Here is a 144,179-nt window from a genome sequence, read left to right on the forward strand (position 1 = left end):
GGTTCTCAAAGTGTAGTCCTAGAACCCTTGCAGGAGGTCCCGAAGGCCCTTTCAGGGTCTTTCTTTGACTAACTACACTTGCAATGAAGGCGAGATTTTTCTTATTTGCTTCCACCAAGGCAACAGACTGCAACATATTGGATACAGAAGCAGATGTGAGAATCTAATTGGTTTTTACCAAGTCAAACATTAGAGAGAAGTGCAAAAATGAAAAACCGGGCCACTCTTTCCATTAAATTTTTGTTTTGAAAAGGTTATTTTTCTTAAAAATATATGTTAAGAAATAATGGATGCCCTAGACTGTTTAGGTCAGTGGATAGAGCATCAGCCTGTGGATCAAAGGGTCCAGGTTTGTTTCTGGCCACAGGCACATACGTCAGTTGCAGGCTCCTCCCCGGCCCAGGCTCTGGTCAGGGCACTACAGGACGCAACCAACCAATGTGTTTCTCTCACATCAATGTTTCTCTCTGTCTTTCCCTCTCTCCCACTCTCTCTAAAAATCAATGGGAAAATATCCTCGGGTGAGGATTAACAAAAAACAAAAAGAAATAATGGGTTCACTACTATTATTTTAAATGAATACTTCTATATTTTCTATGTTAATATGCAATACGGTAAATATTAAATGACATAAACAGAAGCTCTTTGGGGCCCTCACTAACTTTTTAAGAGTAGAAAGGGACCCTGAGAGCAAAAGATTTAAGAACTGCTATTATAAATAATTTTCTGAGTCCTGTTACTCACTCAGGAAACTGGTCTTTGTCTCCTTGCCTTTGCTACCAACAGGGAGTCACACATTCCTTGTTCCCATTTCCTCAGCCCCAGCTATCTCCTCACACCCCTGGAATCCACCTTCTGTTTCCCATCACTCCACTAAACCTGTTCTGACCACGGTCACTGGTGATTTCCTTTTGTAAGAATTTTTATCAAATTCTCTTATGATTCCAAAAGTAAGACATGCTCATTGTAGGACATTTGGAAAATGTAGAGAAGCCAAAACAAACCAAAAAAGCAATAAAAAATCACCTCTGATCGCCCTGACTGGTTTGGCTCAGTGGATAGAGCGTCAGCCTGGGGACTAAGGGATCCCGGCTTGGATTCTGGTTGGGGGCACATGCCCAGGTTGCAGGCTCCATCCCCGGTAGGGGGCGTGCAGGAGGCGGCCAATCAATGAGTTCCTCCCATCATTGATGTTTCTATCTCCCTCTCCCTTTCTCTCTGAAATAATTTTTTTTTTAAATCACCCCTGATCAGAGTGGGAAGAAGAGCACCAGAAGCCAAGAAACTCAGGCAGCCTCCAAGCTGCAAAGGATCAGGGCACTAGGAAGCCACATGGCCAGAAAGTCACACATGAAAATACAGCCGGGGGCGTTTGGAGCCAAAGTACATGTTCATTCTTCTGTGTTCTGTTGCCGCTGTATGGGAAGAACTGTCTAGTTTGGGTTGATCTGTTAAGCATATATGCATAGCCTGTGGGCACAGACAATAGTGTAGCAAAGGCCTGGGGGCATCTGGGGCTGAATGGGGGACATCTGTAATAGTATAAATCAGTGGTTCTCAACCTTGGCTGCACATTAGAATCACCTGGGAATCTTTTTAAAATCCTGATTTCTGGGCCTCATCCTGGAATGAGAACCACTGGTATAAATAGTAAACAATGAGCAATGCCCTCAACGTCCCGGATCTGTCTCTGCTTCTACAGTGTTTGGAAGGAACAGACCCAGGGACACCCCTTCTTCCAGCCTCCGGCCACTCTCCAGCGTCTCATCCAGTCACCACCTTCAGAACCACCTCCAAGACCAGCCAACACACCGGGGGGGGGGGGGGGGGGCGGTTTCTCTACCTTAACTCCTTATTTCCGAACAGCCATCAGCTCCCAAATCCGTCAGAATTATTCCACGGCCAACCTGCATCTGCGGGCCCCCCACACCCACCTCTCTCTGGGCTCCTGTTTCCACCCGACAATGTTGCTCTGGAGGGCGGGGCCGCTTCTTCCAGGAGTTGGCACAGAAGAAGTGCGAGGGCGCTGAGCATCCCTTAAAGATGCAAAACCAGCGAGGTGGCCGCATTCTCTCCAGGTCGTGCTGAAGCCGCCCCACAGCGAGTGGGTGAAACTCAGGCCGCCGCCGCATTCTCTCCAGGTCGTGCTGAAGCCGCCCCACAGCGAGTGGGTGAAACTCAGGCCGCCCTGGAAGCCGCCCTGGCCTGGGAGAGGAACCTGAGCCAGGCCCTCTTGGAGCTGCAGACCCTCAGCTGCGGGACTCCCGGGAGAACCGCTTCCGGGGTGAGCAGGTGAAACTCACCAAGAAGCTGGGCCACACCTGACTCACCTCCGCAGGCCGCCGCCCCCAGGCTGGGCTGGGCAGGATCTCTTCTTCCAAAGGCTCACCCTCCAGCACAACTAGGAGCCTGTGGAGCCCAGAGGCCCCTGAGGGGCCCCTCTGCATTCCCCTGGGGTCTGGCTCTTGCCTGAGCCTCTCCCCGAAACTACTAGCCATTCCCTTAACCACCCTGAAGCCCTCTCCCATGCATTGGACCAAATGGAAACAATAAGGCTTTGCAGCAGCCAAAAAAAAAAATGACAGTAACATTTAAAGTAAATATGAAAGTAAAAGCTTAATGACATCATGATAAATGTGAAAAAAGCTAAGAACATAAAAAAATTAATAAAATATTTTCCTTTTAAAAAATAAAAGAACTACCTAGTTTTTCTACCTTGTTCAGCTACTATTTCTTCAGAGAGATTTGAACAATGAGAAGACCTCAATCCCGCATCACTGGTTTAAAGGTGGAGAAAGAAGAGCAACAGGAAGGAATGCAGGCAGTGGCCTAGAAGCTGAAATTGACCCTGGCTGACAGCCAACCAAGAAATGGGACCTGAATGCAAAAAAAAAAAAAAGAAAACAACCTAAATGAAGTTAAAAGAAGACTCTTGCCACCCTAGCTGGTTTGGCTCAGTGGATAGAGCATTGACCTGCAGACAGAAGGGTCCCAGGTTCGATTCCAGTCAAGAGCACATGTCTAGGTTGCAGGCTCGATCCCCAGGTGGGGGCGTGCAGGAGGCAGCCGATCAGTAATTCTCTCTCATCATTAATGTCTCTATCTCTTTCTCCCTTCCTCTCTCTGAAATCAATAAAAACATATTAGAAAACAAAAGAAACTCGTGCCTAAAAACAATTACCCACAATGCCACTGCTCAGAAGTAGCCACTGTTACTTCTGAGCCTCTGTCCCTTCAGAGTTTTCAATGCACAGTGTTATAAAGATGGTATTAGAGAACACATGTATTTTACATACTGTTTTCTTTTTTTTAATATATTTTATTGATTTTTTACAGAAAGGAAGGGAGAGAGAGAGTTAGAAACATCGATGAGAGAGAAACATCGATCAGCTGCCTCCTGCACATCTCCTACTGGGGATATGCCCGCAACCCAGGTACATGCCCTTGACCGGAATCGAACCTGGGGCCCTTCAGTCCGCAGGCCGACGCTCTATCCACTGAGCCAAACCGGTTTCGGCCATACTGTTTTCTGAAATGTATTTTCCATCTTAAACTTTGGAGCCAGACTCTTCCATCCATGGAATACAACAAAAATTGCATAATGTGGACAGAAAAACAGGTAGCACCATGCAATGGGGGGGTGGGGGGGGAGAGAAACTCTGTTTTGTGACAGGCAAGTTATTGAATCTCTCTGAACCACCCTTTCCTCATCTGTGAGATGAAGACAGATCAAACTTTTATAAGATTTTTTAAAATTTGGAGATAATAGTCCTCATCAGTAGTGAAATTCCTCAGTAATTTAAGAAAATTGATCATTCAAAAGTACCTATATTGGGTCGTACTTGGAATTGGTCTGCCTTAATAAAGGCCATTTATTTCAAACTCCTCCATCAAAGAATAAATTCAATATGGAATTGAATTTAAGGGGGAAAATCATATTCGTGACCCAAATGCTATCTTAAGGCCAGGATTTGACCATCAGCTAGGCATAATGCTTTGCTAGTTAATAAATTTCATCCTTTCCACACACACACACAAAACAAAATACATGGTAGTATACCCCACTATTAAAACAACACACTACCCAAGAATCAAAAAATCCAGATATTATTTTAATCTTTTAGGAAGATCACACAAACCTGTCTGACTGCTGCTTGCAGCTGTACCCTGAGAAATGATCCCCCATACTTCGGGTTATTTCTGAATTTCTGGAATCCTCTGAAGTCTATTTCAGGTTTACTCCCAGACCAGAAAATTACAGGCAGCCCATCCATGGATTTCAACTGGCTGTGCAGCAGCCTTCTAAGTTAGCTCATGCCCATCACCACCCCTGGCTGTCAATGGGCAAGTAAGAGGTTAACATAACAAAAGTGGAGAGTGTAAACTTGTCATGGGAGCCTGTACAAAGGGTGACCTTTGAGCCTTCCACCTGTCGCTGCCCGTTCTGGTCACACACCAGTTTTCTTTGTGAATCAAGAAAAAGTGTGTCGGGGCATGGGCAAAGGGGGCCAGCTGTCCTGAAACACTAAAATTTCCCCAAAAGCAAGGGTATAGGAAACTGCAGTGTGAGTTGCTAATAAATATGCACTAACACAGATGATGTTAGCATAAGAGTTGTAGACTCTTCCGAAACAATTCAGAAAATGGGATTTCAGGAGAGGGACTATATTAATTAAATTTGTCTATTCCAATTCCTCTGTTGTTATTTTTTTTTTACAATAGCAATAGGATTTTTACACACACACACCATCACTCTTTTAGAATGAGCAATTACATATGACCAAAAGATGGCAGTGATAAAAAGTCTGGGGTCAGTACATGCATTACTAACGTTAGACAAAATTCCCGTTGACTAGGGGTGGGGTGAGGAGGACAAAAACAAAAGTGTTTTCCTGAAACAGCCTCTTTGAAGATCACCTAGAGAGGAAAGTACATGCTTCTGTTTTTGCCTTTCTGGATCCAAGCTCTAATGTGAACATATTTGTATAATTTATGCACATAATAGTAGTTAATAGCAGCAAATTCACACACCTGCTGCTTTTCCTCCGTGTGAAAGGAAAAATGTAAAGGTCAACCAAATGATTTCCTTGCAGGTAGTGGAAATAGACAGACTGCAGTTCAAATCCCAGCGCTGCCATTTACTAGCTGTGTGACTCCAGGAAGTGACTTAACCTCTTTGTACCTCAGTTTTCTCTGATGAAAATGGGGCTGATAAAACAACTGACCTCGTGGCTTTGTTATAAAAAATAATATGAATAAATACAGAAAATGCACTTAGAACTGAGGGAGGCATCTGGGAAGTAATTGTCATTATTATTACCATCCCATTATTTAAGTTTTAAAGGAGTGTGGTAGATTGTGAAGTAATTAGCATGTGACCTTATCGACACAAGAGTTAGAGTTTACTACTAGTTCACCAAGCTCTCATTTGACAGAAGTAAAAAAAAAAAAAAAAATGAAGTTTTAAAAAATTCGCCAAAAAATATTGCCAGTCCCTAGTCCTCTTTTAAAAGATTATTCTTCAAAGTCATATATAATAACAAAAGGGTAATATGCTAATTAGACTGGACATCCTTCCGGATGTCATTCCGGATGAAGCTGGGAACGGAGAAAAGCCAGCCAGGGTCCCAGGTGCCTGCCGGCGGCTGGAGGGAAGCCAGGGACCTGCGAGGAGGAGGGATTGGGGAGTCCATGTTTCATAGGGACCAGGTTGCAGTTTGGGATGGTGACAAGTTCTGGAGATGAATAGTGGTGATGGTTGCACCACAATGTGAATGTGCTTAAGGCCACTGAACTGTACACTTAAAAACGGTGAAATGGGCCCAACTGGCGGGGCTCAGTGGTTGAGTGTTGACCTATAAAACAGGAGGTCACGGTTCAATTCCCAGTCAGAGCACATGCTTGGGTTGTGGACTTGATCCCTAGTGTGGAGCTTGCAGGAGGCAGCTGATCAATGATTCTCTCTCATCACTGATGTTTCTATCACTCCCTCTCCCTTCTTCTCTAAAAATCTATATATATAAAAGCCTAAGCAACCATTATGACCGAATGACCAGACGACTGGTCGACCAGTCGCTATGATGCACACTGACCACCAGGGGGCAGATGCTCAATGCAGGAGCTACCCCCTGGTGGTCAGTGCACTCCCACAGCCAACCTCCCGTGGCCCCCCATTGGCCCCAATCAGGGGTCCAGCCAGCCAACCTCCTACAGTCCCTCCCCCCTAGCTGGCCAACCTTATGGGGTCCCTCCCCCCGGCAGGCCAGCCCCTTTATAAGCCTCAATTGCCGTCCAGGCCAAGGGACCCCACCTGTGCATGAATTCGTGCACCGGGCCTCTAGTCAATAAAAAATAAAAATATATTTAGTGTCAGTTTTAGAGGGAGATAGAGAGATAGAAACATCATCTGTTGGCTGCCTCCGGCACGCCCCCTACTGGGGATCAAGCCCACAACCTGGACATGTGCCCTGACCAGGAATTGAACCAGGACCTTTTGGTTCCCAGGTCAACACTCAACCACTGAGGCACGCCGGTGGCTGGTGCCATATTTTTTAAAAAGATCATTCTGAGTACCAAGTCAAACATGAACTGTTGGGAGAAAGAAGCCACTAAACAGGCAGACCACCCCTCTTGCTGAATTCTGTGCAGTTATAGTCTCTTCCCTTTCTTTTCTCCTTCTTCAGTATAATATTCTGATATAACTTTGCAAAGTCCTCTCTGCCCACCCATATCCAGATGTTCCAGGGAAAATTTTAAGATGTCGAAATCTCAATGGGTTAGGAAGCAGTTGCCTCACTTCTGCCTACAGCTGATCCACATGAAAACGGTTTCAAATTCCTACAGCTCCCAAGAAAGTCCACAGCTGCCTTCAGGAACCTGCTCCAATGTCTATCAGCCTTTGCTGCGAGGAAACATGCGCAGTGTATCTTAACTAAATACCTCTGATTGCACTCTAAGTCCGTATCCTCTTATTCTAGTCTCCGTTAGTTGAAAGACAGCTGGTTTCCATCCACTGCAAAATAAAGTTCTCTCTGCTTAGAGATTTCTGCAGAGGCTCGTTCTTCAGGCTTAACAGTCCCAATTGAAGTCTTTCTTCTATAAAACCTCCCTCTAAATGCTCCATGTTCCCATTTAAATTGTTCATAACATAGACACAGTCCTCTCTGAAGAACAGGAAGAACACAAATATATAAGATTGGGGTAAAGGAAACATAATTATAACGAATTATGGAGAGCCAGCACAAATGTCAAATTTTTACAGTTTCATCAACTCCATTAACAATTATTTTTCTGAAGCTACCCACCTTTTTAGCTTAATTAACCAACACCCGGTAGTTATGAATTTCAGATGATCATAGATAATTGCGCTACACAATTCACCAAACACTGTTTATCTTCTGGAACCAATAAAGTATGGGAGAAACAGAGCAAATGGTGAATGCCACTAACTTCACCTGTGTAACAATGGTTAAATATTCCATTTCAGCGGCAAATGGAGAAACACTCACCTATATAACAATGATCAAATTACAAAGAGCAATGACAATTAGCCCTGGGTTGCTAAATTCGAGCAGATTCATGTGACAGAGATTGCATAATGTCTCACCAATGAGTCTTTGTAAGGCACACAATTGTAATAGCATTGACATTTTTTATCTGTGTATTGCATTGTGTGCCCACCACCCAAAGTCAAATCATCTTCCATCACCAGATATTTGGCTCCCTTTACCCTTTACAACCCCTACCCCCTTCCCTCTGGTAACCACCATACTGTTGTCTGTGTCTGCGAGTTTCTGTTTGCCACACGAGTGAAATCATATGGTTCTTAGCTTTGTCTGACTGACATTTCACTTAGCAGATGTATTATTGCTACCTTACGAAAGAAGTCCTCAGTCTCCATAGCAATTAATTTTCTGAACTTTTTACAGCAAGCCTGTCAAACTCGTGGCCCGCATGCAGCCCACAATGAATATTTTGCGGCCCAGCCAATATAACGGTATGTAAGAAATGTTTTAATAAAAATTTCATAACTTAATTTTTACAATATCCTGTTATACATAATTATTAATAACGAACTACAATGTTCGCTAATGACTGATGACTAGAATCGTGTTGCTTTCATTTCCCTTATGCGCCTTACACGCAGGTGAACCATTTCTCTCACTAATACCAGCAGCGAATATTTTAGCAGCCGATTGCCACGCCATTACTCTTGGACTGACCTGTTTGGTGTGTGCAACAGGAAACATTTTGCTTCCAGAGAACAAGAAAAATAGGTTTATTTGCATTATGCTTATTAATTTGTGCACTTACTCAGTGTCTGGTAAGTTAATGTTCAAGAAAAAATATTAATTTTTATTAAAATGTTCTATTACTTTATGTTAATGACTCATTTATTTCAGCCCTTTGTATTCAGCATGTCTCTATTGTAATAAACCTACGTTTCTATGAAAATTGAAGCTTTTGTTTTTTTGCGGCCCACGTAAACTTAAACTTGTTTATTTGGCCCGTGTTAGCCTTTGAGTTTGACATGCTTGTTTTACAGTGTTTTCCTTACAGGCTTTTCTGCACTGGACCATGTGTAATATTAATAGAGCAGCAGTTCTCAAACTTTTTTATTTCAAGACCTCTTACACTCTTAAAAATTACTGAGACCCTCAAAGAGCCTTTGTTTTACATGGGTTATATCTATTGATATCCTATATAATAAACAGTTAATAATATGCTAATTAGACCGGACAGCAGAACAACCATCTGGACGACCTTCCAGAGGAAGCCAGGGCTGCGAGGGCCGAGCCCCTTGCACAAATTTCGTGCATTGGGCCTCTAGTTTACCGTATTAGAAATGAAAAGAGAACTTTTGCAATGTTTATTTATTTATTTTAAAATAACAATAGACCCATTACATGTTCATATAAATGTTTTGTGAAAAAACAGTTCTATTTTCCACAACAAAGAACAGTGAGATGAGTGGCCTTGTTTTATATTTCTATGTCTCTTTCATGTCTGATTTAATAGGAGACAACTGTTTTCATAGATCTGCTTCTGCATTCAGTCTGTTGTGACATCACATGTTGTCAAGCCTCTAGGAACCTCCACTCTATACTCAATAAAAGTGCGAATTTAAAAAGAAAATAGCCCTATCCAGTTTGGCTCAGTGGATAGAGCATCAGCCTGTGGACCAAAGGGTCCCAGGTTTGATTCTGGTCAAGGGCACGTACCTCAGTTGCAGGCTCCTCCCTAGCCCGGAACCTGGTCGGGGCTTGTGCAGGAGGCAACCAATCGATGTGTTTCTCTCACATTAATATTTCTTCAGTCGGCAGGCCGACAATCTATCCACTGAGCCAAACCAGTTAGGGCTCATTAATATTTCTATCTTTTCCTCTCTCTTCCACTGTCCTTAAAAATTAATGGAAAAATATCCTCGGGTGAGGATTTAAAAAATAATAATAAAAGCAAATAATTTCTTAATATTATTATGGAGATTTTTTTATTTTGTATATACACACTTTAAGAACCACTGTTAGTAGAGGTTGTAGGGACTGAAATTATTTCTAGGAAACTGAAATTAATAAGGACAAATCCTATAGATGCTGGGAATCATAAAGATCAAATGGCCGAAACCGGTTTGGCTCAGTGGATAGAGCGTCGGCCTGCGGACTGAAAGGTCCCAGGTTCGATTCAGGTCAAGGGCATGTACCTGGGTTGCGGGCATATCCCCAGTAGATGTGCAGGAGGCAGCTGATCGATGTTTCTCTCTCATCGATGTTTCTAACTCTCTATCTCTCTCCTTTCCTCTCTGTAAAAAATCAATAAAATATATTTTTTAAAAAAAGATCAAATGGAACATAAACTATACCTCTTTATGAAATACCTTGTGCTTTAAACCATGCTAATCATATCAAATGTGTAGGCATAATGCTTAACAAGATGGCTCCCATTACCAAGTGTTCCTCAAGCATTATCTTCATTCCCTCTTGAGAGTTAGTTTTCATTGGACTGAAGAGAAAGCATCCTTGTCCTTGAGGGCATACAACCAGCCTCCCAGACTCAATTCAGCCTATATTCTTGCTTTTCTCTCCTTCCTTGTTTCTAGAAACCCAAACACAAGAGGCTGTAAGGTGTCATACATGGCAAGGAAGGCTCCATACAGGACAGACTATTTAAGCATATTTCATTCAGTCCCAGGGAAATTTAAATAACTTGATCTCTTCTGGACCTGAAACCAAAATCTTGCCTTCTCAGAGAAGGCTGCAAATGTTAAGCGAAATGTCTAACTGTATCATAGTGTAGAATAAAGCATGCCACTCCTCTAGAGGCCTAAGATATAAAAAAAAAAAATTATGTCAAGATTCAATGTTTAGTTGAGTATTTGTTTGAGAAAATGGGAAAATATATGAAAGCTCTTATTGTACCCTTTTCTACTTTTCACCCCTTCCTACTGATCTAGAGGAATGTGTGTGTTGGAGGTGGGTAGTATATTAATTTCCAGAAAGATAAGAAAAGAAAAATGCCATTAATTCCACTTCTACTCATAAAAAAGTAGTTTGGCTCTTGGGAAATATTTTTATTTATCCATTGCTGACTGTATACAAAAAAAGTCAAACAAAAATAGCTTAATTGGCCCAATCCAGGGCTTAAATCTCTGTGAACAAAGCCATATTCTTGTTGGGGGAATAGCAGAACAATTTCCACAAAATTAAATTGGAATATATGTGCATATGTGTATCTTTTACCCTTTGTAACTGGAAGGAGAAAACTGGGTGGCTCTGTCTTATAGTAGAACATGTATTATAACCAAACGTGGTTTAAAAATACAAAAGCAACAAATGGCTTTTTTTTTTTTAATAAAAGGAACCCCAGGGCTTCGCCTTTGGATAAGATATTACTGGGGACATTTTTTAAAAATTCAGTAAAATACTCAAATAGCAAGTGTCAAGGTATTGTATATCCACCCAGTTGGTAAAATAAATCAGTTAATTTGGCAGGTAAGTATTAAGTAATCATGCTGTCAGAATTGGGTGAATATCAAAGGGAGAAAAACAAAGACTGAACAAAGGAGGAAAAATAAAATAAGTAGCAGATTATCAAATAAGTAAATAAAAATGAGAACTTCTCAATACTCTATTGTGTCCCCCATAAACCAGTTCAACCCTGCAGACTTTTTCCCTCCTGCTTGGGAGTCAGGAAAGCAATGTGGGTATGAGGAGCCTGACTGCTTGCGAACTGTGCTGTTTGGGGGAAGAAAGGCCTGGCCCCTTTAAGGATGAAAAGCTGGTCTGTGGCAAGCAAGGCATAGCAGACTGGCAAAGAAGCCTGCTTCATATGCTAGCGTTTCTCCTGCATGAGGGGGCTGAATTAGGAGCATAGCTGCCAGGAAAGGCCTGACTAGAGACCATTTAAGGAGATTATATTCAGGCCCAGGAAATTCACATAAGTGTTTGTTTGTTTTTTCTGCTCTCAGTCTAAAACACAAAGTATATGTGTCAGTGCATTGAAACCTCCCCCACTCTGGGAAGCAAAGATGCCTTATTTATCTACGGAACTTACCAGTGTTTTGCACAGGGCTGGGCACATAGCAAACCCTAAATACATGTTTGTGGAATCAAAAGAAAGGATAACATCCCTAGACACTATCCACTATTAGTTGTTACGGTATTTTTATGTTCTGCAAGGAAACAGTAATTTCAGGTCTTTCTGATGTTAATGCCAAGTTCATTTTCATAAAAAAGACTGGAGAGCCTGAATAGAATTATATGGTATAACTGAAAGAGATAGTTGGGATTAATGTATGATAAACCTCTTATTTTATAGATAAGGAAACTGAGGCGCAAGGAAGTTAATAGATTTGCCTAAAATGACCTTAACTAGTTAATGGCAGAACTAAGAATAATCCATCAGGTAGAGCTGAGGTAATGAACCTGGATCCAAAACTTTGCCCAATAACATATGTGTAAAATTTCATGTGCATTGCATCTGTGGGGGAGACAGTCCAAAGCTGTCATTTGATTTTCAAAAAAGTATGTGACCCTCAAAACTGTGAAGAACTCCAATCTCAGAGGTAGAGCCATTAGGGAGTGAGAGGGAACCCTTTCTGCCATTGCTCCTATGTTGTGAGGGGCAGAGAGCAGAATTTTGATAAGTTTCAATGAGACCTGCAGTTGGCAGAAGCAACAAGCAACAGGCAACAAAAAGACTTGCGAAAGCTCAGGCCTTCAGTGTGTGAGATGCTAAAGGTGCTCCTCGATGCAAAAGAAAAACATTCAGCTCTAGGTGGTTTGGCTCAGTGGATAGAGTGCCTGTGGACTGAAGGGTCCCGGGTTTTATTCCAGTCAAGGGCACATGGCCGGGTTGTGTGCGGGCTTGATCCCCATAGCGGGGGCATGCAGGAGGCAGCCAATCAATTATTCTCATCGTTGATGTTCCTAGCTCTCTTTCCCTCTTCCTTTCACTCTGAAATCAATAAAAATATATTTTAAAAAAAAGAAAAGAAAAACATTCAAAAGCAGATTAATGGCACCACATTGTACCTGGGTATTTAGATTCCTTTAAACGTTAGTAAAAATTATTTGAGCTTGTGTACATGTTTAATAATTAGAGACTATTTCCCCTGGTATTTTTTATCTTTTAAAAATAATATCTTTTTATTGATTTCAGGGAGGAAGGGAGAGGTAGAAAGACACAGAAACATCAATGATGAGAGAGAATCATTGATCAGCTGCCTCCTGCACGCCCCACACTGGGGATCGAACCCACAACCCAGGCTTGTGCCCTGCCTGGGAATCGAACCATGACCTCCTGGTTCATAGGTCAACGCTCAACCACTGAGCCACGCCAGTCAGCCTATTTCCCCTGGCACTGATGCAGCTAGCATATGGTAAGAGAAGAAAATGGGAGGCCTCCATGCAGGGATTCTCAGGAGAAAAATGTGCCCAATGCAATAGGGATATACGGTTGGCTGGTTAACCAAATGAATCAGGTAAAGCTTTGAGGTATAAAATGGTACAATCATACATTAACCATTAGGTTTAACTGAAAACAGATGTATATTTATTTGTTAATATTTTGATGAAAGGTTAAGGCCTTTGAGGATGGGTCAGCTCATTGGAGTTGTATATAGTCTTTTTTACATACATCACACCTATAACAGATCATCTATGATTTTCAGATTTCGCTTCTTCTTTTTTTATATATATTTTTATTGATTAAGATATTACATATGTGTCCTTGTCCCCACGTTACCCTCTACCCCCCTCTCCCCCCGTTGTCCGTGTCCATTGGTTAGGCCTATATGCCTGTATGTAAGTCCTTTGGTTGATCTTTCCCCCTTGCCCCCACCCTCCCCTACCCTCCCTCCAAAGCCGACAGTCCAATCAATGCCTCTCGGTCTCTGGATCAGTCCTTGTTCATCAGTTTATGTTGTTCATTATATTCCACAAATGAGTGAGATCCTGTGGTATTTATCCGCTCTCCAGTTCCATCCATGCTGTGGCAAATGGTAAGAGTTCCTTTTTCTTCTTCCTCTTCTTAAAGAATACCTTTCAGCATTTCATATAATGCTGGTTTGGTGGTGATGAACTCCTTTAGCTTTTTCTTATCCGTGAATCTCTTTATCTGACCTTCTATTCTGAATGATAGCTTTGCTGGATAAAGTAATCTTGGTTGCAGGTTCTTGCTATTCATCACTTTGAATATTTCTTGCCACTCTCTTCTGGCCTGCATGGTTTCTGTTGAGAAATCAGCTGACAGTCGTATGGGTACTCCCTTGTAGGTAACTGACTGTCTTTCTCTTGCTGCTTTTAAGATTCTCTCTTTGTCTTTTGCTCTTGGCATTTTAATTATGATGTGTCTTGGGGTGGTCCTCTTTGGATTCCTTTTGTTTAGGGTTCTCTGTGCTTCCTGGACTTGTAAGTCTATTTCTTTCACCAGGTAGGGGAAGTTTTCTGTCATTATTTCTTCAAATAGGTTTTCAATATCTTGCCCTCTCTCTTCTTCTGGTACCCCTATAATTCTGATGTTGGTACGCTTCAAGTTGTCCCAGAGGCTCCTTACACTATCTTCATATTTTTGGAATCTCTTTTCTTTTTTCTTTTTCAGTTGGGTATTTTTTGTTTCTTTGTATTTCAAATCTTTGACTTGATTCTTGGGATCCTCTTGTCTGCTGTTGGATCTCTGTAAATTATTCTTTATTTCAGTCAGTGTATGCTTAATTTCTAGTTGGTCCTTTTTCATGTCCTCCATGGTCTCACTATACTTATTGAGGGACTCATTAAATTTATCGGCGGTTTCCATAAAATTCTTGAAAAACCTTATAAACGTGGCCTTGAACTCTATATCCAGTCATTTGCTTTCCTCCGTTTCTGCCATTTGTGACCTGTTTCTTTGTCTCCGCATTTTGGCTGCTTCCCTGTGTTGATAGAGTGGCTTTGTGTGCTAGGTGTCCTGTAGGGCCCAGTGGCTCAGCCTCCCCAGTTACCTGAGGTGGACACTCTTGGTGCACCCCCTTGTGGGCTTTGTGCACAGTCTTGTTGTAGCTATGCCTTGGTTATTGTAGGATCACTGGGAGGAATTGACCTCCAGGCCAATTGGCAGTGAGAATCAGCTGGGTCTGCAGCGGGAGAACTTCTGTGCTAGAGACACCCTTCTGGGGCAAGACTTGCTTCAGTGCGGCTTTGGTGCTCACTGAGACTGCACCCTGAGTGTGTCCCTTATGGATCTGAGGAGTTGTGATCTGGATGGTCCCCCTCTGACCACTGGGTACAGTGGCTCTTGGATCTAAGGAGGTGCTAATTTAGCCTCTGCCTGAGGTTACACAGCAGGAACTACGAAGAGAACTGCAGATTCCCCTTCCTTTTTTTGGAGTTTGGAAGTGCCCTGATGATGCTCAGCTGTGTAGCAATGCAAGCTGCTGTGGGGCCTTGGGCCTTCTCTTGGAAGCTCTCAGATTTCGCTTCTTCAGGGTGGACTGAGATCTCCAAGACACTTATGAGGCAATCTGAGTGGAGAATCCTTCAAGAAATTTAATGATTGGTCTGACTGGCATGACTCAATTGTTGATCATCAACCTAGGAGCCAGGAGGCTCCTGATCAGGCCATATGCCAGGTTGCAGGCTCAATCCCCAGTGTGGGGCATGCAGGAGGCAGCCAATCAGTGATTCTCTCATCCTTGATGTTTCTATCCCTCTCTCTCCCTCTCCCTTCCTCTCTGAAGTAAATAAAATATTTTTAAAACAAAGAAATTTAATGATTTTCCCCATTTTTTACAGTTGTAGCCCCACATCTAATTTGTCGACAGCTGTTTTTAGCAATTCATATTTATTTAGTCTTATGAATGTATTCAACCTAATGTTCAGAGAAATAAGATTACACTTACATTTCATCCATTCATTTAATATTTGATTAAACTATAGAATTTACACTACTAACTCCAAGTGCCATAAATAGATCAGGAACAAACACAACTGTCTCTATTAAGCGCAGAGTTCATTTGGTAGGGGCAGAAGTGTTCAGTGGAGAGTACCCTACTAACTACAAGTGGGATATTCAGTATGCTGTGGGCATCAGTATATAGGGTTTATAGATGAAATGGAGAACATTGGTTCCTCCAGCAACATAATTAATCTACGTTAATGAAGAAAGCTTCTATTATTCATTGTCAGTCATGGGGTCTTGGCCTCAGTTTTTGTATCTCAAAATACATGATTTTACCACTTGAGAGACTGATTCACTCTCATCAAAATTAAAGTAACCGAGCTATCAACCAGAATGCAAATGTGTTCTCTTATGGTGTATTGAACACTGATGCCCAAGGCTGCAATGATATATCCCATAGCTTCTCTCTGTCCCACCACACCTCCAACATTAGCCTGATGTTCTAAAACCTACAGCACAGCACAGCCAGCGTGGCTCAATGGTTAAGCGTTGACCTATGAACCAGGAGGTCATGGTTCGATTCCCAGTCAGGGTACATGCCGGGGTTGTGGGTTCATGATGCTCTCTGATCATTGATGTTTCAGTCTCTCTGTCCCTATCCTTTCCTCTCTGAAATCAATAAAAGTATATTTAAAAAAAAATAAAACCTACAGCACACAGAGAGTGGGGGCAAATATCAAGAATCTCAAAAAGTCTTTCTAAGAAAAGGATTATATTGCAGCATTATAGCATTGTGATTAAGAGTACAGGCTTTGGCAGGGGGTGGGGGTAAAGGAGGGAAAATATGAGACATCTGTAATCCTATCAACAATAAATTACATATTAAAAAAGAGAGAGAGAACAGGCTTTGGAGTTAGACCTGAGTCCCATCAGGAACTTACCTGCTCAAGCAAGTCACTAACACTCTCTAAGCCTAGATTTTACATCCTTGAAATAGAAGTGATAATACCAACATCTACTTCACAGTGTTATTGTAAACATTAACTAAGACAAAGAAAGACAAGGAATATCAAGCACCTGTCATAGTCCCTGGAACATATTAAGTGCTGAATTTATGATTGTTATTTTGATTGTTAATAAGAATGCAGACTGAATCCTTCAAGAAAAATTAATGTGGCCCTAGCCGGTTTCCTCAGTGGAGAGAGCCTTGGCCTGTGGACTGAAGGGTTCCAGGTTCAATTCCAGTCCAGGGCACATGCCTGGGTTGCAGGCTCTATCCCCAATAGGGGGCGTGCAGGAGGCAGTTGATCAATGGTTCTCTCTCATCACTGATGTTTTTTGTTTGTTTGTTTGTTTATTGCTTAAAGTATTACAAAGAGTATTACATATGTTTCCTTCCCCCCCCCCCCCCTTGGCATTCCCACGGCCTCCCCTACCCCTAGTGTCTTGTGTCCATTGGTTATGCTTATATGCATGCACACAAGTCCTTTGGTTGATCTCTTACCCCCCCTCCCGCCCCCCAACCCTCCCCGGCCTTCCCACTGTAGTTTGACAGTCTGTTTGATGCTGCTCTGCCTCTGTATCTATTTTTGTTTATCAGTTTATAATGGTCTTTATTATCCATAAATGAGTGAGATCATGTGGTATTTTTCTTTCACTGACTGGCTTATTTCACTTAGCATAATGCTCTCCAGTTCCATCCATGCCGTTGCAAATGGTAAGAGTTCTTTCTTTTTTACAGCAGCATAGTATTCCATCATGTAGATGTACCACAGTTTTCTAATCCATTCATCTACAGATGGGCACTTAGGCTGTTTCCAGATCTTCACTATGGTAAATTGTGCTGCTATGAATATAGGGGTGCATATATCCTTTCTGATTGGTGTTTCTGGTTTCTTGGGATATATTCCTAGCAGTGGGATCACTGGGTCAAATGGGAGTTCTATTTTTAACTTTTTTTTTTAATTTAGTTTTATTGCTTAAGGTATTACAAAGAGTATTACATATGTCTCCTTTTCCTTTTGCCCCTTGACCTTTCCCCGGCCTCCCCTAACCCCCCGTGTCTTATGTCCATTGGTTATGCTTATATGCATGCATACAAGTCCTTCGGTTGATCTCTTAACCCCACCCCCCACCCCCAATCCTCCCCGCTGTAGTCTGACAGTCTGTTCGATGCTGCTCTACCTCTGTATCCATTCTTTTTTTTTTCCACAACAAACAACTTTATGCCTCACTTGTACAATCTAAAAGTTAATGGGCACAGGAGTGCCATCCTGAACTTGGAATGTATAACCTTCAGAGGTAGTTTCTGGCACAACATTTTGATCTTCCTCTTCCTCTACAGAAAAATAGTTCTCAATCAAGTTTAGTGACGCTTTGTACACAGACTCATTTTCATGGTATTGTAGAGCTTCAATTTTGTCCAAACCTCCACATTCTTCAATCATTATATTTAGTTTCTCAGTTTCACCTAGTTTCTCAGCAGCCTGAAATATATTTGAAATGGCATCCAAAATAAACAGAATAATTTTGGCATCTTTCGCAGTTAAGAGGTTCATCAGTGGTTCTATTATGCCACAATGAACGAGGTATACAATTTGTTCAACTGATCCACCACTTGTATAGTTGGCCACAGCCCATACAGCTTCCTTTTGTGTCTGAAAGTCCGCCTTAGCAAGAACAACAATGAGGAATGGGACTAATCCATGATTCACAACTTGCTGTATCTGGTCCTGGCGGCCAGCTGTGATGTTTGACATTGTCCATGTAGCTTCCTTCTGAATATTAGTTTCAGAGTTCATTAGTAGGCTGGGAAAGATGGCAAGTGCTCCTGCATCTATTACAACCTGCGTCTGTTCATGTGTCCCAGCGACAATATTTCCTATGGCTCTTAGCACAGGAGTCACAATTGGCAATTCAGTAGCTCCTAGGAGCTTCACAAGTTGGGGTACAACTCCTGTTTTCACAATCATTTCAATCCATTCATTTGGACCATGAGTAAGGTAGAAAATGGCCCAGCAGCTATCTGCTAATACTTCTGGATCATCATGATGCAGGAGACGAACTAAAGTAGGAAGAATCTGCTCAACAGCATCTAATGGGGGTACAAGATTCTTGTTGCGACAAAGGTTTAAAAGTGTCCAGGTCAGGTTACGTAAGTAATCACATGCTAAAGACGACATATCAGGAACTGCAAGAAGAGCCAACAGTGGGTCAACTGCACCATACCTGATAACCAAGTCTCGGAAAACTGGACCATCGCCTGCAATATTTCCTAGGGCCCATACAGCTTGTTCACGGATGTGAGCGTGGGGAGATGCCAACAGAGAAATGAATGCTGGGATAGCACCTCCATCTACTACAGCCTTGGTCTGTTCCGAAGTCCCGGAAGCAATGATAGCGAGGGCCCAAGCAGATTCAAACTGGATGGGACTACAATCAGTTCTGCCCATGAAGTACACAAATTTTGGGATCAAACCAGCCCAGATTATGTTGTCTATGGGTGGCTGTTTTTCCCTAGAAAGCAGCTTCCTTGAAGCCTGAGTAGCTTGGAGCTGGCTTCCCAAATTGTTGCTATTTATGCCTTTGACAATGTCCTCAACAGACCAATTTACAGTGCCCTGGTTGTTGCGGTTTTCCTGCAGTGGAGACATAGCATCATCGGGAAAGGAGCTCAGATTTCTTCTTTTCAGCATCTGGTCATCCTTCTTAGCTTTCCTCAGCTCCACATTAACTTCTATTCGGCGCCTCCTCATTTCTATACTGTCTTTCCCCTTGTTCTTGAATCTGTTAAGGCGGGAAGCTGGCGAATTAGCATTCTCGTTGGTGGACATGGTTAAAAGACAAAGGGAGAAGCTCCACACAGGCACTCAGGCCGCTCACAGGAGACCCGTGAGTGGAGGACAGGCTGCAGTTCAGTTTCTCCAAGAACGTCTACAGCTGCTCAACTCGCAGACGGTGTGTTGGGGTCCAACCCAAGCAGATCCAGGGGTTCCCAAAGGTGTGGATGGAGTCAGCGAAGAATGAAGGACACAGAGACAGCGTTCAGTTGATCAGCAGCCTAGCCAGGATCTCCAGCCAAGTTCTGTCCAGGATCTCCAGCCAGGTTCTGTGTTTTACTGTCTTGTTACATCTGTATTTATACCAGTTGATTTTAATCCTATCAATTTCTATTCCAAAGGTTAGGACGTTTCTCATCTCCATTCCAGGAAGTAAAGATTATGTAGCTTAAGTGTGATTGTTCATAGTTAAAGTGATTAACTACCCGCCTGGCACTTAGTTAAGGGGTTTTATTCCCTCCCTAACTTCAGGGAAAAATCCCTGCCTGGGGAAACAACCTTTCTCAGAGAGGTGACCTTGGTTAAAACACATAGCGCCAAGAAGGAGAGCAAACATATTAAGAACAGTATGCCATATATGCCAGGTCCCTTGAAACATATGCTGTGCAGATGTTTCTTCCCTGCAGCGACTGTGTCAAGCAGCAGGGATGGACCGGCTTCCGGCAAATTCTCCCTTTCTTATTTTTTAAATGATAGCACATGTAAATCAGTGGCCACCTCTTGGAACGTACTATTCAGCTTCCAAGTGTTTGAGAATTTTGAGTTGTTTTTGTTGTAGTTTATTTCTAATATTAAGGCCTTGTGGTCTGAGAAGATGCTTGGTATGATTTCAATCTTCTTGAATTTGGGGAGACTTTGTTTGTGACCCAATATGTGGATTATTTTTGAAGATGTCCCATGAGCACTTGAGAAGAACGTATATTTTGTGGCTTTGGGGTGAAGTGTTCTGAAGATGTCAATTAAGTCCATCTGATCTAGTGAGTCATTTAGGATTGCTGTTTCTTTGCTGAGTGTTTGTCTAGCAAATTTATCCAGTGATGTCAGTGGTGTATTAAAGTCCCCTACTATGATTGTATTGTTGTCGATCTCTCCCCTGATATCTTCCAGGAGTTTTCTTATGTATGTGGGGGCTCCTGCATTGGGTGCATATATGTTTATCAGGGTTATATCCTCTTGTTGTATTGATCCCTTTAGTATTATGAAGTGGCCTTTCTTATCTCTTGTTATGGCCTTCACTTTGAGGTCTATTTTGTCTGATATAAGTATTGCTACCCCAGCTTTTTTTTCATTTCCATTTGCCTGAAAGATATTTTTCCATCCCTTCACTTTCAGTCTGTGTGTCCCTTCTAATGAGGTGGGTCTCTTGTAGACAGCAAATATATGGGTCATGTTTTTTTATCCATTCAGCCACTCGATGTCTTTTGATTGGACCATTTAGTCCATTTACATTTAAAGTTATTATTGAAAGGTACTTGTTTGTAGCCATTTCTATTTTTTTGTAGCTGTTTTCTTTCTGGGCTTTTTAGTTCTTCTTTTTACACCAGTCCCTTTAGCATTTCTTGCTTTGCTGGCTTGGTGGTGATAAACTCCCTTAGCCTTTTTTTGTCTGTGAAGCTTCTTATTTCCCCTTCAATTTTGAATGATAGCCTTGCTGGATAGAGTATTCTTGGATTCAGTCCTTTGCTTTGCATCACTTTGTAAATTTCTGTCCATTCTTTTCTGGCCTGATGTGTTTCTGTTGAGAAATCATTTGATAATCTGATGGGGGATCCTTTGTAGGTAACTCTCTGTTTCTCTCTTGCAGCCTTTAAGATTCTGTCTTTGTCTTGTACATTTGCCATCGTTATTATGACGTGTCTTGGTGTGGGTCTTTTGGGGTTCATCTTGTCTGGGACTCTCTGTACTTGTGTAACTTTTTTTCTTCCCCATATCTGGGAAGTTTTCTGACATTATTTCTTCAAATAGATTTTCTAATCCTTGCTGCTCTTCTTGTCCTTCTTGCAGCCCTATTATGCGTATGTTACTTCGCTTCATGTTGTCCCAAAGCTCCCTTAGGCTCTCCTCCTGCTTTTTAATTTTTTTCTCCAGTTGCTGTTCAGATTGAGCTTGTTTCTCTGCCTTATCTTCTAATTCACTAATTCGGTCCTCTGCTTCTTCTAGTCTGCTGTTGAAACTTTCCATGGTGTTTTTGATTGTAGCTATATCACTTTTCATTTCTTCCTGATTCTTGCATAGGTTGTTGATTTTCTCATCCATCCGGTGAATGAATTATACAACCATTATTCTGAATTCTTTTTCTGTCATGTTGCATGCTTCAACCTCATTAATGTCCTTTCTTGGCGACTCCTCATTGCCTTTTCTCTGGGTGTTGTTTCGTCTCTTCATTCTGATTATCTCCCGATGGTTCAAACGTTGAGTTGCGTGGGCCTGGGCCGTGTGCAGTGGGAGCCTCCCACCACCCTAGTGTCACTGAAGAGCTCTGACACTAAGATGTGTGGTTGTTGTTGGTTGGTGGGAACCAGGCTCTCTCAGAGTCAGTGTTGTCAGCGCTCAATGTGGCCTCGTACGCACCCTTAGAATCAGGGACCCTGCCTGCACCATGCTGAAACAGAGACCCCCCTGAAGCGTGTTGAAAACCAGAGCCCCCTAGCGTGCGCCAGGAGTCAGAGTTCCCCAGAATCCAGTATCAGAGTCTCTGTTGCTTCGCGCGACCTTGCCTTGAGAATCAGGGTCCCTGTGTGCCCTTGCACCAGGAATTGGAGTCACTGGCTCTTAGTATGAATGCACAGGAAATCAGGATCTCAGGCACAGGTGAAAAGAAACACAGTCAAGTCACTGGTGCCTGGTGCTGCCACCTGCCCAGAGAATCGGGGTCCCTGGGCCTGTGATACGTGGGACAAATTCCCAATGTTTGCGCGATTGCTTCCAGCCCAGGGCTCAGAAGCTGGCAGTGCGCATAGGATCAGTTCCAAGGTGCTCTCGCACTTCCAGGCTAAAGTTCCTGGAGCGCTGAGGCCAGGCAAGGGGTGGGTCTATCAGTTAGTTACTCTGGTGCTGCCTGTGAGCCTGTGGTGAGGGGGGATGGGCTCTGTTACTCACGGATCTGCCCTGGGGATTTCTGAACTTTTGGTGTCCGCAGGTCTGTAGCTGTGGTCACAGGTCTCTGTCCCCAGTGGCTGCAGGGTCCTGGTATGCGTCTGAGATCAGACTGGGTGGTGCTGAGGCCAGGATCCTAGTCTCAAGCAGCTCTGTTTCCCAAGATGGCATGGTCGCCGTGCCTGTGCTGGCTGCCCAGGAGTGTCCGCGCAAGGAGCGGGACTCCGCCACCTAAGACTGCCCGGTTTAGCAGCCCCTTAGAAGACCTGCAGAATCTAACTGTCCCTAGCTCATACACACACACCACACGCGTCCACACACTCCTCTATCACTTCCTTGCGCTCTCACACTCTCTCCCTCCCTACCTTCCTGCTGGTCGCCATTTTGGAAGTCCCCAAAGTCCTATTTTTAACTTTTTGAGGAAACTCCATACTGTCTTCCATAGTGGCTGCACCAGTCTGCATTTCCACCAGCAGTGCACAAGTGTTCCTTTTTTCCGCATCCTCTCAAGCACTTGTCGCTTGTTGCTTTGTTGATGATAGCCATTCTGACAGGTGTGAGATGATACCTCATTGTTGTTTTGATTTGTGACTTTGAGCATGTTTTCATATGTATCCTGGATTTCTGAATGTCCTCTTTTGAAAAGTGTCTATTTAGGTCCTCTGCCCATTTTTTGATTGGATTGTTTATCTTCCTTTTTTTAAGTTGTATGAGTTCCCTATAAATGTTGGAGATTAAACCCTTATCGGTGATAACATTGGCAAATATGTTCTCCCATGCAGTGGGTTTTCTTGTTGTTTTGTTGATGGTTTCTTTTGCTGTGCAGAAACTTTTTATTTTGATGTAGTCCCATTTGTTTATTTTCTCTTTAGTTTCCAATGCCCTAGGAGCAGTATCAGTGAAGAAATTGCTTCGGCATATGCTGGAGATTTTGTTGCCTTTGGATTCCTCTAGTATTTTTATCGTTTCCTGTCTTAAAGTCCTTTATCCATTTGAGTTTATTTTTGTGTATGGTGTAAGTTTGTGGTCTAGTTTCATTTTTTTGCATGTATCTGTCCAATTTTCCCAACACCATTTATTGAAGAGACTGTCTTGGCTCCATTGTATGTTCTTGCCTCAAATTGAGCATAGTGGTTTGGGTTGATTTCTGGGTTCTCTATTCTATTCCATTGATCTATATGTCTGTTCTTGTGCCAGTACCAGGCAGTTTTGAGAACAGTGGCTTTGTAATACAGCTTTATATCAGGTATTGAGATCCACCTACTTTGTTCTTTCTCAGGATTGCTGTAGCTATTCGGGGTCTTTTTTTATTCCAGATGAATTTTTGGAGAGTCCGTTCTAGGTCTGTGAAATATGCCGTTGGTATTTTAATGGGAAGTGTGTTGAATTTATAGATTGCTTTGGGTAGTATGGACATTTTAATGATGTTGATTCTACCAATCCATGAACATGGTATGTTCTTCCATCTGTTTATGTCTTCCTCTATCTCTTTTTTCAATGTCCTGTAGTTTTCATCACTGATGTTTCTATCTCTCTATCCCTCTCCCTTCTTCTCTAAAAATCAATAAAATATACATATATTTTTAAAAAAAAGTCGAAACCGGTTTGGCTCAGTGGATGGAGAGTCGGGCTGCAGACTGAGGGGTCCTGGGTTCGATTCCAGTCAAGGGCATGTGCCTGGGTTTCGGGCACATCCCCGGTGGGAGGTGTGCAGGAGGCGGCTGATCGATGTTTCTCTCTCATCGATGTTTCTAACTCTCTATCTCTCTCCCTTCCTCTCTGTAGAAAATCAATAAAATATATTTTTAAAAAAAGAAAAGAAAAATTCGCCCTGACTGGTTTGGCTCAGCGGATAGAGCGTCGGCCTGCGGACTCAAGGGTCCCAGTTTCGATTCCGGTCAAAGGCATGTACCTTGGTTGTGGGCACATCCCCAGTGGGGAGTGTGCAGGAGGCAGCTGATCGATGTTTCTCTCTCATCGATGTTTCAAACTCTCTATCCCTCTCCCTTCCTCTCTGTAAAAAATCAATAAAATATATTTTAAAAAAAACAAACAAACAAAAAGAAAAATTCATGTGATTCCACCTTTTCTGTCACCCAAGCAATGGTCCCCAATCTGGATTCATGGATTTTCAAGGACAATGGCTGACACTCAGTGTATTACCCTCAGGCTCTGAGAATGTGCACACACACAAGCACATTGATGTAACCATTATGGAGAGCAGACTGGCAGAATTTAATCAAAGTATCCATGTACCATATGATCCAGTAATCCCATTCCTGGAAATATATCCCAGAAAAATTCACACATGGCCCAAAAGGGGACATTTATGAGGATTGTTAGTTGTGGTAAAGGAAGTTAGGGCAACCTAAGTGTCCATCACTGGGGAATGATGGACAAGTGGAATGTGAAGGGTGAGCACTGTAGCGTATCAGGCAGCAGTCAGAAGGAACAAAGTAGATGGACACACAATAACATGGATGGATACTGAGGACATGGTCCTAAATTTTAAAAAAATACTAAAAAACAATGAGTTCTTTGTCCTAACCAGTTTGGCTCAGTGGATAGAGTGTCAGCCTGCAGACTGAGGGGTCCCGGGTTCAATTCCGGTCAAGGGCATGTACCTTGGTTGTGGGCATATCTCCAGTAGAGGGTGTACAGGAGGCAGCTGATCAATGTTACTCTCTCATCGATGTTTCTAACTCTCTATCCCTCTCCCTTCCTCTCTGCAAAAAATCAATAAAAATATATTAAAAAACGAGTTATTTGGAAAATCAATTAATGTAAATTTTAAAAAACAATGTAAATTTTAAAATAATATAAATTTTAAAATACCCACAATGTAACTTTATATATTCTATAAGGTCATTCTTATATAACCTACATATTCTGATACACATTTGAATTCAGACGTTAGACACATTGGAATCATGTCAATGGGGGTGGGGAAGAGAGTGAGAAGTGGTGGCAAAAGGGAAGAAAGGAATGAAAGAATCCAGGAAGGGATAGAAGAAAACAGGGAGGAATGGAAGGAGGGAAAAGTCTTGTGTGTTTTAATGATGATAGTGTATTTTCTATTGGGGAATATAACCCACCCTCCAATGTAATAAATAAGCAGCACAAACAGATGTTGCCAATAACACTTAGTGGCACAATAAACTTGGGGTCATTTCAAAACTAAATGCTTGAGAACTACAGGAGCATGTCCTATTTTCAAATAACTGAATCACTCTGCTATTCTCTTTTCGCATTTGATGAAATTCCCTTTCCTCTTTTGTTGTAAACATCCCAACTTGGAGAAATGAAAAGGCAGTGTAGAAAGTGAAAAGGAATAGAGGAGATTATTAATTTTAATACTAACCTATTGATATTCACTAAACTAAAGTCATACAGTGAGAGAGCCCAGCTGTCATGACTCGGTGGTTGAGCATCGACCTATGAACCAGGAGGTCACGGTTCGATTCCCAGTCAGGGTACATGCCCGGTGTGGGGGCATGCAGGAGGCAGCCGACCTCTCTCATCATTGATGTTTCTTTCTCTCTCTCTCTCTCTTTCTGAAATCAATACAAATATATATGTTTAAAGACAGTGAGAGAGACAATATATACTGTGATGCATACTTTCACCAAAACAGGCCAATTGTCAATATTTGAATGCTTGCACCATTATTTATTCATCATAGACATACAAAAAAATCAGTAAAATACTGATAGCAAGTGTCAAAGTATTGTATATCCATCCAGTTGGTAAAATAAGTCAGTTAATTTGGCAGGTAAGTATTAAGTCATCATACTGTCAAACTCGGGTGAGTATCTAAAGGAGAAAGATACAGACTGAGTAAAGGAGGGGGGTTACAGAAAAGAAATAAGAAGGGGGCCAAAAATAGGCATAAGGAGAAAATAAATGCAGTGTGACAGGTTCAACAGTGGGATGGATGTCTCCATTCCATCAGAGACATTATCCTAGACATAAAGACAGACACTTCAAAGTGACACTGGCAAAGCTGAGGGCGTTGGTCCATCAGATAGAGGCTATTAATAAAAGTGAATTATGGATTAAAGTGGTCTTTCAATGTCAGCCTTCTCCATCTTCTATCATAATGCTTTGGATGCCACACAAATTGTTGGGCAGCATACATAACACTCACATACAGACACTATGTTCTTATCTCCTCACTGCCTGGGCCAGGGCTTGGCAAAGTTTTTCTGGGAAGGGCCAAATAGTAAATATTTTGGCTTTGCAGGCCAATAGTAATACCATGGTTCATCAGACGTTCCCTCTCTGCTCAGCTAGCCATTATTTTCTCAACTCATGTTTTCCTTGTATGACTTTGCTGTGCCCTTGTCTTTATAAGAGAGAGAAGATCAATGTCAGTCAGATTTAAAAAAAATAAATTTAGATGATAGAAAAGATGCTCTCTTCCGGGCATCTCTTCCCACTAATTCCAGTTCTTCCTCTGTCCTTAGCCTGCTTGTTTTTCATTCCCCAGACCTTTACTCTGATCACTTCACTTACAAGTGCCCTGTTCCTAGAATCAGTATTTGATTTTCTTAAGAGGCCCAGACCTCTGGAGATTATCTACTGCTTTTATTAGTCTTACAGGAGGCCCTGATTCCAAATAAGACTAAAACCCTAATTAAAAGGAGGTCCACAGTAGAAGATTTGATACCCAACTTCAAACTGGGTGTTAACAGATCAAAGCAGGCAGTGAGACTGAGAAACCAAGATGGTAGCATAGGTAAACACTAGAAATTGCTGCCTCCCACAACAAATTCAAAAATACAACTAAAATACAAAACGGACGTCATCCAGAACCACAGGAAGGCTGGCTGAGTGGAAATTCTACAACTAGAAGGAAAGAGAAAAGCACACTGAGACTCAGAGGACGTGCAGAAGTAAAGTGCAGAGGTATGGAGGCGCATGCAGCAAGGGCTGGAAATGGGGACACGGCTGTCTTTTTGAATAGGGAGGGAGTCACAAGCCCCCGACTGCTCTGAACTCCAGTTCTGGGAAGTCTCTGGGGACCCAGGACTCATACGGGGAGAAAGTGGACTGTCTGGCAGCGGGCAGAACTCAGAACTCGAGAGCGGCTTTCTCTCAGAGGTGCTTGCAGCGATTACCGGGACACTGAGACGTGGGGCCCCTTAGGGCAGGGCTGAGGATCAGCCATAGCTGCTTGCTCTGCCCTGTTCATTCCCTGACACCCTGCCCCACCCAAGCTGTGGCAGAGGCTTTTGCATATGAAGGGCCTGGCCCTTTGCAATCTGAAAATTACCTCACAAACTGCAGCTGGGCCAGACAGACCCAGAACTTCCAAGAGAAGGCCCAAGGCCCCACAACAGCTTGCATTGCTTCACAGCTGGGCCTCATTTGGGCACCTCCAAACCCCAAACAAGGAAATGGAATCTGCAGATCTCCTCATAGCTCCTGCTGGGTAGCCTCAGGCAGAGGCTAAACTAGCACCTCCTTAGATCCAAGAGCCAGTGTACCCAGTGGTCAGAGTGGGACCATCCAGATTACAACTCCTCAGATCCATAAGGGACACACTCAGGGGGCAGACTCAGTGAGCACCAAAGCCCCACTGAAGCAAGTCTTGCCCCAGAAGGGTGTCTCCAGCACAGAAGTTCTCCCACCATAGACACAGCTGATTCTCACAGCCAATTGGCCTGGAGATCAATTCCTCCCAGTGATACCTACAACAATCAAGGCTTAACTACAGCAAGACTGTGCACAAAGCCCACAAAGGGGGTGCACCAAGAGTGTCCACCTCAGGTAATTGGGGAGGCTGATCCACTGGGCCCTATAGGACACCTAGCACAGAAAGCCACTCTATCAACACAGGGAAACATAAAAAATGTGGAGACAAAGAAACAGGTCACAAATGACAGAAATGGAGGAAAGCAAACACCTGGATTTAGAGTTCAAAACCACACTTTTAAGGTTTTTCAAGAACTTTCTAGAAACCACCGATAAATTTAGTAAGACCCTCAAAAAGACTGGTGAGACCACCAATAAATGTAGTGAGACCCTCAAGAAATCTAGTGAGACCCTCGAGGATATGTAAAAGGACCAACTAGAAATTAAGCATACACTGACTGAAATAAAGAATATTATACAGAGTTCCAACAGCAGACTAGAGGATCGCAAGAATCAAGTCAAAGATTTGAAATACGAAGAAGCAAAAAACGCCCAACCGGAAAAACAAAAAGAAAAAAGAATCCAAAAATATGAAGACAGTGTAAGGAGCCTCTGGGACAACTTCAAGTGTACCAACAGCCGAATTATGGGGGTGCCAGAAGAAGAGAGAGAGCAAGATATTGAAAACCTATTTGAAGAAATAATGACAGAAAACTTCCCCTACCTGGTGAAAGAAATAGACTTACAAGTCCAGGAAGTGCAGAGAACCCCAAACAAAAGGAATCCAAAGAGGACCACACCAAGACACATCATAATTAAAATGCCAAGACCAAAAGACAAAGAGAGAATCCTAAAAGCAGCAAGAGAAAGACAGTCAGTTACCTACAAGGGAGTACCCATACGACTGTTAGCTGATTTCTCAACAGAAACTTTGCAGGCCAGAAGGGAGTGGCAAGAAATATTCAAAGTGATGAATACCAAGAACCTACAACTAAGATTACTTTATCCAGCAAAGCTATCATTCAGAATGGAAGGTCAGATAAAGAGCTTCACAGATAAGGAAAAGCTAAAGGAGTTCATCACCACCAAACCAGTATTATATGAAATGCTGAAAGGTATCCTTTAAGAAGAGGAAGAAGAAGAAAAAGGTAAAGATACAAACTATGAACAACAAATACACATCTATCAACAAGTGAATCTAAAAATCAAGTGAATAAATAATCTGATGAACAGAATATACTGGTGATTATAATAGAATCAGGGGCATAGAAAGGGAGTGGACTGACTATTCTTGTGGGGGAAAGGGGTGTGGGGGATGTGGGAAGAGACTGGACAAAAATCATGCACCTATGGATGAGGACAGTGGAGGTGGGGGGGCGTGAGGGCGGAGGATGGGGTTGGAACCGGGTGGAGGGGAGTTATTGGGGGGGGAAGAGGAACAACTGTAATAATCTGAACAATAAAGATTTAACTTAAAATAAAAAGCGGGCAGTGATGCAATATGTGTGATGAGGGTTGTTCATCTGTACCTCCCTCTATAGCTCACTGCCTCTTCAAAGGACCAATTTTAAAGGACTATTTATTCTTCCATATAATATCATTACACAAAGCACTGCTGGGTTTCTTCCTTTTTTAAAAATATGTTTTAAGTGATTTCAGAGAGGGAGGGAGAGAGGGAGAGTGGGAGAGAGGGAGAGAGGGAGGGAGGGAGGGAGAGAGAGAGAGAGAGAGAGAGAGAGAGAGAGAGAGAGAGAGAGATCAATGATGAGAGATAATCATTGATCAGCTGCCTCCTGCATGCCTGACACTGGGGATTGAGCTCACAACCTGGGCATGTGCCCTGACTGGAATTGAACCATGACCTTCTGGTTCAGAGGTTGATGCTCAACCACTGTGCCACGCTGACCAGGCACACTGCTGAGCTTTCTGAGAGTGCAGTTAAACCTGCTTTGCAGGGCAAGCTGTGCAGCACCTCGGCCAGTAGAACAACTGGATGACCCCAGAGTCTTGGTGCACAGTGCCTTGGACACTGCCCTGTTTAGAAATAGAAGTATGGGGGAGGGGGGGTAGAGGGTAAAGGAGGTCAAATATATGGTGATGGAAAGAGACTAGTTTTGGGAGGTGGGCACACAATGTAATATACAGATGCTGTATCATAAAATTACACACTTGACATCTAGATAACTTTATTAACCAATGTCACCCCAATACATTTAATTTTAAAAAGAAAGAATTATGAATGGAGAGCTGCTGTAGGTCTCTTCTAAGCTTATTTTTCTACACACAGGGATTGGATTCTGATTCTGGTCCAAATAGAAATTAGGCCAGTTATTCTATTTTTGAAAACCCGGCAGGAATACCTTTCTTTAAATGCACTAATTAGGCAAACTGAATATTTTCCAAATAGGAATCAGAGGGAGATTTCCGCGTCTCATTCAAGTCCACAGCTTGATCTTGCTTTTCAATCTCATTGCAGAAGGAGATTGCTGGTCACTCACAGTCACTGGTGTCTCCTGCCCACATTCAAAATGTACAGTTTGCTCAGAATAGAAGACGTTTGCTCACAATATTGAAAGAGCTCAAGTTCATGTTGGAAAATTCAACTCAGTGGAAAAGAGAAATGATAGACCTTTCCCTGCCAAAACAAAAAAGGAGGGGAGCATGTATCTTTCTTTAGGAAGGCACAGAGGAGAGAGCCAAATCTCAACCAATCCCAGCTGAGCTCTTCTGGTCAAGTGCTAGTGTGCGCTGTGAGATACAGGTAGGCACGTGTATTACCCACAGAAGGATGACTGAGGAAGCCCCTCAGACTCATCATGTCATCCTCTTCAATGGTAGACACGTTCCCTCTAATGCAGGGCTCTTGATGACGGTGCGCTGATAGTGTGGGAAGATGGATGCTCACACTCCTCCTCAGGACAGAAATCCCAAATCTCAGCTAAGACGAAACTGCTGTGCCCTCACCTTCTACATTTTTTTAAAAAAAAAATTCTCACCCGAGGATATTTTTCCATTGCTTTTTAGAGAGAGTGGAAGGGAGAGGGAGAAACAGAAACACCAATGAGAGAGAGACATTGATTGGTTACCTCCCACATGCCCCTGACCAGGGCGGGGAGCCTACAACCAAGGTACCTGCCCTTGACCAGAATCGAACCCGGGATCCTTCAGTCTGAGAGCCAACACTCTATCCACTGAGCCAAACCAGCTAGGGATACTTGTACATCTTTTTAAATTTATCTTTATTGTTGAAAGTATTACAGATGTGACCTTTTTTTCTTTCCCATTGACCCCCTCCACCCTACACCCGCCCCTCCCAGTTCTTTGCCACACCATTGTCTGTGTCCATGGGCTATGCATATATGCATCTAAGTTCCCCCAGTTAATCTCTTTTCCATACCAATCCCTTCCCTCTGAGATTCCACAGTATGTTCCATGCTTCTATGTCTCTGGATCTATTTTGCTCATCGGTTTATTTTGTTCATCAGCTTCCACATACGTCTGAGATCATGTGATATTTGGCCCCACTGATTTTAAGACACATAAAGGCCTGCCTGCCCTCTTTATTCTGGTCAGTGCCCCAGCTGACCCTGATACAGGCTAGTCCCTGCTGCTGTGCCAGTCGTCAGCTTCTTCTAGTCCAGTGGTTCTCAACCTTCTGGCCCTTTAAATACAGTTCCTCATGTTGTGACCCAACCATAAAATTATTTTCGTTGCTACTTCATCACTGTAATGTTGCTACTGCTATGAATCGTAATGTAAATATCTGATATGCAGGATGGTTTTAGGTAACCCCTGTGAAAGGGTCATTCGACCGCCAAAGGGTTCTCAACCCACAGGTTGAGAACCGCTGTAGTCTATTGTTGAATCCTTCCATGGTGTTCCTTATTTCAACTATGTCATTTTTCATTTGCCATGGATTCTTATTTATTGTTTCTTTGTCTCCCCATTTTTGCTGTCCCTTTGTATTTGTTTCTATGTATTAGATCAAATTGCTATGCCTCCCAGATTTTGTGGGGCGGTCTTTATGTAGTAGGTGTTTTGTGGGACCCAGTGGTGCAGTCTCTTAAATCTTTTGAGCTGGGTGCTCCAGGAATGCCCCTTGTTTGAGTTATTTGGGTTCTCCTATTGTAATTGGGTCTCGAATGTTGTTGTCCCATTGTGGATGGAGTCTCCTCTCAGGTCGGCTGGCTATGTGGCTCACCCTCAACCATGTTGTGCAAGCTGTTGTGGAGGTACTGACAGAACGGAACAAAATACAACATGACAAAACATGAAACAAAAGAAACAAAACAAAAACATACACAAGACCCCAGTCTCCAGATGTTTTCTGTCCTTCCTTGGTATGTCTCCTCCTCAGCTGGACCCCAGTTGGTAATTCAGGTGTATGTTCCCCCCTTGAGTTTTATTTCCAGTCTGGCTCCTCAAGCTGGAAACTCTGACATGACTTCATGTTGAAGTCCCAAATCTGCCCTTCTACATTTTTTCCAATGGCCTGTTTAATATCTTCACGCAGACCTAGCATGATGGTGAGCAATAGTACTAAACTAGTAAGTCCATGTACCTGGACTAGCTCATGTGGTCCACTATCTGAATTACTTTGAGCTATTCATCATAAGTTCAAGCTGTTCTAAATCTCGGTGTTCCTAAATATGCCTTTAAAATTAAAACTCCTATGAAGTCCTTTAACTCATACTTCAGATTAAGCTACGGGGAAAAAGGTACAAATCCCATTTCACTAGCCCCAACTCTTCAGTCCCTCTCTGTAATCCTATATAATAAAGAGCTAATATGCTAATTAGACCAAACAGCAGAATGACCGTCCGGACGACCTTCCAGATGACCTTCCAGATGAAGCCGGGGCTTTGAGGGCTGGCCAAGGCAGCTGGGGCCGCGAGGGCTGAGCCCCTTGCATGAATTCCGTGAATCAGGCCTCTAGTAGGATTATAAACCCACAGCCTCTGCCATTTGGCTTGCAGCAGAAGTAGAGTTTGCAAAGTAAACATCTCCACCCAATTGATTTTATGCCTACTCTTGTGACTTGTTTTGACCAAGAGAATGTAGGTAGAAGTGATAGTGTGTCTGTTATAAGCAGAAGTTTTAACATGTATGGCAAGCTTTCACCAGCAACTTTTGTGCTTCCAGCATTTACCATGCAAAAAGCATGTCTTATATCATTGCTGTTCCTTAACCTGGATTCCATGGACATGGAGCAAATGTGAATCAGGCCCAAAACCTGGGTCCAAGCCTAGCTGAGCCCAGCCAAGCCAACCAGCTGACCCATGGACAACAGATAAATGAATATTTTTGTTAGCTACTAAAATATCTGGATTGTTCGTTACATAGCAAAAGCTGATTAATATGTCTTCCAAATCCAGTGCAACAACAGGTTATTCTGTAAGTTACAAACCACAATAATTCCTAAAGGTATGGGACACTTGTCCAAATCTATTCCTAACAAGTCAACAACCAAAAAGAGGTGCCCGCATCATGCCCTAGTGGGTTTGGCTCCATGGATAGAGTCTACAGATCAAAGGTCCCGGGTTTGATTCCGGTCAAGGGCATGTGCCTTGGTTGCAGGCTCTTCCACGGCCCAGGCTCTGGTCAGGGAGTGTGTAGGAGGCAACCAATCAACGTGTTTCTCTCACATCAATGTTTCTTTCTGTCTTTTCCTCTCTCTTCCACTCTCCCTAAAAATCAATGGAAAAATATCCTTGGGTGAGGAAAAGGAGGAGGAGGAGGAGGAGGAGGAGGAGGAGGAGGAGGAGGAGGAGGAGGAGAAGGAGGAGGAGGAGGAGGAGGAGGAGGGGAGGGAGGGAGGGAGGGAGGGAGGGAGGAAGGAAGGAAGGAAGGAAGGAAGGAAGGAAGGAAGGAAGGAAGGAAGGAAGGAAGGAAGGAAGGAAAAAGAAATAAATGACTGAAGCCTCTAATAATACAGGTGGTTTGATGACACTAGTAATGGAGCAGAATATGGTTGGTCTTGCCATCAAATTTTCAGAGTTTTCTTATGTCCATTTGTTCTTCATAATATTAACCTGTAGTCATATTTCTCAGTCTCCACATTTCCTCTCTTTTTATTTCCCTATTTCTTTTATACAAGACTGAAAGTTGAGCTGCTGTGAATTGCTGAGTTCTGTTTAGTTCCTGGTATAATTGGAAACAATTGAATTTGAATAGCAATTTGGTTTTCACATCTTTTTTTATTAACGTTCCTCAAAATATAGAAAGTAAAAGGGTAAAAACAGTTTTACATAATATACAGAATGTCAAGAACAGGAAAAAATGAGGACAAAGAAAACATGCAAACTGAATAAAAATTAGTCTAATTCTATCTAGAGAGTTCCAGTTTTTACATCTGTTTGTACTAATGCATACTTCTCATCTGAAGCAGTGGTGGTCCATAAATATTATAGCTATAGGGTTTATCCATTAAATAAACAGACTCAGTGGTTATGTAACTAATGTTCAGAAAGAGATAAAGCATTTGCTTTGGTCTCCACTTAAAATGTAAGGATAGCAGCCCAGCCGGCGTGGCTCAGTGGTTGAGCGTCGATCTATGAACCAGGAGGTCACAGTTCCATTCCAGGTCAGGGCACATGTCCGGGTTGGAGACTCAATCCCCAGCGTGGGGTGTGCAGGAGGCAGCTGATCAATGATTCTCTCTCATCATTGATGTTTCTATCTCTCTCTCTCCCTCTCCCTTCCTCTCTGAAATCAATAAAAAATATATTTTTAAAAAAGAAAGAAAATGTAAGGATAGCAAAGGAGTAGATGTGACCTGCTGAAGTCCATATATAAATGGTTGCACATCACCATTTGCAAAACTATTATTTGCTCTGCTCCTAGCACACACAGGTGTGTTCAGTTTTTTATAAGTTCACTATTCTGCGTGCACATCATACTTCAATTGAAAGGGCTTTTTAAAATTAAACTACAAAACAGATAAAAAAAAAAAAAAGAACTAACACCAGGTCATTTTCTTTCCTGGGATTTGGTGGTAACGTACTTATGAATCAGCTATGCAGTGGTCAAATACAGGGGTGGCTCAGCAAAACAAACCCAGAAAGTTTAACAATCCACTATTAGAAAGCGCTTCCTGCCCTAGCCGGTTTGGCTCAGTGTATAGAGCGTCGGCCTGCGGACTGAAGGGTCACAGGTTTGATTCTGGTCAAGGGCACATGCCTGGGTTGTGGGCTCGATCCCCAGTGTGGGGTGTGCAGGAGGCAGCCGATCAATGATTCTCTCTTATCATTGATGTTTCTCTCTCCTTCCCTCTCCCTTCCTCTCTGAAATCAATAAAAATATATTTTAAAAGAGAGATGCTCTTGTAGTTCCCTCTTGTATACAAGTGGATGAAAAGAGTAGTGTGTATTGTCCAAGGCATGTATGGTCCTTGCCATCTCTTAACAGCTTTGGAAACCTTTAATTGGCACTTTCCTTCTGGGCACTAGAACTGCAATCCTGGTTACTCCACTCTAGGACTCAGGGACCAGGCTCTCAGGTCTACAACCTTGGGCAGGTATTTAACACCCTATCTCAGCTTCATCATCTGTAAAATGGAGACAATAATATTAGCTGCTTACTGGGATTGTTGCAAAGAATTATATACCTGGTATCCAGGAAGTGTTCAATAAATGTTCATTATTATCACAACTTCCATGGTAGTGGTTCAGTATATAAGACATGAATAACTGAGAGAAGAAGAAATAGAAGCTGATTCTGCCCAAATTGCTTTTTCCATAAAAAATTCTTTCAATGTTTGAAGTGCTCATGGGGCAACTGATGGATGGATATGTGATAAAACAAATATACTGAAACATTCATTGTAGGATCTAGATGATGGGTGTGTTCAAAGCACAATTTTTCAAATTTTTTTTTGTATATAGATATTGGAAAAACAAAAGAAATCTGAAAAAAGTACATGCCAAATATTTAAACCTTGTATCATTACTAAGTATAGGCAGAGACCCTGTACTGTATAACTTTGAGTTAAATATAAACACCTAATTATGGATTTTTCTTTTAAAAATATATTTTATTGATTTTTTACAGAGAGGAATAGAGTTAGAAACATCGATCAGAGAGAAACATCGATCAGCTGCCTCCTGCACCCCCCCTACTGGGGATGTGCCCGCAACCAAGGTACATGCCCTTGACCGGAATCAAACCTGGGACCCTTCAGTCCACAGGCCAACGCTCTATCCACTGAGCCAAACCAGTTAGGATGGATTTTTCTTTTTATTCTAAACTTAAGTGGTGGACTTCAGTTTTCTTTTCTAATTTCAGAAAAACCTTTCCTTTCACTCTAAATCCTTCTATCTTGTCAGATGTTCCAACTAACGCTTCTTTCTCTTTCTGTTTATGAGCATATTTGGTGTTCAAAGCCTTTTTCCTGCATGAAATGATAAGAACCACAAAGCCGCCCGGCCAGTGTGGCTCAGTGATTGAGCGTTGACCTATGAACCAGGAGGTCACAATTCGATTCCAGGTCAGGGCACATGCCCTGGTTGCAGGCTCAATCTCCAGTAAGGCATGTGCAGGAGGCAGCCGATCCATGATTCTCTCTCATCATTGATGTTTCTATCTCTCTCTTCCTCTTTGAAATCAATAAAAAAAAAGAACCGCAAAGCCCACTCTGACTTGTCTTACCCCAAGAAAATAAAAGGAGGGGGATGGGTCCCTTTCTCTGTTTAAACAGCCCAATGGGCATGATCCAACTACCCCAGAGATCTAAGTTATTTATATTTTATCTATCCCTTAAATTAGGCAAATTCGAAGACAATTTAATTTCAAGAGCACATTAATTCTCCAGAGAAATGTGGTTTTCTTTGTTCAAAATTCTATCATCGTTCTCTCTTTTTACAAAGAGCTTCATATTTGGTCCATTATTGTTCAGACCAACAAAAGGGGAGAAATCTCTGGCAGACACAGTTGTGTTGCCTCCTCCACAGCCCTTCCCCACCTTCTTCTTAGCTTACTGGCTTCTAAGACTATATGCAGGCCCAAAACGAAAATGGAGGCATGGTGGAATCCAAGTGAGTTGTGCTGGACTTCTCATTTCTCTTAAAGTGATTGGAAGCTGAAAATGCATAATAATTTATATCAGCTGTGGATGCTGTGGTGATTGTAAAACATGTCCCCAAACTCATTGTCCTCCCATCAAAAGATAGGATCTATGTGCAAGACTAGAGAAACAGGCTGGGAAAATGAGTGCCTGGGTTTTCCAACATCTATAAGGAATACAAGGTTGGGAATAGCTTTGTTATTATTATCACTATTTTGTTGTTGTTGTTGTTGTTGTTGTTGTCAATCCTCACCAGAGGATATTTTTCCACTGATTTTTAGAGAGAGTGGAAGTTAGGGTAAGAGACAGAGAGAAACATCGATGTGAGAGAGACACATGGATTGATTGCCTCCTTGCACACGCCCCAACCAGGACCGGGGATTGAGCCTGCAACTGAGGTACTTGCCCTTGACTAGAATCAAACCCTGACCCTTTAGTCCATGGGCCAACTCTCTATCCACTGAGCCAAACCGGCTAGGGTGGGACTGGCTTTTAGGTAGTCAGTCAGAACAGTCTGCCACAGCTTTTCTTGGAGTTGGTTATAGAGTGTCTGCTCTGGGGGTGAGCTGCCCGTTCCGTTCCCCCACCCTCTTAAATGGCAAATGCGCATGAGTCTGAGTCACCCTTTTCCAGAGTCCTAAAATGGAGACTGAAGGAGACCCAGAGACACAAAGAAATAGAGACATCCAGACTGATCAAATAATGTCACCACCAAATGAGATGATGGCTATGGAGCTAGAAGACACCCTAATAGCTCCCCAGGCCCAGGTTCCATGAGAGCCCGTGGGCACCCAGCAGAGAGCCTTGAAGAAGCCTGTGTCGAAGATGCTGAGACCTGAGATCGGGCCAGGAAGGAATCCTCTCAGCCCTGCGGCCTTAGGCAGATGTTCAGAAAGTTCTCCTATGAGGCTGCAGCTGGGGCCACGGATGTCCTCAGAAATCTCCTGGAGCTTGCCAGGCAGTGACCGAGACCTGATATTTAGAGGAGCAAACTGTGAAAATGCTGGTATGGGAGCAATTCCAGGCCATCCTGCCGAAGGAGCTCAGAGGTCAGGTGAAGAAATGTCAGCCCAGGGTCAGACTCACTAAGTCTCACTGCTCACTTGTTGCTCAGCGTACACGAGATGTAATCAAAGGTTCCCTCCCTTTGTTGCAAGTTCCTACTACAGCCATGGGAAACTTGAACCTTGGTTGTCTTTGAGTTTGCCTTTGACTAGTTGCAATTAAGAATCTGTCAAGAACCCTCATGCACTGCTGGTGGGAATGCAGACTATGTTCATAGCAGCACAATTTACAATAGCTAAGATTTGGAAACAGCCTAAGTGCCCATCAGCAGATGAGTGGATTAAAAACTATGGTACATCTACACAATGGAATACTATGCTGCTGTAAAAAGAAAAAACTCTTACCATTTGAAACAGCATGGATGGACCTGGAGAGCATTATGCTAAGCGAAATAAGCCAGTCAGAGAAAGATAAATATCACATGATCTCACTCATTTGTGGAATATAATAAACAACATAAACTGATGAACAAAAAATAGAACCGGAGACAGAGAAGCATTGAACAGACCTTCAAACTTCAGGGGGAAGGCAGGGGATGGGGAGTGGGGTTAGAGATCAACCACAGGACTTGTATGCACACATATAAGCATAACCAATGGACACAGACACCAGGAGGGTGAGGGCACGTGCTGGGGGGTGGGGGTAGCCGGGGAGGGGTCAATGGGGGGGAAAGGAGACATATGTAATACTATATGTAATACTTTAAGCAATAAAGAATTTTTTTATTATTATTAGTTAAGGTATTACAAATGTGTCCTCATTTCCCCCCCCCCCCATTAATCCCCAACCTAAACAATAAAGAATTTTTAAAAATCTATCAAAACTCATATCTGGACTTGTTTTTGTCTGAGGCAGCGCTGTTTCCTGGGACCGTGAACTCCAGGAGTTTCTCTGCCTTCTTGTTAGGCCCATCAGCCAGCTGCTTGTTTTTTTGCTCTGCTGAATGTTCCTTTTTTTGTACTTTGTGACATCCTTAAATATATTGTTTTTATGTATCCACAGAGGTAATTGCTTTAACATTCAGAATTCTTGATTCTTGCTGTGGTGGCATGAGTGGGAGTTTCTACAACCCAACCAGTAACTCATTTGGGATGTCCTTGAAATATTAAAGTTTGTTTCCTAATAAAAACGCACTACGGTTTTAAAATAAGAATAGTCTGCCACAAATATTTTTTAATATTTTTATTGATATCAGAGAGGAAAGAAGGAGAGATAGAAACATCAATGATGAGAGAGAATCATTGATCAGCTGCCTCCTGCACACCCCACACTGGGGATCAAGCCTGAACCTGGACATGTGCCCAGACTGGGCATCGAACCGTGACCTCCTGGTTCATAGGTCAATGCTCAACCACTTAGCCATGCCTGCTGGGCACAAATATTTTTGCAGTAAGTACAAAATCAAGTGAGCAACTTACCTGGTAGAGAGATAAGAAAGAACATGGATTTATTTTGCTACCAGATGATCATTTTGAAGGCTAGTGATTTATCAACACCTGAAAACAATTTCTAGTCGTGTTATATAACTTTTTTTAATTAAATCTTTATTGTTCAGATTATTAGTTGTTCCTTTCCCCTCCCCCCCATAGCTCTCCTCCACCCAGTTCCCACCCCACCCTCTGCCCTTACCCCTCCCACTGTCCACATCCATAGGTGTACGATTTTTGTCCAGTCTATTCCTTCACCCCCACACCCCTTTCCCCCCAAGAATTGTCAGTCCACTCCCTTTCCATGCCCCTGGTTCTATTATATTCACAAGTTTACTCTGTTCATCAGATTTTTTATTCACTTGATTTTTAGATTCACTTGTTGACAGATATGTATTTGCTGTTCATAATTTTTATCTTTACCTTTTTCTTCTTCCTCTTCTTAAAGAATACCTTTCAGCATTTCATATAATGCTGGTTTGGTGGTGATGAACTCCTTTAGCTTTTTCTTATCTGTGAAGCTCTTTATCTGACCTTCAATTCTGAATGATAGCTTTGCTGGATAAAGTAATCTTGGTTGTAGGTTCTTGGCATTCATCACTTTGAATATTTCTTGCCACTCCCTTCTGGCCTGCATAGTTTCTGTTGAGAAATCAGCTGACAGTCGTATGGGTACTCCCTTGTAGGTAACTGACTGTTTTTCTCTTGCTGTTTTTAAGATTCTCTCTTTGTCTTTTGCCCTTGGCATTTGACTTATTTATTTTTTTAATATATCTTTATTGATTTCAGAGAGGAAGGGAGAGGGAAAGAGAGATAGAAACATCAATGATGAGAGAGAATCATTGATTGGCTGCCTCCTGCACGTCCCCTACTGGGGATCAAGCCTGCAACCTAGGCATGTGCCCTTGACCAGAATCAAACCTGGGACCCTTCAGTCCGCAGGCTGACACTCTATCCACTGAGCCAAACCAGCTAGGGCTGCCCTTGGCATTTTAATTATGATGTGTCTTGGTGTGGTCCTCTTTGGATTCCTTTTGTTTGGGGTTCTCTGTGCATCTTGGACTTGTAAGTCTATTTCTTTCACCAGGTAGGGGAAGTTTTTTGTCATTATTTCTTCAAATAGGTTTTCAATATCTTGCTCTCTCTCTTCTTCTGGCACCCCTATAATTCGGATGTTGGTGTGCTTGAAGCTGTCCCAGAGGCTCCTTACACTATCTTCATATTTTTGGATTCTTTTTTCTTTTTGTTTTTCTGGTTGGGTATTTTTTGCTTCTTTGTATTGCAAATCTTTGACTTGATTCTTGGGAACCTCTTGTCTGCTGTTGGATCTCTGGATATTATTCTTTATTTCAGTCAGTGTATGCTTAATTTCTAGTTGGTCTTTTTTCATATCCTCCAGGGTCTCACTAAATTTATTGGTGGTTTCTAGAAAATTCTTGAAAACCCTTATAACCATAGTTTTGAACGCTATATCCAGTAGTTTGCTTTCCTCCATTTCTGTCATTTGTGACCTGTTTCTTTGTCTCCGCATTTTTTATGCTTTCCTGTGTTGGTAGAGTGGCTTTGTGTGCTAGGTGTCCTATAGGGCCCAGTGGATCAGCCTCCCCAATTACCTGAGGTGGACACTCTTGGTGCACCCCCTTTGTGGGCTTTGTGCACAGTCTTGCTGTAGTTAAGCCTTGATTGTTGTAGGTATCACTGGGAGGAATTGACCTCCAGGCCAATTGGCTGTGAGAATCAGCTGTCTACGGTGGGAGAACTTCTGTGCTGGAGACACCCTTCTGGGGCAAGACTTGCTTCAGTGGGGCTTTGGTGCTCACTGCGTCTGCCCCCTGAGTGTGTCCCTTATGGATCTGAGGAGTTGTAATCTGGATGGTCCCACTCTGACCACTGGGTACACTGGCTCTTGGATCTAAGGAGGTGCTAGTTTAGCCTCTGCCTGAGGCTACCCAGCAGGAGCTACGAGGAGATCTGCAGATTCCCTTTCCTTGTTTGGGGTTTGGAGGTGCCCAAATGAGGCCCAGCTGTGAAGCAATGCAAGCTGCTGTGGGGCCTTGGGCCTTCTCTTGGAAGTTCTGGGTCTGTCTGGCCCAGCTGCAGTTTGTGAGGTAATTTTCAGATTGCAAAGGGCCAGGCCCTTCATATGCAAAAGCCTCTGCCACAGCTTGGGTGGGGCAGGGTGTCAGGGAATGAACAGGGCAGAGCAAGCAGCTATGGCTGATCCTCAGCCCTGCCCTAAGGGGCCCCACGTCTCAGTGTCCCGGTAATCGCTGCAAGCACCTCTGAGAGAAAGCTGCCCTCGAGTTCCAAGTTCTGCCTGCTGCCAGACAGTCCAGTTTCTCCCTGTATGAGTCTAGGTCCCCAGAGACTTCCCGGAACTGGAGTTCAGAGTAGTCAGGGGCTTGTGACTCCCTCCCGATTCAAAAAGACAACTGTGTCCTCAGTTGCCAGTCCCTTTCTACGCGCACGCCTCCGTACGTCTGCACTTTACTTCTGCACCTCCTGAGTCTCAGTGTGCTTTTCTCTTTTCTTCTAGTTGTAGAATTTCCACTCATCCAGCCTTCCTGTAGTTCTGGATGATATCCGTTTTGTCTTATAGTTGTATTTTTGAAGTTGTTGTGGGAGGCAGCAATTTCCAGTGTTTACCTATGCCACCATCTTGGTTTCTCCATGTTATAGAACTCATGACATTTTTTATGCTGCTGTTTTGCCATCAATGCCTCTCCCTATCTGAAATTTCTTTTTGTGGTTTTGTCTGTCTGGTTTGCTTTATTTGAGGTGTAACATACATACAGTGTAGAATGTACTCTAATTTGAAGTGTGCAGCTCAATACATTTTGACATATGTACACACCCAAGTCACCACCACCACCCCAAGATTTAGAATATTTAGAAGGCTCTCTCATGCCTCCTCTCAGTTAAAACCCACCTTCAAGGATAACCACTTATTCTGGTTTCTATCATCATCAATTACTTTTTCCTGTCTTTGAACTTTACATTAACAATTTAAACAGTATGTATACTTTTTTTTACCTTGAATTTCTTTATTGGTGAAGGTATTACATATGTGTCCTCATTCCCCCATTAACCCCCAAAGTATATATACTTTTGTGACGGGCCTCTTCTGTAATATCTGTGACAATCAGTAGGGTTTTTTTTTTTTTGTACACTTGTTTGTTTTCTTGTTTGGAGTATTTCATTGTATGTACATATTGTAAATTATTTACCCATTCTCCTATCGATGGGCATTGAGGTTGTTTCCAATTGGGGCTATTAGGAGAAGGTCGCTATAAACATTCTTATAATGCATGTCTTTTGATGGACATGTGCACTCATTTCTCTTGGGTATGTATCTAGAAGTGGAATTTCTGGATCATGGGGTAGGGATTTGTTCAGCTTTAGTGATGCTGCTGAACCATTTTGCGAAGTTGCTATATCCCCCTATTTGGTTGCAGTTTCTAAGGTGCTAATATGCTCTCCGATGCTACCTCTTCTTACCAAAAGAGTACCTTATTTTGTTTATCCTCACCCGAGGATATTTTTACACTGATTTTAAAGAGAATGGAAGAGAGAGGGAAAGACAGAGAGAAACATCGATTTGAGAGAAACACATTGATTGGTTGCCTCCTGCACGAGCACCAACCAGGCCTGGGCTGGGGAGGAGCCTGCAACCAAGGTACATGCCCTTGACCAGAATCAAACCCGGGACCCTTTGATCTGCAGGATGACGCTCTATCCACTGAGCCAAACCGACCAGGGCCCAAAAGAGTACATTTTTTAAAAATTTAAATTATTTATTGTTCAAAGTATTACACATCTCCTCCTTCCCCCATTGACCCCTCCTAGCCGCTCCTACCCCCCGGCACATGCCCCCACCTCCTGTTGTCTGTGTTCATCAGTCATGCCCATATGTATGCATACAAGTCCTTTGGTTGACAAAAGAGTACCTTTTTAAAAATATATTTTATTGATTTTTTAAAGAGAGGAAGGGAGAGGGGTACAGAGAAAACATCAATCAGCTGCCTCCTGCACACCCCCTACTGGGGATGTGCCCGCAACCGAGGTACAAGCCCTTGACCAGAATTGAACCTGGGACCCTTCAGTCCGCAGGCCAACACTCTATCCACTGAGCCAAACCAGTTAGGGCAACAAAAGAGTACCTTTAAAGAGAAGTTTTACGACACATAATCTCTCCTCTATGATTGGCCCCACATCATTCGTTCGGCCTTTCTCTTGCTCTAACTAATAAAGGCCAGCTTAAAGGAACCCACACTAGTGAATATCTTAGGCCCGTGGTTGGCAAACTGCGGCTCACGAGCCACATGCGGCTCTTTGGCCCCTTGAGTGTGGCTCTTCCTAAGCCTTAGGAGTACCCTAATTAAGTTAGTAACAATGTACCTACCTATATAGTTTAAGTTTAAAAAATGTGGCTCTCAAAAGAAATTTCAATCGTCGTACTGTTGATATTTGGCTCTGTTGACTAATGAGTTTGCTGACCACTGTTTTAGGCTGTCTTGTGACCTAATAAAATAGAAGCAGGTAAAGGCAAATGATTTTTAGGTCCGTTTTCATTTCATAAACTTGAGTTGCTCTTTTACTCCCCTTTGGTTCATGCCTTTGTGGTTTAAAGAAATGACTGCAACTAAACTATGGGCACGTTGTGAAAATAAATGAGTAAAGTTCTTTAGGCTTCCCGGGGACAGGAAGGAGGATGGGAGGAAACTGTTACAGAAATGTAATCATTATTGTAATGGGCCTGCAGTGCTCTGAATAAGTCATAATTATCTCACAATCTGAGTTAATGCTGTGATGCTTTCTCTTGTCGTGTCAACACGTGCATGTACATATCAAGACGACCTGCAGAGCTGCTCCAATGCTGAACACTCCAAGCCCCTGCTGCACATGCATGTCGAGTTCACAATCCGGGAAAACAGTTAATACCCTTCAGGACCATGGGGGCATTTTTACTCACCGTGTCCTCGCCTTCCCTATTCAAATCACTGCTCATTTTTTTTGCATGGAAACCCCCATAGTATTCAACTGTAAAAAATGACTAATTTACATTGGATGGAGACCTATTTCTGACATTTGTGCAAGTGCATTCTTTTTTTTTTTTAAATCGTTAAAAAAAATTTTCATTGATTTCAGAGAGGAGGTGAGAGGGAGGGAGAGAAACATCATTGATGAGTGAGAATCATTGATTGGCTGCCTCCTGCACGCCCCACACTGGGGATCGAGCCTGCAACCCGGGCATGTGCCCTGACCAGGAACTGAACTATGACCTCCTGGTTCATAGGTCAATGCTCAACCACTGAGTCACATAGGCTGGGTTGTGAAGGTGCATTCTTAAACTTATACAAATTCAAGGGGCGGGGATGCCATATTCCCGTGCATATGGATGTCCCCAAACTCATCTTCATTCAATTCTTGTGAGCTGTTAGAGAATATTCCCCTACGCAGGGAAAAAAAAGAAAACTAAATCAATAAAATAATGAGAATGAAGTTTACAAAACTTTCGGGTTCATGAAATGGCCTATGTTAAGTGTGCTAAATTGAATGCCAGCAACTTCATTCGAGCCCTGCTATTTTGTTGTTCCCAGATTCTTTTTTTCTCCTAAAACACATCAAGAGGCAATGCTAAACCAAGGGCATGTGTGGTAATTTCTGACAGATTAAGTGGTGCCTGGGGTCAAAGCTCAAGGCTCCCTCCGATGCTCTGTCTTCAGCACCAAGACTTGTTGACACCAGTCCTTATTGGACCCCTGATCAATTCAATGAGAAGCTCTGGAGGAGGGAGGGCCCAGACACTGGTAGTTCTTTTTTTTTTTTTTTTTTTTTCAAACTCTCCAGATTCTAACGTACAGCCAGCCAGATCGGAGAATTACTGCAGTCCATCCTGCCCTGCACCATGGGCCATAAGAGGAAGGCAGCATTACCTAAGTTGTGATAGCCACAAATTGTGAATATTATCAATGGGATCTGCTTAATTCTTAAATGCACTGATCAAAGGACAGGGTGGAATGCTCACTTTCACTGAAGTAAAGCATAAAACAGGTTGAACACTAACACATTTCACTGAAGTCATGCTTCTTCCAAAGAAAGAGGAAGAGGAAACAAAAGATAATGTGGAATAGAATGACAGTGGCAGGCAAGGCAACCAACCAGGCTGCTCATTGGGGTCACACTGGAAGTTCTCAGGGCTCATCCCAAGGTACAAACATTTTGACATGGGGATCTGGAAAGGCTCTGATGTAGGCTGCTTACCCAGAGCATGGACCCTGATCTATCTGAGATCATGTGTCTTAAGAGACCAACCAGCACAGCCCCCTAAAAAGGAGTTTATTTATGTGCATGTTGATGTACTTTTTGAATAGAGGAGGGAAAGTTTCGTGCCCCAGGGCCAGAGGAAGGAATAAGAGGTGGGAGCGGAAATGGAGAACGTCCTGGTATTAGTTCTCCAACTGGCCCTAGGAGACAGACCTGATCGTCAATCAAGAGAAGAAGTGCAAGGAAAACTGGAAGAAGCATTTTAATTCAAGATTCTGTGAGGCATGACTTGGGGGTCTCTGTACTCCATAAAGCACACTCACGCCTCCCAAGGATGAGTGCCTCTGTGAGCATCAAAACAGTCCCCATGGCGTTCCCACAAGAGGTAACACATAACCACCTGAAGTACTACCAAGCAGTCAGGAGCAAAAGCCATCAACAAGGGCGACTTGGAGTGTGAGAGAAACAATGTGACATATACTCCATGGTGATCTGCAAGCACCTGCGTTCTCCCAATAACTAACAGAAATGCTTTTGGGGAGGATGGGGCTTTATGGAGTCTGGAAGTCCTGTGTGAGCTAGGAAATCTGGACTCCCATTGTTAATACAATTCCATCTGTATTCACTAGTGAGGCCGAGAGGCATTTATGTCACAGTATTTATTGTCTGATATCAAAAAGAAAATACACCTGCCAAACATATAAGTATCCTCTTAAATTTTCACCTTTTTGGTAAATTAATAGACTTGTGAATAAAAGAAAGCTGTATAGCAAGGGAGGTCATATTGTAAAATTACTTGGGAATCAAATAATTTTGACTGTGTATCTTAAGGAAATAATTCTTCTCTTTCACCATAATGCCTATTGGAAACTTCTGAATCGATTGCTCAACAAATCACAAAATCTTCTCCCCACTAAAGCCCATTAGCAAAAAAGATCATAGAATCAGACAAGATGATAAAAAAAGGTATCTTTGGTGGGGGAGGTAAATACCACTATTCTACTGTCACATTCTTGAGCTCATTCTCACCATTCAAGAAAACTAAACTCTGTAAAACTAGGACTCACTGGATAAGGGATGAAAAACACCCAAGAGCCCACCCAGCCTGCGTGGTTCAGTGGTTGAGTGTTGACCTATGAACCAGGAGGTCACGGTTTGATTCTCAGTCAGGACACATGCCAAAGTTACAGATTCAATCCCCAGTAGGGGACGTGCAGGAGGCAGCCAATTAATGACTCTCATCATTGATATTTCTCTCTCCCTCCCCCTTTCCCTTTCTCTCTGAAATCAATAAAAATGTTTTTTAAAAATGTGGCCTCACCGAGTGAATCTTAAGGAACTAATCAGCTCATAAAAATGCTGCTTAGGGAGCAAATTCCAGGTGAGTCTACAGGTTAGGGAGCAAATTCCAGGTGAGCCTGACTCTCAAGGTCTCCGTTTAATAACTTCCACTAAAGACAACTTTGACAAACTCATACTTGTGGTGTTCTGAACAGGGCCATCTGTGCCACACTGGAAAAAAAAAAAAGTCAAAATGTTCCACAACTTACTGAAGTTAAAAGGAGCAAAACAGCGTTTTTGTTTTTTTTTTCCTACTGAGTTTTCCTTTTACTTTCTCATTTTGAGGACATAGATTTTTCCCCAAATTTTTAGCACTTGATCATAGCAGGAAGAAGTGTCCATTCTTTCAAAAAAAAATTGCAGTTGTGAAAATATACAAATAAGCAAAGCTTTACTCTAACATGTGTGGGGGTCCAGACCATAGCACCACGTGGCAGGCAAAACTACTTTATACCTACCTGGTCATTAGCATGCCTTGATACTTAGAATCCTTTGGATGAGGTCCAAGACAGAATTCCATACCCAATTCTATTTTAATATGCAGGGCATTAGCGAAGTGACGATTTGTTTCCGAAAACAAAAATAAGAGCCACCCAGGGGCTCTACTTTCTGAACAAAATCATATTTAATAACCCCCCGTATATCATTTGTATAGGCCAAACATTGTTGCTATCCCATTGAGATAGTTAGAGAGGGAATAGAAAGTTGTAGTGCAGTTTGTTATTAGCTGGGTTTATGCTCAAAATACTGATACGGGGCTCTTATACCCAGGATGGAGGGAGCTGTTATGGTTCAAGGTCCAAAAAGGGCCTCTCTCTGCCTCAAATCCAAATGAGACAAGAAAAAAAGGATGGCCTGGCCTGAAATGCTCTGTACAAGAGGGCCAGGCTCTGACCCAGGTAAGGAGAAAGCTGCCCCCGCTTTGTGTCTGACTTTTAAATAAAAGGGCTCCAAAGATGGGATGCATGAAAAATCCTGGTCAATCTGCCTATAAAAACAATGGGTGTGTTGCCCTGTGGTCCCACGTTCCCACTGGAGGGTCTAGACAAGTCAAGCATGTGCTCGTCGTAGGGTTTCCATTACTAACAGTGCTATCACTAAAGGGAAATGGGAATGCTGGTGTGGGAAATCTGCCACATCGAGCTGACAGACAGCCAAAGGTGCTGAAGAAACTGAGATCTAGGCATCAGGGTTCAAATCCTGAGTTCCCCACTTCCCAACTTGGTGACTTTGCCAAGTTTAACTCTCTTGAGCCTCAATTTCATCATCTGTACAATGAAGCTGATAAAAAGGACCTGCATCTTTTGGGTTAAATGAGTTAAAGCACTTAACGAATAGACCAATGCCTGGTACATAAACAAGAGTCTCAACCTAAACTGTATTATTTACAACTTTTTCCAGGGGTTTGAATTATTGCCTTTAAAGCCAGAAGTGGATTACAGATTAAAAACAGGGCATTAAAAAAAAAAATCAGCAATGGTGCTGATGAAATTGATTAGGCTGGAGATGAAACAAACAGAATAGCATATTGGAATCAAATGAATCTTTCTCTAGCAATTGCAGTACTGAAAATAATGTACCCCAAATGCTCTCACGATGTCATTTAAAGACAATAAAATAGTGGCTGACTTTGTTATATGCAGTAAGCTTTTATCATGTCAAAACAGTGCACAAGTCATCAGCAGAGTTGAAACAGTGAAATTTTTAAAAAGTAGTTCTGCGGTCGTTGGCAAGTTATAGCATCATTTTGAAACAACACATGCACACCGTGAGCATAAAAATAAGACTCTTGGTTCTTTCAGCATAAATTAAAATATTTAATGTTATTTTTAAAATTATGCAAACAAAATTTAAATCTGCTTATATAAATACACATAGGATATTTCAAAGCAAGATGCCACAATGCACACAGAGAAAAGCTTACTAAAAGAAGTAGACAATTTGATACAAAAATGGCCAAAGAGTTTACCAGACACTTCACAAAAGAGGATATCCAAATGGGTGTAATAAATATAGGGGATGGAGCCCCACCTAGTCATCAGGGGAATGTAAATTAAAACTGTAATTCCATATTGCTACACATCCACAAAATAGCTAAAATGAAAAAGACAATACCAAGTGTTGACAAAAGTCTCCTACATTTCTGGAGCGGGGGGAGTAAACTGATTCAAACATTTTGGAAAACTCTTTGTCAATATCTACTGCAGTCGAACATAACAACTGTCTATGAGGCAGCAATTCCATGTCTGTTTATATACCCAACTGAAAAGCATACAAATGCCCACTGAAAAGCATGTACAATTATGTTTATACAGCACTATTCATAGCTGCCAAAAATAGGAGAGCAGGGATAAGAGTACGGTGGTATGCTCACACAATGGGGCATGATTCAGTCAGGAGAAATGAACTGTAATTACATAAACCACCTGATGGATCTCATGAACATAATGTTGAGTAAAAGGATCCAGCCACAGAAGATCATGTACTGTATGATTCCATTTACATAACGTTTAAAAGTAGACACATCTCATAGATGTTGTTAGAAGTCCCAGAATAGTGGTTACTCCCTGGAAACAGAGAGTGAGGCAGCACAAACAGTATCATGGGTTCTGGTTACACTGGTTTGTTCACTTTACGAAAACCCATTAAGCTTTCTAGTTATGATTTCTGCACTTTTCTGTACATATGGCATATTTCAATTTTTAAAGTTCACATTTTTATAAAAAGTGCTTAGTAAAACCTGATCTACTGATATTACAACATAGATGGAAGTTCCATGATGGGAAGTGGCATTTGTCTCTTTTATTCATTGATGTGCTATAAGCACCTAGAATAGCACCTGATACATAGTAGGCACTCAACAGATATTTACTGAATGAACGGTATATAAGTCCACTGCTCCTAACATATAATTTGTACCATTATCTGAAATAACCGGAATATAATCCAAGAAATTACATATCTGATGAACCTGTTCAAAGGCTGTTATGTGAAATCTACAATTCACCTGCCTAAGAATATAGATTTGTGTCTTTCTCCTCTTTGCCTATTTTTATATATGTTCTTCCAGGTAACTAGTAAGAAGACTTTTAGTATATAAACCACTTATCACTAATTCAACAGGAATATAAGTCTCTTTAAGTAGGTTGATGTCTTAGTTTATTACCAAAATGTTAGTAATAAAGTAGTGAGCTCTTTACTGAATAAACTGGGCAAATGTGGGCTTTGATCAATGCTGGTGCCATAACGTTTTCAATGACAATAGTTCTTATTCTATTTAGGTAAGTTCTAACCATTAACAAGATGTCAGCATCTTTCAAAATAGAGTTGAATAATGCCATACAAACTGTCAATTTTATTACAGAGCAGACTTTAAATTACAGACTTTACAGAGGTGTTTTATAATTACATGGGCAGCAAGTATAATTTCCTTCTTTATATTGAAGGCCCATAACTGTCTCACGACAAGGAGCAAGTACCAATTTTTTCCAAGTAAAACAAGAAATCAGCATTTTTATGAAGGAATCTGATTCAGAGACAGATTTCCATTTCCCCCTCCTTCCTTTAATAATGGAACACCTGATTTTTGGCTGGATACATTACCTCCTAGCTGAAGACTACATTTCCCGGCCTCCCTTGCAACCTGGTATAATGAAGTTCTGGCAAATGGGGTGTCAGTGAAAATGTTATGTGCCTCTTCTGGGTCATGCCTATAAAAAGAATGGGTGTGTTGCCCTATGGTACTACATTCCCACTGGCTGATGGTTGTGGACTCATAACCACCTCAAACCATGGCTAAAAAGCCAAGTGTTGAGGCTGGCAGAGCAACAAGACAGAACGTGCCTGGAGCTATGAATGACCTTGTGGCACAGAGCTACCCTTTCAGACCTTGACTGCCTTTCCACTGGAACATTACGTGAAAGAGAAATAAACTTCTATATTGTTTAAGTCAGTGTTGTGGGGTCTTTTTGTTACAAAAGCATACAATAAACATTAATGGATAAAAACTCCACTAAAATATCCCTGAAAAAGCATATAATACATTCACTTATATAGCTTTCTCATTTCTCCACTCTCTGAATGTGGCAGGCAGAATAATGGTCCCTCAAATCTTTTGGGAATCTCTTCTGCATGGCAGAAGAGACATTGCAGATGTGATTAAGTTAAGGATCTTGAGATGAGATGAACCTGGATTACTCAGGTGGACCCAATGTAATCACAAGGGTCCCTCTAAGAGGGAGGCAGGAAGATCGAGTCAGTGATGATGTGACGACAGAATCAGAGGTTTGAGAAACGTGCTTCAAAGATGGAGGAAGCAGCCACGAGAAAAGTAAAGGGAGCCTCTAGTCTAGAAGCTAGGAAAGGCAAGGAGACTGATTCTCCTTTAGAACCTGCGGAAGGAATTCAGCCCTGCTGACACCTTAATTTTATGCCGCTAAGACTCATGTCAGACTTCTGATGTCCAGAACTGTAATAAATCTGTGGTATTTTGTTGCTGCAGCAATAGAAAACAAATATACTGAACATGGTTCAGCCACATGGGTCTTTCAGTTTATCAAACACACCAAGCTCTTCCGTGCCTTAGAACCACTATCCATGCTATTCCCACTGTCTGCAATTGTCTAGAATAATTTCAAATGGCGAATTCCTTCTTGCCATCTGGGTTCATCCTAAAAGTCACCTTCCCTGCCCACTAATCTAAAGCAGTCACCCTTATTCTCTCTTACAGTATACCGTTCTTTTCCATCATAAAGCACCATTTTTTGCAATTATTTACCTAATTGTTTACTTATTTATTATTCATCAACTCGACTAAATTGTGAGTTCCATGAGGCTGAGAATCGTATCTATTGTTTTCATTATTTGTGAATTGTGGACCTGGCATGAATATCCCATAAGCATTGTGGGGTTTTTGGTTCTTGTTTTATTTTTTACTAAGAGGCCCGATGCACAAAATTCCTGCACATTAAAAGGGAATTAATTAGAGGAAATATTTTAATACTGCTATTTGCCCTTTCTCTATAATAGAAGTGTAAGAGATGAAAGTAAATTAGTAAAATGTATATGAAAATAATTTATAAATTCATTAATAAACAGTAAAAGAATATAACAGATGCATGACATAAAAACAAAAATATGATATAAAAACAACAGTGATGAAAACAATGACTGATAAAGTGATTAAACTTATTCTAATATCTCCCTGTACACCACATTAAGAGTGAAAACACTTTCAGAGTGCTTGACTAACTTCCCTTGTGATGAAGTACTTAGAACTTTAACGTCACATGCTCTTTGAACTTGAGAGAAAGCAACATATAACTAACTGACCATGTGCAAAAATGGGTTCAGGTAGGAATATGCCTACTCTGTCTAGAGTTTGTCCTTGTGATTTATTAATAGTCATCACAAATGATGGCATCAGGGGAAACTGTCGTCGAATTAATTTAAATGGGAGCCCAGTGTCAGATGGGGACAAACCAATTCTTAGCATCAGAACAACCTCTCCCTCTACAGATCCTGTTAATACTTCAGCTTTGATAATGTTAGGTTGAAATCTTTTGGTAATAAATCTGATACCATTACAAAGACCCCATTTACTATTAAGATTTCTCAGTAGCATGATGATTGCACCCATTTTCAATTTTAATTTATGACACGGCATTCCCAAAGGAGTAATACTATTAAGAAATTCAATGGCAAAATTTTCCTTTTCAGCATCATCTGTTGAATCAATGGAATCATGACTCAAATATGTGTGAAAATCTCGATCGAGTATATCCAAAATTTCTTCATTTAATTTTTGAATGTGCTCATTTTCTGGACAAAGAATTGCATGTTTAGATATATTTTTAATATTATCTATAGATATAGTATTTCCAAAGGTAGCTTCAATAATAGATCCATTACAAATCATTTCACAGAGGATTTTAATAATATCCATTCCTAAATGAAAACTGCTATCAAGTTTACATCAACAAGTTTTACTAACCATGCACTATAAGCAGAATCCTCTGATCTCATATTTGTTGTAAGAGACAACTTTCTGAAACATCCCCAAACATTACAGTACTTTAAACTTGTTTGTACTATGGCTGATTGCATAGCATGTGGCACAATACTGAGACATTGTCGAAAATCCCCTCCAAGAAGGAGAACTTTCCCACCAAATACAACATTCAGACTCATAATTTCTCTTAATAATCTGTCTATGGTGTTTATAGCATGATTGGATGCCATAGTGCATTCATCAATAATGAGAAGTTGGGCCTTTTAAATAGTTTTAGCAATTTTGTTTATATCGAGTCTAGAAATTAAAGTTTCCTTTAATGGAATGGTAATTTATATTGGGAATGAAAGGTACTTCCACCAAGAAGTAAATTTGCAGCAATTCCTGTAAACGTTGTGGGTAAAACAGTACCACCAAAACCTCTAATATAATCTATTAAAACTTTATACAGATATGCAGGTGAATAGGATTCCTAGCTGGCAGGTCCCTGACAGCAAGCTGGCCACCTGTCGATTCCATGAGGAATGGGGCTCTCTCCTCCCTCCTGCCAGGGTCTGGTTTGAAGGCTGGCCATGCCCCCTGTTGGGCCAGACCCAGAGTTCTACCACAGCATGGCCTCCGCCTCGGCAACCCAGGACTGACTGCCGCTGGGGGCTCCTGGCACTCCAAGGGTGGGTTCTTCCCTCAGGCCTTGTGGGAAACAGCTCAGGGAGGGCGCAGTCCTTGGCAAGACGACCCAGGACTCAGTGCATCCATGCTCCGAGGGCGGGTTCCTGCCTCAAACCTTGCCATTACCGGAAACAGCTCGGGGAGGGCGAAGCAGTTGCTAAGGTGACACCTGCAGGACTGACTTCCTTCAGGTTGGTCGAGCCTCAGACGTGATGGGCGAACACCCAGGGTTTTTATATAAATAGATGTTTTCCCACTACCACCTGGACCATCCAAGAAAAAGCATTTGGGGTGTACAGTTTGATCTTCGATGGCTTAAGTTATTCTTACTACAACACCAAAGTCCTGTGTCATCCCCAGGACTAATCCCTCCTATGGCTGCCATACCCAGACCACAGGCCTCCTGGGCAGGGCTCTTCCCTCTGTACAGCCTCACCTCCCTGCTCATCCAAGATTGACTCCACCCCCACTTACCCCCTGCTGGTCCCTTAGCCTATGTCATTCTCACTCACCCTCTCACAATCAGGGACATGAACCAGACCCCCGGCACAGGCATGCGGAGAGACATCTGCCGCAGCCCTGCCCCCACTGCGGACCCCCCTGCTCTTCGGTCGTCCAGCCAGTCGTGGCAGCCCTAGGCTATTATTAGTATAGATTTTAATGATTTCAGAGAGAGGAATGGAGAGAGAGAGAAACATCAATGATGAGAGAAAAATTGATTGACTGCCTTCTGCACGCCCCCTACTGGGGATCAAGCCTGCAACCCCGGCATGTGCCCTGACTGGGAATCGAACCCTGACATCCTGGTTCAATGCTCAACCTTTGAGCCACACTGGCCAGATTGTTCTTGTTTTTTGTTTTCTAATTTTTATTGAATTTATAGGCGTGACATTGGTTAATAAAATGTATATAGCTTTCAATGTACTATTCTATATGTGATCTGTATATTGTATTGTGTGTTTACCACCCAAAGTCCAACATTTATTAAATGGATATTTAATAAGTCCAGAAAATTAGGTTAGCAATAGAGTTACACTATTACCAAGTTAAAAAACTGAAAATAAATGTCAACTGAAACAAACAAAATAGACTCTTCAACAAGAACAAAACTACTTCATTGTTTTGAAAGTTTGGGAACATGTTAGAACAAAAGGACATTGAAAGGTCAAAGACTCCTTTGAACAATATCAGAAATTGTGCCATCAGATAGATTTTAACTGGCTAGAAACTCACTAACTATCCAAGTTGTACACTTAGTGGTTAAAAAGAACAGCTTCTTAGGTTTTGCTAATAATTAACTTTGGAACTAAGTGTCTCAAAATTCCTCTTACAGGACTCTAGATGAGCTGACATTCAGCTGAGTCATAAGACTCTATGGCAAGATATTACAAACTATTGCCAAGTATTTATCTATGTAAGATTTTTGTAATGCTAAATAACCAAGCAAAATACTAAAGTAAACTGTAAAAATACACAAGTACTGAGACCATTATCTCAGAAATCTGCACCCTCATTTCCACAGCAGCATTCATTATTCACAAAGTCCAAAGGAGGAAGCAACCCAAGTGTCCATTAAGAGAAGAATGAACAAACAAAATGTAGTCTGTGCATACAATGAAATATTATTCAGCCTTTAAAAGGAAGGAGACTCTGACACATGCTGCAATAAGAATGACCCCTGAGACACTGTTCAGTTAAATAAGCTAGTTACAAAAAGACAAATAACCAGCACGGACAGTGTGGCTCAGTGGTTGAGTGTCAACCTATGAACTAGGAGGTCATAGTTTTGATTCTCGGTCAGGGCACATGCCTGGGTTGCAGGCTCGATCCCCAGTGTGGGGAGTACAGGAAGCAGCCGATTGATGATTCTCATCTTTGATGTTTCTATCTCTTTCTTCCTCTCCCTTTCTCTCTGAAATCCTATATAATAAAAAGCTAATATGCTAATTAGACAAAACAGCAGAATGACCGCCCACACAACCTTCTGATGAAGCCAGGGCTACGAGGGCCAGCTGAGGCTGCGAGGAGCTGTGAGGGCAGAATCCGTTGCACAAATTTTGTGCATTGGGCCTCTAGTCAATAATAAAATATACTTTTAAATGACAAGTAACCATATGATTCCACCTATGTGAGGTAGATCAAAGTATAAAGAGATGGTCTCTGTTATTTTTGTATCTTCCAAACGATTACGTATTATCTTTATCATTGGTAAGAAGAATATACTATTAAATGAGAAAGATTTGCCCAATCATAATGAGCACCCCCACCCAAGGACCCAGATTGTGATCTCTAAATACCATTTCCCACTAAAAGGAACAAGGACTTTTTGGAGAAAGAGCAAGATCAGGCGATATATAAGAGAAGCCTGCATCATCTTTTTATGTCAGGAAGCAAAGAAACTATAATAATCCTGGCATTGTGTCAAAACAACTAGGGCACCACCTTGAAGGATCTTGTAGAGCAAAATGGTGGATCATGTACAGAGCCTGGTGCAGCTAGAGAATCTGTGCAAACAGCCGTATGAAACCACAGATACAACCACTCCACTCCAGGCAGAGAAAGGCTTGGCAAAATTCACCAACAGCCCTGATTTCCTAAACAAGTATGAGCTACTCCTCAAAAGAGGGAGTTGATCATATTCCCAGTTATTGGCAGGTATAAGCCTCACAAAGCTTGTATCACGCAGAAACAATCCTCCACCAGTGGAACAACAACATAGATTTTGGAACTATGTGCTCAACTACCTTCCCTCTCGGCCAAAGTTGGGTACTTTAGTGACACAAGCAATTATCTTACCTAATAATAGACAAACATGTAAACTGACCATCCCTCCACTACGCTCACCAGCCAATCAGGAGAGTATGCAAATTAACCCAACAAAGATGGTGGTTAATTTGCATACATAGGAACAAAGCAGTGGAGCGAAGACTGAAGGCCCTGGCTGGAGTGAGCCTGAGTCCTGGGTGCTGGAGGAAAACCGATGCTGGCAGCCAGGGGAAGAGAACGCCTATTGCATGAATCTCTTCATGCAACGGGGCCTCTAGTCTATAATAATAAAAGGGTAAAATGCTAATTAGACCGGCCGTCCTCTGGACATCATTGCGGATGTCCTCCCTGATGAAGCCAGGGCCGGAGGGAAGCCAGCACGGGTCCTGGGTGCCTGCTGGCGGCTGGAGGAGGGAAGCAGCCCGGGTACTGGGTGCCTGCCAGCAGCCAGAGGAGGGAAGCCCAAGTCCCAGATGCCAGAGGGAAGCCAGTACTGGCAGCCAGGGGAAGGAAGGCCTATTCATGCACGAATTTTCATGCACCGGGCCTGTAGTCTATATATATAAGAGACGAAGCAACTATCCGACTGTTCGACCATTTGCCCAGTAGCTATGACGTGCAATGACCAACAGGGAGCAGACACTCTGACCAGTAGAGGAGGGAGCCCGATTCCTCACAGAATCAGCCATGGGTTAGGTTACTGCTGGGGAACTGTGGGCCCCGAATCTGCTTCACACGCACCCCAGACCCATCATGGGATGTCAGAGGAACAATGCACAAATGCATGCACCAGTGGGGTCCCTCAGCCTGGCTTGTGCCATCTCCCAATCTGGGAACCCTCAGGATATCATAGAGCCGGTTGTAGCCCAACCCCCACAGGCCAAGCTGAGGGACCCCACCTCTAGTCTGTGGGGAGCCAATATAGGCTTAAGCCTCAGACTGACCTGTTGGCAAAGTCACAAACAAGTCCCAGCTTAGAGGGCACAGTCCTCTTAGCATAATTAGGCTTGACCTCATAACACTCCCCAAATCTTATCTGGGAAGCTAATGGGCTGAGGGAAGTGCAGAAAGTGGCCAAAACAAGTGAAACTCACAAGAACAGTGTAACGATGGAAACCACTACCTTGTTTACCTCTGACTATAAAATAAAGGCACAGTTTGCCTCGGGATCTCTCTCTGTGGCCTCAGCCAGGCACAGGAAGATCCACGGAGACCAAAGAGAGCTAGAGAGTTCTGAATACTGTCTCTGTGTAAAACATTCTTCGCCGACTCCGTCCACACCTTTGGGAACCCCTGGACCACTGGGCCTGGACCCTGGCACCCCAATATTTCCAAATTATCTCGTCTTTTCTCTTTCATTTGTGTGCGGCTCCTCTTCCAGATCCTGAACCCTGATCCACGCAGGACGTGGAGGGAAGCATTTACAACATCTGGCGCCCCATGGGAAATCTGGAAGTGAAGGCTTCGCCTAGAGTGAAAAAACGAAGTTTCACCACAAAGGTGGGGAAGAATTCACCGTAAAGGTGGGAGATATTTCACTGCACACAAAGCCCACGATCAGCTCCAGACAACAGAGACTTGGCTGACAGCAGCTACCCAATATCTAAATCCAGCCTAACACCAGGAATGCTCAGGGCCTTCTCAAGGATGCAAAATAATCCTTTTCATTAATATTTACAGTGTAAACTAAGATTGTTGTTAGAGTATTAAATTTGACAGTAACTACATAAAAATTTTTCCAGGGCTGCTGGTGGCGTTGTGGTTAAGCTCGTGTGTGGCGGTGTGTCGGCGGTGGCTGCAGTGAAAGAGTTTGGCGCGATGTCTCACACCATTTTGCTGGTACAGCCTACCAAGAAACCAGAAGGCAGAACTTATGCTGATTATGAATCAGTGAATGAGTGCATGGAAGGCGTTTGTAAAATGTATGAAGAACATCTGAAGAGAATGAATCCCAACAGCCCCTCTATCACATATGATATCAGCCAGTTGTTTGATTCTATTGATGATCTGGCGGACCTCAGCTGTCTTGTTTACCGAGCTGATACCCAGACTTACCAGCCTTATAACAAAGATTGGATTAAAGAGAAGATCTACGTGCTCCTTCGTCAACAGGCCCAACAGGCCGGGAAATAGTTGTGTTGGAAGCATTTGGGGGTTGGGGGTGGGCTTGGAGTACAGGTGTGTACAGCTGTCTGTAGTGAAGTTTTGTATTATAGTAATCCCGTTTCCATTTTGGTACACTCTAGCCAGGATTGAATGTGTTAGATGATATGTGAGGATCTTGTTCAATCTGAACTCCCATCACCCCCCTTTTTCCTCTTTTTTTACTTAAACATTGTTGTGATGACTTAACTAAGAAGTTTTTCTGGATGGCGGCATAGGTAAACACCGGAGTTAGCTGCCTCGAACAACCACTTCACAAATACAACTAAAAGACGGAACGGACATCGCCCAGAACCACAGGAAGACTGGCTGAGGGGAAATTCTTCAACTAGAAGGAAAGAGAACAGCATAAGAGATTCAGAGGAGGTGCAGTGCGGAAAATACAAAGGTGCGGAGGTACGCGCTGAGCGGGCTGGTAGCTGAGGGCGCGGTTGTCGTTTTCAATCGGGAGGGAGGCTCAGATTCTGAGCTGCAGATCCGGGCGAGACGCCGACAACTGCTGCCCGCACCGGGGAAGTCTCCCTGCCTCTCCCCGCTTTCCGCTCGCCACCAGTCCTCGCCAGCATGTCCGTGGTGCCGCCCAATCGCTTGCAAACCGGCTGGCCGCGGGGAGTCAACCAGTTCGGCAACAAGTACATCCAGCAGACCAAGCCCCTCACCTTGGAGCGCACCATCAACCTGTACCCTCTTACCAATTATACTTTTGGTACAAAAGAGCCCCTCTATGAGAAGGAAAGCTCTGCTGCAGCCAGATTTCAACGCATGAGGGAGGAATTTGATAAAATTGGAATGAGGAGGACTGTAGAGGGGGTTCTGATTGTACATGAGCACCGACTACCCCATGTGCTACTGCTACAGCTGGGAACAACTTTCTTCAAACTACCTGGTGGTGAACTTAACCCAGGGGAAGGTGAAGTTGAAGGACTAAAACACTTAATGACAGAGATACGAGGTCGTCAAGATGGAGTCCTGCAAGACTGGGTCATTGATGACTGCATTGGTTAACTGGTGGAGACCAAATTTTGAACCTCCTCAGAATCCACATATTCCTGCACATATTACAAAACCGAAGGAACATAAGAAGTTGTTTTTGGTTCAACTTCAAGAGAAAGCCTTGTTCGCAGTCCCTAAAAATTACAAGCTGGTAGCCGCACCGTTGTTTGAATTGTATGACAAGGCACCCGGACATGGACCCATCATTTCTAGTCTCCCTCAGCTTCTGAGCAGGTTCAATTTTATATACAACTGAATTTCTGCACAGTGGAGAAGTAAAAGAAGCCGTATCTGTGAGCACAGCTCTGCACAGTCTAGAAAAAACATGGTAGAAGAGGTTTTTTGTTTTATCTCTTTCCCACCCTCTAAATTGCCACCTGCTTTCTATTGTTTGAACAGTAACATTGATATAAAGAACCTAGATAGTGGTGTAAACACATGTGATAATGTTTAATTTGCTTTTGTTTCTACTCATACGTTTCTGTACATTAAAAAAAGTGGAGAACCAAGATGGCGGCATAGGTTAATGCCAGAGATTGCTGCCTCAAACAACCAATTCAAGGATACACCTAAAAGACGGAACGGACATCATCCAGAACCACAGGAAGGCTGGCTGAGTGGAAATTCTACAACTAGGAGGAAAGAGAATATCATACCCAGACTCAGAGGAGGCGCAGTGCTGAAGTGAAATACTCAGGTGCGGAGTGCGCGCAGAGCGGGCTGGCGGGGGAGGGCGCGGTTGTTGTTTTCAATCGGGAGGGAGTTTCAGACTCTGAGCTCCAGATCTGGGCGAGTCTCTAGGGACCCAGACTCAAACGGGAGAAGCAGGACTGTCTGGCTTCGGTCGGAACTCGAAGGCAGCTTTCTCTCTGAGGTTTGCAGTGGTTGCTGGGACTCTGTGAGGCAGAGCCCCTAGGGACGGAAACTGAGAGGAGCCATTACTGCTCACTCTGCCCACCCTGTTTGATCCTGTGCGACCCGCCCCGCCCAAGCCCTGCACAGAGCCATTTGCCAGGTAGCCTCAGGCAAAGGCTAGATTAGCACCTCCCCAGAGGACAGAAGTTTTCCCACTGCAGACACAGTTGACTCTCACAGCCAGTTGGCCTGGAGGTCAAATCCCCCCAATATTAACTGCAACAATCAAGGCTTAACTACAACAAGACTGCGCACAAAGAGCACTAGGGGGTGCACCAAGAAAGCATAAAAAAAAAAATGCGGAGACAAAGAAACAGGACAAAATTGTCAATGGAAGATATAGAGCTCAGAACCACACTTTTAAGGTCTCTCAAGAACTGTCTAGAAGCTGCCGATAAACTTAATGAGATCTACAAGAAATCTAATGAGACCCTCGATGTTATGTTGGGGAACCAACTAGAAATTAAGCATACACGGACTGAAATAACGAATATTATACAGACTCCCAACAGCAGACCAGAGGAGCGCAAGAATCAAGTCAATGATTTGAAATGCGAGGAAGCAAAAAACACCCAACGGGAAAAGCAAAATGAAAAAAGAATCCAAAAATGCGAGGATAGTGTAAGGAGCCTCTGGGACAGCTTCAAGCGTACCAACATCAGAATTATAGGGGTGCCAGAAGATGAGAGAGACCAAGATATTGTAAACCTATTCGAAGAAATAATGACAGAAAACTTCCCCCACCTGGTGAAAGAAATGGACTTACAGGTCCAAGAAGCGCGGAGAACCCCAAACAAAAGGAATCCAAAGAGGACCACCCCAAGACACATCATAATTAAAATGCCAAGACCAAAAGACAAAGAGTGAATCCTAAAAGCAGCAAGAGAAAGACAGTCAGTTACCTACAAGGGGTACCCATACGACTGTCAGCTGATTTCTCAACAGAAGCTTTGCAGGCCAGAAGGGAGTGGCAAGAAATATTCAAAGTGATGAATACCAAGAACCTACAACCAAGATTACTTTATCCAGCAAGGCTATCATTCAGAATTGAAGGTCAGATAAAGAGCTTCACAGATAAGGAAAAGCTAAAGGAGTTCATCACCACCAAACCAGGATTATATGAAATGCTGAAAGGTATCCTTTAAGAAGAGGAAGAGGAAGAAAAAGGTAAAGATACAAATTATGAACAACAAATATGCATCTATCAACAACTGAATCTAAGAATCAAGTGAATAAATCATCTGATGAACAGAATGAACTGGTGATTATAATAGAATCAGGGACATAGAAAGGGAATGGACTGACTATTCTTGGAGGGGAAACGGGTGTGGGAGATGCGGGAAGAGACTGGACAAAAATCGTGCACCTATGGATGAGGACAGTGGGTGGGGAGTGAGGGCGGAGGGTGGGGCGGGAACTGGGAGGAGGGGAGATATGGGGGGGGGGAAAAGAGGAACAAATGTAATAATCTGAACAATAAAGATTTAATTAAAAAAATAAAAAATAAAAAAAATAAAATTCTCAGTAGAACCACAGTTATACATATATCATACACAAATTAATAGTAATTGATTCCATGGTCAAGACTAGATCCTATTATGTTGAGAACTGTTTTTAAGTGTTAAAAATTTTTTAATTAAATATGTATTTGACAGTTTTTCCAGAGTACAATATTTCAAAATATAATATACTTGGTTGCATAAGGAATTTCTGCCACATAAAAAATTGATTTATTAGTAGCAATGTCTTTACTTAAACTAACAAAAGCTCCCCGCTGCTGTATTTTAAATTTGGCTGGAGGTGGGACAGCGTTTGCACCCATGTATCAGACATAAAACTTTACTGAATTTACTAATCCTCATAAGCAATTGAATCCTAGTAAAGTAAATTTCTTCTAAAAAGGTTACTGAAGGCTTCCCATGATTCCTCTGTATATGCAAATAAGCCAAAGGGTATATTCTTTAAAAATGTAATTGCTAACATTTACAGATTGTTGTTAAAATACTAAATCTGACAATAATTAGTCACCATAAATGAAAAATCACTTGAAATATATAGCTTTGCAACAGCATTTGTTAAAATCTCAAAAGGCAACCATGTTCCTTACATTTGTTGCTTGTATGAGAAAGAAAGCTGTCTGGAAGGAAATGAAAAGATGTTTCCTTCAGATGTCTAACTAAAATTAAAAATCAATATATTGGACCTCATAAGCTAAATTATATAATTTGGGAGAACCAAGATGGCGGCATAGGTTAACGTCGGAGTTTGCTGCTTTGAACAACTACTTCAAAAGTGAAACCAAAAAACGGAAGGGACATCACCCAGAACCACAGGAACGCTGGCTGAGTGGAAGTCCTACAACTAGGAGGAAAGAGAAACGCACACGGACACTCAGAGGAGGCGCAGTGCTGAAGTCAAATTCTGAGGTGCGGAGTGCGCGGAGCGGGCTGGCGGCGGAGGGCGCGGTTGTTGTTTTCAATCGGGAGGGAGTCACAGACTCTGAGCACCAGATCCGGGCGAGTCTTTAGGGACCCAGACTCAAACGGGAGAAGCGGGACTGTCTGGCTTCGGTCAGAGCGAGTGCAGCCTTCTCTCCGAGCTTTGCAGCGGGTGCTGGGACTCAGAGAGGCAGAGCCCCTGGGGACAGGACTGAGAGCCGCCATAACTGCTCTCTCCGGCCCACCCTGTTGATCCTGTGCGACCCGCCCCGCCCAAGCCCTGCACAGAGGCATTTGCCGGATAGCCTCAGGCAAAGGCTAGATTAGCACCTCCCTAGAGGACAGAAGTTCTCTCACTGCTGACACTCATAGCTGATTCTCATAGCCACTTGGCCTGGAGGTCAAACCCTCCCTGGAATTAGCTACAACAATCAAGATTTATCTATAAGACTGCGAACAAAGACCACTAGGGGGTGCACCAAGGAAGCATAACAAAATGCGGAGACAAAGAAACAGGACAAAATTGTCAATGGAAGAAATAGAGTTCAGAACCACACTTTTAAGGTCTCTCAAGAACTGTTTAGAAGCTGCCGATAAACTTAATGAGATCTACACGAAAACTAATAAGACCCTCGATCTTATATTGGGGAACCAACTAGAAATTAAGCACACACAGACTGAAATAACGAATATTATACAGACGCCGGACAGCAGACCAGAGGAGCGCAAGAATCAAGTCAATGATCTGAAATGCGAGGAAGCAAAAAACATCCAACTGGAAAAGCAAAATGAAAAAAGAATCCAAAAATGCGAGGATAGTGTAAGGAGCCTCTGGGACAGCTTCAAGCGTACCAACATCAGAATTATAGGGGTGCCAGAAGATGAGAGAGAGCAAGATATTGAAAACCTATTTGAAGAAATAATGACAGAAAACTTCCCCCACCTGGTGAAAGAAATGGACTTACAGGTCCAAGAAGCGCGGAGAACCCCAAACAAAAGGAACCCAAAGAGGACCACACCAAGACACATCATAATTAAAATGCCAAGAGCAAAAGATAAAGAGAGAATCTTAAAAACAGCAAGAGAAAGAAACTCAGTTACCTACAAGGGAATACCCATACGACTGTCAGCTGATTTCTCAACAGAAACTTTGCAGGCCAGAAGGGAGTGGCAAGAAATATTCAAAGTGATGAATACCAAGAACCTACAACCAAGATTACTTTATCCAGCAAAGATATCATTCAGAATTGAAGGTCAGATAAAGAGCTTCACAGATAAGGAAAAGCTAAAGGAGTTCATCACCACCAAACCAGGATTATATGAAATGCTGAAAGGTACCCTTTAAGAAGAGGAAGAGGAAGAAAAAGGTAAAGATACAAATTATGAACAACAAATATGCATCTATCAACAAGTGAATCTAAGAATCAAGTGAATAAATAATCTGATGATCAGAATGAACTGTTGATTATAATAGAATCAGGGACATAGAAAGGGAATGGACTGACTATTCCTGGCGGGGAAAGGGGTGTGGGAGATGTGGGAAGAGACTGGACAAAAATCGTACACCTATGGATGAGGACAGTGGGTGGGGAGTGAGGGCAGAGGGTGGGGCGGGAACTGGGAGGAGGGGAGTTATGGGGGGGAAAAAAAAGGAACAAATGTAATAATCTGAACAATAAAGATTTAATTAAAAAAAATAAAAAATTAAAAAAAAATAAATAAATTATATAATTTGTGTTTTGCCTCCTTAAACACAGTTTATGTAAATTTACTCAAAGACTAATACCAGAAATTTAATTAATGTCATTTACTGTCCATAACTTAGGACAAGTAAAATTAAAAGAATGAATGTTGTTTCAAACTGACGTAAATTGGCAAATTGGGCTAAGTGGATATTCAGGGGAACTTAGCTGTCACCTATTAAAATATAAACTTTTACAATTTTTATATAAGACCTCCATCATTATACCAAAAAACACGAGGCAGGAACCAATTCCTGGAGCTTTAACTGTTTTTACTGATGGGTCATCTAATGGGAAAGCTGCCTATCATACTATAAATTCTGACCGAGTCATACTGACCAGTCATACTTCTGTGCAAAGAATTGAATTAGAAGCTATTAAGGCTGCGTTGCAAGATTTCCAACAGCCTGTTAACATAATTTCTGATTCCTCTTATGCTTCGGGCCTAGTAAGTAGAATTGAAACTGCCCAGTTGAAATGGTTTAGTGACCAAAGTTTATTCTTACTATTTAAGCAAGTTCAGCAGATTGTGCAGCAGAGAAAATACCCTTTTTATATCACTCACATCAGGGCTCACAGCATATTACCTAGTCCATTAACTAAGGGAAATGCACATGCTGATCAATTGGTTGCTTTATTAAAAGAGGCTTCAGAGTCTCATCAGCTTTTAAAAATCCCAACTTGGAAAACAAAAAAGGGGGATGATGGAGAAATCACCTGTGGGTAGGCTGCATCAAGCCTTAATTACTCTAAATTTTTTCACTTGTGATGCTGATGGAAAAACACCTATGGAGCTACATTGGTGTCAGAATAAAACAAAAGAAAATGGTCTAGTTAAATGGAAGGATCCCGAATCTGGTTTATGGAAGGGACCTGACCCATTATTAACCTTCGGCAGAGGGTACGCTTGTATATTCCCAGAGAATTTTTCCAAACCCGTATGGATTCCTGCTAGAAATATTAAACTGCATCAGGAATCTAGCCAGACTGAAGATCTTGCGCCTGGAGCCATAACATGTAGCTGTAAACAATCAACTACCTCAGCCACAGAGAGCAGCGACTCCAAGCAGTCCACTGAAGATGAGGAACAGGAGGAAAACAAACCAGACAACCAACAGCCCAGAGACCACCTGGGGCATGATAAAGTGAAGTATGGTAACAATTAATTCAGGTAAAAACTGTAAGTTTCATATGACTTAGAAGGCACATTTTTCCTTTACCTGGGAAGGACAGCATAGCTATTCCAAAGTCATAAGGATCCAGTTAGCGTGTCAACTCAGTGCTCTGGAGACCCAGAACTGTAATTTAGATAGCCTATTGTCTCTGCTTCTGTAAATGTCTTCTTTTTTTTTTTTTGAAACTAGGTTCCTCATTCCAAACCTTGAGTTTAAAATTAAGTTGTCATGACCTAGAGCAAAGAATATTCTTACATGGTATTATTCTACAAAGTTTCATTAATAATTTTGATGCTTTTAAACAGTATATTGTGCATTTATCCCAAACAAACTTACAAATTCTTTGAATGTTTGGCAACAATTTAATATTTAAGGACATAAAAGGATTTAGTCCCTTCCACTGTGTGGAGGGCCTCCTGGGGAAGGCACTTATGCATTCTGTATTGACCTATCTTGACTTTTTTTGCCAAGAGGAATCCAATTGCCTACAGCTGTTATCTGAGCTCTCTGTTCAAGCTGGGATCATGAAAAGCTGGTACCATGGATCTGTCTCTTGCCCAATGGCGTAAGCTGGGCCTCTCTGGAGAAGAAACCTGGGTTCCCTATGATCAATGCTGGGGACCCGCCAGCAGGCGAGGGGATCCAAAGGCAGTTGCTGGGCATGGAGACCAGAGGGACATAGGCTATCAAGGAGACAGAACTGAACCTCACATCACCCTACTTGGCCCAGAGATAGCTGGTAGTCAACGACGGGTAAGATCCCACAGGGTGGGACGACCTAAGACAGGCACAGCTGGGGGCCAGTAGGAGAAAACTTGGGGTGCAACAAAGGTGGGGCACAGATCCTCACCCCCCCCCAAGGGTGCATGAGCTTGAACGGTGCACGGGCTTGAACACTCGGCCCTTCTGAGGAAGGTCTCCTGTCCCCATGGCTGCTTCTTGCTTCCCATGCCCAGCCCAGATCAGGAACCAAATAACAGAAGAGATTTGGTCCAGCTGAAATCAGTACCCAGAAAAACGGAGGCTTGGCTAACAGACCCTATGTCTAAATCTAGCCTTACAACAGGAATGCTCAGAGCCTTCACAAGGATGTAAAGTGACCCTTTCAATTAATATTTACAGTGTAAATTAAGATTATTGTTAAAATATTAAATTTGACAGCAAAAATAGTTTTCAAATTAATTAAAGTCAGGTTTTCAAATTAAACATGCTATGAACCTGAAGCATGTTCAGGTTCAATTTTTTTGTGCAAAAAATTAATATTTAAAGCTATCTAGACTGCATTATAAAGTTTCCAAGAAGCCTCCTAATTAAATTTAAAAAAAAGGGGGATAGTGGAATAATATAGTGGAAAAATGCCATGTAAGGAAAAATATCCTGTAACTAAAATTGCATCTAGAAAATTTTCTTTTTCATTTTGTAATGCTAACAGCAAGACACCCATGAAAAACATATGTGGTGTCAAAATAAGCCAAAGGAAAATCATTTGGGCATATATAAAAAGGATTCCCCAAGTAAAATTTCAATTATTAACCTTTGGTCGAGAATATGTTTGTATACTTTCAGAGAACAACTCCAAGACCATGTGGATTCCTGCAACAAGGGATCCCGGAGAGAAACTGACCAGATTGCTCCAACCACAAAGACAGGAGAGACAGTTCAGAGATGGAGATGGTGAAGACGCCTTGCCATGCTAGCAGTCAGCAGCTGTGGGGCGCTGCAGGGTGCCCACGACCAGACCAGAAAGGACCGGACCTGCATTTTCCACCATCCAGAACCAACATTTCATTGCTGACCTGTACGCATGAACTTTTGGACATTGAAACATGGACTCAGAACTTTTGGACATTGAAATTGGGACTTGATTATTTTTTAAAGAAAAAATAAGGGAGAGGTGTGGGAAACTGTTTATTGCCTTCACTATCTGATAAGCATAGACAGAGAACCCCCCGGAGGCTGGGTGCCTTTGAAGCCCTCCCAAAGGTCGGAGATAGGCGCCACCTCTATTTGTCCAGACAGTGGTAGCTGAAACTACTCCCCCATTTATTATTATGTAAATCCTTGCTGATGGGCTAGTCTGCCTGTTGCAGGGGGTCACCTGCCTAGGGCTATGCTATGGGTGCATCCCAGATCAATAAAAGCTTGGTGAGGCCTGAGCACAGGGAGAAAGTCCTTCGGTACTTGCCGCCTGGTCCCCCAATATTGCAAAATTATCTCGTGTCTTTTTCTCTCATTTGTTGTGCGGCTCCTCTTTCAGATACCGAACCCTACTCCACGCGAGTCGTGGAAGGAAACACACTCAACAAGTATCCATATATTCCTGCACATATTACAAAACCGAAGGAACATAAGAAGTTGTTTTTGGTTCAACTTCAAGAGAAAGCCTTGTTCACAGTCCCTAAAAATTACAGGCTGGTAGCCGCACCGTTGTTTGAATTGTATGACAACGCACCCGGATATGGACCCATCATTTCTAGTCTCCCTCAGCTTCTGAGCAGGTTCAATTTTATATACAACTGAATTTCTGCACAGTGGAGAAGTAAAAGAAGCCGTCTCTGTGAGCACAGCTCTGCACAGTCTAGAAAAAACATGGTAGAAGAGGTTTTTTGTTTTATCTCTTTCCCACCCTCTAAATTGCCGCCTGCTTTCTATTGTTTGAACAGTAGCATTGATATGAAGAACCTAGATAGTGGTGTAAACATATGTGATAATGTTTAATTTGCTTTTGTTTCTACTCATACGTTTCTGTACATTAAAAAAAGTGGAGAACCAAGATGGCAGCATAGGTTAATGCCGGAGATTGCTGCCTCAAACAACCAATTCAAGGATACACCTAAAAGACGGAACGGACATCATCCAGAACCACAGGAAGGCTGGCTGAGTGGAAATTCTACAACTAGGAGGAAAGAGAATATCATACCCAGACTCAGAGGAGGCACAGTGCTGAAGTGAAATACTCAGGTGCGGAGTGCGCGCAGAGCGGGCTGGCGGGGGAGGGCACGGTTGTTGTTTTCAATCGGGAGGGAGTTTCAGACTCTGAGCTGCAGATCCGGGCGAGACGCCGACAACTGCTGCCCGCACCGGGGAAGTCTCCCTGCCTCTCCCCGCTTTCCGCTCGTCACCAGTCCTCGCCAGCATGTCTGTGGTGCCGCCCAATCGCTCGCAAACCAGCTGGCCGGGGGGAGTCAACCAGTTCGGCAACAAGTACATCCAGCAGACCAAGCCCCTCACCTTGGAGCGCACCATCAACCTGTACCCTCTTACCAATTATACTTTTGGTACAAAAGAGCCCCTCTATGAGAAGGACAGCTCTGCTGCAGCCAGATTTCAACGCATGAGGGAGGAATTTGATAAAATTGGAATGAGGAGGACTGTAGAGGGGGTTCTGATTGTACATGAGCACCGACTACCCCATGTGCTACTGCTACAGCTGGGAACAACTTTCTTCAAACTACCTGGTGGTGAACTTAACCCAGGGGAAGGTGAAGTTGAAGGACTAAAACACTTAATGACAGAGATACAAGGTCGTCAAGATGGAGTCCTGCAAGACTGGGTCATTGATGACTGCATTGGTTAACTGGTGGAGACCAAATTTTGAACCTCCTCAGAATCCATATATTCCTGCACATATTACAAAACCGAAGGAACATAAGAAGTTGTTTTTGGTTCAACTTCAAGAGAAAGCCTTGTTCGCAGTCCCTAAAAATTACAAGCTGGTAGCCGCACCGTTGTTTGAATTGTATGACAAGGCACCCGGACATGGACCCATCATTTCTAGTCTCCCTCAGCTTCTGAGCAGGTTCAATTTTATATACAACTGAATTTCTGCACAGTGGAGAAGTAAAAGAAGCCGTATCTGTGAGCACAGCTCTGCACAGTCTAGAAAAAACATGGTAGAAGAGGTTTTTTGTTTTATCTCTTTCCCACCCTCTAAATTGCCACCTGCTTTCTATTGTTTGAACAGTAACATTGATATGAAGAACCTAGATAGTGGTGTAAACACATGTGATAATGTTTAATTTGCTTTTGTTTCTACTCATACGTTTCTGTACATTAAAAAAAGTGGAGAACCAAGATGGCAGCATAGGTTAATGCCGGAGTTTGCTGCCTCGAACAACCACTTCAAAAGTGAAACCAAAAAACGGAAGGGACATCACCCAGAACCACAGGAACGCTGGCTAAGTGGAAGTCCTACAACTAGGAGGAAAGAGAAACGCATACGGACACTCAGAGGAGGCGCAGTGCTGAAATCAAACTCTGAGGTGCGGAGTGCGTGGAGCGGGCTGGCGGCAGAGGGCTCGGTTGGCGTTTTCAATCGGGAGGGAGTCGCAGACTCTGAGCTCCAGATCCGGGCGAGTCTTTAGGGACCCAGACTCAAACGGGAGAAGCGGGACTGTCTGGCTTCGGTCAGAGCGAGTGCAGCCTTCTCTCCGAGCTTTGCAGCGGGTGCTGGGACCCAGAGAGGCAGAGCCCCTTGGGACAGGACTGAGAGCCGCCATAACTGCTCTCTCCGGCCCACCCTGTTGATCCTGTGCGACCCGCCCCGCCCAAGCCCTGCACAGAGGCATTTGCCGGATAGCCTCAGGCAAAGGCTAGATTAGCACCTCCCTAGAGGACAGAAGTTCTCTCACTGCTGACACTCATAGCTGATTCTCATAGCCACTTGGCCTGGAGGTCAAACCCTCCCTGGAATTAGCTACAACAATCAAGATTTATCTATAAGACTGCGAACAAAGACCACTAGGGGGTGCACCAAGGAAGCATAACAAAATGCGGAGACAAAGAAACAGGACAAAATTGTCAATGGAAGAAATAGAGTTCAGAACCACACTTTTAAGGTCTCTCAAGAACTGTTTACAAGCTGCCGATAAACTTAATGAGATCTACACGAAAACTAATAAGACCCTCGATCTTATATTGGGGAACCAACGAGAAATTAAGCACACACAGACTGAAATAATGAATATTATACAGAAGCCCGACAGCAGACCAGAGGAGCGCAAGAATCAAGTCAATGATTTGAAATGCGAGGAAGCAAAAAACATCCAACCGGAAAAGCAAAATGAAAAAAGAATCCAAAAATGCGAGGATAGTGTAAGGAGCCTCTGGGACAGCTTCAAGCGTACCAACATCAGAATTATAGGGGTGCCAGAAGATGAGAGAGAGCAAGATATTGAAAACCTATTTGAAGAAATAATGACAGAAAACTTCCCCCACCTGGTGAAAGAAATGGACTTACAGGTCCAAGAAGCTCGGAGAACCCCAAACAAAAGGAATCCAAAGAGGACCACACCAAGACACATCATAATTAAAATGCCAAGAGCAAAAGATAAAGAGAGAATCTTAAAAACAGCAAGAGAAAGAAACTCAGTTACCTACAAGGGAATACCCATACGACTGTCAGCTGATTTTTCAACAGAAACTTTGCAGGCCAGAAGGGAGTGGCAAGAAATATTCAAAGTGATGAATACCAAGAACCTACAACCAAGATTACTTTATCCAGCAAAGCTATCATTCAGAATTGAAGGTCAGATAAAGAGCTTCACAGATAAGGAAAAGCTAAAGGAGTTCATCACCACCAAACCAGGATTATATGAAATGCTGAAAGGTATCCTTTAAGAAGAGGAAGAGGAAGAAAAAGGTAAAGATACAAATTATGAACAACAAATATGCATCTATCAACAAGTGAATCTAAGAATCAAGTGAATAAATAATCTGATGAACAGAATGAACTGTTGATTATAATAGAATCAGGGACATAGAAAGGGAATGGACTGACTATTCTTGGAGGGGAAAGGGGTGTGGGAGATGCGGGAAGAGACTGGACAAAAATCGTGCACGTATGGATGAGCACAGTGGGTGGGGAGTGAGGGTGGAGGGTGGGGCGGGAACTGGGAGGAGGGGAGTTATGGGGGGGAAAAAAAGGAACAAATGTAATAATCTGAACAATAAAGATTTAATTAAAAAAAATAAAAATTAAAATTTAAAAAAAAAAAAAAAGGATACACCTAAAAGACAGAACGGACATCATCCAGAACCACAGGAAGGCTGGCTGAGTGGAAATTCTACAACTAGGAGGAAAGAGAATATCATACCCAGACTCAGAGGAGGCGCAGTGCTGAAGTGAAATACTCAGGTGCGGAGTGCGCGCAGAGCGGGCTGGCGGGGGAGGGCGCGGTTGTTGTTTTCAATCGGGAGGGAGTTTCAGACTCTGAGCTCCAGATCTGGGCGAGTCTCTAGGGACCCAGACTCAAACGGGAGAAGCAGGACTGTCTGGCTTCGGTCGGAACTCGAAGGCAGCTTTCTCTCTGAGGTTTGCAGCGGTTGCTGGGACTCTGTGAGGCAGAGCCCCTAGGGACGGAAACTGAGAGGAGCCATTACTGCTCACTCTGCCCACCCTGTTTGATCCTGTGCGACCCGCCCCGCCCAAGCCCTGCACAGAGCCATTTGCCAGGTAGCCTCAGGCAAAGGCTAGATTAGCACCTCCCCAGAGGACAGAAGTTTTCCCACTGCAGACACAGTTGACTCTCACAGCCAGTTGGCCTGGAGGTCAAATCCCCCCAATATTAACTGCAACAATCAAGGCTTAACTACAACAAGACTGCACACAAAGACCACTAGGGGGTGCACCAAGAAAGCATAAAAAAAAAAATGCGGAGACAAAGAAACAGGACAAAATTGTCAATGGAAGATATAGAGCTCAGAACCACACTTTTAAGGTCTCTCAAGAACTGTCTAGAAGCTGCCGATAAACTTAATGAGATCTACAAGAAATCTAATGAGACCCTCGATGTTATGTTGGGGAACCAACTAGAAATTAAGCATACACGGACTGAAATAACGAATATTATACAGACTCCCAACAGCAGACCAGAGGAGCGCAAGAATCAAGTCAATGATTTGAAATGCGAGGAAGCAAAAAACACCCAACGGGAAAAGCAAAATGAAAAAAGAATCCAAAAATGCGAGGATAGTGTAAGGAGCCTCTGGGACAGCTTCAAGCGTACCAACATCAGAATTATAGGGGTGCCAGAAGATGAGAGAGACCAAGATATTGAAAACCTATTCGAAGAAATAATGACAGAAAACTTCCCCCACCTGGTGAAAGAAATGGACTTACAGGTCCAAGAAGCGCGGAGAACCCCAAACAAAAGGAATCCAAAGAGGACCACCCCAAGACACATCATAATTAAAATGCCAAGACCAAAAGACAAAGAGTGAATCCTAAAAGCAGCAAGAGAAAGACAGTCAGTTACCTACAAGGGGTACCCATACGACTGTCAGCTGATTTCTCAACAGAAGCTTTGCAGGCCAGAAGGGAGTGGCAAGAAATATTCAAAGTGATGAATAGCAAGAACCTACAACCAAGATTACTTTATCCAGCAAGGCTATCATTCAGAATTGAAGGTCAGATAAAGAGCTTCACAGATAAGGAAAAGCTAAAGGAGTTCATCACCACCAAACCAGGATTATATGAAATGCTGAAAGGTATCCTTTAAGAAGAGGAAGAGGAAGAAAAAGGTAAAGATACAAATTATGAACAACAAATATGCATCTATCAACAACTGAATCTAAGAATCAAGTGAATAAATCATCTGATGAACAGAATGAACTGGTGATTATAATAGAATCAGGGACATAGAAAGGGAATGGACTGACTATTCTTGGAGGGGAAACGGGTGTGGGAGATGCGGGAAGAGACTGGACAAAAATCGTGCACCTATGGATGAGGACAGTGGGTGGGGAGTGAGGGCGGAGGGTGGGGCGGGAACTGGGAGGAGGGGAGATATGGGGGGGGGGGAAAGAGGAACAAATGTAATAATCTGAACAATAAAGATTTAATTAAAAAAATAAAAAATAAAAAAAATAAAATTCTCAGTAGAACCACAGTTATACATATATCATACACAAATTAATAGTAATTGATTCCATGGTCAAGACTAGATCCTATTATGTTGAGAACTGTTTTTAAGTGTTAAAAATTTTTTAATTAAATATGTATTTGACAGTTTTTCCAGAGTACAATATTTCAAAATATAATATACTTGGTTGCATAAGGAATTTCTGCCACATAAAAAATTGATTTATTAGTAGCAATGTCTTTACTTAAACTAACAAAAGCTCCCCGCTGCTGTATTTTAAATTTGGCTGGAGGTGGGACAGCGTTTGCACCCATGTATCAGACATAAAACTTTACTGAATTTACTAATCCTCATAAGCAATTGAATCCTAGTAAAGTAAATTTCTTCTAAAAAGGTTACTGAAGGCTTCCCATGATTCCTCTGTATATGCAAATAAGCCAAAGGGTATATTCTTTAAAAATGTAATTGCTAACATTTACAGATTGTTGTTAAAATACTAAATCTGACAATAATTAGTCACCATAAATGAAAAATCACTTGAAATATATAGCTTTGCAACAGCATTTGTTAAAATCTCAAAAGGCAACCATGTTCCTTACATTTGTTGCTTGTATGAGAAAGAAAGCTGTCTGGAAGGAAATGAAAAGATGTTTCCTTCAGATGTCTAACTAAAATTAAAAATCAATATATTGGACCTCATAAGCTAAATTAAATAATTTGTGTTTTGCCTCCTTAAACACAGTTTATGTAAATTTACTCAAAGACTAATACCAGAAATTTAATTAATGTCATTTACTGTCCATAACTTAGGACAAGTAAAGTTAAAAGAATGAATGTTGTTTCAAACTGACGTAAATTGGCAAATTGGGCTAAGTGGATATTCAGGGGAACTTAGCTGTCACCTATTAAAATATAAACTTTTACAATTTTTATATAAGACCTCCATCATTATACCAAAAAACACGAGGCAGGAACCAATTCCTGGAGCTTTAACTGTTTTTACTGATGGGTCATCTAATGGGAAAGCTGCCTATCATACTATAAATTCTGACCGAGTCATACTGACCAGTCATACTTCTGTGCAAAGAATTGAATTAGAAGCTATTAAGGCTGCGTTGCAAGATTTCCAACAGCCTGTTAACATAATTTCTGATTCCTCTTATGCTTCGGGCCTAGTAAGTAGAATTGAAACTGCCCAGTTGAAATGGTTTAGTGACCAAAGTTTATTCTTACTATTTAAGCAAGTTCAGCAGATTGTGCAGCAGAGAAAATACCCTTTTTATATCACTCACATCAGGGCTCACAGCATATTACCTAGTCCATTAACTAAGGGAAATGCACATGCTGATCAACTGGTTGCTTTATTAAAAGAGGCTTCAGAGTCTCATCAGCTTTTAAAAATCCCAACTTGGAAAACAAAAAAGGGGGATGATGGAGAAATCACCTGTGGGTAGGCTGCATCAAGCCTTAATTACTCTAAATTTTTTCACTTGTGATGCTGATGGAAAGACACCTATGGAGCTACATTGGTGTCAGAATAAAACAAAAGAAAATGGTCTAGTTAAATGGAAGGATCCCGAGTCTGGTTTATGGAAGGGACCTGACCCATTATTAACCTTCGGCAGAGGGTACGCTTGTATATTCCCAGAGAATTTTTCCAAACCCGTATGGATTCCTGCTAGAAATATTAAACTGCATCAGGAATCTAGCCAGACTGAAGATCTTGCGCCTGGAGCCATAACATGTAGCTGTAAACAATCAACTACCTCAGCCACAGAGAGCAGCGACTCCAAGCAGTCCACTGAAGATGAGGAACAGGAGGAAAACAAACCAGACAACCAACAGCCCAGAGACCACCTGGGGCATGATAAAGTGAAGTATGGTAACAATTAATTCAGGTAAAAACTGTAAGTTTCATATGTCTTAGAAGGCACATTTTTCCTTTACCTGGGAAGGAAAGCATAGCTATTCCAAAGTCATAAGGATCCAGTTAGCGTGTCAACTCAGTGCTCTGGAGACCCAGAACTGTAATTTAGATAGCATACTGTCTCTGCTTCTGTAAATTTCTTTTTTTTTTTTTTTGAAAACTAGGTTCCTCATTCCAAGCCTTGAGTTTAAAATTAAGTTGTCATGACCTAGAGCAAAGAATATTCTTACATGGTATTATTCTACAAAGTTTCATTAATAATTTTGATGCTTTTAAACAGTATATTGTGCATTTATCCCAAACAAACTTACAAATTCTTTGAATGTTTGGCAACAATTTAATATTTAAGGACATAAAAGGATTTAGTCCCTTCCACTGTGTGGAGGGCCTCCTGGGGAAGGCACTTATGCATTCTGTATTGACCTATCTTGACTTTTTTTGCCAAGAGGAATCCAATTGCCTACAGCTGTTATCTGAGCTCTCTGTTCAAGCTGGGATCATGAAAAGCTGGTACCATGGATCTGTCTCTTGCCCAATGGCGTAAGCTGGGCCTCTCTGGAGAAGAAACCTGGGTTCCCTATGATCAATGCTGGGGCCCCGCCAGCAGGCGAGGGGATCCAAAGGCAGTTGCTGGGCATGGAGACCAGAGGGACATAGGCTATCAAGGAGACAGAACTGAACCTCACATCACCCTACTTGGCCCAGAGATAGCTGGTAGTCAACGACGGGTAAGATCCCACAGGGTGGGACGACCTAAGACAGGCACAGCTGGGGGCCAGTAGGAGAAAACTTGGGGTGCAACAAAGGTGGGGCACAGATCCTCACCCCCCCCCCAAGGGTACATGAGCTTGAACGGTGCACGGGCTTGAACACTCGGCCCTTCTGAGGAAGGTCTCCTGTCCCCATGGCTGCTTCTTGCTTCCCATGCCCAGCCCAGATCAGGAACCAAATAACAAAAGAGATTTGGTCCAGCTGAAATCAGTACCCAGAAAAACGGAGGCTTGGCTAACAGACCCTATGTCTAAATCTAGCCTAACAACAGGAATGCTCAGGGCCTTCACAAGGATGTAAAGTGACCCTTTCAATTAATATTTACAGTGTAAATTAAGATTATTGTTAAAATATTAAATTTGACAGCAAAAATAGTTTTCAAATTAATTAAAGTCAGGTTTTCAAATTAAACATGCTATGAACCTGAAGCATGTTCAGGTTCAATTTTTTTTGTGCAAAAAATTAATATTTAAAGCTATTTAGACTGCATTATAAAGTTTCCAAGAAGCCTCCTAATTAAATTAATAAAAAGGGGGATAGTGGAATAATATAGTGGAAAAATGCCATGTAAGGAAAAATATCCTGTAACTAAAATTGCATCTAGAAAATTTTCTTTTTCATTTTGTAATGCTTACAGCAAGACACCCATGAAAAACATATGTGGTGTCAAAATAAGCCAAAGGAAAATCATTTGGGCATATATAAAAAGGATTCCCCAAGTAAAATTTCAATTATTAACCTTTGGTCGAGAATATGTTTGTATACTTTCAGAGAACAACTCCAAGACCATGTGGATTCCTGCAACAAGGGATCCCGGAGAGAAACTGACCAGATTGCTCCAGCCACAAACATAGGAGAGACAGTTCAGACATGGAGATGGTGAACACACCTTGCCATGCTAGCAGTCAGCAGCTGTGGGGCGCTGCAGGGTGCCCAGGACCAGATCAGAAAGGACCGGACCTGCATTTTCCACCATCCAGAACCAACATTTCATTGCTGACCTGTACGCATGAACTTTTGGACATTGAAACATGGACTCAGAACTTTTGGACATTGAAATTGGGACTTGATTATTTTTTAAAGAAAAAATAAGGGAGAGGTGTGGGAAACTGTTTATTGCCTTCACTATCTGATAAGCATAGACAGAGAACCCCCCGGAGGCTGGGTGCCTTTGAAGCCCTCCCAAAGGTCGGAGCTAGGCGCCACCTCTGTTTGTCCAGACAGTGGTAGCTGAAACTACTCCCCCATTTATTATTATGTAAATCCTTGCTGATGGGCTAGTCTGCCTGTTGCAGTGGGTCACCTGCCTAGGGCTATGCTATGGGTGCATCCCAGATCAATAAAAGCTTGGTGAGGCCTGAGCACAGGGAGAAAGTCCTTCGGTACTTGCCGCCTAGTCCCCCAATATTGCAAAATTATCTCGTGTCTTTTTCTCTCATTTGTTGTGCGGCTCCTCTTTCAGATACCGAACCCTACTCCACGCGAGTCGTGGAAGGAAACACACTCAACAAGTATCCATATATTCCTGCACATATTACAAAACCGAAGGAACATAAGAAGTTGTTTTTGGTTCAACTTCAAGAGAAAGCCTTGTTCGCAGTCCCTAAAAATTACAGGCTGGTAGCCGCACCGTTGTTTGAATTGTATGACAATGCACCCGGATATGGACCCATCATTTCTAGTCTCCCTCAGCTTATGAGCAGGTTCAATTTTATATACAGCTGAATTTCTGCACAGTGGATCAGTAAAAGAAGCCGTCCCTGTGAGCACAGCTCTGCACAGTCTAGAAAAAACATGGTAGAAGAGGTTTTTTGTTTAATCTCTTTCCCACCCACTAAATTGCCACCTGCTTTCTATTGTTTGAACAGTAACATTGCTATGAAGAACCTAGATAGTGGTGTAAACACATGTGATAATGTTTAATTTGCTTTTGTTTCTACTCATACGTTTCTGTACATTAAAAAAAGTGGAGAACCAAGATGGCGGCATAGGTTAATGCCGGAGATTGCTGCCTCAACCAATTCAAGGATACACCTAAAAGACGGAACGGACATCATCCAGAACCACAGGAAGGCTGGCTGAGTGGAAATTCTACAACTAGGAGGAAAGAGAATATCATACCCAGACTCAGAGGAGGCGCAGTGCTGAAGTGAAATACTCTGGTGCAGAGTGTGCGCAGAGCGGGCTGGCGGGGGAGGGCACGGTTGTTGTTTTCAATCGGGAGGGAGTTTCAGACTCTGAGCTCCAGATCTGGGCGAGTCTCTAGGGACCCAGACTCAAACGGAGAAGCGGGACTGTCTGGCTTCGGTCGGAACTCGAAGGCAGCTTTCTCTCTGAGGTTTGCAGCGGTTGCTGGGACTCTGTAAGGCAGAGCCCCTAGGGACGGAAACTGAGAGCAGCCATAACTGCTTGCTCTGCCCACCCTGTTTGATCCTGTACGACCCGCCCCGCCCAAGCCCTGCACAGAGCCATTTGCCAGGTAGCCTCAGGCAAAGGCTAGATTAGCACCTCCCCAGAGGACAGAAGTTTTCCCACTGCAGACACAGTTGACTCTCACAGCCAGTTGGCCTGGAGGTCAAATCCCCCCAATATTAACTGCAACAATCAAGGCTTAACTACAACAAGACTGCACACAAAGACCACTAGGGGGTGCAACAAGAAAGCATAAAAAAAATGCGGAGAGAAAGAAACAGGACAAAATTGTCAATGGAAGATATAGAGTTCAGAACCACACTTTTAAGGTCTCTCAAGAACTGTCTAGAAGCTGCCGATAAACTTAATGAGATCTACAAGAAATCTAATGAGACCCTCGATGTTATGATAAAGAACCAACTAGAAATTAAGCATACACGGACTGAAATAAAGAATACTATACAGACTCCCAACAGCAGACCAGAGGAGCGCAAGAATCAAGTCAAAGATTTGAAATTCGAAGAAGCAAAAAACACCCAACTGGAAAAGCAAAATGAAAAAAAGAATCCGAAAATACGAAGATAGTGTAAGGAGCCTCTGGGACAGCTTCAAGCGTACCAACATCAAAATTATAGGGGTGCCAGAAGATGAGAGAGACCAAGATATTGAAAACCTATTTGAAGAAATAATGACAGAAAACTTCCCCCACCTGGTGAAAGAAATAGACTTACAAGTCCAGGAAGCGCAGAGAACCCCAAACAAAAGGAATCCAAACAGGACCACACCAAGACACATCATAATTAAAATGCCAGGAGCAAAAGACAAAGAGAGAATCTTAAAAGCAGCAAGAGAAAGAATCTCAGTTACCTACAAGGGAATACAAATACAACTGTCAGCTGATTTCTCAACGGAAACTTTGCAGGCCAGAAGGGAGTGGCAAGAAATATTCAAAGTGATGAATGCCAAGAACCTACAACCAAGATTACTTTATCCAGCAAAGCTATCATTCAGAAGTGAAGGCCAGATAAAGAGCTTCACAGATAAGGAAAAGCTAAAGGAGTTCACCACCACCAAACCAGTATTATATGAAATGCTGAAAGGTATCCTTTAAGAAGAGGAAGAAGAAGAAAAAGGTAAAGATACTAATTATGAACAACAAATATGCATCTATCAACAAGTGAATCTAAGAATCAAGTGAATAAATAATCTGATGAACAGAATGAACTGGTGATTGTAATAGAATCAGGGACCTAGAAAGGGAATGGACTGACTATTCTTGGTGGGGAAAGGGGTGTGGGAGATGCGGGAAGAGACTGGACAAAAATTGTGCACCTAGGGATGCGGACAGTGGGGGGGGGGTAAGGGCAGAGGGTGGGGTAGGAACTGGGTGGAGGGGAGCTATGGGGGGAAAAAAAGAGGAACAAATGTAATAATCTGAACAATAAAGATTTACTTAAAAAAAAAAAAGAAGTTTTTCTTTGTCAGTTAATGTTGATTCCAATCCTTCGTATCTGCTTTATAACATTCACTGTACTAACCCTTCTTCAAGTTGGGGTGGGGGGTAGTGACAGTTTAATTATGTGCTAAGATAAAGTCCTAGTGAAAAACAAATAAATGTTCTTTAGTTAAAAAATAAATAAATAGATAAAACTTTTTCCAAAAGCCTCCTAATAATTAAATCAAAAAAGGCGGAATAGAAGAAAAATACCATGTAAGGAAAAATATCATGTAACTAATTTACATCTAGAAAAAATTTGTTTTCCATTTGTAATGCTAACAGCAAGACACCCATGAAAAACATACATGGTGTCAAAATAAGCCAAAGGAAAATCATTTGGGCAAATATAAAAAGCATCCCAAGCAAAATGTCCTTTAGTAACTTTTGGTCGAGAATATGTTTGTATATTTTCAGAAAACAACTCGAAGATCATGTGGATTCCTGCAACAGAGAGGAATTATCAGGAATGCTCTAACCGTGAAGATAAGAGGAAAAACAATCCAGAGATGGAAGACGCTGACGACGCTTTGCCATGCTAGCAGTCAGCAGCTGTGCATCGCTGCAGGTTGCCCAGGATCAAACCAGAGAGGGTCGGATCTGCATTGCCACCATTTGCCCACCATCCAGAACTGAAATATCATTGCTGACATGTACACATAAGGAACTGTCGGACATTGAAACTTGGACTCAGAACTGTTGGACACTGAAATTGGGACTTAAACATTTTTTGTTCTTGATGCTTAAGTTTTACTCTCATTATGGTAGCTTTTTGTTCTTGATGCCTGGGTTTAACTTTCATTATAGTAGCTTAATAATAAAAAGAAGGGTGAGATGGGGGGAGCCGATATAGGCTTAAGCCTCGGACTGACCTGTTGGCAAAGTCACAAACAAGTCCCAGCTTAGAGGGCACAGTCCTCTTAGCATAATTAGGCTTGACCTCATAACACTCCCCAAATCTTATCTGGGAAGCTAATGGGCTGAGGGAAGTGCAGAAAGTGGCCAAAACAAGTGAAACTCACAAGAACAGTGTAACGATGGAAACCACTACCTTGTTTACCTCTGACTATAAAATAAAGGCACAGTTTGCCTCGGGATCTCTCTCTGTGGCCTCAGCCAGGCACAGGAAGATCCACGGAGACCAAAGAGAGCTAGAGAGTTCTGAACACTGTCTCTGTGTAAAACATTCTTCACCGACTCCGTCCACACCTTTGGGAACCCCTGGACCACTGGGCCTGGACCCTGGCACCCCAATATTTCCAAATTATCTCTTGTCTCTTCTCTTTCATTTGTGAGCAGCTCCTCTTCCAGATCCTGAACCCTGAACTGTTGGGAGCCATTAGAAATATTGGCTTAGACAAAGCCATCTTAAAAACTATAAGTTTCTGGTTCCTCCAGAAACTCCTAATTACCAGAAACCACCTGTGTCTTGCAAATTGGCCAGCAGTTAAAGATAAACTGCCCTCACACAGCTGCTACATCACACATCCCCACTGATAAACACACAGCCATCCAGAGCCTGCTAAAGCACACATCTCCGCTGATAAGCACAGCCATCAGAAGCCTAATAAATCTCTAGGTTACTGCCCATAGACCCCTTTACCCACCCCCCTTCCCTAAAACAGTATATATTCTGCTGCGGTTAGAATAAAGTTGGAGGCTTGATCAGGACTGACTTGTCTTGCCTCCATTCTTTCATGTCCCTTGTTTGTCTCATTCTCCTAGGGTGTCTCTTCATTCCCCCGTTGTTGTCCCGCGGGTCGGGGCACTGAACCACACGGGATGTGGAGGGAAGCATTTACAACATTAGTCTAAATATATACAAGGCTTTATATATTTTTATATAAATATTAAAAAAGCAACCAGTCAACCAGCTAGTAGGTATGATGCGCACTGACCATTAGGGGGAAGACGCTCAACACAGGAGCTGCCGAGCGACAGCATCTTTGCAGAGTGCCCTCTCGCACTCTGAGACCCCCTCAGGGATGTCAGGCTGCCGGTTTTGGCCCAATCTCCACAGGCCAGGCCAAGGGACTTAACTCACTCTGCAGATGCCCTTCGAGCCACGGCACCACCCCAGGTGCAGCTGGCCAGGGGGAACCACCGGGTGTTGGCTCCAGGGCGTGTCTGGCCCATCTCGCCCAGTCCTGCCCCTCCGTCCACCTTCTAATTAACTTCCTTTTAATTTGCACAAATCCATGCACCAGGGCACTACTTCAGTTATATGCCAGAATCAAAAAACTAGGCTAGTTTGCCTGTCAGAAGGACTATGTCTTCAGAAATGTAATCACAGACGTCACAAGGTTTTTACAGGATAATGTTGAATACTGCATCATTGGCGTCACAATTTTATCTCAGCTAGCTGATGAAATTAATCAAGCAGACACCACCCATCATTTAACCAAGCACAGAAAAATAGCCTCTTCTTTCTGAGATTCATCATTATTTCATATCTTCACACTTTCCTGCAATTTACTAAAAACAGGCTTCAGGAAAGAATCTAAACTTGAATGATGAAAGTCAGCATAGTTTGCTCATGCAACTGCTCAAACTCACTCATAACTGCCTACACTCTGATTTCATTGGCACATCTACTGATGAGTCCTCAGATGACCTGTGCACAGTACATATTCCCACCATCTGGAGGATCAGAATTCTGAGATTCTTCAACTCTGCAGCGGTTTTTTTAACTTGTATCATTCCATTCCTCCTTCATTTTCACCTCTGAGGTTATCCTGCTTAGTGCAGATCACCTAAGTTTGAATATGCCTGTTAAACAATGCAAACAGGACTAAGTTTCTCTCATCTTATTGATGGTGTGAAACGAATACTGGAAAATCCACAGAATTTATCAGACCCATACAATTGCCATTTTTGCAGATGACTGGCCCAACTGAAGAGTAACTATCAACTAGGAGAATTAGTAAAGGTGTAAAACTATCCTGAGGTCATCCGAGTGATAGCTAACTTCACAGTGACCAGTCTATAGCACGGGGAATTTGCCCCAAATAGTGTACACTATCTCTTGAACCTACGGCAGCAGCCAGCAGCCTCTGTGCCATACGTGAAAACCACAGAGCCCCACATGCTAGAAACTTATACTCCTGGAGTCACCAAAGGCTCTTTTGAATCTGTGCACATCATACTGAGATGCACTGAAAGAGCCTCTGGAAAATACAGGTCTGGTCTAGCGGAAGTTAAACCAACTGTCAACAATTGGGCGTTGTGAATACAAGAAGACACATACGCTCCTCGTGCAGCTGTTTGACCAGTAGGCCCAGTCCTATCAGGAGCTGCTGCAGAGTACAAACGCAAGCCCAATGGGTATTGCAGTGCAGGAGGAAAGGCTGACATTGCTGGTTTACATCACTGGTGCAGTGATTGGTGGCTGGGTCTCTTTTGACACCACTGATGGAGCAAGACGCTATGCATGAGCATCTATTGGTTGCTCCAAACAGATTCTCATTTGGCTCAGGCGGGAAAGGAGAAGCCAGAACTGGCCATGCTGAGATTTTTGAACAGTTTCATAAGATTTACGTTGTGAAACCAGATTAAAAAATTCTCTAAGCTGTACTGCCGACTCTTGGAAGTTCTGGTTTGAACGATGAGAACAAGGACCTAAGCAGCATCATAGAAAAAAAGTTCACCAGCCTACAGTACTGGGACCATTGTGAACCAATCACCTGTAAGATGCTACAGCTTCTCAATGACCTCTCCATTGGATACAGTACTGTAAGGAAACTACTGAAGCTTAGTAAACAAGCACACGAGCAAGCACTTTCCACTTTTGGGTGTTAACAATCAGTCCAGAGAGAGAAACTAAGATGGCGGCATAGATAAACACCGGGAAATTGCTGCTTCCCACAACAATTGATAAATGCATCAAAAACACAAGCCGGACTCACCCAGAACTACAGGAGAGCTGGCTGAGTGTAAATTCTACAACTAGAAGGAAAGAAAAGCACACTGAGAGCCAGAGGAGCTGCAGAGGTGGAGTGCAGAGGTACGGGGGCTTGCGCCCGTGGAAAGGGTCTGGCACCTGAGGACGCGGCTGTCTTTTTGAATCCGGAGGGAGACACAAGCTCCCCACGGCTCTGAAATCCGGTTCCGGGAAGTCTCTGGGGACCCAGCACTCATACGGGGAGAAACTGGTCTCTCTGGCAGCGGGCGAGCTTGAGGGCAGCTTTCCCTCAGAGGTGCTTGCAGCCATTGCCGGGACACTGGGACTCACGACTCCTTAGGGCGGGGCTGAGGCTCCACCATAGCTGCTTCCTCTGCCCTTTGATTCCTTGAGACCCCGCCCCACCAAGGCTGCGGCAGAGGCTTTTGCATATGAATGCTCCAGCCATTTGCAACCTGTAACTACCTAACCGCAGCCGGGCCAGATAGACCCAGAGCTTCCAAGAGAAGGCCCAAGGCCCCACAGCGGCTTGCATTGCTACACAGCTGAGCATCATCAGGGCACTTCCAAACTCCAAAAAAAAAAAAGGAAGGGGAATCTGCAGTTCTCTTCATAGTTCCTGCTGTGTAACCTCAGGCAGAGGCTAAATTAGCACATCCTTAGATCCAAGAGCCACTGTACCCAGTGGTCAGAGGGGGACCATTCAGATCACAACTCCTCAGATCCATAAGGGACACACTCAGGGTGCAGTCTCAGTGAGCACCAAAGCCCCACTGAAGCAAGTCTTGCCCCAGAAGGGTGTCTTCAGCACAGAAGTTCTCCCATCATAGACACAGCTGATTCTCACTGCCAATTGGCCTGGAGGTCAATTCCTCCCAGTGAGCCTACAACAACCAAAGCATAGCTACAACAAGACTGTGCATAAAGCCCATAAGGGGGTGCACCAAGAGTGTCCACCTCAGGTAACTGGGGAGGCTGAGCCACTGGGCCCTACAGGACACCTAGCACACAAAGCCATTCTATCAACACAGGGAAGCAGCCAAAATGCGGAGACAAAGAAACAGGTCACAAATGGCAGAAACGGAGGAAAGCAAACGACTGGATATAGAGTTCAAGGCCACGTTTATAAGGTTTTTCAAGAATTTTATGGAAACCGCCGATAAATTTAATGAGTCCCTCAATAAGTATAGTGAGACCATGGAGGACATGAAAAAGAACCAACTAGAAATTAAGCATACACTGACTGAAATAAAGAATAATTTACAGAGATCCAACAGCAGACAAGAGGATCCCAAGAATCAAGTCAAAGATTTGAAGTACAAAGAAACAAAAAATACCCAACTGAAAAAGAAAAAAGAAAAGAGATTCCAAAAATATGAAGATAGTGTAAGGAGCCTCTGGGACAACTTCAAGCATACCAACATCAGAATTATAGGGGTACCAGAAGAAGAGAGAGGGCAAGATATTGAAAACCTATTTGAAGAAATAATGACAGAAAACTTCCCCCACCTGGTGAAAGAAATAGACTTACAAGTCCAGGAAGCACAGAGAACCCCAAACAAAAGGAATCCAAAGAGGACCACACCAAGACACATCATAATTAAAATGCCAAGAGCAAAAGACAAAGAGAGAATCTTAAAAGCAGCAAGAGAAAGACAGTCAGTTACCTACAAGGGAGTACCCATACGACTGTCAGCTGATTTCTCAACAGAAACCATGCAGGCCAGAAGAGAGTGGCAAGAAATATTCAAAGTGATGAATAGCAAGAACCTGCAACCAAGATTACTTTATCCAGCAAAGCTATCATTCAGAATAGAAGGTCAGATAAAGAGCTTCACGGATAAGAAAAAGCTAAAGGAGTTCATCACCACCAAACCAGCATTATATGAAATGCTGAAAGGTATTCTTTAAGAAGAGGAAGAAGAAAAAGGAACTCTTACCATTTGCCACAGCATGGATGGAACTGGAGAGCGGATAAATACCACAGGATCTCACTCATTTGTGGAATATAATGAACAACATAAACTGATGAACAAGGACTGATCCAGAGACCGAGAGGCATTGATTGGACTGTCGGGCTTTGGAGGGAGGGTAGGGGAGGGTGGGGGAAAGGGGGAAAGATCAACCAAAGGACTTACATACAGGCATATAGGCCTAACCAATGGACACGGACAACGGGGGGGGGGGGTGAGGGCACGAGCGGGGGCGGGGTAGAGGGTAACGTGGGGACAAGGACACATATGTAATATCTTAATCAATAAAAATATATTTAAAAAAATCAGTCCAACCTGACAGACATGCAGTGCCAGACCACCTTCTGAACAGCCTTAGGGCATCTCCTCATGGTGGATTAAGGAGAGGATGAAGATCAGTATGAATAAATGATGCTGCCACTCACAGCAGCGTTTGAGGCTGTGGCCCAGATGTTTAGGACAAATAGTTTCAATGAACAAGAGGCAAAGCAAACTCTAGTTGGCCTGGTAAGAGTCCTGAGAGCGATAGCTTTCACCTTCAATGCCAAGGCCAGCTTCATGATGCTGTTTTAATGGATATACTCATGCTATTTGCCAATTCTCCAGTCGGTATTTGAGCTATGGCACCGTGATCCAGCCTGTACCACATCTGTGCTCAAGCTGATGGCTGAATTCATTCATAATAAATCCCAGCAACTCCCATTTGATGTCTCTTTCCCCAGTGGCATCTTACACTTCAGAGAAACTAGCAAGATGATAACAATGTATGGCAATCGCATGCTGACACTAGGAGAGTTCTCAAAAGATCAGGCTATACACTGGAGCTTAAGGGCATCCCCATCTGCTTCTCCATGCTGAAGGCTACTCAGTGGGAACAATGTCAACTTTGGGATCTTCTATCTCTATGGAGACAATGCCCTAGACAGCGCTCTCCAGACCTTCATCAAGCTACTCCTCTCTATTGCCTAAAGTGTTCTCCTGGATTACCCTAAGCTCAGTTAGTCTTACTATTCACTACTGGAAGGCCTGACACAGGACCACAACTTTATTGCAAGCCTGGAACCTAATACGATCATGTATATCCTCTCTTCCATATCTGAAGGACTAACTGTACTTGACACCATGGTATGCACAGGCTGCTGGACCACATCATAACATAACCTCTTCAAGCAGCTGTTGCATAGCAACACAAAGACGACAATGCCCCTGCACCAGGAGAGTGACCGTTTTCTGCATATTCTGCAGCAACATGCAGAGATGATCCAGCAGATGCTATCAACGGTGCTGAGCATCATCATCTTTGAAGACTGCAGGAACCAGTGGTCTATGTACCACTCCCTCCTTGGCTTAATACTTCCTAATGAAAAGTATGTTTCTGACCTAAGGAACAGCATTGGAACAGCCTGACTCCAGAGAAGCAGCAGGCTATGTGGCTGTGTTTCGAAAACCTGATGGAAGCCATAGAGCAAAATCTTCTAACGAAAAACAGAATCATCCACATCTGTCAGCTTCCCATCAAGAAGTCATCACTTTGATGAAGAATTCCACTGATGGTGTGAATAGCAATAATATGAAGAGAAGACACCTCCTTGGACTCTGCCTGTACAGAGCAGCATCCCTTTGGTCTGGCTCATGGGGGCAAACAATTACAAGGGAGAGGGCCTGGCTGATCCTGGTTCCCTCCTCCAGAGGTGTGAAGAAAATGGCAAAGGTCAACTAGCTGTTTCCCCAGGGAATGGGGGTATGAGTGCACTCACTAATGCACAGAGTGTTGTGCCCAGATTTCAAAGTTCCCAAGACCCCCAGGGAGCCCGTCAGTCCGATGCAAAAGCAAAGAGTCATTCATTTCAAACCCGGGTTTGGCTCCCCTGCCACACTCACCGATGCAACGGTAAGCTCCAGTGGCCGAGAGAGAGAACTCTGTGTGGAGAGAGGCTTTATAGGGGGCTGGGGCAAGGGGAGGAGAAAGGACTGTGGGCCCCGCCGATTGGCCAGGTGCCAGTCGGTGTCTCATTACACAGGATGTGGTCATAGTGATGGCATGCACTTCCCTTAACTATCATTGGTTAATCCAGAGAAATCCTGGGTGTGGCTAGCAGCGGCTTCTTCCCCATGAGGAAGCACATGGCACCATCCCAAGATGGAGGACCCAAGGCAAGATGGAGGGCGCAGTCCTTGTCCGGCTCCTGCTGCCGCCACTGGAACTCGCCACAAGGCAGGATGGCCCTCCCGCACAGCACCCGCAGCCGGCCTGCAGGCAGACTGGGACTCCAGCGCATCTGGGCGGCACAGGCCCAGCAAACGGGGTGCAGCCGGTGGAGTGGCCCAGCTCTGGAGGAGCGGCATCCACTCGGAGCAGGCCCGTCCCATGGGGCCGGTGCACTGCAGCATGGCGGCCTCCCCGAGCCAGGGCACGCGCCCCACTCCGCTGCCGCTGCTGCTGCACTGGGCCCAGTCCGGAGGGCAGCGGGCGGGTGGCAGCCCGCGCCGGGCTCCTGCCGTGGGCCGGGGAGCCAATGCCCCCCCCATAGGGCCCGGCGGCCGGCCCACGCAGGCCCCGCCCCCCCCCACCGGCCCCGAGGGCCGCATGGACCCCCGGCCCCAGCGCAGGCAAGCAGCGGCCGACCACGGGGAAGGGAGGAAAGAGCCAGGCGATGAGGCCTTCCGCTCCTATGACCTCCCCCACGGTTGGTCGCTGCCCGGCCCCACCCCTCGGCCCACCGCTGGCCACCACGCAGCCGGTCCGGACACTGGGACCCGCTCCGGGGAGGCCAGGCCCTATGGCGGGCCCGGAGGGATCTCAGAGCTGGGCGGTCAGACTCCTCCCCCCCCCCCCCCCCCCCCCCCCGCAGGAGAGGCAGGCGGTGCGCCTTTCAAGAGCACTGCTGGTTCTTGGGGGATGGGGTGGGAAGGGTGGTGTGAGGAGCTAGAGACACAAATATGTGAGACTCAAGCTCCATCTCCTGAGGCCACCCAAAGGGGAAGAAGCCTGTGTACTGCCATAACCTGCCTTGTAAAAACATGTACATTTTTTCATAACATTTTGAGCAAGGTTTACATTAACTCAAGTTTCAGAGCAATGATATGAAACTGGAACTCAGTTACTGCCGGAGTCCATTCATTGTCTTCACTAGCTGAGTTTAGACAGAGACCCCCCAAAAGCTAGTAGCCATTGAAAGTCCTAGTAAAGGTCAGGGCTTGAAAGTCCTAGCAAAGGTCAGGGCTGTGCACCACCCAGTTAATCTAGGAACCACCCAGTTAATTTAGGTAATAATAGTTGAAGCATCCCCACCTCAGTTCACTTAATTCCTTAGATACTTATGTAGATCCTTGTTGATTATTGTTAATCAGATACTCCGGGAAATCTATTGATGAGCTAATCAGATACTTTGTCTATTCCTGGAAATTGTCTGCTGATCTGTGTGTCACTGAAACCTCCTTACCCTAAGGGCTACTCCAGATCAATAAAAGATTGGAGCGGCCTGAGCATGGGGGGGGGGGGAGTCCTTTGGGACTTGCCCGCCTGGTCCCCCAATATTGCAAAATTATCTCGTCTTTTTCTCTCATTTGTTGTGCGGCTCCTCTTTCAGATACCGAACCCTACTCCACGCAGAACGTGAAGGGGGTCTTACTCGACACAGATTACAACAAAAAACTGAAGCAATAATTTTAAAAAAAACAAAACTCCCAACAAACAAAAGTCCTGGACCGGATGGCTTCACAAGTGAATTTTACCAAACATTCAAAGAAGAACATCTATCCTTCTCAAACTATTCCAAAAATTTTTAAGAGCTCTTTTATGTGGCTGGCATTATTCTAATTCCAAAACCAGATAAAGACACTACAAAGAAAGAAAATTTATAGGCAGATATCCCTGATGAACACTGATGCTAAAATCCTCAACAAAATATTAGCAAACCGGATCCAGCAATACATTTAAAAGATCATATACTATGATCAAGTGGGATTTATTCTGATGCAAAATTGGCACGATATGTGCACATTAATAAACGTGACACACCACATAAACAAAATGAAGGATAAAATCACATGATCCTATCAATAGATACAGAAAAACACTTGATAAAATCAAGCACCCATCTATGATTAAAAACTCTCAACAAAGTGGGAATAGAGGGATCATACCTCAACATAGTAAAGGCCATATTTGACAAACCCACAGCCAATATCATACTCAATGGACAAAGTATAAATAATTTCCCTTAAGATCAGGAACAAGACAGGCATGTCTGCTTTCACCACTTATTCAACATAGTACTAGAAGTCCTAGCCACAGCAATAAAACAAGAAGAAATAAAAGGTATCCAAATTGGAAAGGAAGAAGTAAAACTGTCATTATTTGCAGATGACATGATACTGTATATAGAGAACCCTAAAGATTCCACCAAAAAGCTACCAGAACTGATAAATTCAGTAAAGTAGCAGGATACAAAATAAATATCCAAAAATCAGTTGCATTTTTAGACACCAATAAAGAACTATCAGAAAGAGAAACTAGGAAAACAATCTGATTTATAATTGCATCAAAAAATAAGTAACAGTATGGAGTTTCCTCAAAAAATTAAAAATGGAACAGCCTTAGGACCCAGCAACTCCACTTATTGGAATATATCTGAAAAAACCTAAAAACACTGATCTGAAAGAATATACACTGAGTGGCCAGATTATTATGACCAGCCAGATTATTATGACCACCCCATCAGTACTTCGTTGGGCCACCTATTGCCTTCAATACTGCAGCAATTCTTCTTGGCATTGACTCCACGAGATGTTGAAAGGTGATGCGAGGAATCTGACACCATGCCTGATGAATAGCACTGTCCAGTTCTGTGAGATTTGATGGTTTTTGGAACCAGCTGCCTGATGGCTCTTTTAACTTCGTCCCACAAATACTCAATTGGATTGAGATCTGGTGATTGTGGGGGGCACCTAAGCAAGGTAAAGTCTCCCTCAAGTTCTTGAAACCACTCCAAAACAATACAAGCACCGTGGCATGGTGCATTGTCTTGTTGGAAGAAGCCATCTCCATTGGGATACACCATCAACATGATAGGATGAAATTGATCAGCAACGATACTTAGGTATGTTGTGCTATTCAGACATTTATAATGATCTGGCCCTCTAGCAACTTCAGCAGGGAAATTATAGCTAATTTGCCTACAAACGTGAGGTGGTCATAATAATCTGGCCACTCAGTGTATACCCCCCTATGTTCATTGTAGCATTATCTATAACTAGTAGCCCTGCGCACGAATCCGTGCACCAGTAGCTCACTGCCGCCCTCCTGTAGCTCTCCACCAGCCACTTGTAGCTCACTGTCCCACCCTCCTACTGACCCGCGATCCGGTCATTACTCGGTTGGTCGTTAAGTAACGACCATTTGCATATTACATCTATATTATATAGGTTAATAAAAGCATAATATGCTAATTAGGCTGGACAGCCAGACGACCTTCCATACGAAGCCGGGGCTGTGAGGTCTGAGGCAACCACCGCTGCTGCAAGGGCCGAGGCAGCCACTGTGGCTGTGAGGGCCGAGCCCCTTGCACAATTTTGTGCATCAGGCCTCTAGTCCTATATAATAAAAGGCTAATATGCAAATTATCCCCTTGGGTGGTCGTTCAACTGGGAATTTGACCAGGAAACTGAGAGTTTGACCACTCGCTATAATGTGTTCTGACCACCAGGGGGCAGCGTGGAACATGGAAAGCATCAGCGGTGCTGGCGGCAGGTGGCAATGGAGGTGCTGCTGGCCCCAACGAGAGGAGGACCATGGCGGGATGGTGGAGCAAGTGAGCGGGTGGCACAAGACCAAGGCAGGTGCCAGGCGGGGCTGCGGGGCTGTGAGGCTGGGGGCACAAGCTGGGACCTGATCTCCACAGGCCACCCGGAGGGATCCCACCCATACACGAATTCATGCACCAGACTCTAGTTTATAATAGCCAAGATTTGGAAGCACCCCACGTGCCCATGAGTAGATGGGTGAAAAAAAGCTATGGTACATTTATACAATGGTCTACTACTAGGCCGTAAAATGAAGGAAAACTTACCCTTTGTGACATCATGGATGAACCAGGAGAATATTATGCTAAGTGAAATAAGCCCAAGAAGACAAGTACCACATTTCACTTAAATGTGAAATAAACATATAAACTAACAAAGAAACAGACTCACTGATACAGAGAACAGACTGACAGCTGTCAGGGGAAAGGGGTTGGGCTGGGTGAAAATGGTAAAGGGATTAAGCAAAGAAAAAAAAACAACCTCATAGACACAGAAGAGTATGGTGATTACCAAAGGGAAAGGGAAGTACAGTAGGAGGAGGTAGAAGAGAGTAAAGGGGGATAAATAATGATGGAAGGAGACTTGAATTTGGGTGGTGAACACACAATCCTATATATAAAAGGCTAATATACAAATAGACCAAAGGGCAGAATGACTGGTTGCTATGATGTGCACTGACCACCAGGGGGCAGATGCTCAATGCAGGAGCTACCCACTGGTGGTCAGTGCACTCCCACTGGGGGAGCGCTACTCAGCCAGAAGCTGGGATCATGGCTGGAGAGTGCAGCAGTGGTGGCAGAAGCCTCTCCCACCTCTATGGTAGCGCTAAAGATGTCGGACATTCCCTGAGGGCTCCCAGACTGTGAGAAGGCACAGGTTGGGCTGAGGGACACCACCCCCCCCCCCAAGTGCATGAATTTCATGCACCGGGCCTCTAGTACAATATACAGATGATGTATTATAGAATTGCACATTTGAAACCAATATAATTCTATTAATCAATGTCACACCAATAAATTTAATAAAAATATACTTTCAAAATGTTTAAAAACAAAAAATGTAAGTGAAAAATGTTTACAGACTAGTGTAGCAATGCTTATGTGAGGGGTTGTGAGGAAAAATGTGTATTCTGGTTGCCTGAAGCTTTACTGAATGAGAATATGTGTGAACATGCAGAGATATAATTAGTGACACTATAGAGAGGCAAAAAAAAAGTAAAAATTCCAAGAGTGTACTTTTTCATATTGCTCTTTTCTTGCCCCCCCAAATTATCACTTCCTGTTCCTGTATTACCCTTGTTATTAGGAACTCTAAGCCATGTGTGGCACCATACCTCCACTTTCAACCATCCTTCAACCACAGATCCTGCCGTAGGTCCCTCAGCCTCTTGAAGTGACAATTTCCCCTAAAGTGTTGGGTGTCCTAGCTTCATCCTTTTTCCCATTTTGCTTACCCTCATCCTCAGACAGATGCCTCTTGCTTTTATTTTTATCACTCCTCACCTGAGGATTTTCCACTGATTTTTAGAAAGAGTGGGGGAAAGAGTGGTGAGGGGAGAGAACAGACGGGGAAGAAAGAGAGAGAGTGAGAGACATCAATTGGTTGCCTCCCTCACAAGGGAACTAGAACCTGCAACCCTTTGGTGTGTGGCCAACTCTTTATCCAAGGAGCTACACTGTCCGGAGTGATGCCTCTTACTTTTAAAAGTCGGATGTAAGTCTATGATTTAGGGCTCTTGGTCTGTGTAAAGGCAGAGACCAGAGAGAAGGGATTGAGCCAGTAGCTCTCCTATGGAGCGATTTGGATGAGTCCACCAGAGACCCAACTGCATGTGATGAATAATAACTTTTAGTCTTCCCCAGCCCTGGAGGCAGTGTGGACATGTGCATGTGGATATTTACATATGTACCCCGCACTCATGAATGTATGAACTGGAGGAAGTTACTACAGTGGAGGGGTTCTTCATAACTAGGTCTGTCTGGCATGAAGTATTTAACATTCTCCCATGACCTTAAAAATATACATTTTTATAAAATGAAAACCATAATAAATGTTTTGAATATTAAAAAATCAACCTACAGAGGAAAAATTAATGGAGAAAGCTATTTGCCCTGTACTTTTTCAACAAAGTTGCTGTTAGTTGTATGCATCTCTAGTTCAACTCTTGCCATTGGACATTCATCAAGTAGATTTTTCTTGCATTTCTCTCCTCTACCTCTAGAAACAAACCTATTGATTTTTTTCTTCCTTCTCTGGCGAGTGGTGAATCCTTTCTTGTGTGATCAGTTTGCAGATAGACTTGTAAGGGTGTTTGCTGCATACAGTGTAAAAAGCATTGTGATCACCAATACACTTCAATGGTTTCAACTGGAAAAAAAAAAAGAAGTGTCACATTGACCAAAGAGAGGGTTATTTCAAAATCAGTAAGAATAACAATGGAATGGGTTTCAATACATCAAATACTGGAAAATGTATGAGTTCATAAATTTACTCAAATGAAAAACACACACAAATTTTAACTCTCACTGATCACCTTTGTAGAATGCAAGGGAACCAATTCATTTGTATGAAAATAAAGCAAAAGGAACAAGCATTTATTTTTGACTTCCTTTACAAAGTCTACCTCAGAGTAAAAGAAACTAGTGCATGAGGAAAGAATCTCTCTTCATAGAAGTATTCCAGCAAATAAAGAAGGAATGACAGAATTAGAATATCCACTAATGAATTAATGGACCTACAACTATGACCATTAACTGCCAACATTACAGAAAGAGAAACTACCAGATATGACATGCCTCTTACATACAATCCTACTTATGAAAAATTATTGCCAAAGAATCAAACTTGAATCTGAGCAAGCCTTTATATCTAACTACCAATTTACCAACTTAATAGAAATACAGGGGACGTAGTAAAATGTTAAATGACACTGTGGGGGATGCATTTGGCAAAATCTAGACTCTGAAAACTTCTACAGGTCAAACAATCCAGTTCAACAAAATAGAAATTTAGAAAAAGAGATTCACGAATTAAGAGAAATAAAAGATATATCAACAAACTGGATCAAAATGGACCGCATTTGAATCCTGTTTCAAGCAATTAGACTGCTTAAAAAGATGTTTATGGCACAACTGGAGAAATTTAGGCACAGACTGCATATTTGATGATTCTAAGAAATTACTGTTTTGTGGATGTGATTATGATATTGTGGTTATGCTTTAAAAAAATCTTTGTGGCATATACATACAATGGAATATTATTCAGCCTTAAAAATGACTCAAGTTCTCACACATGTTACAATATGGATGAACCTTAAAGACATTATGCTAAGTGGAATAAGCCAAACACAAATGGACAAATATTGTGTCACCATCTATATGAGGTATCTAGAATAATGAAATTCATAAAGACAGTATGTAGAAGGGTGGTTGCTAGGGGCTGGGGGAGAAGGGGAATGGGGACTTATTGTTTAATGGGTATAAAATTTCAGTTGGGGATGTTGAAAACGGTGTGGAAATGAATGGTAGGGATGGTTCCACAACGCTGATGTACAGCCCTGGCTACTGTGATGTACAGCTTGATTCCTGGCCCAGGTTATGCGCATGCAGGAGGCAGCTGCTCAATGTTTGTTTCTCTTTCTTTCCCCGCCCCCCAAAAAGTACTTTTAAAATATTTTTAAAAACAATGTGAGTATACATGACACTGAACTGTATAGTTAAAAATGGTTAAAATGGTACATTTTATGTTATATATATTTTACCACAATAAAAAAAGTTCTTATCTTTTAAAGATGCTGAGATAGTGACTCTGTGATACACGTAAAAACATTCAGGGTGGCCGAAACCGGTTTGGCTCAGTGGATAGAGCATCGGCCTGCGGACTGAAAGGTCCCAGGTTCGATTCCGGTCAAGGGCATGTGCCTGGGTTGCGGGCACATCCCCAGTGGGGGGTGTGCAGGAGGCGGCTGATCGATGTTTCTCTCTCATCGATGTTTCTGACTCTCTATCTCTCTCCCTTCCTCTCAGTGGGAAATCAATAAAATATATTTTAAAAAAATAAAAAAATAAAAACATTCAGGGTGGCCTGGCTGGTGTGGCTCAGCAGTTGAGCATCGAGCTATAAACCAGGTCTAGGTTCGATTCCTGATCAGGGCACGTGCCCAGGTTGCGGGCTCGATCCCCCAGTGGGGGGCATGCAGGAGGCAGCCGAGCAATGATTCTCTCTCATCGTTGATGTTTCTTTCTCTCTCTTCCCCTCCCTTCCTCTCTGAAATCAATAAACATGTGTTTTATTTTTTTTTAAGGAAAAAAAAAAGAAATCTCAAAATAGCCCTATGATTTTAGTGCTATTGTAACCTCTACTTTGCAGATAAGAAAACTGAGGCACTGACTGGTTTAAGTCACATATCCAAGCAAGCTCTGCCAAGGAATGGTGCAGCCGGGATTTAGATCCAGGCACTGCAGGTTCAGAGTCCTTGACTTCCCCCCATATTGACTATCTTTATCTCTTACAAATAGAACATTTATATCATTTTCTAAGAAATCCAGCTTAACCCGCCCTTGCTAAATTCCTAAGACTCTTGAGTGCTTTATTCAAGGTCAATGGCCCTTAGAAAAACTGCAGCTGTGAAACTCTTCAGCTGATGAAAGAAATCCTGGCTCCCTGAGAGGGTCCTGCATCCACGCTGCAGTGTCCCCAGCCCTTGACCTGTGAGCAATAGGGTGTGCAAGGGGGGGAAGGTGATTCTGATTCACACACCAAATGGTACAGGAAGCATCTGGCATCCCTGCAGAGTTCATTGTAATGGTATTTGACCCATGTTAAAAGTCTCCCACCTGAAGTGAGAAAATGAGGATCTGTATGTCGAGCTTGACACAGAGAGGTTACATTATAGTGTGACAAATGAGATTAATAGTATCTAGACAAGTTTTCAAGCACACCTGGGAATACATTACTGACACATTACAGGAATATGCCAATATACTTTTATTCCCATACATGCAGAAAAACACTTTACCCTTGCAATTCGAGACAAACCTGTACTACAATCACACCCAAATCTTTTAATTTTCTCTTCTAAACTAAAACTCCTAATTTTTTTGTGAGTTTTAGGCATCATTGGTAAGGGGAGAGTATTTTTGGCAAGAGCTTTGCCAAGCCTGGCTGGTGTGGCATAGTTGGTTGGAGTGTCATCCCATGAACCAAAGGGTTGCATGTTTGATTCCCCATCAGGGAACATACCCAGGTTCTGAGTTCAATCCCTGGTGGGGTGCTTGCATGAGGCAACCAATCAGTTTCTCTCTCTCTCAAAAAAATAATTTGCCAAGATCAAGTTTCTTTTGCTTTCATTTCAATGTCATGTGGCTTATCATTACTATGCCAATTCTTCATAAATGTGTTTTAAGTGCACTAGAGGCCTGGTGCACAAAATTTGTGCAAGAGTAGGCCTTCCTTCCCCCAGCTGCCAGCACCAGCTTCCCTCTGGCACCCTGATTCCGGGCTTCCCTCCCAGCCCCAGCTTCATCTGGAAGATCGTCCGGAAGGATGTCCAGTCTAATTAGCATATTATGCTTTTATTATTATACCTATAATATACATTTATATTTATTTATATACATAAATGTTTATACATATAAACATATATATTCTCATCATTAAAATGTTAATTCCTCCCAAATTGATCATATGTATATATGCACACCCATATATACAAATATTTTATATACATTTGTGTATATATTTAATACAACCCAACCAGAATCCTAAGAGACTGGGTTGGGAATAGGGAAAGTTATTCTAGAGTTCATATGGAAGAATAAATGGCTGCAAACTGATGGCCAGGCCATTTTTTAAGGGGAAAATAGTAAATGCTTATCTTACCCAATATTAAAAATTACTGTAAAATGCCCTAGCTGGTTTTGCTCAGTGGATAGAGCGTCGGCATGTGGACTGAAGGGTCCCGGGTTCGATTACAGTCAAGGGCACATACTTGGGTTGTGGGCTCAATCCCCGGTGGGGGACGTGCAGGAGGCAGCCAATCAATGATACTCTCTCATCATTGATGTTTCTATCTCTCCCTCCCTTTCCCTTCCTCTCTGAAATCAATAAAAATATGTTTTTAAAAAAATTACTGTAAAATATTAAAATAAAGTCTGTTATTAGTATAGGAATAGATAAATAAATCAGTGGAACAGAATGGCGAAATCAGAAAGAGATCCAAACATATATAAGAACTCAACACATGAGCAGAAATTCCACAAAGGGGGAATTTTACATCTTTGCCAAAATGATAGATTATTTAATACAAGGTGATGACATAATTGCTAACTATCCAAAAGAAAGCAAAACTAGACCTTTACCTCATGCTGTATAATAAACACAAATAAGAATAATACTAAAGGAAAATTTAGGATAGTTTTATATTACCTTAATGCAATGGAGATCTTATGAAGAAGACAATTAACCTAGGAACCATAAAGGAAAAGATAGACATAATTAACTACATTTTTTTAATCTTAATTTTTTTGTATAGCCAATTATATCTAGTGATGTTGAGGGTTTGGGGAAACAGGCACTCTCATATATTGTTGGTGGAAATATGTTACAAATTTTTTGATAATTTTATAATATGAAATGTCAACCAATAAATAAAATGTCAAAATTAAAAATATACATGCTTCTTGCCCTAGATGGTTTGGCTCAGCAGATAGAGCATCGGCCTGGGGACTGAAGGGTCCCAGGTTCGATTCCAGTCAAGGGCACATGCCCGGGTTGCAAGCTTGATCCCCAGTAGGGGGCATGCAGGAGGCAGCTGATCAATGATTCTCTCTCATCATGGATGTTTCTATCTCTCTCTCCCTCTCCCTTCTCTGAAATCAATAAAAACTTATTTTTAAAAAAAGAATAGCTCTTTTAAAAAGAAGTTCAGTAAGAGGACATCATCCTTTACATTAATACTGTTAATTGAAACGTTATGGGTATGTGTTTGCTGGTGTTTCATGTATGTTGCTTGATTTGACTTTGTAGTTTCACAAGAACTAAATAGCTGATGTTATGCTAGCACATAAAAAAATAACTTAAGTCAACCCTAGAACGCAAGAGAATTTTTTAAAGGGTCTGAATATGTAGGTCTCAAAACTTTCATAATAACAAGTATATAATTAATTACATAATGAAAGAAACTAGAATTTACTCACATTTGAGAATGAGTCCCTTTTAGTGTTGAAATCATAGCAAAGAAAACTGAAGCAAAGCAAACTCTCCAGGTCTAATTAGGCCAGCTGAAGTATTGACTCAAAGTTGTTGTATGTGAGCTGCCTCCAGCCTGTTAAGTCAAAGTTGTTGCATTTGTTGTCTATAATATACTATAGTGTATAATGGAATTTCTTTCTTTGATTTCTGTCTTTTTATAACAGGAGAGTTAAAACCATTTGTGAAGGTTTACCAGTGGTCGGCAAACTCATTAGTCAACAGAGCCAAATATCAACAGTACAATAATTGAAATTTCTTCTGAGAGCCAATTTTTTAAACTTAAACTACATAGGTAGGTTCACTGTTGTTAACTTAATTAGGGTACTCCTAAGCTGGCCTTTGCTAAAAACGTCCTCAATCTGATTGAGGTACGTTCGCTGAGGTCGACCCCTTCCAACTCTCCCATCGACACTCCTCTTGTATACTTGGTTTCGTCTATTTTTTGTCACCCGCGCGCGATTTGCGGATGTGACTAGCACTGACCACTGCACAATGAGACTGCTGACTGACTGGCTCACTTAACACATGCATGAATCGCGCGCCTCCCCCGCGCTGCGTATCCCCTGGCCCGCCTGCACCGTGTCTCCTGTCACCCGACCGACCGACACCCACTTCTAAAGCCACTTCTTCAAAACAGACTCACTCAGGCCAAAAACCAACTCCTGTGCATGGGCCACGAAGTTTCAATCGCACTGTACGTGTGCACCCGCACGTGGTATTTTGTGGAAGAAACACACTCACGGGGCCAAAGAGCCGCATGTGGCTCACGAGCCGCGGTTTGCCGACCACTGGTTTAGCCCATCTCCTGTCTGGTTCAGAAAGCGGCCTATTCTAAATCATCTCCAGACTCCCACTCATATTTTGTTTTCTTTCTTTTTTTTTCCTTAATCCTCACTCGAGGATATGTTTTTATTGATTTTAGAGAGAGAGGGAGAGGGAGATAAACATTGATGAGATAGAAACATCGGTCACCTCCTGCATGCATCCTGACTGGGATTGATTGAACCCACAACCTGAGCATGTTCCCTGACTGGGAATCAAACCCGAGACCTTTTGGTGTAGGGGCCAACACTCAACCAACTGAGCCACACCGGCCAGGGCACCACCCATAGTTTGAATTTATGACCAAGAAATAAATTATTTTCACCTTCACACATAACCCAAACACTTCACACACTCGGTAGTGTCCTAAACTTAATAAATGATACACACAAATGCTTTGAACTTCTAATGGAAGTATTTTAAGGCTGACTTTTTCTCAAAACACGGGAATTTTTAAAAGCAATCGCATTTGGGCATATTTCAAACACTTCTGAAATGATTGCTGGCAAAAATTAACTTCCAAAGCGACCTTGTAATAAACACACCGCGCACAATGCAGTCAGCTTCCGTGGCTCTGCCTCTCAGCGTGCTCCTCAACCTGAGAAGCCAGAATGCTGAGACAAGATGCATGTCTGCAAGGAATGTGATGCAATAATCATGTGTCTACAATTCCATTATGGTATAATTAATCTTAATTACACATTAAATTCTGCCTGAATTAAAAGACTCACATCGCTTGAATCTTGTTTGTGGTGCCTGTAATTTCAGCGTGTTATTTTGAGAAATGTGAAATAATAAACCTTCTAAAGCAAAATGGTGACTTCAGGGACCCTGTTCTTTGGGGCTCTGAGAGCCCCACGGTAGTCAGCCCAGCCCACTTTTCCCATTTGCCAGGACCAGGTGAGAGCGCTTTACATCCCTATCTCCCATTCCCAGGCTGAGAGGCACTCAGCACGCGGGAAAAGAAGTGTGGATTACATAGCCAGTCACCTGACAGCAGGGGGCGTCACCCACACCTCTCCCTGTGTTTATGCTTCTCTACATTGTTCTGAAGGCAGACTAGAGACTTGGCACTCACCTCCTTTTCCGAGCACCATTGTGAGAATTTCCTGGGTTCTCTTTCAATCTTCCCTCTCCTGCTTCCACAGGCACTTATTAACCTTTTTGGAGCTTCTCCAGGCACACCCAGCAACTCCTACAAGAGCAAAGAATCTTCTTAGAAGGCGGAAAGCTGCACCCACAGCAGCATCTTTATTATGGTACAATTCAGACACAGCCTGTAGTTCTGTGAGGCCAGGATCATGAGATCATTTTGTGCATTTGTACCTAACGAAGCCATGGTGCCAATGAGGACTTTTTGAAAAACTTCCACAGAGATAGGACTTCAAATGTTCTCCATCTTGCTGAGGGGGAAGAAAAATGTCTGGAACTATTATGGTCTCTAGAAACATAAAAACCAAATCGTGGTTTATGCATTTCAGCAGGGCACATTTTGAGCCTGAGAAAGACAAAATTTGTTTCTCTTTGGAACAGAGAAGAAAATGTTCACTAGGAGACCTGCACCTAAAGTGGAAGGCTACCAGCCCTAGCGGGTTTGGCTCAGTGGATAGAGCATCGGCCTGCGGACTGAAGGGTCAAGGGCACATCCCCAGATTGTGGGCTCGATCGCTGGTGGGGGCGGGGGGTGCAGGAGGCAGCCTATCAGTGATTCTCTCTCATCACTGATGTTTCTATCGCTTTCTCCCTCTCCCTTCCTCTCTGAAATCAATAAAATATATTTCAAAAAATTAAGAAATAAATATAGTGGAAGGCTACCAAAGGCACCATACTCTATGTTATACTAAAAACTTTCAGCAAAGGAACTGCAGCAAAATTGGAAAGAAATGATGGTCGATGCCCTGAGGAGGGAGGAAGACACGGAACGCCTGCAATGAGGATGATGATGAAAGCGCCAGTGGCTAGAAAACTTGGAGGCTCCACATGAAAGATTCATCTACTCCCTGAAGCCCAGCAGCACCTCTGCATCCTTTCTAGACAATATGGTGAAGTGGAACATCTACTCCATACAGGGACCCTCAAAATCACAGCGAAATGAATGAACTTGGTCTCTCTCTTCTGGATTTTCCTGCATTTTCCAGGGGCACTGTTGGATTATAAAGCTTCCCTTTATGGCCCAGCCAGCATGGCTCAGTGGTTGAGCATTGACCTATGAAGCAGGAGGTCATGGTTCGATTCCCTGTCAGGGCACATGCCCAGGTTTCGGGCTGGATCCCCAGTGTGGAATGTGCAGGAGGCAGCCGATCAGTGAGTCTCTCTCATCATTGTTTCTATCTATCTCTCTCCCTTGCCCTTCCTCTCTGAAATCAATACAAATATTTTTTTAAAAAGTAAAGTAAATAAAGCTTCCCTTTATGAAAGATATACCATGTCCATAGACTGAAGGACTCGATATTGTAGAGATGTCAGTTCTCAAGAGGCCAAAAACAGACCCACACATATACTGTCACCTATTTTGTGAAAAAGGTCGAAGCTACTGGAGTACTCTTAATGTGCTGTTCCGTGATCTAGATCCTGGTTAAATCAGTGTTAAGTTTGTGAAAATTTATGATATGTGCACTTTTCTGTTTACATATTATACGTCAACTAAAAGTTTGGTTTGAATCCCTTTATAAGAGTCAAAAGACATTTTTCAAAGATTAAACTGTCCTTGTTCAAAGCAGAAAAACAAAAGAATATGTTCAAAATTTGGATGAATTCAATGGTGATTTGGTTCCTAGTTTCTCTTTTATAGAATTTTAAGTAGTTTGCCTCTTTTAAGTATCTAGATACTGCTTGTTCTTCTCCACTCACCATAGTCTGATTTCTTTTCTTGGGTGGCTTATCGTCCCCATTCTTTTTCCTACCCATATACTTTAAGGCAAATAAAAAGCTTGCCAGGTCTTTTCTATGATGTAATTAAACCAGGATCCTTTGCTTCTGCCACTGCATCAAGTTTCTTTGTTCACAGAAAACAAGTAGAACTGAAGGAAAAATATAATGTTAGTGCTAAGTAGTCTCACTTCAAATGTTTCCTGTTTGCCTGCTGAGAAATGGTTCCCCTTTTCACAAAAAGCACACAGGTCTTCCTAAAGGCCCTGGGACTGGACCTGTTATATTTTCTGTGGTGAAGTTAGGTATCTTTAGATTAATGCTTTCAGAGATAACAATTAGGTTTTGCAGGACACCTTATTAAATGAGTGATGGATCGCTTATTACTTAGCTCGGGCCATATACTAAACCTAACAAGTTCAGGGGAGGCCTGCATGGTGGGTTTACAAACTCAGAGACCGAAAGTAACCACATAGGATGGTCTGAAATTAAAACTTCCTAACTAAAATCAGTTCATGGCAGGTAGTCATGTCCTAGGCCTGTATCTTTCATGACAAAGGTCAATCTTTACCTTAACTGGCCTGTCTACTGTCTTTTTGCATCTATAACATACCTTTGGAATGTCAGGGTGTTAGGGGCAAAAATAGAATATTGGGGGCTAGCTATAGTTATAAAAGAAATATTAATCATGCTCTATTACCTGTGATTGCACTGTTCTGATTAAAGAAAGGGCATTCTAACCTGGCTGGGTGTTGTACGCCCCCAGGACCTGGCAGTCAACCTTGGACCTGGGAATTAACCTTGGAATGTGGTCCATTCTCATTCAAGAACTGCCTAATATCATGGAAAGATGAATAACCTTGCCCTAACCGGTTTGGCTCAGTGGACAGAGCGTCGGCCTGCGGACTCAGGAGTCCCAGGTTCGATTCTGGTCAAGGGCATGTACTTTGGTTGCGGGCACATACCCAGTAGGGAGTGTGCAGGAGGCAGCTGATCAATGTTTCTCTCTCATCGATGTTTCTGACTCTCTATCCCTCTCCCTTCCTCTCTGTAAAAAATCAATAAAACATATTTTAAAAAAAGAAAGATGAATAACCTTGTTGCCCAAACAATGGAGTCCTGCCCCAGTCTGCATAGTCTACTTCCCCATGCTTGTAATCCCTACTTCCCCACATAATCCTCATCCTACCGAGTATAAGCAGCTGGATTATGGTGGGGGGCAGAGCAGATTTTAGTGGATGACCTGCTGCTCTCCCATACTTCCGGCAGTATTGGAATAAACGCTCATATATGATTCAATCGACTCTGCTGAATTGGCTCAAGTAATGACAGGCAGCCTGGATCCATTGGTAGTTCGGTTTCACGGCTATTCACAATCACCTCAGGGTACAATCTCCCACTAGATCACAGACCACAGAACCCCTCATTGTTACCTTGTCTCCCCCACCCCACATACTATCTCTATGTGCTGTAAACGTTAATTGTTAATCATCCATACCCACCAATGTAAACGTAGTGTCTCTCTGGTTTACTTTCTATCCAATCTCTGATATTTCCATGCTTTGCTTTCTCCCGCCTCTCTAATCTATCACCAATGGATTTCCTGTAATCCCCCCTCCCCCATGCCTCATCCGTTGATTGTAATGTATAAAATAAGGTACAAGACTGCCATTCTCTGGAGCATTTTCTCAATCTGTTGAGATTGTGCTTCCCAGCCATTGTCGTCAGTTTGGCTCAAATAAACTCACAAAAATTCTTACAGGTTTGGATGTATCCTATGTGGACAGTTCCATTTGGAAATCTGCAACCCAAGACTCACTTAAGTCGATAAGTGGTGGAAAGAAAGGGCATTCTGGCATGAAGACTGTTTATAAGTTATCCTGGGTTTGTGCTCATATTCCATGAAACTTATTAAAGAGACTTGGAAATTTGATTGTTTTCTAGTTCAAATTCTATTCATCTAGAAACCACCCCCAAACAGAGAGATGCATGGCTCTACATACGATGTGTGCCTCTGCAAAATGAGGGGCACAATGGCAGCACAGAGATACATTAAAAAATACATAATGTAACTTGTCTTAATATACTTTTCTGAGTCTAAAAATATGCCAGACCAAAAGAAACATATTTACATAAAAAGCAGACAAGGTCAAATAACAAAGAAAGCCCTTAATTAGTTGTAATCAACTTTAATTTGCATACCGTATATAATTCCTAAATGATTGTTAATAATAACTTTATATAATGGACTTCCAATTTTCATGAAAATGGCACATTTTGATAAGCAGACACAAAACCCTAGTACTAATAAGGTTTAATTTGCATACATTAGACTGATTATCCAAACAAAAGGATTACAGTATTACTTCTCCATACGTTTGTGTCCTTATTATGCACATTTATTAACTTCACAAAAGCTAGCTGTTAGTGACAAACAATAGCCATGGTTGAAAGAGAAATCTAAGGAATGAATAAGGTACATTTGAATGCTAAAGAGCAAAGTTTATATATCAGAAATGTTGAACTTAACTGTTTGTTGGCTAAAGGGGATGGAATCCCACACAGGATGCTTATCTTCTGAATAAATCAGGCTGTACTTGTGACCTGAAAAAAAACCAACAATGCCCTAACACACCTCATCACTGGAATTTCCTAATGAATTGATCTCATGCTAGAAAGCTCCGACACTGGAATATACTGAGAATTCATGAGTAGACACAGAATTAAGCTTTAAATGTGTAGTTCTAGGATACAGTGTTAATAAATATATTTCAACGAGCTTAGTTTTCAGGCGAGTAAATAATAATATAGGTGGCATTAGTATTGATATTGGTTCCTAATGGTATCATTTATACCCTGCAATTAAAGTTTAAGCGCTAAATAAAGCATTAGTAGGAGATCCGGGTTGGCTTTTCTTATACGCGAACACAAATGAGGCTCACGGGTGTTTGGATAGGAGCCAAAAAACTTGCAACTTCACAAGCTACTTCTGGGGTTTTCCTCTGTGCTCTTGCAACTTGGCAAGAGACAGAATTAGAATACCAGGAAACGGTTTCCAGAGAAGGCAAGAGGAACTGGAAGCCCCAGGAACTGAACTGAGCTGAACTGAACACCACCGGGGTTAACTCTGAACCTTCCACTCATCAAATCAAAGATAAGAGCCATCTGGGAGGAATTTGTACATCTCAACATCCAGCAAGATTTTTGCCAGTGCTGTGCTGAACATTCTATGCTTAAAATAAAGGACAACTTTGCTACAGGACGAAAGGCTTTAAATTATTCTGTGTTTCCCATGAACTGTGGCTCCCTGCTCAGAGCTCCCAAGTACTGCAAGGGCTGGGTTATAGGAAGTAGATCCATTTTAACTGGCAATCCTCTGTTGAACGGGATTCTCCAAAGGTTCCCTCTTACATTTGCAGAGCCTAGAAAATATCTAATTCAATGGCTGAGTTCAATGTCCACTGGTCAAAGGACTGAACACTCTCAGGAAAACAGTGTCTCCAAGATGCCCGCCCCCACCCCAGGTGTGGCTGCGCTAATGGATGTTTGTTGATCTGTATTTGATCAAGTGTTCCAGGACCTGCCCTAAACTGCTACAAGTATCGAGGTGAAAAACATCTTTAAACCAAAATAAGACTGGAAGGTTAACAGGAAGTTCTGCTTGTCAAAATGAACAAAAGAGTTCTGCCGAATATTGTTCCTCCTGGTATGAACTTAGAGACTTTAAATCTATTTCAAATCAGGCAAGTAGTAGTAAAGGGTTCTCCACCATTCCATGTGACAACCACTGTGCAGGACCCATAATAACAGAGTCATTATTGTGACAACCAAACTGAGGTAGACAACATTTCAAAATGTCACAATAAAACCAGAATTAATTGTTTTTACCATTCAGTTTCTAAGTTGACATAAAAATGCCAATAGTGCCTCTAATCACTACTATTTTACCAACCCCAAAATCAGTTATCTGAATGTGCCCATGGTGGTTCCATTGACTTCAATGGGGTCACCGACACATGAGAGAACACAGAACTTTGGTCCTGAAAATAAATACCAAACTAGCACAGTTTATCCAAAGGCAATATTTAGGTGGCAACTTTCTTCTGACAAAACCCAAAGGCGTGTTAACCATATTATTATGTCCTCAGTTACCTCTACATGTGGATTTTCAAAACGGGGCGCCTCTGGCCCAGCCAGGCTGGGGCATTTTCCTTTGAGGCAGGTGCAGAGCTAGAACTGCCTGGACCCCTCCCAGGAAGCTTCGCTTTGGCTCAACCCTGGCCACTGAGTGGGAGGCTAGCTTCTCCCAGACCCCCAGGAAGAAAACATAATCCAACACCATGAGGCAGGAAGCACAGTCTCCAAGCTGAGAACATTAACTTACAAAAGTGAGAGGGGAAACATAGTCTTGAGGAAGGAACATAACTTCCATTAGCGTTTCCTTGGCTCAAACTCCCAAAGAAATTCACACTCCAATTCTTTACCTTTCCGCAGGGCATTGTGGAAGAGAAAGAAAGATCTCTTTGTCAATGCCGAGTGCTGCTGCTTTTCAGGCGTTTTGCTGCGGAGCAGAAAGCACTTCAGATTACGAAAGAGAACAAAGGCCAACTTGCCTACTTACCTGATTACTGAGAAATGTCATCTTCGCAGGATCTTCTAATGGTGCAGCAGTTGCCACCACGATTCAATCACATCCCAGGAAACCTTCCAACAAAAGTACAAAACCCACATCAAACTTCAGAAGATAAAAACTCACAAAACAACCGAAAACGGTTTGGCTCAGTGGATAGAGCATCGGCCTGTGGACTGAAAGGTCCCAGGTTCAATTCCAGTCAAGGGCATGTACCTGGGTTGCAGGCATGTACCTGGGTTGCGGGCACATCCCCAGTGGGGGATGTGCAGGAGGCAGCTGATCGATGTTTCTCTCTCATCGATGTTTCTAACTATCTCTCTCCCTTCCTCTCTGTAAAAAATCAATAAAATATATTTTTAAAATAAAACTCACAAAACAAAAACCTATGTAAATGATTATCCCTCTAATCTCACCTACGATCCCCAAATCACTTCGGCCTGTAGCTAGGCTCTAAATGAATCATTTGAAACATTCAAATTCTGTGCATACCACTGTATCTCACCTACTTGCATGAGAATATAAATGCATTGTGCCTTAGTTTGTCTGGGATATGACACTGCTGAACCTACCATCTTTTGTGTGCTAATTCCATTATTTAATATTTTCCTTTCCTCTCGGTAAAGACTCACCCAATATTCTTTTCACCCACCACAGTCTACTCTTAAGTGTTAACCAAATTACCTCATGAAAATTAACACTAAACCAAAGCAAATCCTTCTGATGAATTTCTAAATGCCCTTTAGAAACAAGCATGGGTGCTGGAGATGGTAAATTTAGTGTTATTTTTTTTTTATTTCATTTAGTCCAGGATTCCTGTTTGTGAAAGAGATGTCCTTATAGCATATCCAAGTAAATGAATTTTTAGGGAGGGGGACCGATTTGCATACACAGATCTGATGTCACCACACCATCTGACAAATCAATTTTATATCCAGTGACATTTGATCTATGCCTGAGCTAATCATGGATCCCATTGCACCCAGGGTAGTCCTAGGCTTTGCCTGTCGTCCTACAGAACTAAAAGTGCCCCCTTTCACACTCCAAAGTGTCCTGGTTTAGTTGATAAATTATATAGGCTATTAAACTGTTTTCATCATTAGCATATGTAAACAAGTATTTAGTCAACACAGTTTATGAGGTCTGTGTTGAGGTCATTCTCAACTCCTAAAGCAGTTCAACTTCATATTGATATACTACAGTATACTGTTACTTCATATTGATAGTTCAGATTGACACTAACATTTTTAAATCACTTTCAGGTACTTTCAAATTTTTTTGGGTCCACACAACAAGTCCATATAATGTGAGTAGAGATATTAGTAACCTAAGACAAAGATCACTGATTTGCCTAAGGACACACAGTAAGGCTTCCTTATTCCTATTCTGCAAGCACTCCTCCTATTAAACCATAATAAAACCTATAGAATAGTATTGAAATCTGACCTGTTTTGACACATCATTCAGCTTATCACTCTTAAGTTTTAACCCAAACTTATTTTCCTAGCAAAAGGAGAACTTGGAAACAAATCTCAGGTTTTCATGGCCTGACAACAACCCTTTCGCAAATGTTGAATTTCCTTTTCTCTCTGCATCAAATCAAACTGCGACCCAAGATTAAAGTAAACCTTTTTAAATTATAAAGTCCGTAAGGTTTGGACAGAGGAAGGAAAGGGACTCATGACAGTGTTTATAAAGCTTTACATGTGAATTCAGACAAGTCTTCAGTCTCGAAGCTCTGCCTTCTAGATTAAAGGTAAATGGCTCACAGCACAAACATCTTCCAAGGGCACTTCCTAAAACATTCTCTACCTAGTGTTTTCTTTACATCCATCCTAGAGGCATTAACATCTGGGATACCGCAGAGCACTGAAGACTGCATATCCTCTTGTGTTCGCTTTCAAGCACCATGCTCTCCTGGTTTGACTTCTGGCCACTCCACATCCCTATCAGACCTTTGAATTTGTTCATTCAACTGGATTCCTCACAGCTTGGTCCTAGAGCAGTGGTTCTCAACCTTATTTTGGCCACGCCCCACCTAAGCATCTCTAAAATCCTGATGCCCCCACCCCCTGTGCCATATAATTCTTTTTTTAAAAATATATTTTGTTGATTTTTCACGGAGAGGAAGGGAGAGGGATAGAGAGCCAGAAACATCGATGAGAGAGAAACATCGATCAGCCGCCTCCTACACACTCCCCATTGGGGATGTGACCGCAACCAAGGCACATGCCCTTGACCAGAATCGAACCTGGGACCCTCAAGTCCGCAAGCTGATGCTCTATCCACTGAGCCAAACCAGTTAGGGCTATAATTCTTATTCAAAAAGTGAACTCCTATTCATGTAGAGGAAGCCTAAAAAGCCATTAGTTTGGTCTAAACAAGCTTCCAAAGAACATGGCATCCATGAAAAAGAAAAATTAAAGAATGAAAGAGCAGTTGAAGTACTGAGGAAGAAATCACTAAGCTATTGTTTAAAAATAATAATATGAAGTAATATGAAGAAATAGCAAATAAAGTTTCAAAACATAATAGAGGACTGAAACACATAAATGTCACAATATATATTTATGTACCGTATATTAGGCCCCTAGAATCATAATGCAAAAAATTCAGTTAATAACTCATTCTCGAATTGCGCCCCCCCTTAATATCAAATTGCCCCCCTGTGGGGTGTGTTCCCCATGTTGGGAACCACTGTCCTAGACATTCTTCCCTTTTCAACTGGAAGCAGGCAAGTCACTTCTAATACATCTGCATTTTATTTGGCCCAGATCCATTTTTTACATTGAACCAACATTTAAAACTAAAACATTTGGTGGTGAAATCCAGATTCCTGGCTTTCGTTGAAAATCCATGCAATTACCACATGGTAATATATAGCTGGAATACAGTAGACAGTCCCAGTCACTGACTCAAACAAAATACGCATTTGGCCAGGATTCTCATGTTACCTGCCTGGCCCCTAAAGGCATTGGAGTTTGCAATCTCTGTTCCACACATGTACCATAGCTTCAGGGTCAATCTCTCTGCACACTAACAATGTCCATTTTCTGATGTCCAGCCGCACAAACCGGGCCCAGACCACGTATCTGTGTATCCTCTAAGGTCCAAGCACACACACCACATATCCTCTGAGGTCCAGACCACACACCACTAATTATATGTCCTTAATTATATATGTCCTCTGTGGTCCAAGGCCATATGTCAAGCTGCCTGCTCAGCATCTCTAATTGAATGATAAAAACCAGGGCACCTGTATTCAGCATCCCCAAAACTGCTTTCTCGCTAATCTGACCACCAGTGTGGTTTATCTCAGAAAAAAATATTTCAAGCTGAGAATATCAGACCCCTCCTTATCCTTTAATCTCTACATTCAGTAATCAAGTTCCATTGCTTTATCTCCAAAATACCTTTCCAATGTTCCCACCTTCACTTTATCCACCATGGACCACACCACCATCATTTCCATCCAAAACTATAATCATCTCTCTTTTAAAAAAATATTTTTATTGATTTTTAGAGAGGGGGGAGAGGGAAAGAGAGAAACATCGATGCAGAGTGAAGCACTGATCAGCAGCCCCCTGTGCCCATCCTGTTCCAGAGATTGAGCCCATAACCTGGTCATGTGCCCTGAGCAGGGATCAAACCAGCAACCCCTGGGTGTATGGGAAGATGGCCAAGTAACTCACCAGCCAGGGCTACATTTTTAATTGGTCTTCCCACAAGCATACTTGCACCCTTCCTGTCCATTGCCTTAAAATTGTTCAATGGCTTGCCACTGTTTGGAGTCTTTAATGAGGTCCTCCAAATCCTTTATGAGCTGACCTCAGCACACCTGTTGGAAGTTGTGGCCCAGATGACTGCTTATGAAAGTGTGGTCCCTAAGTGGTAGTAGCATCAGTATCACCTGAGAACAGGTTCCAACAGCAAATCAGCAGCTCACTGCAGACCCACTAAATTAGAATGTAGTGCGTGCAGTGTGCCCATGTTTTACAAGTACTCTGGATGTCTCTGAAACGCACTCAAGTTTAAGAACCCCTGGTCTAGCCCTAACCGGTTTGGCTCAGCGGATAGCGTCGGCCTGCGGACTCAAGGGTCCCAGGTTCGATTCCGGTCAAGGGCATGTACCTGGGTTGCGGGCACATCCCCAGTAGGGGGCATGCAAGAGGCAGCTGAATCGATGTTTCTCTCATGGATGTTTCTAACTCGCTATCCCTCTCCCTCTCCCTTCCTCTCTGTAAAAGAATCAATAAAATATATTTTAAAAAAATAATCACTGGTCTACATAACATTGTAGATAACTCCTGCTCCTCTCAAGTCTCTCACTTCATCAAGTCTTCCCTGACCCCACAATAGGTCAGGTCCCCCTGTTTTGTTTTTTTAAATATATGTTTTATTAATTTTTTACAGAGAAGAAGGGAGAAGGCTAGAGAGTTAGAAACATCGATGAGAGAGAAACATCGATCAGCTGCCTCTTGCATGCCCCCTACTGGGGATGTGCCCGCAACCCAGGTACATGCCCTTGACTGGAATCGAACTTGGGACCCTTCAGTCCGCAGGCCAATGCTCTAGCCACTGAGCCAAACCGGTTAGGGCCCCCTGGTTTTTTTCTTTTTTTTTTCATAGCAAAGTACTTCTTCACAATACATACCCCAAGTACTACCAATTAATTGTGTAGCCGTCTCCTTCATAACGCATTGCAATCTCTGGGAAGCTAAAGGCCAGTTTTGCCTTGTTTACTTTGATCCGCAGCGCGTGGAGAAATGGCGGAAGGGGGAGGGGAGGGGGGGGACAGGGAGACTTCCACGTGAATAAGGAAACATTCCCTCCTTTTCAAAAGCCCTCAAGGCTTTTAAAATAACTCACTGGGCGTGCTCTCTGTCTAGGCTGTTGGCAGCCTAAGTCCAAGGTCTTATTTTATTTTTATTTTATTTTTATTTTTTTTTGCTTAAAGTATTACAAAGGGTATTACATATGTGTCCATTTTTTAGGTTGCGTGCACCGAAAGTGCCGCTAAAAGGAAAGACTCACCGGAGCTGAAGTCACCAGCCAAGGCTAGCGGCTGAGGTTCGGGAGTAGGAACTTGACCGATGCGTACGAACTTGACTGCTGTGTGCCAGGGAACAGGGGACCCCCGTCCCCCAACCCCCAGCCCGCGCGCTGTGGAAACGCAAGGCCCTCGTGGCCTTTCTACGGCCCTGGCAGGGTCGGAGCCCAGGTGCTGCAGGCCCCAAGCACCAGCTGTCCTGGGCCACGAGAACCTTTGGGGCCAGCCTCCCTCTCCTCCACTGGTTGCAGGTTCTCTTCCTGTCCCCAAGTCCCCAAAAAGCCGGCCCTCTAGAGCTCCGCCGGTCATCCGGTCCCCCAACCTGCCTTATCTGCGGGGCGCACATGGCCCCATCCGCCATCTTGCAGGCCCAGCACGTGCGCCACAGCTCCCCCTGCGAACAGCTTGGCTGGCGCCCGGAAATGAGAGCTCCCCGCTCGCTGGTGCATCCGGTTCCCTGCAGGGCGGGACTTGAGGCCCCTCTGACCAACCCCAGCCTGAAATCTAGGTGGGTCCTTCCGGACCACCCCATTCCCCCAATGCCTAGCCTGAAAACTACGTGTTTGTGGATCCTTCCGGACCCCCTGCCGGCAGCGGACAGAAGAATTTATGATTTTTCTTTTCTTTCTTTTTAAATTGATTTCAGAAAGGAAAGGAAAGATAGAAATATCAATGATGAGAGAGAATCATTGATCGGCTGCCTCCTGCACACCCCACACTGGGGATAGACCCTGAAACCTGGGCATGTGCCCTTGACCAGAATAAAACCGGGGCACTTCAGTCCACAGGCCTATGCTCTAACCACTGAGAAAACCAGCTACGGCTTATTATTTTTTAAACATGTTTTATTGTTGATAGCATTACAGGTAGCTCCCATTTCCTCCCTCTCCCACCCTCCTCCCAGCCCCTACCCAACCCCCCAGGTCTTCACCACCCCATTGCCTGTGCCCCCGCCCCACTTTGAGGTATGTCAGTCTGAGAATTGAAACACCGTCCACCCTCAGCCCTCCGGGTGCTGGGGAAGATACCTGGTTTGGGGGGCCGTCTTCCCTGAGCCCTCGTGTCCAGAGCCCTTCCCGTCACTAACCTGACTCCCGCGTGGCTGCGCGGGTCCTCCTGGCCGCGAGCTGGGGAGCCCACGCCACTCCAGCAGCTCTCCCGCCCACAGCTGCGCAATTGAAAAGACCTCTGGGCCACCATACAGGCCCCCACTGCTGCAGAGCCCGCCCCTTTGTGCCTTCCCACCCACCGCATTTTAAAGAAGCAGGAGCCCTTTGGGGCTGGTGCCCACGGAACGTTCCGGTCAGAAACCTGGCCACATGCTGTGGTTTTGCAGGTGATTTCATACCCCAGTTTGCACGCGTGCTGGGGAGCATCGGGCCATGTTGCCATTAGCCTGCCTGTGTTTTTATTGAATGGAGAGCATTTCCGGCTTGTACAGTTGTCTGCACCAGGGGTCCGAGGGCCCTTTAAGGCTTGAACCTGCTTGTGAGTTTTTGAATCAAGTGCTCTTTCAGCTCCCATCCCTCCCATGCACCGTTGACCAGGGGGCCCTTCCAGTCACCTTCTGGCCTTGCACTGGTGCCACGGGGCCCAGTCTGCCCACACACCATGGCTCTGCCAATCCTTCAGGCACCCACCTGCCCATGTGTTGGGGAACTGAAGGCCTAGCTATCAGCCTGCCTGTGTGCTGTGAAATGCAGAGCCTCTTTGGTTCTGGGGGACCCTCCCACCTCAAACCTGCTGGGGAGCTCCTGCTCAGGTGTCTCCTACAGCCTGCACAGGTACTAGGTCACAGGGGGTGGGAGCCCTCAAGGCACAGCCTGCCCACATACTGTGCAATCTACATCCCTATCCGCAACATCCTTCCTCACAGTATCTCCAGGGCCTTTCTGCCATCATCAGTCCCACAGTCCATCCTTTGTGCTGGTGACTTGGGGGAACATGCCAGCCACCATCAAGCCTACACACTAGGATAAACACACTAGGATAACTGGGCTACTTTTGGCCCTCAGACTATCTACTTGCTGTGGAACCAAGGACCTTCACAGGGCAAAAGCAGTCATAAGCTATATGTAAATGAATGGGCATGGCTGAATTTAGCTCAGAGATATATTTTTCCCTCCAATAATCTATAGTACTAGAACTCTCTAGTTTAGCCAGGCACATGGGCTGTCAGAATAAATATTACAGTCCAGCCTCCCTTGCAGCTAGGTGTGACAATAAGTTTAAGTTCTAGTCATCTATAATAATAAAAAGGTAATATGCTAATTAAATCGGACATCTTCCAAACATCCTTCCTGATGAAGCCAGGGCCAGAGGGAAGCCAGGCTTACATGTCAGCCTGGGTCCCGGGTGCCTGTGGGCGGCCCAAGGGAAGCCAGTCCGGGCCCTGGGTGCCTGCCAGCAGCCGAAGGAGGGAAGCCCAGGTCCCGAGTGCTGGAGGGAAGCCGGTGCTAGCAGCTGGGGGGAAGGAAAGCCTACTCTTCCATGAATTTCCTGCATCGGGCCTCTAGTCTATATATATAAAAGGTTAATATGCTAAGTGTCTGACCATCTGACTGGTCACTATGACATGCACTGACGACCAGGGGCAGATGCTCAGCGCAGGAGCTGCTGAGTTGCTTTGACTTGGCAGCAGTGGTTCTGGGGTGATGCACCCAAAAACTAGAGAGGAGGGAGCCCGATTCCTCGCAGGGCCGCGCAATTCCACCTTCAGCCATGGGTTATGTTGTTGCTGGGGCACTGTCGCCCCGAATCTGGTTTACTGCACACTTGCATTTGCGCTCCACACCCTGTATGACAGCAACTTTACAGAGTGCCCTCTCGCACTCCAGGACCCCTCAGGGGATGTTGAAAAGCCAGTTTTGGCTCGATCCCTGCAGGCCAGGCCAAGGGACCCCACATGTCAGAGGGACCCCACTCACTTTGCAGACGCCCTTTGAGCCATAGTGCCACCCCAGGTGCGGCTGGCCTGGGAGGGACCACGGGAGGTTGGCTCCAGGGCGTGTCCCACCAGCCACCTTCTAATTAATTTCCTTTCAATGTGCACGGATCCATGCATAGGGTCACTAGTTGATATATAAGAAAGAGCAATGTGTGCAACCCCTAAACCCACAAAAAGGGAAGAGATGTGACTTCCCCTGCCCTCTTCCCCCTTCCAATTGGCTGAAAAGTTGACAAGAGCCATCTTGGCTAATACAGATGAAAGCAACATCTGAGAAACAAAACAGCAACAAGAATAAAAAAAGCAGCAAGGAGACTGTGTCCTTGATGACTTCCTTGCAAAGAGCCACCATATTAGCTACAACTTTTAGATAAAAGAGAAATAAGCTCCCAACTTGTTTAAAACCACTATTATCACTGAGTGGCATGCACTTCAAACCATATCCTAACACATGTGCCTGATTTCACCAAAAATTAAGGAATTCAATTCAACCTCTCAATGTCAAATAAAAATCCAAGTCAGGGACCCAAGCACAAGAGTGAGAATAAGAAAAATCTCTTTAATATTGTGGCTTCTTTCCATCTCCTCTGCTACCATCTCTCTTAGACCACTGCCACTCACTTGATTAAAATCTTGAATGGCTTGGCCGGTGTGTCTCAGTGGTTGAGCGTCGACCTATGAACCAGGAGGTCATGGTTCCATTCCTGGTTGGGGCACATGCCAATTGCAGGCTCAATCCCCACTGGGGGTATGCAGGAGGCAGCCGATCAATGATTCTCTCTCATCATTGATGTTTCTATCTCTCTCTCCCCCTCCCTTCCTCTATGAAATCAATAAATACATATATATTTATATATAAATATATATAAATATATATAAAAATATATAAAGATATATATAAGTATATATATATATATATATATATATATATATATATATATATATATATATATATATATATATACTGGAGGCCCAGTGCATGAAATTTGTCAAGGGGGGTGGTCCCTCAGCCTGACCTGGACCCTCTCCAATACGGGAGCCCTCAAGGGATGTCCTACTGATGGCTTAGGCCCACTCCCCGATCCTATCACCCCCGCTGTTGCTGCCACTGCCGGCCATCACAGCCACCAAGATGTTTTCATCAACATGGACTCCAGTCCCTTCACCATGAAAAAAAGGACAACTTTCTTTAGGTATTTTCAAGATGTCTCTTTCATAGGATATGACCTTTCTTTCTTTTTTCTTTATCCTCACCTGAGGATATTTTTCTATTGATTTTTAGAGAGCATGGAAGAGAGAGGGAAAGACAGAGAGAAACATCAATGTGAGAGGGACACTTCGATTGGTTGCCTCCTGCATGCTCTGACCTGGGCCCCAGCCAGGGAGGAGCCTGCAACCTAGGTACATGCCCTTGACCAGAATTGAACCCGGACCCTGTGGTTAGCAGGCCGAGGCTCTATCCACTGAGCCAAACTGGCTAGGGCAGGATATGACATTTCTTAGCCCCTCTAGCAGCGGACCTTCGTTTTTTCCTCCAGGAGTGAGGTGGAAAAACCCTATATCACCTTCTTGGATTCTTATTACTCAAGCTACCAAGAACACTGTGAGTAGCATATGGGGAGCTTAGCCAATGAGCGGTCAGAGAAGGTGTTTCCTCTGCAGCTCATGCGCAGAGGCAGGACTGCTGGCGCTCCCTGACTGGCAGGCCCTGTTCTCTGTGGGCAGGCCCTGCTCCTTGCTCTCTGCGGGCCTGCACCATCTGTGGCTTGCCTCACTGCACAGGAGTCCCCTCCCTCCCACCTGCACATGTAGCCTCCTCCTGAGCAGTTGTGACTGTTATGGTGTCCCAGCTAATTTGTATATATATATATATATATATATATATATATATATATATATATATATATATATATTTATATATATGTGTGTGTGTGTGTGTGTATATATATGTGTGTGTGTGTGTGTGTGTGTGTGTGTGTGTGTGTGTGTGTGTATATATATTAAAAAACAAACAAAACTTGAATGGTTTTCCAGTGCTTTTAAAACATAGACGAGACTCATAAACACTAACTCCTAGTTTTCTCATCTGCCACCCTCTCCTTCTTCATGCGCACTATACTCACTTCATTGTCCCCACTCCAGCCTCATCATCTTTCTATCCATTGTACTTGCCATGCCCTTCTACATGCTTTTGCCTCTGACTGGAATGCTCTTCTTTCCTGCTGTCATCACTCAGTTCACTTGAGCCTACCTTTCAGACCTCCATTCAAGCATCACTCCAGACCTCCCGACCTCTTTGATTCAGCAAAGGCCACATTATGGACTCTCCTAGCACCATGAGCCTATCTGCCAAGGACCTAGGTCACAGTTAATTTTCCATTTGCTTTGTGATGATTTAATTAACTAAAAGCTCTCTGTGTGTGGGGGGGGGGGACTATGGTTTCATTCACCATTGTATCTTGATGCAGGGTTTCCAAAATAGGTAAATAAATCATTGTGACATAGGCCCCTATTGCAAAGGCAAAATAACACATTTCATAATGGAATTTGGTTTTGCCCTATGTCACTTAGGATTAGGTTCAGCTGCATAGAATAGGAAAAAGACAGTGGCATAAGTTAGATTTAAAAGTGTGTGGAAGTAGGAGGTTCAGGACTGGAGTATGTTCTCTCTAGAAAGTTGTCAGGGACTCAGGGACCTTCTGGCCTACCACTCTGCCATCCCAAGGATGTGATTCTTGTATTTATGGTTCAATCTTGCTGCTAGAGCTCCAGCCATCACATCTATTCCAGGCAGCACATTTGAGGAATTGAGAAAAGAGTCTGCTCCCTCTCTTTTTAAAAAGTATATTTTTTTTATTGATTTCAGAGAGAAAGGGAGATGGAGAGAAAGAGAAACATCAATGATGAGAGACAATCATTGATCAGCTGCCTCCTGCACGCGCCACACTGGGGATCAAGCCCACAAGCCGAGCATGTGATGTGACTGGGAATCAAAGCATGACCTTCTCATTCATAGGTCAACACTCAACCACTGAGCCACACTGGTCAGGCTGCTCCCTCTCCTTTAAGGTGACTTCCTGGAAATACCACACAGCACATCCTCATCCAGAATGTTATCAAATTGGCCACTCTTCCCTGAAAAAGCAGCTAAGAATTATGAGTTTTCAGCTGCACTACAGTGTGTCCAGATGAAACCAGTGCCTGGTTACTAAAGGACATAAGGGGTGCTTTGGTTATCTATTGCTGCCTTAAAACTTAGTGGCTTAAAATGACAACAAACAAAAAATAAATAACAATAACCATTTTGTTATCTCTCATGGGTCTGTGGGTTGAGTGGGCTCAGCTGGGCAGTTCTGCTGGTCTCACTTGGGGTCTCACAGCATTGAAGTCAACTAGATACTGGGATGCTTGGGCCACTCTCCCTTTCACTGCGGCTCCCCAGCCTCTCCTCTCCGTGTGATCTCTCTCCAGTGGGGCAGCCAAAAACACAAAGCAGAAGCTTCCAGGTCTTCTCAAAGCTTAGGCATAGTGTCACTTCACTACCTTCTACCGGTCAAAGCAGTCACAGGCCCAGTCCTTCTTCAAGAGGAGAAGAAATAAACTTCACTTCTCTGTGAAGGCAGTGACCGAATTTGCAGCCCTCGTCAATCTACCACCAGGAGAATGGATATTTGGAAGCAATCAGCAGTCTTTGTCTCATGTCCCTTCAAGACAAACCACCTAACAGACTAACAGAGGGCCATTGCTATATACTACTCATGAAAAGAAACACCGGTCATTATACTTAGAATCTGAAGGAAGTCAGAGTGAGACTAATGATGAACTCACAGTAATCCTCATGCCAGCTCTTCATAAAACCCTAATAAACTTTTATTTTTAAATATAGTTTTATTGATTTCAGAGAGGAAGGGAGGGGGAGAGAGAGATAGAAACATCAATGATGAGAGAGAATCACTGATTGACCACCTCCTGCACACCCCACACTGGGGATCGAGCCCACAGCCGGGCATGTGCCCTGACAGGGAATTGAACCGCGACCTCCTAGTTCATAGGTTGACACTCAACCACTGAGCCACGCCAGCTGGGCAAGCCCTAGTGAACTTTTAAAACACTAACTGTGAATAAAATAATCTGTGCACAACATTAAGAAGCAATTGAAAACAAACAGTTCAGAGAATACAATTGGCCTATTGCCACATAAAGAAATAAATACTTGACCTTACTAGTAATGAAAGGCACATAAAAACAATAATAAGCTATTAGGTTTTGTTCATCAAACTAACAGTATTTTACAAGATTGAAAATATCCAGTGTTATCAATGTGATTTGTAGAAGTATAAAGTGGAATGCTCTTTTTAAAGGGCATTTTTTGTCAATATCAATAAAGTTTAAATTGTACATACCTTTTAATGGAACAATTCCAGTCTCCAGTCGATAGTCCATAAGAATAGGTATATGAATATTCAAAAACATGTAAAACAATGTGCATTTCAGGACTCATATCTCACAAAACAAGCTAGCTTTTATTTAGCATCTACACTATATTACTAATGTAATAAAATGCAGTTCCTGCTTTTCAGGTGAGGAAACTGAGTCTTTTTTAATGTTGTTTTTAATTGATCTTAGAGAGAGGAAGGGAGGGGGAGGGAGGGAGGGAGAGAGGGAGAGAGAGAGAGAACGAGAGGGAGAGAGAGAACGAGAGGGGGAGAGAGAGAGAGAGAGAGAGAGAGAGAGAGAGAGAGAGAGAGAGAAAACACCCTCCCATATGCATCCCAACCGGGGATCAAACTCGCCACCTCTTGGTGTATGCATGATGCTCCAACCAACTGAGCAACATCAGCCAGGGCAGAAACTAGGTCTTAAGAGAGTAGTTAGATTGCCCAAGGCCACAGCCAGGAAATAGAACTGGGATCCAAGCTAGGTATCAGGTATCGCAGAGTCCAGAAGCTAAGCTCTTCCGTACTGCGCACTCTGCCACAGATGTCTTCAGAAACCTTCCCAAGTGTGCATTGCCTTGGGATCACCTTTTTGCTCATTTATCCTTGCCATCTTCCTGGTAGCTAGTTCAGGCGGCTCAGAAAGCCAAGAGAGAGAACTGTTGGGATGAGGGGGAAGTTACTGAGCATGGAGTATTCAAGTATATAGCTATTTTACTATAACCAAAAATTAAGCGGGGAGTGGGGGTGGGGGAAGCTATAATACATAATGCTGACAAGGTTGTGGTAAAATAGATAATGCATATATTGCTAGTGGTGATATAAATTGTTTCAACCAGTTAAAGAAATTTTGGGCAATATTTTAAGAGACATTAAAATATTCACACTATTACCAGTAAGCCCAGTCTTAGAAAATTAAAGGAAATACTAATGCAAAAAAAAAATTCATTGAGTTAGTAATAGGTACAGAGAAAATTTATCAAGCAAACAACAGACATTCTAATCTCCAGGAAAAACAAAAAGCTGTACAGGAAAGGAAATTAATCACAGTTCCCTACATGACTCAGCTCATAATAGCAAAGAAATCAGAATAATTAAACTTTGAGCATTAGTCTAAGTAAAAGTACAACATGACTCAACATGACTATATGACTATGACTGTATTAGAATGAAGTAGCTTCTTAAAGAAGCTATAGGCCTGAGTCTACAGGAGCTGAGCACGTCTGTTGAGGATGGGACATTTTGGACCTTACACATCATGGGGTCACCATAATCGGACCCGAGTCAATGGCATGTAACACATATATTAGTTTGAGGGTACAGGGGAAAGTTGCATGGAAGGGAAGGCAGGTGGAAGGAAAAAGAAATCATCACCTTCAAGAGTAGGAAGTCAATAGGCAAATACCTAAAACTCAAAAAGCAGAAGTAGGTATAATATTTAGAACTGTAAAGGGCAGTACCAAAATTAACTAAGAGGATTGGCAGTACCTGTCATGTAGGAAGGATATGTTGAAGATTTATTTGCCTTAACAAACCTTATAGTATCAGGAAGCTCTTTAAATCACGTGCACGTAGCCCAGTGGTCCTCAACCTCCTGGTCCTTTAAATACAGTTCCTCATGTTGTGACCCAACCATAAAATTATTTTTGTTGCTACTTCATAACTGTAATGTTGCTACTGTTATGAATCGTAATGTAAATATTTGATATGCAGGATGGTTTAGGCGACTCATGTGAAAGGGTTGTTCAATCACCAAAGAGGTCGCGACCCACAGGTTGAGAACCGCTGACATAGCCCTTAGCTGGTTTGGCTCAGTGGATAGAGCATCCCAGGTTCGATTCCAATCAAGGGAACATACCTTGGTTGCAGGTTCCCCGGCCCTGGTCAAGGTGCGTGCAGGAGGCAACCAATTGATGTGTCTCTCTCACATCGATATTTCTCTCTCTCTCTTTCTTCCAATCTCTCTAAAACTCAATGAAAAAATATCCTCAGGTGAGGATTAACAAAAAATATATATTACAAAAAATAAATCATGCATGTATAACTTCAATAAAAACTTAAAATTAAAAAAAGAAGAATGTTAGACCCTGGCCAGGTAGCTCAGTTGGTTAGAGTATCATCCTAATACACCAAGGTTGCAGGTTCAACCCCCAGTCAGGGTACATATAAGAAGTAATGAATCCTATATAACAAAAGCATAGTATGCAAATTGTTCCCTCAACCGGGAGTTGTCTGGAAGTTTGACCAGGGCGTGGGGCCAGCGGGGGAAGGGAGGGAGGCCCTGGCCAGCAGCTTCTAGGGACCCTACTAGTGCACAAATTTCACGCACTGGGCCTCTAGTGTATAAATAAGTGGAACAAATTGATGTCTCTCTCTCTCTCTCTCTCTCTCTCTCTCTCTCTCTCCAAAAATCAATCAATAAAAAATTTTAAAAACAGTGTGGCTCAGTGGTTGAGCATTGACCTGAGAACTGAGAGGTCACGGTTGGATTCCCAGTCAGGGCACATGCCTGGGTTCCGGGCTTGTTCCCTGGTGGGGGGTGTGCAGGAGGCATCAGTCAATGATTCTCTTTCATCACTGATGTTTCTATCTCTCCCTCTCCCTTCCTCTCTCTGAAATCAATATAAACTTTTTTTTTTTTTTCAAAAAGAACACGTTAGGGGCACAGAGGTTTTCATTATAATGTTATTTGTATAACGAAACAATAAAAATAACACAAATGTCCAAGACAGGGGAATGAGTAAACAATGACTAAGCCTCTGTGTCTGATAAGAAACACAGCTGTTCACCTTTTTCCTCAGACGCCTTTGGCCCTTCTAGCCCTGCTCCTCACACAGCCCCAGGTGCTTCTGTTCAATAAAACAACCACCATCACTGAGGCGCATGTTAGCTCTGCGGAACCAGAATGGAGTCAGCCCAGTGTTTTCTTCACAGAAGAAACTGAGAACGCACTCCACCTGCCCTCTTTTAGCTCTGCATAAGTCTGCACTCTTTAGCACATTTTCTGTTTACAGTTTTCTTTTGTCCCCCCTCACAGTTTTCTCATCATTTCCAAAATGTTTTCTTCCCTGAAGTTGTGCCCAAGCTGCTGGCATTCAGGATGCCTGCCAGAATTCGGAGGGGCGCTGGGCCCTCGCTGTCTCCCGCATCAGCCTGACACAGCCAAATCACAACTTTGCTAACTGCAGAGCCTCACTGAGAGATGCCCTGATGCCCTATAATTATAAGAAATGCATCAAATAGTGATTATTTTTATTGATGTCAAGCTGCATTTTTAGAATGGTCTGTGTTGAGAGAGAGAGAGAGAGAGAGAGAGAGAGGTCTTTCCTGGCCAATGCCCAGCTCCACAAGCTGCTTACCAGCTATATGCACAGAATGGAATTGGTTCTGGAAGTTTTGTCCCAAGGCCCTCGGCGAAGCTGTTTGGAAACACGAACACCGCAGGGGGCTGCCAGTTTTGAGGACGGTATGAGCCAGAACAATGATCATCATGATTGAACAATTATGGTATCAGAACAATACAGTAAATGCTTTAGGGAGTTAAAATGTTCCCTTCCTAATGGCTGCATGTTCCATATAATTATTTTCTTTGTGTGCTTATTGCAATTTTAAAATTGTCTTTCATTATAAATTGTGTTTACAATATAGGTGACCTCCTTTCCTTCATGTTCTAATATGTTGTTGCGAGGTAGTGCTAATGTATGTACATGTCCAGCTATGATATTCATCTTCTTCTTGCATATTATCTTGTTTCTCCTTAATTCTATCTTTAAGATATTTTAAAGCCACCTTCTTTTTTGATGTATTTTATTGATTTCATAAAGGAAAGGAGAGGAAGAGATAGAAACATCAATGATGAGAGAGAATCATTGATCGGCTGCCTCCTGCACGCCCCCCACTGGGGATGGAGCCCGCAACCCGGTCATGTGCCCTGACCGGGAATCAAATCGTGACCTCCTGGTTCATAGGATGATTGCCAACCACTGAGCTCCGCCAAAGCCACCTTTTCTACAAAAACTCTTTTTTTTAAAAAATATATTTTATTGATTTTTTGCAGAGAGGAAGGGAGAAGGATAGAGAGTTAGAAACATCGATGAGAGAGAAACATCGATCAGCTGCCTTCTGCACACCCCCCACTGGGGATGTGCCTGCAACCAAGGTACATGCCCTTGACCGGAATCAAACCTGGGACCCTTCAGTCCGCAGGCCGATGCTCTATCCACTGAGCCAAACTGGTTAGGGCCAAAAACTCTTTTTTTTTATAGAAGTTAGCCAAGAGTAAGAACGGGGTGTGATTCAAAAGTTCCAAATTATAGTCTCCCTCCTGCCATGAGCAAGCTGTGTGGCTGTGCATAAGGCAATTGATCTCCCCGTGATCCTCAAGTTTATTCATCTGTAAAATGGACAGGATGTGCAGAGGTGGGAATGGCTGACTTGAATCAGACTGCCTGGGTTCAAATCCTGGCCCCAGCTCTGTGAGCTGAGACAAATGGCTGCTTCCTGTGCGTAGGGGGACCAACCATCCCCGTTTGCCCGGATTGAAGCATTTGCTGGGACACAGGACTTTCAGTGTGAAAACCTAGGCAAATCCCAGCTAAACCAGGGCCAGCTGGTTACTCTTTCTGTGCCTCAGTTTCCTCATCTGTAAAAGAGGGATTATAATAAAACCATCTTCATAGGGTTGTTGGGAGAATCATTCAATCCGTGTGGAAAGCACTTAGGCCAGCAGTTCTCAACCTGTGGGTCGCGACCCCTTTGGCGGTCGAACAACCCTTTCACAAGGGTTGCCTAAGACCATCCTGCATATCAGATATTTACATTACGATTCATAACAGTAGCAACATTACTGTTATGAAGTAGCAACGAAAATAATTTTATGGTTGGGTCACAACATGAGGAACTGTATTTAAAGGGCCAGAAGGTTGAGAACCACTGACTTAGGCCCATGGCACATAGTAGGTGCGCAATCCACGCCAGCTATGTTTCTCAGGATTGTCTTCACTAAGGTGGCTTCCGTCTTCTCTATTCTCTCCCCCTCGGTTACTATTTCCCGTCTCCCTTTCTCCTTTCTCCTGCTTAATGGTTGAAAGTCTTAAATGTGAGCATGTTTAGTATTAAACCCGACATGCTGTGAGAGCCTTTGTTTTACTTCCCACCACAGACAATACCAATGATGCCTTCAAAATGTGTTTAAGCAACATAATATAGCTCTCATTGGAATGTCACAATTTTCAAAGTGATGCTTCACTCTCCCTTTCGTATAATGCAATAAAAGGTCGTTTGCTTTGTATAAATAATATAAAAATACTTTACCCAAAAAGCTAGAGAAGAAAATAGGAGGGTGAGGAGAAACATGTGAGAGTTGGTTCATGAGGAGATGGATGGGTAGCGTTTTCTGGACCAGTTCCCCTTCCTGTCTTTGATCAAACGCTTCTGGGTGAGATCTTTCTGAGCTCTATGCCATGGGAGTCAATCCTGCCCAATGTGATGCTTGGGAGATGGGGGGGGGGGGGTGGAAGAAGTGCCTGCTATGAAGATGCATCCTCCATAAACAAGGCCCATCTGAAAGGAAAACACGACTCAACCTATACCCCGTGCAAGTATCTCCTCTCCCTTTTTGCTCCCCATCCTGTGAGGCCCGGTGTAAGTTGGCCATAGTTTGGGAGGAGATAAAAGGAAATGGGGAAAGAAAGGACAGCATTTTCTTTGATGATCAGTCCCCTTTTGCAGTTGGCAGAGAGTCAAAAGCCCTGTGTGGAGATTTTCGCCTGGGACCCCAGCATTCAAATCAGCCTATCTTGGTTTGCAAGTCTTTGTGTGGGGTACACAGCACCCTACCCCCACACCAGGCCTGCATTAGGAAGGAAGAAAGCTTGGAATCGATCCTCCAGTGTGGAAAACTGTGGCAACAGAGGTTTCTATTTGTACTATTTAAAAGATAGCGTCGGTGGTCACTTCGTTTCTCAGAAATTGGAAATTTTACGCCTGTTAGATTATAGTCCTGGAACTGTTTATTAGGGAGAAACGTGCAGTGACAGATAGAGCCAACTCTCTATTATCCATGAAAAGGAATAAGTAAAAATCACTCGTAGGTCTAAATTTCACTTGAACTGTGGGTTTCAATCTCCTTTCCTTCTAGCCTTTTTGGGATTCTCCGAGCAAAATACGTTGGTTTTAATTTCTCCTCAGTCCATTGCAAACCCTAAACCGGGCCAGTAATAAACAATGAAATGGCCCCAACGGCAGTGAAGGGGAGAATTGAGGGACAAGAACGAGGTCTGGATAAGTAAGGGGTGAAGGGGGTAGACTAATCAGCGCCCACCCCCATGAGTATGAAGACTCAACTGCCATTTGCCCAAATAAAATACCTTCTTCACTCCCACAGCCATAATGCAATTCTCCGCTTCAAAAAAAGATGTACTAAACTGCTGGGGGGTGTGGGTGGGGGGGACTGTGCTAAGACCCCTAACGTCCAAAGTGGGGGCAAAAGTGCGAGGAAATAATATGTTTAGAGGCACTGGACACAAAATTTCAGGCGATGGAGAGAAATCTACAATTTCTCACTCAGAATAATCTGCTCAGGATCTTCTCCTGTAATGCCCACAGGAAAACTACCAAGGCTCCCCGAGGCCAGTGTATTTGCCTCTGAGCAGATTCATCTGCTCTCCTGTCCCACCTTTTTTTGCTGCTACTCTCCGCCTGCATCTGCTCCCGCGAGCATTTTCCTGGGCTGGTCGGTGCCCCGCCGGCCACCTCCCTGCCTGCGCCCCCTCGTGGGCGCCCTCGTCCCGCTCCCAGCGCGGACCTGCGGCCACTCCTCCCCCCTCATTGGCGGGATCCGGGTCACAGGGTCAAGGTCTTAGCTCAGCCTCCTCCGGCGGCCCCAAGACCCAGGAGGCGACACGTCGTGGGGTGTCCAAGCGGCCGCTGCAGGCTCCCCGAGCTCCTCCGATGGGAAAACCCAGCCGACCAGTGCCCTGTGGACTGCTCTGCCCATGAACAAGGAGGCCAAGTTCATGCCGGTCCGCCCTGCCTCTGAGGCCTGTAGTCCTTGAGGGTCCCGGTACTCCGCCACATTGTCCTCCCCTCCCAGCTTGGGAGCGCCCCCCCCCCACCCCGTTCCAAGATGCTGGGTGTCCTCGAATCGGATCCCGACTGGGCTGGAAAGTCAAGGGGCAGAGGGTGCGTTCTGGGGAGGACAGAGCTGCCCAGCTTTGGAGGAGACGTCTGGCAGAGCGGGAATGCCAGCCCTTTGGCGCAGTTATTTTCATTCCGGGGCCTTTCTTCTTTGCCCTTGTCCATCTCCTCTATCTCCCGCACCCCCCCCCACCCCGCCCGCCCCCTTCGGTTCAGCTATTTGTGTTTTCTGATCGGTAAGGAAATTAGCTCTCTGTATTCCAGGGACACCGTGGTCCAAATGGTACTCCTATTCCAGAGTCCGCTCTTAGACGCGGGCCTTTTTTTTTTTTTTTTTACTTCAGGTTATTTTGTGATGAAGGGAACAGAAACGCTGTCCCAGCCTCGGCATCTTTCCCCCTCCCTTAAGCACAATGCAACTCTTAATTAAACTCGGGGACACCCACGCTTGCCTTCCCACGGGACCCCTTCCATCTGCTCCCCCCCCACACACACACACACCGAAATACCAGCCTTTTATGGGCAGGGAAAGCCTTGTGTTGAACTTCCCAATTAGCGAAACACGTCGCCAAATAAGAGGCTTTAAAGAGCTCTCGCTCCTATTTTTGGCCTCTCCTTCTAGGCCTTACCTAGTCAATGTTTTTGTGGCCTTCGTATGACTTTAAAATCCTGCAGGGCCGAGGACGTCAGCTGGCAGACTCCAGGCCAGGAGGAGCGCGGCTGGCGTTTTTCTGATTGATGCCTTAGGATGAAGGCACTCTGAGCAAAAAAGAAAGAACAAGTTATGGACTTGAAATGGGAATTCTTCATCTTTGTAAAGGCGTCATCCGTAACTTCTCACCAGTCCTAAGAGCTTCGAGAAAAAAAAAACACCACTCATCCTTTCTAGGTTGGACATGTCAAAGGGGAACCTTGCGTTTCTCCCCATTTCGGGCCAGACCGGGAGGGAGTCGGTGGTTTGGGAGTAGTGGAGAGTGGTGGAATCTAGGGGAATGTAAATAGGGGGGCGTCAAGTCAGAGGTGGAGGGATCACAGAGACGGTAGGTAGGGATCATCAACTTTACCAAAAAAAGGAGGCTCCTAAAATCAGAAGGCGGGAGGGGATCAGAGAGGTTGAATGTGTGGGTGCCACAGAGACCGTTTTAAATAAAATAAATACCACTGTGGCGACCTTGAGATGACCCCCGTCACTAGGGACTGAGGGCAGGGGCAGCCAGGCCCCCACCAACGCGCCAGACACGGGGGATTCGGACTTGGGCAGCCTCGGCACGCTTGCCTTCGCCCCAGCCCCAATTATTCCACTTCTCGGGCCAGTGTTTCCTGAGGTTCGCCGGCAAGAATCCACCCAGCAATTATCTCCCCTCGCGCGCGCATCAGGGGACATTACCCACGAACGCGCTGGAGAAGAAAGGTACAGATGGGTCTTTTATTGCACACTTGGAAATGTTTCCAAGGCTTTTGTTGTCTTCCCCCATTCATTCCTGCCGGATCCCTCGGATCTGCCAACTTGAGTCCCCAGAGGCTGCGGCGGGAGGGCCCGGCACACCCCGAGCCCCCGCTAGGGGGCGCGCTCTCGCCGTGGCGTCGAGCCCAGCCCGAGAGGGGGGCTTGGCTGTGTGGGGACGCGGGCAGCCGGGGTCGGCGAGGCCTCCGCGCTAACGCTGGCGCTGGGGCGCTCGCAGCTCGGCTGCAACCTGTGTCCCCCGCCACGTCCGGGGTCTCCAGGAGCAGCTACGGAGAAGCAGCTGGACCCTGGACGCACCCGGACTCCCGCCCTGCGGCATTGGAGAGGAGCAGCGAGGTCTTGGTGATTTCAGGGCGCGGAGAAGTTTCCCTGTTGGGGCTGGAAATCTGGGGGTGCGTGCGGCAGGAGATGGGGGCTCCCGCCGAGGGACTTAGGGTGAGAGCCCAACCACTGGCCTCTCCCCCGTAGGAGGAGACCCCCCCCTTCCCTTCCCAGGGCAAATGTGAGGCTGCGACCGCGTAGCCTGGCTTGGCGTGAACATTCCTCGGTTGGCCTCCAGGACGGTTGGGGTGGTCTGTTTTCTCTGTAGTTCTCGCTCCCCCACCCCCTTTCCTGGTCGCTGAAAGGGAACCGAAAGTGGCGAAGTTTGCAGATCAGGGGAGCTGTCCTAACACCATAATCACACGCACACGTCCATACCTTGACCTCTCCCAGCCGAGCCCTGATGGTGGAACCCCCGGCTCAGCGGTCGACACGGCGAAGAGGGAAGGACTAGCATCGCCAAGGAGTCTTCCCTGGAAATCCAAGTGATCACTCCCCTCGGACCTTCCTTTCCACCGGCTGCTCCTTTGAAAACACATCAACAAACAAACACGGTCCACAGGGAGATCCCGGCAGCAGCCGCGGGGAGAACCGGGGCACGGGGAAGGGGTGGAGGGCAAGCAGGGGCAGATAAGGCGAGGGGCAAGTGCCAGGCAAGCGGATTATGTTACATTTCCTCCCATCACCAGACTTCCAGGAAGGCGAACCTGGATGTGTGCATAAAATGCACACCCTGGAGCGGCTAAGACTTTGAAAGCAGCTTTAGAGGAGGTTAACCTTGACTGGTTGGAGCTAAGGGGGTGGGGGAGACGCAAATATTTCTGCTTGTGCCCTCCGGTTCTTCCCAGCGCCGGCTGTCAATCCCCTCGCTAGTTATCCTCACAAGGCTTCAGTTTGTTTGCCTGATCTCAGCAAGGTTTTCTCCCACAAGTAGAACTATAATTGCTATAATTCTACTGTATCATTTGGATCATTGCAGTATTGTTGTTTTCTCTCCCTCTTTCTCTCCTCCTAACACTGCAGTAACACGCTCCAGTGTTAAATTAGCAGGTTGCGGAAGACCATAAATGAAAGTTTGTTTCTTAAAAAAAAAAAAAAAGAGAGAGAGAGAGAAAGAAAGAAATTAAATAAATAAAACAGCCAAATGACTTGGCAAAGGGGATAGCACATCACAGAGAATCCTTGCGTGTAATCAGGACTTATTGTCTTGCCTTCCAATGGCTTCCAAATTGGTCACCAGACTCCAATGAAGTTTATTTCTATTGTTTAAATATATGTTTTGAAGAGGTTGAGCATAATTTAAGGGGACCTGAGCCTTCCGGTGTGGCTGGAAGCCCGTTACAGCTTTATTTATCTATGTGTATATTGCACAATAAATTAAGGCATCTCAAATGAGAAGTGTGCAAGGTTAACTCCTCCAAACAATTTTTCCTGTATAATGCCATCTAACTGCTACCCCCCGTATCCAGTATTTCTTGCAAATACAATTTTGAAACTACCATGTAGAATTAGCTCTCACCACAGAAAAGAAGGGGGTTTCTTCCATTCGCCTCTTCCAGGTAATTACTACTTCCAGTCCTGGGGACCAGCCTCATGTTTCCCATAAGCAACAGTTTTAAACACTTCTGACCCTCGCGTCTGGCCACGATCGTCCTTTTCATTTTAGTGGCTGATTTTTAAAGCAGACGAACTGCCAACCATTGTTTTCCAGGCAGCCCAGGAGAAGAAATCCAACAATTACAAACCCCGAAGACAAGAGGAGCCAAGAGTTGTGAATAACCAAGTACAAACGTGAAGAAAAGCATCGCTGATATGAAATGACTTTTGATTAGTGGGTAAAAGAAAGGGAACAAAGTGAGGTGAAAAGAAATTGAAGTGTCATTTTGCTTTGAGGGTACATATGAAATTGACATTTCATACATAATCTTATATAGCCCAATTCTTAAAAGTCTACCTAACTCAACCAATGAATTCAATTCTTCCCAAATATTAGAGGCAACAATGTTTGTTTTCTAAAATAACATATAGGATAACACACATCTTAATCCCGTATTCTGATTAGGCACTATGGAAACGCCAACATCTGTGTCTCCCTGTGGGTATGTTAGTTAGTAAACTTTTCTGAGATTTAAGAAAAATTAATCTTGAGGGAATGGCCAGCATGGATTGTAGATTTTGAAGTTGAGTATTGTGATAAAGATCATTTTGGCGCTGCTGGGTGTAAAGTTAGCTGGGTCAGGCCCCTCTCCCAGAAGTCACTTGAAAGATTGATTAGAAAGTACCCAAAATAAACAAAATAAAATCACAAAGCTAGTGTTTTCACACAAGTTTCCCAAAGAAACACATTCTATTCCATTAATAGAATTAGATTTAATTCCAGGGGACATTAAGTCAGAACCAGAAATTCTATGTTAACCTCCCCTTTTACAATGGGTGATTAAAATTAGAATACACCCCAGCAGAAAGTCCAACTTTTTTTTTTTTTTAAAGGAGAACAGCTGCAAAAGGGGGAGGAGGGGGATGGAGAGTTGAAAACCCCGTTGAGTTCTCAGAAATGATTTGTGCGTTTTGTGTATCTTTTTATTTCATAGACTCTTTTTTGGACTTATTTCCAGCCCACTCTTTGCGTGTGCGGAGCCGACTCTGAAGTCACGCAGCCACCCCGCAGCCGGGTCTTGTGGATTTCCGATGCGGGGCCGGCCGGGGAGGGAAAAGTGTCGGCGTCTTGCTCCCGGCAACTAGCGCAGGGACTCCCGCGAGGGTCCGCGGCAGGAGGCTGCGGGGACACCAACGCGTCTTTCCGCCTCTCCGCTGTGCTGAGACCCGCGCGGCGGGCGGGAGTGGGCTCTCCGGGGCCGGGAGGGAAGGAGGAGGGAATCAGCGCGCAGAAGGTTAGTTTAAAGCTGAACGGGACGATACAAAAACACCAAACTATCGGTGTGGATGGAAAAGGAAGAATGCAGGAAAGGCAGAAGATTCTAGGTGCCTTGGAACAGCAGAGCGGGCTGAAGAGAAAAGCAAATGTCCGTGGGCGCCGTAGACGGGGTCAGTGGGGGTGGAGGGGGGGGAGATGGGGACATCTGTAATACTTTCAACAATAAAGATAAATTTTGAAAAAAAAAGAAAAATGTCGAAGATAGTTGAGGTTCTCCTCTGTCCCCCATCGCCATCATCCAAGTATGGGGAAAAAACCTGGTGAGAATCAAACTAAAAGCCAGAGGGAGACAGAGACGAAAAGGGACAGGGAGAGGCATCCTTTTCCGCTTGCCTTTAACAGCAGGAGTAAGATCAGCATTAGAATTTACACTGTCAATGCGCCTGTTTCCAACGCTTCATCACCCTCAAGCAGTGGCTTGAATGCTCCTGCCAAGCCAGTCCGCACTGTCTGCCATCCACCCACCAGCATCCAAGAGTTATGCAGATGTTTATGGCTGAAAAAAAATCCCAGTTATGCATCCTTGTATTTTAAAATACCGTCTGAAAGTGATTCAAGTATAATCCTTTGTAAACCGCTTTTCTCTTTGACACATTGGAGGGGTTGAGAGAGGAAAACCCGGCATGGATTCCGCCTCCCCGGCCCCGCTCCCAACCCAAATCCTCGGCCCCCTGGCCCCCTGCCAGCATCGGGATCCCTGGCTGCCCCCTGGGTCCTGCACCCAGGCCAGGAGAATGCCCGTGCCAGCCCCTCGCCCGGGCTCGGCCCAACTTCAATCCGAGTTGGATCTTAGTTCTCAGCGCTGGACGCGCAGGAAGCTGCTTGGGGAAGAAACACACTCTCCCCAAGCTGACTCTCTCACCTTTGCCTCTGGGAGCCAGGCCAAGGGAAGTCAGGAATGTTAGGCGCTTAGATTTGGTTGAAGCGAGCCCGGGTCCCTCCCGTGCCAGAGGCTCGGTCCCCTGCAGGCTCTGCTCTGGCGCGCTGTGAGAGCGTCCAGCCTCAAGACATCCGCCTAACTAACAAGGCGAACTTGTGGGGGGTGGGGGAGGGAGAAGGGAACCGAGTCCGAGGAGAGGAGGGGGACTCCCAAACCTGTCCCCAGCCGCCCCTCCTCGCAGCTGACACTCTCCCGTCCCTTTCCGTCCTGTAGGTAAGGCCTCGCGCCTTTGGCAGAGCTTTGTCTTCAAGGGGACTTTTTTCAGAGTTAAAGATGGAGATGAGAGAGGTTCGAGGATGCTACCGAGAAGAGAGCAACTGCCGGGTTCTGGGTGAAGACACAAGAGAAAACCGAACGCCTCAACCGCAGATGTTTGCTTGCGGCCGTCACCCGGGCACATCGGAGGCCCGTCCGACCTAAAGAGGATGGCGACAGAGCGCCACTGAGGTCAAGTCACTGTCCTGGCAGCGCAGCATGGCTTTGAAAAGTGCCAAGTCGGTCTGAACGCGAGCCTCAAGGGCTCGCTTCCAGGGAGCGAGGGCCTCTGGTGGGTGGAAGGGGCTCACGTCGACTAAGTAGCACCCACAGGTAGAGCTTCGGGCCAGCCCTAAAGGGTTAAAGGAGAAGCTGCAAGAAGAGGATGGAGAACTGAGAAAGTTGTTCATTAAAAACAAAAACAAAAAAAGATAAAGAAAATTGACTAGGGTAGTGCCCACTGCTCCTCCCCCCCACGCCCCCACCCCCGCCGGCCTTTCCGTAATCCAGTCCGGACTTTGCGCTCAGCCCACAGACGGGCCGCAGCCAGGCCTCTGGCGAGAGCCAATCAGAGGGCGCCTCTGAGCACGTGGAGGAGAGAGACTCCAGAGCTCCGCTCCCCGGGCTCACTACACTTGTTACTGCTTGTCCTGAGCAAGGAGAGGGCGAGCTCTGGCCACCGGCAGGGCAGGAGCCGGCAGCCAACAACTAAGGGAGGCAAAGAGACACAGAGATCGCAATAATATCCATTATAACCCCCATCTACCCCTAGCCCCCAACACACACCCATCCATCCCACCCGCCTGGAGAGGCAGAGAGCGGCCCGCTTTCTGCGCCCAAGGAAAAAGCCCCAGCCATGAGCAATCAGTACCAGGAGGAGGGCTGCTCTGAGAGGCCCGAGTGCAAAAGTAAATCTCCAACTTTGCTCTCCTCCTACTGCATCGAAAGCATCCTGGGCCGGAGGAGCCCGTGCAAAATGCGGCTGCTGGGAGCAGCGCAGAGCTTGCCCGCCCCGCTGGCTAGCCGCGCCGACCAGGAAAAGGCCTTGCAAGGTAAGGCTGCGCCCGCCAGGCACCTGCAAAGGACTGTGGGCACTGGTTTGGATGTTCGATGATCGGGGTCAGGGCCCTGGGGTGGTCAAGATGGAGACGGAGGAAAGAGAGGGAACAACTTTGAGGCCTGGTGTCTCAAAGCTTCACCAGGGGCTGTCTCTCCTTCCCTCTCTGCTTCCAGAAAAAGCAGAGGCCAAGCTTCTCTTTGGGGGCCCTTAGGTTCTTGGTGTTGGTTCTTAGGTCGTTTAATTGCCCCCTTTGGTGGCCTTGGGGGTGCTCTGAAGAGGCGCACAGGTCAGAAACCGCAGGTGCTGGGTGGACCCTTGTAACAACTTGATGAAGAACCCCAAGATCTGAGAGTGGGGGGTGTCCAGGCAGAGTGAGCCTTGGCCTTTCCTCTTTGGGAGATTTCTTTAAAGGTGGTACTTGGCTTTTATTTTTTTTAAGCATTGTATGTTACTTGTCTCTTTAAACCCAATCTTTGCAAAAACATCTCCCAGGGATTCCCCAAATGCTACTTACTGTTTTTGAAATGTATGAAATGTGCAGCTTCTGGATGCTATTTTCTCTCTGCTATGTTATTTTTAAAAATAGAGTTGAGATGTTTAAAAGGTTTTGTTTTTTTCTAAATTTAAAAATTCCGTAACAACTGTTTTGCTCCGACTCTGTTACACTCAAGTTTCGCCTTGAGCTGGCTGCAGAGGTGTCGCAGAGAAAGCATTGTTGATTTCTCTTAAAGCCCGAAAACCAGCCGTCCAGCCACATGGAAGACTGGAGCCGGTGGTGGGGCGGAGAAGGGGCCATTTAAAATAAGACTGACTTTTTCCTTTTCTTTTTTTAGCCTGCTGTGGCACCTGTGCCAGGCACTTCCTCGAAGGGAAGGGGCAGCCTTGCCTGTTGCACCCCCCCTCCACCCCCACTCGAGCCCTTCTGAGCCTATTTTCACCAGGACAATTTTTCTTGGCCTTTCTGGGCAAGGAGTTCCCGCCCTACTCGGGCTGCTGGCTGCTGACTTCTGGGGTGTGCCCGCTTCCCCCAGGGGTCCCCCTCAGGCCAGCACCCCTCTGGACATCCAAGGCCCCCAGAGCAGAGCAGCAGACATTTGTCCTGCGCCAAGTTTTCAGGGAGACAATCATTTTTTTTAAGTTGTTGAATGTTTTCAGATTCTCCCTGCCCTGAAATGGGAAAAGTGAGAAAGAGGACAAGGGAAAGAAAAAAGAAATGAAGAAGGAGAGAGCTAGGTGTGTGGGGGGAGGGGGCGGGGGGACGCACAAAAAGAGAAAGGAAGGAATGGGGAGAAGATTAAGATAAGGAAAGAAAGAGAGCAACTGTGAGAGAAAGAGGAGAGATAAATGGAAGGAAGGAAATAAAAGGAAGAGCAGGAGAAGGGAAGGAAAGAAGGGAGGGATGGAGGAGAGAGAAGGGAAAAAGAGAAAGATGTAAAGGAAAAGGAAAAGCGAGAAAAGTGGGGAAGGAGGAGAAGGGGTAGAAGTCTGGTTACACGAGGGGGCAGGCAGAGGGGGAGTACGCCTGGGCCCAGGGAGCAGGGGCGGGCCGGCCCCGGCAGCGGCTGTGTCCCAGACGCCGGCCCGGCCGGCCGGTTGACCGTTTTCCCTTGCCCACAGGCTCCCCCAAGGGCAGCAGCGCCCCGTTTGAGGCTGAGCTGCACCTGCCGCCCAAGCTGCGGCGCCTGTATGGCCCGGGCGGGGGCCGCCTCCTCCAGGGCGCCGCGGCGGCGGCGGCGGCGGCAGCGGCGGCCACCGGGGGTCCGCGGGGGGAGGCCCCGCCGCCACCGCCACCAACCGCGCGTCCGGACGGCGCGGGGGCCGCCGTGGCCGCCGCCGCTGTCGCCGCCGCGGCCTGGGACACGCTCAAGATCAGCCAGGCGCCGCAGGTGAGCATCAGCCGCAGCAAGTCGTATCGTGAGAACGGGGCGCCCTTCGTGCCGCCACCGCCCGCGCTGGACGAGCTGGGCGGCCCGGGGGGCGCCGCGCACCCGGACGAGCGCCTCGGCGTAGCCGGCGGCCCCGGCGGTAACTCCGCGGCGGGCGGTGGCGCGGGCGCCGAGGAGGACGAGGAGGAGCTGCTGGAGGACGAAGAGGACGAGGACGAGGAAGAGGAGCTGCTGGAGGACGACGAGGAGGAGCTGCTGGAGGACGATGCCCGCGCGCTGCTCAAGGAGCCCCGACGCTGCGCCGTGGCCGCCACCGGCGCGGTGGCCGCCGCCGCTGCCGCCACTGTGGCCGCCGAGGGCGGGGAGCTGTCACCCAAGGAGGAGCTGCTGCTGCACCCAGAGGACGCCGAGGGCAAGGACGGCGAGGACAGCGTGTGCCTGTCTGCGGGCAGCGACTCCGAGGAGGGGCTGCTGAAGCGCAAGCAGCGGCGCTACCGCACCACGTTCACCAGCTACCAGCTGGAGGAGCTGGAGCGGGCCTTTCAGAAGACGCACTACCCGGACGTCTTCACCAGGTACGCGCGCGGGGAGGGCCGGCGGCCGCGGCTGGAGGGCGCCGGCGGGCTCCGGAGAAGAGAGGCGGGCGGGCAGTCCCCCCCCCAGTCCCCCTCCCCGAGCTCGGGGCAAGACTTCGCTCCTGGACTCGACCCAGGCGCCATCTCAACGCACCCACCCCTGCTCACCGGGAACTCCCCAACTCCTCTCCCCACGCCCTACTCCGCACTTTTAAGTTCAGGCTGGGACGATTTCTTTCCTTCCCAAGGAGGCTCTATCCAGTTTAATTTTTTCCCCCCAAGTCCAAGTTTTAGAGAGAAAGAAAGGCCCTCTCCAAAGGGCGCCGGAACCTGCCACCTTGGAGAGGAGAGTTCCCTGCGCGCAGAACGCGGAGGCCCGGGGCGCAGCGGCCCGGCCGGGTTGCAGGCGAGGCGCAGGAAGCTCGGCCGCTGCGGGTCCCCGAGGCAAAGCAGGGGCTATTTTTGGTCGCTGTGTGGGCGCTAGCTACCCCCCAGCCTGATGCCCCAGGAGCCGGGTGGGTATCAGTTACGCTGTTCGCAGTGAAGCTGGAGCCCGCGCCTGCGGAGGCCTTTAAAAAAAACACCCAAGTTGTGTGGTGTGAGGACTCCTGACATAACCGAAGGAAGTCAGAACGGGGCACGGTTTGCTCTGTGCGCACCGGGGTGTCTGTAGAACGCTCTCCTCTCTACCCCATCACATTAAGCCGGCGTGCGTTTCATGTACACGGGTTTACCGGGTGGGCAATACTTGCTGGAGGCCTGGCCAGCCTTAGATGGAACAGCTGGGGCAATTTTTCTGTTTGATGGGTGGCCAACCCAACCCGGGTGTTGCGCATGGCTCCGCACCCCTCCTAGCCCACCCGAGTGTGCGTGTGCGTGTGCCTATGTGTGCGCGTGTGTGTGTGTGTGCGTGCGTGTGTGTGTGTGTGTGTGTGTGTTTTGGAAAAAAGCCTGTGAGATTACTTGGGCTCCTGGCCCCCATTTCTTCATCTGACCTGGGGTGCCAGCCCAGCTGGGGACCTTCCTCTCCCCCCTAAGGCCAAGGTATCCGGCTCAGGCGAGGAGCGAGGAGCCAGGGCGAGGGCAAACTTCTCCAGCGGGGAGGGAGGAAGAGAGGTGCCTGCCTGCCTCGGGGCTCCTTAAGCTAGGGCAGCTCTTTCGCAGGAGACGTGTGCGGCTTTTCAATGTGCATTTTGGAAGTGGAAAGCTGTCCGCCCCTTTGAAGCGAGGGAGAAATTGCTGCTTAGGCCAACTCTGAAGTGCAGTTGCTCTGGCAATTAATTGCCAAACGCTCTCCTAACCCAAAACGGGTTGGGGGGGGGATGGGTTGGATGCTGGGCAAAGGTATGAGATTTGGTCATCTCTTGAGCTAAACTTGGTCCTGCCCTATGTCATCCAGGCCTTCACTGTCATTAAATATATATACCAGTGTGTGCTGCCAAATAGCTAAGGAGCGGACGGCTTTTTGCATTTATCACACGTGGATTTCACAAGAAGAAAATGATGTGGTGTCAGTTGGCATCCGGGTCTGCCCTCCTTTAGCTTCTCCAAGGGGAACCAGAGCCGGAGATGGGGGGCAGCTCCTCACCACCACCCCACTTCTACCTCTTTTGGATCCAGCGGTTAGTTAGAGCTTTTGGGTTCCTGCTGGGCACCAGCCAGGAGTGTGATTTGAATTTGCTGGTGCTCCCCGAAGCAGGGGGCGGCCAGAAGCGCTCAGGGAACCGGCTTTCTCCGGGTCCTGAAGTTTCGGGTGTGGACTGGGGGCCTGCCAGTGCAGCCCGGGTCTCTGCTGGGGCAGCCCCCGCTCTTTCGTATTAGCTATCGGGGAGCCAATTATTCTGGGCGCGCTCATATTTTCGGTAAACAGGTCTTAAGCCTTTTTACAGCATCTTAATGGTTTCCTATTTGCCTTAATTGTCGCAGTAATAACTGCAATGACGGGGTAGGGTTTCAGTTAAATTGACTTCCCCTGAGATGGGCAGGGTTTGCAGTGGGCAGTGGAGTCAGGAGGTGCGCAGAATTTTGTTTAATCGAAAAATTATCCCACTGAACTCTTAATAAGCTTAACATATCTCCAGAGGGTAATGGGGAAGTATGACCTATGGGGGGGAGGGAGGGAGGGAGGAAGGGGGGGAAAGATGGAGGGAAAGGCATAGAGGTGGAGAAAGAGAGAGAGAGAGAGGCCAAAAATTTTTTTTTAAGAGGGCATAAACATTTTTAAAAATTGAGTGCCAACTTCAACCATTTGCTATTAGGAGAAAACAGGATATAAGTACCGAGTGTGTGTGTGTGTGTGTGTGTGTGTGTGTGTGTGTGTGTGTGTGTGTGTGTGTTGTCTAACTCTGTCTTAAGAGACAGTGAGAGAGAATCTGAGTGCCCAGTTCTCTAGACTTACAGACTCAGGAAGCCACCCTTGTCACTCTTGAATGTAATATGATATAATATATGATATAATATATAATATGCTACGTCTGGCAATGCTGTTGCATTTTTAATGTTTTCAATCAAACAGTAGGCACTCCGGTGCTGAAGGGATGGTGATGCCCATGTGTTTGGGGGTGAGGGCAAGCAGCCAGGGGAGGCCTGCCAGCGGGGGAAGGAGACTGAGAGCGGGTGCTGGAGTTTGCAGTGACCTCCTGTCTGTGTTGCTTTCTTACAGGGAGGAACTGGCCATGAGGCTGGACTTGACTGAGGCCCGAGTCCAGGTGAGCTGCTCCCAAGACAGGGAGGAAGTGGGAGGGGATGGGAAGGAGACAGATGGAGGGATTGGGGGGAGTAGAGACCCCCTTTATTAAAGGAAGACAAGCGGAATCAGAAAAAGAGACCTAAACATTCGTTCGCACACCAAAAGATATTAGAATATGAAGGCCTGGGAGGGTGAAGGGGAAGGTTTCTGGGTTTGGGAGCCTTGAAGAAGAAAAGGGGTTTCAGGGTCACTGAGACTGAAGTTCAGGAGCCCCTGCAGGAACCAATCCTTGGACTGCCTTCTCCTGATTGAAATAATGGGATGGAGCATGGATTTGGTTGTTAGACAAATCCGCTCAGCTCCAAGCAGGTATTTGGCTGCGATTAAGTCTCCGGATTGGGCTTCATAAAAGCCCACTTAGTGCTAGAACAAACAGGGCCATTTGACGGCAAAATGCTGTTTGATTTCCCCTCTGCCCACACAAGGAGCTGGCTAATGCTATTTGATTTCCCATTTTTTATAGCAATGAGCCCACATTGATCTAATAGGCAGTGAGTGCAATGCTATTAAAGGTGTTTGCAGCCCCATACCAGAGTGCATTTCCGAACCCAGGCCTCATAACCAAAGAGACGATCAACACTGCGCAGCCCGGTGGCCAACAGAAAACAGATGTCCCTGAGCTCGGAGCTGAGTGAATCACTTTACAGTCAAAATCGAGCGCTGATAAAGCACAATAAATTCCATATGGCTCATTTAATACACAACAGCTTCTTGCATTAGAGGGCTAATGATGAGGCCTGCCCCCCTCCTTTCTGTTGACACATTTCTCCATTGTCAAACAGAGATGTGACAGCAACTCCGCATTTTCAGCTCAGGGGAACGAGTCGTGGGAAAGTTAAATAACTTTTAAAAAGAAAGAGACTGCCCCCCTCCCCTTCTCCTCTGTCCCTATTCACTGGAGAAGATGTAATTAAGTGAATATGAATTATTAGAGTCCTTTCGTTTACCTTTGGGGGGCCTCAGAGGTATTAATTCAATAATGAGGAATTGCAGGGGGACATCTTGATAATTGCAGCTGAGCCGGGAGAGACGATCCGATCCGTCTGTAAAAGGTTTCCACGTCCTTTGAGGGCATTCTATCCCACTGCCCCCCTCCCTGACTCCTTTCACTGCCCTGGGGAGTGGCGGATATTCTCGTCTAGACAGATTTGGATACACAAAAGCTGCCCACCCAGCTTGGTCCCATCTAGTCTTACCTTTTCAAGCCTCTGAATTTCCCCACTAGTCTGTTTCTGCAATTGACAAATAGGTTATGTGAAGGCGGTGGAATGTTATGGATGGGTCCCTTTTCAGCAGAATTTTTAAGTAATCAACTGATTTGGATTCGGGATGTTTCTTGCCCCGGGTGGCTGGCTGTCTAGAAGCCAAGCCAAGCTTAGATACTCGTGCTAGTAACCACAGCCCCCAGTGTGTATCTGTGAAAGACAAGGATGTCTTTGAAACATTTGTACAACGTATCCCTCTGGGATCATTTACATTATATTTTAATATAACTCTGTATAGCCTGGGGCTCATTCTTAATCTTTAGACTTGTGTGCAGGCATCAACCCAGCCCTAAAAATATGAATGCCTTCGGGGGAGAAGGCACATATCTCAGCTGTGGGTGTGATGAGCAGGTCACATAAAAATAATTTCAGGCTCCGGCAGTTATTTTTAGACTGTGGTAGCTGCCACACTTCAGGTAACGGTCTCTACTAACACTGCTTTCTATTAACAATTAGGAACACACCTTGTGCTGCAAACCTCCCCCAAGCCTAGAACTACCTTATTTAAATAAACTATTTAAACCACATCCCCCCTCCCCTCAGAAATAAAGGACCCGTTCACTCCGAAGATGTGGAAAAAAAGTAGAAAGTCGACAGGTACCCTGCACTCTGATTTCTGGGTGACCAGGTACTGCTGTGTCCCTGGCCTAACCAGTCAGCGTCTGCCTGGGCAGAACCAGGCCCTGGCACAGCCCCTGCAGGTGGCAGACTGCGTGCCCCGTGTTCCATTTCATGGGAAACAGACCCCAAAATGTATGCTTGTTCCGGAATTACTGTGGGCATTTCTTTCCTTCCAGCCCTTTCCAAACCCCAGAGCCCAACCTAATACTCTAGGTCAGCGGTTCTCAACCTGTGGGTCGCGACCCCTTTGGCGGTTGAACGACCCTTTCACAGGGGTCGCCTAAGACCATCCTGCATATCAGCTATTTACATTACGATTACGATTCATAACAGTAGCAACATTACAGTTATGAAGTAGCAACGAAAATAATTTTATGGTTGGGTCACAACATGAGGAACGGTATTTAAAGGGCCAGAAGGTTGCGAACCACTGCTCTAGGTGTTCAATGGACATGTTTGGATAGAATAAATGAACCACCTCCCCATTCCCTTTTCAATAGAGAGCGGGGATTTTGCCAGCTGCTGGGTAAGCCTAAAGTAGGTGAAAATAGCTGATGTGCAGCAAAAAAAGGTGATATGCCTTCGCCACTCTGGATGTGAGCTTTCACCTGTCTCCTTTCACCCCTTCCTCATGGCAGCCTTATGAGTAGTTTTATGACCCCATTTTACAGATTAGAAAACTGAGGTTAAGAGAGGTTGACGTGACCTGTTTAAAGATGCACAGCAAGCAACTGCGCAGACTTTTAAACCTTGCTTTCCTCACCTCTAAACACACCCAACAACTTTCCTTAAACGTGGAAAGAACTAGGTTCGTTGACATACCCATTGGAAAGGGTTTGCTTGGCCCAGGTTTCCTGCTGGTTTTAAGTTTGGGCTCCTTTTCACCTCCCCGTTGGGCCCCAGAAGTGTCCTTGATCAACCTGAGGCTGGAGAGGGGCGAGGCGGGCTGCGGTGGAAAGGAGGGTGGGGAGCCGCACTGAACCGGACTCTCTGCGCTTGCAGGTCTGGTTCCAGAACCGTCGGGCGAAGTGGCGCAAGCGGGAGAAGGCGGGCGCGCAGACCCATCCTCCGGGGCTGCCCTTCCCCGGGCCGCTGTCGGCCACCCACCCGCTCAGCCCCTACCTAGACGCCAGCCCCTTCCCTCCGCACCACCCAGCGCTCGACTCGGCCTGGACCGCCGCCGCCGCCGCTGCCGCCGCCGCCTTCCCGAGCCTGCCGCCGCCTCCGGGCTCGGCCAGCCTGCCGCCCAGCGGAGCGCCGCTGGGCCTGAGCACTTTCCTCGGAGCCGCCGTGTTCCGGCACCCAGCCTTCATCAGTCCTGCGTTTGGCAGGTAATACGCCGCCTCGGGGTGTCTGTCTGTCTGTCTCCCCCCCCCCCCCCCCCGACACACACACATACAAACACACACGACCTGGGATCAGGGAGGAGACCCGGAACAAGCAGAGACACTTCTTCTCTCTCTGGCCTAACCGAGAAGATTTAGCCAAAGAAAGCATCTCTAATTTTGCCTCAAACAGTGTGGATCTGGAAGGGAATGACTTTTGAGACTGAGCGGTAAAGAGGACGGTGGCAGTAACAACAACCAGGACCATGTTGAGTGTTCAGTGAAAGCTGTAAAAATACCCTTTCAAGGTGGCAACAGCCCAGGCCATGGTGTGTGTGTGTGTGTGTGTGTGTGTGTGTGTGTGTGTGTGAGAAAGTGTACAGGTGTAGGATGCTGGGCCCGGATGGCTGCAAGTTTTGCAAAAATCTTTCCTCATGCCCTGAAGCCTGGCAGTCAGAGGAACACAGCCCTGGGCTCCACAGGAGACCTGGGGTCACGGGCCCTCTGGGTGCAAAGAATTCTTCCCCCTTCCCCAGACTCTATTCTCCGAGTCACTCAAGTGACCCGCTGTATGTGCAATCCCCAACCCCACGGGGCACAAGACAACGAAATAAAAGAAACAGTTCATCATATGTTGTAACTCCCTCTCTTTAAATGAACATCACATGATGGAATAAAAAGTCTGTATAATCGCACAGACAAAGAAACAATGGAGGTATGTATTAAGTTGGAAAGTGCAGTGAAAATAAAACTGATGCAGCTTCAACGATCTGTCTTTGGGAGAACAAAGAAATAATAGATTTAGCCAACTGTGCAGCCACATAACAAAAATCATCTTAGAGAAATTTTCAAAAACCAATGAAATAAATAGCGAGTGAATTGCAGTGTAGTTAGTGACTCAGTTTACCTAGTGGAACCAGGGCACGTTGCGCCCCCTTCAGGCCACACTTGATTTCTTTATGGGAAAAGATTTAAGCCCTGTGTTCATCGCCCCGCTCCCCACCCTTTTTCTTTCTGACAACAAGCGACTTGTTAAAGCTGGGTACCGGGCTGCGAGGTTCTGAGAGCTAGAAAAGGGGTGCACTGGGCCGGGTATGAGGGGTTGAGAAGCAGGAGGCTCTCCTCCAGCCCTAGTGGGCTTGTATCTAATCCTGGAAATCCCTAGTTGGGCCTACAGGGGCCGGGAGCCAGAGCCCTGGAGAGAAGCAGGGGGCGGGGTGGGTAGGGGTGGCGGTGTCTCCTGGCCAGGGGGCTGGCTGTTTCATGACCTTGCTGAGTTGCTGTGCAAAGCGGGTGGCGGCAGCGCACAGAGCAATCCCGGTGCTGCCTGGAGGTGGTGGCACAGAGTGGGGTTCCAGGCTTGGATGCCTCCTGGCACCGCGTGCGTGGCGGTGGCGGGTCCAGAGGCTCTCTGGGGCAAGGGAAGGCGGCGGGGAAAGGGTGTCGCTGTGCCAGGACGCAGGGCCTCTGGCGGGTCATAGCCTTCTGTCCATGGGCAATCAACAGGCGGGCGCCTCCA

At 44.4% G+C, this 144,179-nt stretch overlaps 5 protein-coding genes and 2 pseudogenes across 5 annotated transcripts in view; 6 read left to right on the plus strand and 1 right to left on the minus strand.

Annotated features, from left to right (window-relative positions):
• Positions 1 to 17,567: 17,567 nt before the first annotated feature.
• Positions 17,568 to 19,205, minus strand: LOC132225231 (importin subunit alpha-1-like). Its single transcript, XM_059680535.1, has one exon. The coding sequence runs from the start codon at positions 19,203 to 19,205 to the stop codon at positions 17,616 to 17,618; it is 1,590 nt and encodes a 529-aa protein (XP_059536518.1). The 3' UTR covers positions 17,568 to 17,615.
• A 39,092-nt stretch (positions 19,206 to 58,297) lies between these two features.
• LOC132224922 (enhancer of rudimentary homolog) lies at positions 58,298 to 58,911 on the plus strand. Its single transcript, XM_059680087.1, has one exon. It carries the CDS (start codon positions 58,369 to 58,371, stop codon positions 58,681 to 58,683), a length of 315 nt encoding a protein of 104 aa, XP_059536070.1. The 5' UTR covers positions 58,298 to 58,368; the 3' UTR covers positions 58,684 to 58,911.
• A 293-nt stretch (positions 58,912 to 59,204) lies between these two features.
• On the plus strand, positions 59,205 to 60,195 carry LOC132225154 (cleavage and polyadenylation specificity factor subunit 5-like; annotated as a pseudogene).
• Positions 59,278 to 59,718, plus strand: LOC132223709 (cleavage and polyadenylation specificity factor subunit 5-like). Its single transcript, XM_059678757.1, has one exon. The coding sequence runs from the start codon at positions 59,278 to 59,280 to the stop codon at positions 59,716 to 59,718; it is 441 nt and encodes a 146-aa protein (XP_059534740.1).
• An 8,844-nt stretch (positions 60,196 to 69,039) lies between the features above and the next one.
• LOC132225267 (cleavage and polyadenylation specificity factor subunit 5-like) lies at positions 69,040 to 70,036 on the plus strand (annotated as a pseudogene).
• On the plus strand, positions 69,113 to 69,553 carry LOC132223710 (cleavage and polyadenylation specificity factor subunit 5-like). Its single transcript, XM_059678758.1, has one exon. It carries the CDS (start codon positions 69,113 to 69,115, stop codon positions 69,551 to 69,553), a length of 441 nt encoding a protein of 146 aa, XP_059534741.1.
• Positions 70,037 to 133,828: 63,792 nt separating the features above from the next.
• The window catches only part of ARX (aristaless related homeobox), an 11,398-nt gene continuing 1,047 nt past the window's right edge, over positions 133,829 to 144,179 (plus strand). Inside the window, exons 1-4 of the mRNA XM_059679037.1 lie at positions 133,829 to 134,231; positions 135,857 to 136,700; positions 139,363 to 139,408; positions 142,338 to 142,666. Coding sequence (XP_059535020.1) covers positions 134,036 to 134,231; positions 135,857 to 136,700; positions 139,363 to 139,408; positions 142,338 to 142,666 — 1,415 coding nt within the window. The 5' untranslated portion in view covers positions 133,829 to 134,035. The remainder of the gene's footprint in view (positions 134,232 to 135,856; positions 136,701 to 139,362; positions 139,409 to 142,337; positions 142,667 to 144,179) is intronic.

This window comes from Myotis daubentonii, chromosome X, assembly GCF_963259705.1.
Source record: "Myotis daubentonii chromosome X, mMyoDau2.1, whole genome shotgun sequence".
NCBI classification, from domain to species: Eukaryota; Metazoa; Chordata; class Mammalia; order Chiroptera; family Vespertilionidae; genus Myotis; species Myotis daubentonii.

Coding starts and splice junctions, on each gene's coding strand:
- LOC132223709 (XM_059678757.1), top strand. CDS start 59,278: ATGTCCGTGGTGCCGCCCAATCGCTTGCAAACCGGCTGGCCGCGGGGA.
- LOC132223710 (XM_059678758.1), top strand. CDS start 69,113: ATGTCTGTGGTGCCGCCCAATCGCTCGCAAACCAGCTGGCCGGGGGGA.
- LOC132224922 (XM_059680087.1), top strand. CDS start 58,369: ATGTCTCACACCATTTTGCTGGTACAGCCTACCAAGAAACCAGAAGGC.
- LOC132225231 (XM_059680535.1), bottom strand. CDS start 19,205: ATGTCCACCAACGAGAATGCTAATTCGCCAGCTTCCCGCCTTAACAGA.